At 40.2% G+C, this 144179-nt stretch overlaps 8 protein-coding genes across 15 annotated transcripts in view; 3 read left to right on the top strand and 5 right to left on the bottom strand.

Moving 5' to 3' along the window:
- LOC144535590 (serine protease HTRA2, mitochondrial-like) overlaps positions 1 to 2229 on the bottom strand; it is a gene marked incomplete at its 3' end in the record, with an annotated part of 3182 nt that extends 953 nt beyond the window's left edge. The window contains exons 1-2 of the mRNA XM_078278128.1: positions 1528 to 2229; positions 1 to 107 (exon numbers count right to left, since the gene is read on the bottom strand). The exon at positions 1 to 107 is cut by the window's left edge and continues 98 nt beyond it. Coding sequence (XP_078134254.1) covers positions 1 to 107; positions 1528 to 1988 — 568 coding nt within the window. The remainder of the gene's footprint in view (positions 108 to 1527) is intronic.
- Positions 2230 to 2528: 299 nt separating this feature from the next.
- On the top strand, positions 2529 to 11255 carry mis18bp1 (MIS18 binding protein 1). The gene is made up of 16 exons (XM_078277482.1): positions 2529 to 3528; positions 3623 to 3757; positions 3837 to 4138; positions 4394 to 4467; positions 4634 to 4755; positions 4923 to 5013; positions 5336 to 5454; positions 7528 to 7685; positions 7799 to 7865; positions 7947 to 8802; positions 8918 to 9096; positions 9711 to 9850; positions 9961 to 10100; positions 10189 to 10276; positions 10381 to 10435; positions 10752 to 11255. Exons 1-16 carry the CDS (start codon positions 2649 to 2651, stop codon positions 10847 to 10849), a joined length of 3504 nt encoding a protein of 1167 aa, XP_078133608.1. The 5' UTR covers positions 2529 to 2648; the 3' UTR covers positions 10850 to 11255.
- Positions 11256 to 11728: 473 nt separating this feature from the next.
- On the top strand, positions 11729 to 20597 carry tpp1 (tripeptidyl peptidase I). Its single transcript, XM_078276833.1, has 13 exons — positions 11729 to 11813; positions 12231 to 12305; positions 14255 to 14394; positions 14666 to 14816; positions 15226 to 15347; positions 15448 to 15632; positions 15779 to 15977; positions 16256 to 16444; positions 16987 to 17059; positions 17417 to 17537; positions 17621 to 17782; positions 17951 to 18076; positions 18848 to 20597. The coding sequence occupies exons 1-13, from the start codon at positions 11803 to 11805 to the stop codon at positions 18986 to 18988; spliced, it is 1695 nt and encodes a 564-aa protein (XP_078132959.1). The 5' UTR covers positions 11729 to 11802; the 3' UTR covers positions 18989 to 20597.
- Positions 20598 to 20693: 96 nt separating this feature from the next.
- yy1a (YY1 transcription factor a) lies at positions 20694 to 24150 on the bottom strand. Its single transcript, XM_078276834.1, has 5 exons — positions 23538 to 24150; positions 22616 to 22760; positions 22183 to 22243; positions 21788 to 21946; positions 20694 to 21527 (listed from the first exon to the last, which is right to left on the bottom strand). The coding sequence occupies exons 1-5, from the start codon at positions 24034 to 24036 to the stop codon at positions 21345 to 21347; spliced, it is 1047 nt and encodes a 348-aa protein (XP_078132960.1). The 5' UTR covers positions 24037 to 24150; the 3' UTR covers positions 20694 to 21344.
- A 5040-nt stretch (positions 24151 to 29190) lies between these two features.
- Positions 29191 to 34266, top strand: degs2 (delta(4)-desaturase, sphingolipid 2). Its single transcript, XM_078276901.1, has 3 exons — positions 29191 to 29345; positions 31516 to 32258; positions 33038 to 34266. Exons 1-3 carry the CDS (start codon positions 29264 to 29266, stop codon positions 33179 to 33181), a joined length of 969 nt encoding a protein of 322 aa, XP_078133027.1. The 5' UTR covers positions 29191 to 29263; the 3' UTR covers positions 33182 to 34266.
- On the bottom strand, positions 33830 to 71161 carry evla (Enah/Vasp-like a). Of its 4 annotated transcripts, XM_078276899.1 has the most exons (14): positions 64360 to 64660; positions 48475 to 48643; positions 47252 to 47432; positions 42793 to 42850; positions 42424 to 42485; positions 40628 to 41539; positions 38313 to 38566; positions 38012 to 38127; positions 37708 to 37735; positions 37076 to 37118; positions 36871 to 36931; positions 36570 to 36627; positions 36414 to 36471; positions 33830 to 35889 (listed from the first exon to the last, which is right to left on the bottom strand). In XM_078276899.1, exons 1-14 carry the CDS (start codon positions 64380 to 64382, stop codon positions 35852 to 35854), a joined length of 2061 nt encoding a protein of 686 aa, XP_078133025.1. In that variant the 5' UTR covers positions 64383 to 64660; the 3' UTR covers positions 33830 to 35851. The 4 variants fall into 4 exon arrangements, with proteins under 4 accessions (XP_078133025.1, XP_078133024.1, XP_078133023.1 ...); XM_078276898.1 differs by lacking the exons at positions 40628 to 41539; positions 64360 to 64660 and adding an exon at positions 70770 to 71161; XM_078276897.1 differs by lacking the exon at positions 40628 to 41539.
- A 673-nt stretch (positions 71162 to 71834) lies between these two features.
- On the bottom strand, positions 71835 to 128918 carry eml1 (EMAP like 1). Of its 5 annotated transcripts, none has more exons than XM_078276745.1 (23): positions 128723 to 128918; positions 93272 to 93454; positions 90188 to 90326; positions 87229 to 87357; positions 87015 to 87043; positions 85023 to 85049; positions 81934 to 82063; positions 80708 to 80857; positions 79961 to 80030; positions 78276 to 78386; positions 78083 to 78178; positions 77731 to 77865; positions 77442 to 77541; positions 77129 to 77280; positions 76476 to 76601; positions 75833 to 75964; positions 75311 to 75378; positions 75095 to 75183; positions 74848 to 74945; positions 74413 to 74500; positions 74094 to 74189; positions 73867 to 73997; positions 71835 to 73739 (listed from the first exon to the last, which is right to left on the bottom strand). In XM_078276745.1, the coding sequence occupies exons 1-23, from the start codon at positions 128748 to 128750 to the stop codon at positions 73614 to 73616; spliced, it is 2433 nt and encodes an 810-aa protein (XP_078132871.1). In that variant the 5' UTR covers positions 128751 to 128918; the 3' UTR covers positions 71835 to 73613. The 5 variants fall into 5 exon arrangements, with proteins under 5 accessions (XP_078132871.1, XP_078132868.1, XP_078132869.1 ...); XM_078276742.1 differs by lacking the exon at positions 128723 to 128918 and adding an exon at positions 111629 to 112278; XM_078276743.1 differs by lacking the exon at positions 128723 to 128918 and adding an exon at positions 111629 to 112278 and having other exon boundaries at positions 78276 to 78383.
- Positions 128919 to 140224: 11306 nt separating this feature from the next.
- The window catches only part of pkdccb (protein kinase domain containing, cytoplasmic b), a 9102-nt gene continuing 5147 nt past the window's right edge, over positions 140225 to 144179 (bottom strand). The window contains exons 6-7 of the mRNA XM_078277817.1: positions 141531 to 141707; positions 140225 to 141215 (exon numbers count right to left, since the gene is read on the bottom strand). Coding sequence (XP_078133943.1) covers positions 141109 to 141215; positions 141531 to 141707 — 284 coding nt within the window. The 3' untranslated portion in view covers positions 140225 to 141108. The remainder of the gene's footprint in view (positions 141216 to 141530; positions 141708 to 144179) is intronic.

Here is a 144179-nt window from a genome sequence, read left to right as displayed (position 1 = left end):
CTCTCTTGTTAGCCACAACATGAGCATTGGTGACGATGAGACCATCACTGCTTATGATGAAACCAGAGCCATTTGACACTGGGACTTCTCGTCCTGAAAATGGGTGTCTGGTGAAACAGTAAAATCAGTTGATCTTATTCAACTTGTAAGCAAAATATAACTTTTAGGTTAATCTGCACAGAAGAAAACCTAAACATTATTTTAGTAATTGACAAAGTTTAACAGGCAGCTTCAACAAACAGAACCCACCTTAAGGCCCTCATCATGTCATTTGATGCTTTAGTAGAGAGAACAGAACACTCAAATATTCACTAACAAAGTTACAGTTAATCACATTACCACAAACCAGTCGCAACCCCTGAAGATCATGGTTATGACAAAAGACGATCTAGTGATAAAGCATTGCGCTAAAGCTCAATATCCCCTGATCACAACTTCACAAAATAATAACAGTTCCTTATTTTTCCTGTTTCACATCATTAAATAAAATGCTCTGGATTTTTAGTTGCTGATTTTACTCAAATTAAATTATTTGTGAGCTCTGTAATTTACGATGGACCTTTGTCATCTTATACAGTGGTGCTCATAAGTTTATGAACCCATGCTAAAGTTGACTAAAAAGAGGAATAATAAAAAAATAAAAAAAATCATCTTTTGGAAATTGATCTTAATGCCTCAATTAAAAAAATATTAGGAACATTTAAGTACACCCCTATGTTAAATTCCCATAGAGGTAGCAGATTTTTATTTTTAAAGGCCAGTTATTTCATGGATCCAGGATACTATACATCCTGATAAAGTTCCCTTGGCCTTTGGAATTAAAATAGCCCCACATCATCACATACCCTTCACCATACCTAGAGATTGGCCTGGTTTTATTTCAGTTAACCTAATAGCTGGTTTGATTTGTATTGAGAGACGATTTTATGGAAAATACCGTATGCCAATCTCTAGGTATTTATCATATATTTATTTATGATACATTATTCATTCAAAAATAAAATTGTTGTCCTTAAAAGGTTGGATTTTTCCTTTTTTTTTATTTTTTATTTTTTTTAAATTAGGGCATTAAGATCAATTTCCAAAAGATGATTTTTTTATTACTCTTTTTAGTCAACTTTAGTATGGGTTCATAAACGTATGAGCACCACTGTATGATAAATGATTAACTTGAACAGATACTAATCGTTAGTTAGTTGCAGTCCTACCAGACAGATGTTGCAGTAAATAATGCGACACATAGATTCCGTGACCCATTAGGAATTCTTTTTTTAACCATAATTTATCACATTCTTGATTTAAGTGTTACCAGAATTTTGTCCACATGGTATTTAGATAGGTTCACACGTTTTGCTAGCTAGCTACTAAGTTATGCATACTGTGAGGGTAACACTAATCAAACTAAAGGAATGTTATATGAATTACAATTAATAAACAAACATTTTAAGTGGCAACATAGATGAGAATTTGGTGTAAAACATGCTACAAATTCATTTTCAACTAATGACACTTTTTCAGTCGACTCACCTGCCTACGATTTCAATGTATACAACAGCTGGAGTGGACTTCTCGACCACATCTGCAATAAAGTTGTATTTATACCGGGGACTATCAGGTTTAAAGGGAGAAGCACATTGAGCTGATGGGAGAATTAGGTTAAGAAACCGCCCGGAAATCGAGACTCTTCCGTTGTTCACTTTTTCCTCTTTTTGACTGTCCACAAGTGCCGCACCACAGAGTCCCAAACCCACCGAGACTGACTTTAACAGAGGAGAGCTGCTGTTGTCCCGACCACTTTTTCTGTCCCACTCCTCCGGGGGTCCCCTGTCCAGGCTTGCGTTCCCCTCGGCTCCCCTGTGGTTACATATCACAACAGAGGACACCCGGCTGACTTTCCTCTCTGCCAAAGAGTTAAGTCCACGGTTCTGACACCGATTATGTCTCCTTAGTGCTGAGAGAAAACACCTATTGAGATGAGTTGCTGCCATGTTGCATCACTTCAGTGACACCGCTTTAAGACAGTCAAACAACACTTTATATCAAAATATGTTTACAGTAAAAAGAAAAAAAACGGTCCGTTTTGTATTGTAATAACAACGCTGTTGAGTATTAGATAAGAACAATTCAGTACAAATACTTCCTGTTAGTTTCACTGCATGGTATCTACACCTGACAGATAACCAGCGACAAACAGCTGAGAAATCAACAACCCCCGGAAGTTTGACTTTGATACGAGCATGCGCAGTACGCTTCTTCTCCTTTTTTTGTTGCACTTTAGGCACTACTTGTCGTATTACTGCCCTCTACAGGAAAGAAAATGAAACAAATATAGAAATTAAAATGTAAAAATAGCTAATAATAATAAATATTACTAAGGTTAATTACAATACATTAAAGGACAGTTAAGGGTAAAACATATTTATGAGGTAATGTTTGTTTACTGAATGTTTCTGAAATGAAATATCGGTTAAGGGGTTAATATCATAGGGTTAATATCCTGTGCGGAAGTGACATACGTGCTTTGGCAGTACGTCACACGTTACTAGCCAAACGCGGCGGTGATGAGAAATTTGAAATTTGCGGGCTAGCGAGCTAGCTATCTGCTAGTATACTATGTATAACAATCGTGTTTCTTTTTCCTGAAAACCATGTCGTCGTATCATCATGTATTGCAACAGACAAACAGGCGGTTTGAATCTCCTGCCAAGGTGTTTGCTAAGCTTAAGTCCAAAGTAGAGAGAGGGATATGCGCGAAGGAGGGGACTTTTACAAGCGACGACCCGTTGTGTAACTTGAACGTTAGTAACGTTACCGAGAAACATGGAGCTGTTTTTAAGTCGCCCAAAAAGGGAATAGAGAGTACCTGGATGGCCGAACAGCATAAGGAGAATCAGAGGTATGGTTCTTATCGCAATCAGGCGCAGGCCTTGACTCTATCTCCCATATCGAGTCCTCAGAAAAACGTCGGGTACTTGTATTCAGACATTAGCAGCGATCATGTGGAGGAAATGCCTCCTGGGACAATAACAGGACATGGATGCACACCAAGAAAGAGAGCTTTCCTTGAGTCAACAGCTGTGTCTTACCCCTCCTCTCGGGACAACAGAAAGCAGATCCACACAAAACCACCTCAGATCAGAGACTCGGGTGGTTTTAAGGTGACCAGCAGGACTCCAGTAAAGATACAGCCAGCAGAACCTGACCATGCAGGCAGTGAATTAGAGGATGGGTGTGCTCCTCTTGACAAACTGTTCTCTCCAGCCTATATGTTGTCCCCCACAAGGAAGAGGTTGAAGAGAAAATGGGAGCCTCAGGAGTTTAATAAAGTCAGCAGCAGTACAAAGGAGGTCAGCAATGAATCCATAAGTCAGCCACAACAAAGGAAAACCTTCAGTGCTGCCAGTGAGGATAAAGGCACTTGCATAGAGAACTTGGTTAATATAAGAGGATTCTCTGCTGACCCGTCAGAGATGAACGAGTTCACCCATAATTCAGTGTTCTCATCACTAAGACCCATCGCAATGAAACGTGAGATATTATTGCTGTTCCAAGTTAATCTCAATTCCTTACGTCATCATTTAGGGGAAGACATTGACAGATGCCTCTTTGCTGTTTTGAACAGGTTGTAATGTTGCTGTGGAATACATTCCTCCGATGTCTCCAGCCAAGATGTTTGCTTACATGAAGGCGAGGGAAATCAAAACGGAGCAGCATGAAGTTCCTAAAGTCAGCAGCAGCTCAAGGGATCCTTTTGGGGGTGTGTGTTATTAAGTGGAAATACTGTTTTTTGTTTGCATATTGCATAGTTTTGTTTATGTTTTCACTCTTTTTAACAGGTCATTTCCATCAGTCCAGAAACACGCTTCCCTCGACAGCTCACAACATGGGTGAGATGGGGGGCATTGCTTTTAGTAGTGGTCCAGAAAGTGTGGTTCCTGTCAAACGGTCCAGTGTACAGCCTGCTAACTGCCAAGCAGACACAGATCCTCCTGAGGATGTCCTGAGCCCTGCTGTGTCGCCACAACCTGTTTTGCTGGAAGACCCGCTTGTACTCAATACGCCACGGATCTCCATACCGAAAAAACAAGAGGCTGTGTTCAAGCGAAATAAATGGCCCCAACGCACAAAATTCCCAAGTGTGAGTTGAAACATTTAAAAATGTCTACCTCCCTAAATGTAAGTCTCTGATTTAAAAAAAAAAAAAAAAGGGGGATATTAGGGAAATGAAGAGGCTTCTTTTATATAATGTTTTCCAAAATCAGCCCACTGATCAATTCAAGGATTGGATTTGCAGGTACATTTTTAGATCAGATGGGAAATTAAAATCAATTGCCTTCTTTTTGACAATTTTGTCTATTGTTCCTAATTGGACCTGTGTTTTCCTCTTTGGCAGGAAAGTGTAATTTATCTCAAAAAGTGGTTCCTGAGGAAGAATAACCATGGCCTGTTTGTTGATGGAACCCACCAGTAAGTGTTTTTGATACGTCATGAGCAAAATAACACATTTTCGGATTGCTGACTCAGCTACTGACCTATGACAGAAGTGTTCACGCTTTGGATTTTGGATCTTTTAAGGTTTTTGTGTGGTTTAATGTAAACTCTGGGATTTTCTTTACTTGTCTTTATAACCCAGGGCCGACAACATACAATGGCACAGTAACCTCATTGTGGAAAGGGTTTCCAGTTCTGTGGTGAAGACTGTGTCAGGCGGGGTTTACGTCTTGGTTGGCAAGATGAACATGAGGGTTTACTCTGGTAAGCCAGATGCTGTGTGGTTAGATATTTTTCACTGAAAATATGTTTCACTTTGGCAGAAGGAAGTTAAAAATACATAATAAATAAAGAAGACTTGCACATAAACTGATGCAAATTTGAATACAGTGTGGATTAATACTCTTTTATATGTAACTTTTTGCCTGCAGATTTTCCCAAGTGGCTTTTGAAGAAATTTGCTAATGGTTTTCCTCCTGACTGGAAGGCACTTTATGAGAGGTTTTTGTCAGAGTCAAGAGAGTAAGAATATGTATTTCTGTTTTGTTTAAGCTGTTGGGGATGCAAACTTCTTGGGAGGGTTACCACACTCTCTGAGTTGTCAAAAGAAAAGCAAAAAAGATAAAGCTCCTAGCTCTCAGGCGTGTCAGTTTTTGACTGCTTGCATGCCTAAGGGAATCTTCTCTCACAGTACCGTTATGATAATCTTAATTAGCTTATATTACCTTTTGTTTTTGCTGGGGATGTTGAATGAAATGAAATTACCATTAAGTCAAACTATTCACAAATGGTTAGTTGTTAAAATTCCGTGTTTTGAAGTGAACTGAATTTTGTTTTGTTGTAGCAACCCCAGCAGAGAAACAACGAGGAACAGCGAGGGGAGAAGTATCATATCGAAGACAAAATCTGAGATACCCTCCATCCATTCTGTGAAGCAGCACAGGCAAAAGTCTTTGAAGACATGTGAGTATTACAAGATAAATGCTTTAGCTAACAGTCTTGCAAATAATGCTCTGTACAAGAACATGTTACTGTACTGAAGCCTCCTACTCCCTTTATTCATTTTGTTGAGAGATCTGTAGAAACTCCTACTTTTCCCCTAGTTCTTGTTTTTTTGTTAATTCTGTTTTCTGTTTTTTGGAATTTGAAAAGGAGTACAGAAGCATATGTACCATGCAGAGCTTCATATTGAATATAACATAACAGAGTCTACGGCCTATGCTAGCGGCTCTGTGGGGACGTACTGTACATAAAATAGGCAGGGTGGTGCTTTGAGATAGATGCTAATGTCAGCATGCTAACATGCTCACAATTGTACTGCTAAAGTGCTGATGCCAACAAGCAGCATCCTCTGGGGCTGAGTAGTGAAGGCAATGTGGAAGTGCCTTAAACCTGCATTATTTCTAATAGCCAGCAGGGTGAGACTCCACTGGTTTAAAAAAAAAAAAAAAAAAGTCTGATTATATAGAAGTCTATATGAAAATGACTCTCCTCCGCATTGATTAATTACTTCACTAAACCTTGATTGGGAATGTGTTTATGGTCCCAATCGCTAGTTTCAAGTCTTCTTCATTACAGCATGATGTTCATTTTGGAAATCAGGGTCCCATTTAGAGTATGAGACGATAAAGCAGGGTATGCTTTAGGTCGTGGCTACCTTGTGCCTGACAAGTTGCTACAACAGCAACCTGTCAAACAAGATAGAGGCTTATCAATGCGTATCCAGGGCTAGGGCTGGGCAATATATCGATATTATATCGACATGGATATATGAGGCAAGATATCGTCTTACATTTTGGATAACATAATATCCTGATATGACACAAGTGTTGTCTTTTCCTGGTTTTAACGGCTACATTACAATGAAGTGATGTCATTTTCTGAACCTACCAGACTTACTAGCTGTCTTATTATTTGCCTTTACCCACTTAGTCATTGTATCCACATTATTGGTGATTATTTATCAAAACTCTCATTGTATTAATATTTTGTGAAAGCACCAATAGTCAACCCTACAATATTTCCGCAATATCGACATTGAGGTATTTGGTAAAAATATTGATATTTGATTTCCTCCATATCGCCCAGCTCTATCCAGGGCACTGTATATTTAAATAGCCATACAAGTTTGACCCTGCCTTTCCCAGTGTGTTTTATTGTAACATTTTGGTCACCTTAACATTTCTTGTTCAGTTTTACTAAAGACATTCTAAGGAGTCGGCTGTTAATTTAGTTTTAAGCCTGTTTTTTGTAAATGTAAATTACGGATGGTTGATGCTAGAAAAGATGGTCTAGAGGGACGGGCTAAGGCATAACCTGCCTGGAGCTATGACCGAGGATACACGACAACACCCTTCCTATAAGCCGTGCAGCTGAAAGCCGTTGCTAACTCCGCCCATACAGCGACAAATTCACGCGACACTTTAGAGGAAAGGACGTCTCATCCTTTTAAAAACACATTTCCTTGTTTCCCTCTCCTCCCATGATTTCCTTGCCTCTCTCCCATCCTTCCTCGGTGGGACGGACTAAGACGCGAGAAAGGGAGGCAAGTGGAGGAGCCGGGGATGCAATTTAAAAACCTGGGATGCACCCCAAGTGTCCACAAACCAATGGGCGACGTCATGGTGGCTACGTCCATCAATGCCAAGCAGTTTGTTACCATGTTTACCATCAGCACAAAACACAAAGTACAGCTGAAGTTGTTGGGAATGCCATTAGTTTTGCAGGTATCTGTACGTTTTAGACAATTTTGATCTGATGGCAATGGACATAAAGTCAAGGGATCATCAGTTATTGGGCTTCATCCTCTGTGGACCATGAATGTCTGTACCAAACAATCCATCCAATAGTTAGTTAGATTTTTCTGTTTGGACCAAAGTGGTGGATCGACCGACAGACAGATCAACATTACCATCTCTAGAGCTGCTAGCATGGCTAAAAATGTCATCTCAGATTTTTATCCCAACATTGGTACTTTTAATCTTTGGTAGCGCGTTGATCAATTTATATTACCTTTTATTTTCTCTTCTTCTCCAGGTAATTCATGCCCACCTGCCTTGCCTTGTTCAAAAGTATCCCGAAGTGGTCGCGTGATCAAGCCACCTCTGGAGTATTGGAAAGGAGGGAGAGTTATTCTGGATGCACACATGAATGTTACCATCCATGAATGTTATGATACCTCCATCTGCATGCCTGTAAGCACCTAAATTTGAGCTACATAATAATCCAGAATATTTGTTTGACTATGTACAAACAACTGATATTTCTGATCAATATGATCTTTTCTAATTTCTAAATCTCACTGGAGGTCACTACAACGGTGTCTATGAGGGCATCACAGAAACCTGTCAGTGTGTTCCTGCCCTGCAGTGAAGGTAAAGATAACTGAGAGCTGTAGTTTTAGTATTGTGAGATAGATGAGTTGCATGCAGACAAACTGTCTTCTGTGTTTGCAGGCCAATCACCCAGGGACGTAGAGGCATCAGTACCACTGAGGAGGGTCAAGGCTCCAGTCCGCAAATGCAACAGAGCCAATGTTGAATCTGAAGAGAAGCCATCCTATTCACCTGAAGCTCCTGTAGAGACACTTAGCAGCCCTGAAGAGTGGTCTGGCAGACCAACAAGGTCCAGCCAAAGGCGTCTAGCTACAGAGCGGACATTGTATGTGGACACTGTCCCTCAAAAGCAAAGTAAACCCTTAAAGTCTTCAAGAAGGAGGTCAAAACAACAGACACATGACAGCCCTGAAGAGTGGTCTGGCAGACCAACAAGGTCCAGCCAAAGGCGTCTAGCTACAGAGCGAACCTTGTATATGGACAATGTCCCTCAAAAGCAAAGTGAAACTGAAAAGTCTTCAACAAGGAGGTCAAAACACCAGACACAAAACACCACAGGGACTTCACTGAGAGTCTTGGGCAGCAAACGGGCTGTCCAAGCATCCACAGATTCTGTTAATGATACAGCATCATCATCATCAGATGAGCAGGTCATTGGGAGAAAGAAGACGGGGAAAGAAGCGCACAGGAGGAGAGGCGTGAGAGTTCTTAACAAGTCACGGCCGAGCCACGCGTTTCCATCAAGTGATTCAACAAACGCCTCTGAAGAGAGTGAAAATGAAATGAGGAAGAGAACCAGAGTAACGCAACAAAAAAATAAACAAAGCAAATGCACCAATTCAACATCCCCTACAAAGCCTTTGCCTAAGTTGACACAATCCAGCAAGAAACCCAAGGCAAACCAAGGCAATGCACCGATTCCACAAGAGCAAGATGCAGACGAGTGGACAGAGGCAGAGCTTATGAAGCTACAAGAGTACGTTTTGTAGACCTACATAATGATAAAGTAGAATTTTGCAGAATTAGAGTTGCATACTGTATCATAACCTCACGGCTCACTGGTGGCATATGTGCATGTTTGTGTTTTCCAGGGCTGCGTCCTATTATCCTAAGCACTTGGCAGGTTACTGGGAAAAGGTGGCGAGGGTGGTTGGAACGCGTTCTGCAGAAGAGTGCCACTCCCAGCACACATCGCTGGGAACCTCCCAGACTCCGGCTAAGAGAGCCAAGAAACACAAAAAGGAAAATGTGGAGGCACCAAAATATCCAGGTAGAGAAAGGTTTTAGTTTGGGATGTAAGTTCACGGCTATCTAACTCCACATCCCCAGATTTGACTCAGGTGACATCTTGAGGCAGTTTATCGGGCTGTGTTCAGCTCCGTCGTAGCCACTAGAGTGTTGTAGTAGTAGTTTTACAGTAGTACTCTCCAAAACCTGTAAACACACTTTTGGTGTGTAGAATTGGTGGAGTTCCTCATCAATCTGTCTGTAATTTTATAAAATTAATAAACCTACATTAATAAAAGGGTTTAGGCCAAGCACATGATATTGAGCAGAAGTGCAGATGAATTCATAAATGTGCCAGTGGAGTGGACAAAAAAGCAGGAACACATTACCATTTAGCACAATTCAGTCCAACAACAAACTGAAGACGTACTTTAGAATGAATGATCCTTTTTCCGACAAAGACGTAATCTTTACAAAGGTAGTGTTACTGGTGCTGTTGTATGGTATTGCATTATATTGTACATGTTTGCTGTATTTGCATTTTTTGTTTTTCTTAAACCTTCTTTGAGAACTACAATTATTCAAATGTTGTTTTTTTTTGCAAAAGAGAGGGCATGTTTAACTGCAGAGATCTGAAAAGCTATAATCTATGTCTAGTTACAGATCATCCGGTGATATCTGCCCGAGTGGGAACCTTAAAGAGAAAGCAACAGGTGCGTCAGTTTCTGGATGCCATGCCCAGAGAAGATGTTGAGGACATTTTCAGCTCTGCGGCCATGCAGAATAAGCGCTTTGAGGTTTGTTTCTTTCTGTTTTTGTATTTTGCATAAAAATAAGAGATTTTATGATTATGACACCATGCAAAATGAGTGATAACTGTTTCTCTCGTACCTATCTTAATGGATAGATGCCCTCCATATGTCCGAGTGACCACGACTTCACATTATCAGACATGGAGCCACTGACCCCCATGTCAAAAGTTTTCCCTGAAGTGAAGACTCCTCAGTGTCTGCATATCACTCCTGGCATGATGGGTTCTCCAAACAGGTGAATGACATTGACTTTATGCCTTCTGGCTTGTAAGAAGAATTGATTCCAGTTTAATCGCTGACCTACTGCTTTCTTGATTACAAAGGAACAATGATGACAAGTATGTCTATCAACTCCAGAAGAGGATGAAAAAAAATCAGTTTAATGTCTGCAAACAGGCTCTTTCTTCAAAGGTACTTATTCATAAGGGTTCATTTCTGAGATTATTGTTATCTTAAAACCTATATTATAATTCTTTATTAGAAAAATAACAATTTCCATCTTTATTTTTTTTCAGAGCTTTACACCCACGCCATCAACTAAACGAACAATGAGAAGATGTGGTAACACAGGTAGGATTCCTGAGAAATGTACAGGGGAGGGACAAAATAAGAAACACCCCACAATACAAAACAATACCCCTAGCTAATACTAAATTTAAGTTTATAATGCTTGTATTTTATTAACACAGGTAGAGCTGTTCAACTTGATGTTCATTATTAAGGCTGTTGTTTCAATGAAAAAAAATGTGTCCACTACTGTATGTTGCTGTGTTAGAGACTTTCAGAAATTAGTTGAAAACATTTTTAAAAGATGTAATTGAAAGCTGAAAACGGTTATTTCTACACCTCTTTTGTAACACAAGCCGTTTCTTTCCTTTTTCACTAGAAAATAACACCTTTGTCGTTTGGGAGATGTTCCCAGGAAACGATGGTGCGCTTTCTGAAAGCGAGGATGAGGATTTTTACTTCTCAGACAACGACTGATTGGAGCTCATGTCTTTTTAAAAATCAAAATGTATTCACATGAATTCAAATCAATGACATATAGGAGAGAAGGGCATTTTTTCTTGTTGAATTCATCAAATGTGAACAATAAAACATCTTTCACATGTAAGAGATGTTTTTGGGATTTTTTAAACAAACTTTGGATTTGATCTCTTTAGTGTGAAACAAACACTATGGTCAGAGTAACTGATTTGAAGCTTTTAAGCATAACTTGCAATGAAAAGTTAAAGACAATGTGGCCTGTTATGTTTCAATAGTTGGGAATTGTTTTACATTTTTTTTATAATATGCAACATGTTAATATGCTGCTGTGTTCCAGTATGTACCCTAAGTCCTAGTCCCAAGAGTCAGTTGTAACTATTCTCTTAATAAAAATTTGAAATCCTTGAAAGTTTGTGAAATTGATGGGGAAAAATCAAGACACTGAAAGTGCTTGAATTTATATATAATGTGAATGTGCAAGAATAGAAATTAAATGATTTTGAATTTTTTTTTTTTTTTTAACTTAACGTTAGTAAATAGGCTATATATTTTTGTCCGTGCTGTTAGTGAAGGCCAGAGACTACATAGGTTGGGAGCCACTGATCTAGGGCCTAGTAGTGGAGAATCAGTACTTAATTTGCCTCAGCCTTCCTACTGATGGGTGTATGTAAGCGATTAATCGGTGAAACTCCCCCTGACTGCTGTGATGTACACCCGGATAACCAGCGACCAGTTTGTGGAAGCTAATGGGAGTCCAAATAAAAATATATTGCATAAAAATGTTAAATATAAAAAATAATGGTGGCTGAATGTGTCCGAATGAACTTAAATGCACCAGGAAAAAAAGTGAAGTGAATAACAAAATCACGTGAAAGCGTGTCACGTGACTGCTGTGTCTATAACCGCCTGCCCATAGCTGAGTTTAGATAACTGTACCAGCCGAGGACACGATGAACACGCTGTGAGTGCTTTAAATAAATTCATAGTTGTGTATTTTTCATAGCAATAACTGGGAAAGAAAAGAGTCAGATGACGCTAACTGTTTTTACCGTGACTTGTAATGTGGCGCACCTTAACGGTTGTGCTGACCCAGATAGATAACTAGCTGCCAGCTAACATAGCAGGTTAAAGTGTTCACATAAGGTTAACGCTAAATAAAAACGTGTCTTTTCTTTATAAATGATGAGTAAGCAAACCGTTTAATATGTTTGTATTGAGCGTGTTAAGAAATGCGTGTAATTTATACACGAAGCAAAGTCACATTGACACTTTTTGTTGTCACCCTTACCCTAGTGAGGACGTGTTTTTTCGGTTACATATGTATGAATCTCTGCACGGACATTTTTTTTCAGCAATATTTTGTTTCTCCTTCCACCAGGGTGACCTTCTCTATCCCCTTGTTATTCAGCTCGTTGGTCTGGAGTGGATATCTGGAATATGACCAAGATGTCTTGTGAGTCATTTCCTTATCTCTGTCATTTAATAAATCATGTTTGTACCTCACCTTGTTTAAACCCTTTTTGCAGAATTTGAAAGTCGAGCCTTATTGACTTTTTCATAGACACAGACCAGTCTTGACAGCCCAAATGTGCAGCAATTACCTAGCCTATATAAAAATATTTTGGGTTCTTTGTTTGGGAAAATGTCCAGTGATTTGCACCTATTATCATTGCACCTAGTATGTGAGTTGTTTTGAGGAAACTAATACTTTGGAGACTTTTGTTTCCAAGTGTGGCACCAAATTAAGTAATTAAATAAAAACAGTTTTGGTTTCTAGGACCTGTGATGTCTGCCGTTAATTTGTGGCTGTTTTGGGAATACTTAATGGCACTTAAATGGTTTAGCTCCTATTTGGCAAATATGAGCTTTTCTGTCATGATTGGTGACCTCTCCTCGTCAGCTGCTCCTCTCTCTTGTGGGGTACCCCAGGGTTCCATTCTTGGCCCTGTTAGAATATATTTTGTGAAAGTGTTAAGAAGAGGTTTTAGAGTTCATGAAGCTGACCTTGTTGCCTCCACTTCTCTGGGTTATGAGAGGCCATCTAGTTTTAAAGTGATAAGAGTGTGAGATATTGCCTGGGAAAAAAAGGTCTTCTCTGATCGGGGGGAAACGGAGGCAACAATAGAGCAATGTTTTGCAAGCGCGGGATTTGTGACACAAAGTATGGAAATGACCTGGCTCTCATGAAACTCCTTAAGTTCGCAGGAGATTAAAACACACAGGTGTTCAAATCCAACAATAGCGACTTGTCTCGGTTGAAACTCCTTAAGTTAAGGCACGCAAAATGGTCCAGCTTTGAGTTTGGGAGCTCTGGCATCATACACTAGGTCAGCTGTCAAAAATGTGGGGGTTACAACATGCAACATGAAATTTGACAAGCAGATCAGTAATGTTGTTAGACTGAGCTTTTTCCAGCCACGTCTCCTGGCTAAAGTTAAGCCTTTCCTGAACAGGCACGATCTAGAAAAGGCTATTCATGCCTTTATTAGTTCAAGGTTGGATTACTGTAATGCTCTTTATGTTGGTCTGAATCAGACCTCCATCTCACGCCTTCAACTTGTTCAAAATACTGCTGCTCGCTTTTTTAACAAATACATCTAGACGTGCACACATCACTCCTGTTCTCTACACCCTACATTGGCTCCCTGTGCATTTTTTAGAGTAGATTTTAAGATCTTATTGTTTGTTTTCAAGGCCTTAAATGGCCTGGCCCCGGGGTATTTGTCCGAAATTTTAACTTTGCGTGAGCACAACCGGTCATTGCGGTCTTCAAATCAGCTGGTTTTAGAAGTCCCAAGGTCAAGGTATAAACGGTGGGGTGATCAGGCTTTTGCAGTTGCTGCCCCGAAACTCTGGAACAAGTTACCCCCTGATATTCGCACTATTACGGATGTAGCTCTTTTTAGGTCCAAACTAAAAACCTATTTGTTTAGACTGGCTTTTAATACGTTGTAGTGGTGTGACAATTTCACAATTTCACTCCTGTTTCTTTGTAACCTTTTCTTATTTTACTGTGTTATGTTTCATTCTTTTTATTGTATGTTTTATACTTGATTCCTGATGTAAAGCACTATGGATACCTGCTGGTTGCTGTAAAGTGCTATATAAATAACGATTGATTGATTGATTGAAAAGCTTGTAAATTTCTCATCTGCAGGACAGAATTACACAAATTTGGGCAAATTAATTGACCCTGGGTTGGTAAAAAATGGTCAAATTACTGTGATGTTTCTGAATGTTTGAATAAAGGTTAACTGTAGAATCACAACAAAGTAATCAATACACTTGAAATTCAACAGGTTGATCAGCAGCTATATATTCAGTTTTCAATATACAGTGTTGAGTAAATTGAAGCCACTTTTAGTGAAATAAACAAAATGAATGGCTTTCCTGTTTTCTCAGGATACCAGACGACTGGACTCATGTGGGTCGGGTGGACCCCACAGAGGAGCTGGAGCTGACCTTTGCCCTGAAGCAGCAAAACGCTGATCTGCTGGAGGAAATACTCACACTGGTGTCGGACCCTGACTCAGCACAATATGGTAGGGCTTTGTCTGATAATTGCTGGTAGTCTTGAAGTAACCATAAAGATTTAGGGTCTAAAAAAAATCAACATACACTTGGTAAACTAAGATGCTCAATGGTGTTTGTGTGGCCACTTGTTACTAATTCTGTCCTTCAAACTGTGCAGCATATCACAGGAATATCAACTTAAATGCTCTGGCTTGACAGTTTAAAAAACCCCTTAACTGATGAGGCAAACCCCTTTTTATAGTACATCAGAGTGACAGAAGTCTGTTTTGTCCTCCACAGGTAAACACCTTACCCTGGAGGAAGTATCCTCCCTTGTGCGTCCGTCTGAACTGACCCAGAAAGTGGTGCATCACTGGCTGCAGAGTCATGGCATTACAAACTGCCTGACTGTACGCACTAGGGACTTTTTACAGTGCACGATGACTGCAGAGTAAGCATCTTCTTTTTTTAAGCAACATTTGTTCTGCTTACTCAACAGTAATATTTACTTGCTCTTGACACAGTTAAGACACAGAAAGTAGCATTCTGCTCAAGTTCCCTCTGTTTGCAAACCATACAAAGGCCATGCTCATATCTCGTGATACTGTTCCTCTTTCTGTGGTTATTGGTTAAAATCAAACTTTGTGTTTTGAAATTCGTAAATTTAGGCCAAGGTTATTTGGCAGCAGTTAAACAACTGCACTCATGGAGTAAATTTAACTTACTTGGCGTTATATCAGTTTTGCACACAAACCATTACGTTTCTTAAAAACCTGGAATTGCTTCGGTTTATATGTCCACGATTAGGAGTGGATTTGTAGACATTTAGGCTGTGGTCGTTTTTGTTTTTGTGTATTAAGGGTTGCAGAGACGCTGCTTCTGGGTAGCAAGTTCCATCGTTACATCAGGGACGGCCATTCTCTGGTGAGGTCTTCAGCTCCGTACTCTGTTCATGATGATGTTCACCAGCACCTGGACTTTGGTGAGAACCATTTCTTTAGCTGTAAAATGTTCAGCTGTCATCTGTGATTGCTGTATATTTGTGTGTGTGTGTGTGTGTGTGTGTGTGTGTGTGTCCACAGTTGGAGGGCTTCACCGCCTCCCTCCTAAAGGGCAGGACCTCAACAAAGCCTCTTCTAACAGGAAGCAAAAGCAGTCTAAGGCAGGGGTGCACCTGGGAGTGACTCCCGCCATTTTAAGGGCCCGCTATAACCTCACAGCAACTGATGTGGGAACAGCTCAGAACAACAGCCAGGCTGTAGCTCAGGTGTGACCATCTCAGAATCAGTTAATAATACTGTAAAACACTGTGTGTTGCGTCTCGTTTAGACATGTATACATTAGCTCAGACAGTATATTCTTACCACAACTTGGTGTACTTGCTCACTTTAGCGAACTGTTTTTATATTGTAGTTCTTGGAGCAGTACTACAGCCCTGCAGACCTGGCAGAATTTATGGGCATGTATGGCAGGAGCTTCAAGCATCTCTCTCAGGTGGACCGCGTTGTAGGCACTCAAGGAGCAGGAAAGGCTGGCCTGGAGGCCAGTCTGGATATAGAGTACATCATGAGCACAGGAGCAAACATCTCCACATGGATCTTCACCAATCCAGGTCTGTATGAGAGAGTGAAGAGGTGTGTGTGTGTGTGTGTGTGTGTGTGTGTGTGTGGAACTGAAAGAAGAACTTAAAATTATATTGAATTGACTTACAGTAAAAGTAACTCATGCATTTGGAGGCAAAACACCATACAGCTTAAAGTAATAGTAGAGTCAGTAAAAAATGCATTGCTATGAAAAGGCATAGTACTTTTTTGGCTTATTACAGTATGACCACCCACATTTTAAGCCCTATCAAAAGACCCACACACTCATTTCCTCGTTGTCCCTCAGGTCGTCATGAGTCCCAGGAGCCTTTCCTCCAGTGGATGGTTTTGCTCAGCAACATGTCTGACCTGCCCTGGGTTCACACTATCAGCTACGGAGACGATGAAGACAGCCTGTCTACTGCGTACATGATGCGCATCAACACAGAGTTTATGAAGGCTGGCGTCAGGGGAATCTCTTTGCTTTTTGCTTCTGGTCAGTAAGGAGGAAGTATGCAGAACCTATCCACATGCCTTGTACTTGTAGCAGAGAGTCACATTTTGTCATCCTGTTACATGCAATGACTGCGACCTTTCACTTATTTCTGGTTTAGTTTCTAATTCATCTTGTTTGGTCAGTCAAAAAACTAATTCCTGTTTTCAATGGACACAGTAGTGTAATACTCACATGCAAATGTAAGCTGTCAGAGCTGATGAACAAAAACAAGACACCCTTGGTCTCTTTGGCAATGTGTCATCTTACTGTGGCTTTGCTCCATTGTTATCAACACATTATCTCACTTGAAACATCAATACACCTCTATTGTTTTAAGTAAATATCCATGGCACGTTGGCTCTGGAAAAAAAGGTTTACACGTTATCTTTTGACCTGTACCTTTTCCACACCTTACAACAAACCTCGAAATGCTGCCAGTTGTCAATTAGATATGCTGTATGATTACCTGCCACATCATCTTTAGTCTCTCTGATCTTAAATCTTAAAAAGCATCTCTTACATCAATCTTGTTCCATGTTCAGGTGACAGTGGTGCAGGCTGCAGACATTTGGGTAAAGAACAAAACTCTTTCAGGCCAAGTTTTCCTGCATCAAGGTAAAACATTTCTATATTTCTGAAAGGAAACTAATTTCTGCATGATTCTAGATACGGATACTAGCTTAGAACTGGACCTCATAAGGCATTTGTCTCATGCATTATATTGTTATTGGAATCTACAAAGACATATGGATGTTCCATTTTAAATTGAACAAAGAATTTACCCTGCACTATGTTTAGCAAAAGACTGATTCAGTGCCTCAGACAGAAGTTGCCTCCTTTTTGTATGTAGTGTATCTAGTGTAGTGCACGTCTTGAAATTAATACAAAAACGCGCTAATAAAATCCTACTTTCAAAAGATTATGAAAAAGCCCTAAACATCTAATGCTCTATGCCCTGCGTCTTGTTCCCAGCCCATATGTGACTACAGTAGGAGGAACCTCATTCAAGAACCCATTTAAGGTCACATATGAAGTCACAGATTACATCAGTGGAGGAGGCTTCAGCAACGTCTTCAAGATGCCTGACTACCAGGTAATAATATCAGGTCATCAGCTGTTTTAATGCTCAGTTATTGCAGACGGTGTAATTCATTCTGTGGATTTGTGTTTCTGTAGGCCAGTGCAGTGGATGAGTATCTGAAGACTGTAACAGCAACCCTCCCTCCTCAGTCATATTTCAATACCAGTGGCAGGGCCTATCCAGACATGGCTGCCCTGTCAGATAACTACTGGGTGGTCATCAACAGAGTACCTGTCCCCTGGGTGTCTGGGACCTCGGTAAAATATTTCAAACTTGGTGATGATTTTCTTATGTGAAAACTAAAGATAAACCCCAGTTGTACAAAAACTATATAAACTGAACAAGCAAGATATTCTAAGAGTTACCTATTTTAGTAATAATTGCTCACTTGTGCTTCATTACATCTTGATTGATTTACCTTCCAGGCGTCAACCCCTGTGGTCGGAGGCATGCTGTCTCTCATCAATGACCAGCGGCTGCTAAAGGGCCTGCCTGCCCTGGGCTTCCTCAACCCTCGCCTCTACAAGCTTAAAGGACAAGCTCTCTTTGATGTAAGTCAAGTTATTGCTGTATCAAAAATCTTTTTTCGAGTTGCCCCTTAAAGCTTGTTTTTAGACTTGATTTATGTAGCAATCTCACTCACACTTAATGGCCACTTTATTTGGTACACCTGTATCTGTAACTTATTGCAATTCAATGCCACAGCTATTTTTTTTAGATTATTTTTGGGCTTATTTGGCCTTTATTAGATAGGATAGCTGAAGACAGGAATGGAGGGGGATCACATGCAGCAAAGGGCCGAGGGTCGTAATCAAACCGCTGCGGTAAGGACTGAGCCTTAGTACATGGGGCACACACTCAACCAGGTTTTGTTCTTCCTATTTACATGGGGGGCGGAATAATAGAAACAATATAATGCGGTCTAGAACATAATTGAATAGATGCCTCTAAAAAAAACTTTTATAGGCTTCATAAAAGTAGACATTAGTTGTATTAGATTGCATCAGATTTTACAGGTGTACATAATAGTGGCCACTCAGTGTATTTGCATAGCATTTTCACTGCGTTTTCAAGTGAAAATGACAATGTATACCCAAGGAACCAAATTGTAGAACTTAATTAAATTCCACTCCTAAATAACTTACTTTGCAGTATTGTCACATTCAGTATTAAAAAAAAACACCAGACAACTGATATATTTGGTCACTTTGCTACTGTAAGTTGAAACAGTGGGTTTTGTACATTCATTAAGACATCATGTTAAAAGAAAGTAGAAGGAAACCATCTTGCAACACATTTTGTATATGCATCCTTGTCTCCAGGTGACTGAAGGCTGTCACCTGAGCTGTCTGGACGAACAGGTTCAGGGTAAAGGTTTCTGTGCTGCACCATCGTGGGATCCTGTTACAGGCTGGGGGACACCAAACTACCCTGCACTGCTGGCTGCCCTGCTAGCTGAGTGAAAACCCCCAGTTCATGAGAGTGAAACCATCCGGGTGGCGTCTGCTCTGAGAGCAGGTACATACATGTACATATATACACATCCAAAGGCAGGGCAGTGAAATGGAGGGGAAAACAATGCCTACACTTTAAAATGTATGCCTGTTTTATTGAGTTCATTTGAGGTTGAAACAGCCTTCAGGAACGTTTTTATCTGTTATTACCTGTATCATTTAAGGATTGATTCCTTTTCATCGGTATATTTTTATGTTCTCCAAAAGGCTTAAAACTGTTTCCTTAAATATTTTTTAGGTCAGGGATAGTGGTGGTTATAGTTTTTAAACGCTACACTGCAGTTGCTTGTTTCTGCTGTTCACTGACCCAGATTTCTCTTTTGAATCAAAAACACTTACAGGCAGATTAGTGTTAACCGTAATCTTATGCCTTAAATTCATGCCGCTAGATACACAGAAATGGGAAGGTTGGGTAAGTGGTTGCTATGCATTAAAGAACATGTACTAAAATACACCCACCAGTTCAAGTTCTTAAATGTACAAATAAGCCTATTTGAATACTTTTTTATTTTGAGTGTTATCTGTCACAATAATCTATATACCAGATGCAACAATTTCACCAAATCGGGCAATTTAGCATGAAATTAGACAGGTTTTGTTTGTATTAAGACAGAAAATGTGTAGTGTCTATTTTGCCATACTACTATGCAGGGATGAGCTAGGTACAAGTCATCATTTAATGTAACAAATACTCATCTGCAGGCAATTCTAAAAATGTCACTCATGTATTTCAGATAAAACTAGAACATACATTAAGATTAACAGGACCTTTTTAAAACTTGATTTTTACTTTGGTTTGTTGCTGTTTACTCTGCGGCTATAAATGAACCAATGCACTGTAATATATGGGTTAAAAGTGATTCAGCAGTTCTTCCCACCAGCATTGTTGCACTTGTTTTTATTCTTAAACCAGGTAAATCCTCAAGTCAGATGTATTTAATGTGAGAGACTGCCTGTGCGAGTTTATTAAAGATGGATTTTTACTTGGAAATGTAAATTGATTGTTTAGGATTATCCTGTGAAGGCTGATCTGGATGCTGTAGTTTTTAGACATGTACCACATGCTTGTGCAAAAGAAAATGTAATGGAAATTAATTGCCAACTAATCTTATGTTACTACTAAAGACCTGATTGTAACATTTGAGAGGAGCAGCTGGCAAAGCGAGCGAAGAGTATCTTAAAGGCGGTATCCGAATTAAACCTTTTACATTTTCAATGCAAATTTTGACCGTCTTTTGTATTTGTCTTATGTCAGACAGAAACAATGAGTCGACAGGGTTTGAACCATTGTTACAATTTACCCACTGTAAGATGCCACTTTTTAAGCTGCTCAATTTAAGTTTTAAGATGTGACACAATTGTCATCATGTACGCAGTGCACTGAAAAATAAATCAGGAAAAGAACCAGTAGGTTTGTTTTTTCTCCATGTTACCAAACGAGGAAATTGAGAGTGAAGTACTTTTTCAAACTACTAGGAAACTACAGACCACTCCAATACTGACGCATGTATCATTTAAATGTGAAATGATTGAGCTTCAATAAAAGTTGCTTGAGCAGTATTTCTCTAAATGACATTGCTACTAAACAGCTGAATATTATAAATGTGACTGATATTTTATTTGTAAAGAGGACAAATGACACTTGTGTTGGTAGTGCAAGGGGGGAAAACATTTTAATTGGTGATCACTATTGAAAATCACATGGCTATTATCTACATGATTCTGATATTGCGTTGTACAAAATGAAAATATGCAAAGACCACCCAATCCTCCCCTTGAAACACACTCACATAAAGGGGAAAAGGAGAGGTAAAACAAACTGAAACCAAGAACGGCTACGGGGACAATCTTACCACTTACATTACCACAGAGCTTATGTCAAACAGTGTACAATATGCACACTTGGGGAAAGTACAAAATTGAAAAGCTGTCGTTGCTGAGGATTGATGCAAATTTGACATACATTGCAAAAACTTTTAACTGGCTGTGTTAAGGTATAAATACATTTTTAGGTGCAGATCCATGAATTAACATCTTCACAAGAAGAGAGTAAATTGTTCCATCCAGGTAGCGCCAAAGTAGGGTAGGAGGCCTGAGGGGGTTGGGGTTCTCACGAGTTCCTTGTTCAAACGCCATAAGTTTATCAAAAAGTTTGAGAAAAGATCATTTCTCAAAAACCTTTCATCTAGAGATGATACAAATGGGACTTCTTGTCTCACGACAAAGCAGGCCATGGGACATAAGTTTGTCTGTCAAGGAGAGACGATACAGGCCAAGTCCTCCAGTGTATGATCACGTTGTCGTTTCACTGGTTGTTTTTGGCTTTGGCGTGTGTGAGGATGTGAGACTTCAGGTTGGTTGACTGGGCAAATTTTTTGTTGCAGCCATCAAAGGGGCACACATACGGGCGGTCTCCAGTGTGAATACGCACATGTGTGCGCAAGTTAAAGTCCAGAGAGAACCGCTTGCCACAGCCCTCAAATGTGCACTAGAGATGAGAGAGATGCGTTAACGCTGCTGCATGTCTCAGCCTGGCTCACAGAAACTGATATCATTTCAACTGCAGGCATTTGAGATGACAACAGAGGTTTGTATATAATTGCTCTTCCACAAAGCCAGTTGGGTAAAGTTTACATTTCGGTATTATTAAAATCTTTCTTATCATACCACTAATAAAGCAGAGTAAAAGTATGCCGCTATCTCCAGGAGGAAAATAAGGTGACATGCAGGAAGTAAAAAGGAACTAACCTGGAAAGGTTTCTCTCCTGTGTGTACGAGTTGATGCCTCTTCAGTTTTGAACTTTCAACAAAGGCTTTGCCACATTCTGCACAGACGTGCACACGAGGCCCGTGGGTATGCAAGTGTTTTCTCATCGCAGAGTTGTCCCTGAACATCTTGGTACATCCCTGAGCGGGAGAAAAACCAGATAAAGCTAATCACTCAGGACATTTTCAATTTACAGCGTAGCTTTAGCAACTGAATCAGATCAGCTCTTTATACCAGTGTAATAAAACATGCACGGTCTCAGTAAGTTAACGTCAAAGACATACAGTACAACAGAGTAAGATTCTGTTCATGTATGTCAACCATCTTTTGCACAGTACTGTATAAAATAGTGTAATAAACCGAACAGTGCACTCACTTTGTGTGGACAGGCTATCGTCCTGGGCGCATCGTCTTCTTTTACTTTTCTTGGCTTCATTCTGCAACAAAAATAAGTGGTCACATCATTATAGACTGTTCCCAACTATCCACACCCCCGAAACACTAAGATTTGTTTACGTAATAAAAACAAATAACTCCTGGTAAATCATTTATGTGTAATGGGCCATGCCACACAATTTAATTCCATTCTACGTTAAATATTTCACATCACACGCTGGTTTAACCAAATGAACTGCATTACACTTTTGCACCATTCGTTTTTAATAATGTTCATTTAACTGGCTTTTACTGAAGCAAACTCATTTCTCTTAAAAACTGTTGTAAGAATACATTTATTTTATAATGACCCACTGAAGTTGGCTCGCCATCATCCACCCTGACTTAACATGAACATCAACATTACCACGAACCGTGCAAACTCTGCCAGCTGTTTGGGGTCTGAGAGGTCAATGCCTGGGATGCCTCCAGGAGGAAGCTTCTTCCCTGTCATGTATTCAGAATAATCCGGAGGAGAGTTTTCACCCGTGATTTGCTCCTCATGGTCCTTCTTATCATCTGAAAGAGAGGAACAAATGGGTTGATAATCAAGACAGTACCAGAGTACCAAAGTACCAAAGAATTGATTAAAGCCATTTCGAGCTAAACCTTAATCATGTCACCCACAGCTCTCCCGATATTTCTCGCCACTCTTACTTATTTACTATTAATTTAATGTCTCGAAGGTTTTTATTCAACAAACATAGTAGACATGGTCACCAAATGTCATTGTCATCTGTTTTTATTTTAAATTAACAAATAGAGTGGAGTATTCAAAAAAATCAATTTCACTTTCATAAAGAAATGGGATAAAATGATTGCTCCTCTAACTGGCACTGGCAAACAGAGGAACTACTTTTGGACACAGGATCTAGTTCGCTGGAACCATATGAACATTTAAGATGTGTTTAAAGCCTCGGAAGTGTAAAGTATGAGGGGTTCCTGAAGGCACCACCACTGCTACCGTTGAACTGAACTGCGCCACAGCGGCCTAGCGGAGCCAGCTGCACTCGATCCCACTCTCGCCGCCATCTTCGTCGGCCAAATAAACGCCATTTTTTCGGGCCGCCATACTTATTAGACCGGGGAAATATGGCGGCGCCCATCGACACATAAAACATGGCTTCCCAATAAAAACAAAAACATTACAAATGGATTTTAAGTGGCTCCGAGTTGGGAAATAGTTCATACTTTAGCGGAGGACAAGGCCTCAACCGGGCCCAATCACACGGCACACACACTGAGAACAAAGCGAGAGTCCAGCTCGAAAGAATTCACTCAGGACTCTGAACTTACCCGATGCCCACATAGTCACTGAAAACTCCCCCTCCAACGTTTTTATCTGGACCTGTTTCTGTTCCCATTTTCTGCCCATTTCTCCCCCGCCCAGGTAGCTCCTTTTGCCTGCTTTTTTTCCGCTTCCAGCCCTTTTCATCCGGCCTGTCGACGAGCTTCTCCCGGCGACAGTAACGAGAGTCTGTTCGATATAGTCCTCCTCTACGGCGGGCACTGGGATGAGGATTTGGTCCTCAAAACCGTCATCCGTGTGCAGTTCAGAGTCATCCTCACCCACCACCTCTTCTCTTGTTTGCACCAAAATCACCTCTTGGTGCGAGTGAATCGAGTTTGGATCACCCGTGTCAAGAGGCTGTAAGGCGATCATAGGCTGATGTTCACCGTCGTCTCCAACAATTGTTGTCTCGATTGTCTCTACTTCGATTTCATGCAGTTCCACTATTTCGGCTGGCATTTCTGACCCGTCCGCTTCTATGTACAGGGTGTCCCCCGAGGCCATAGTAAATTTCTTATTTCTTCCTGCTTATATACTATTTTTACACTCACTTTTCGTCCTATCAAAGCTAAAGCTTCCTCCTCCCTCTCCAACAACAACTCTACACCGCTAGTATACTCTCGTCGCCACAATGCTCCAGTTTAGAAGTCTCGCGTGATTTGGACCACGTTCAAATATGGAACTCAAACATTTACATGCACCGTCTTATTTCTTTAGCCTATAAATCATGCCCATAAAGATATTGACATCAATCTAGATATGTATGTTATCAAATAATTGTAGGGAAAAATAAAAATGTTCTCATGGTCATATTAATCAATATATGTAATATAATAATAATACTTTTCAGCAAAAAACTTCAGTTTCTTTATTTGTTCCACTTAATGTAAATTAGAGTTGCATTAGTGATTATTTTTTACTGAATAATGTGCTGATTATTTGTTTGTATATTTGATTAATTGCTAATAACATTTGATTCGAAAATTCTAACCAGGTCTCACATTAACATTGCTGGCTTTGTCCATATCTCGGTTCTTCTGTCTGAGCAACAGTCCAAAACCCAAAGATATTCAATTTACAATAACATAAAACAGAGAAAAGCAGCAAATTCTCACATTTTGGATGCTGGAATCAACAAATACTTAGCAGTTTTGGTTGAAAAATGACATTTAATCAATGGTCAACCTAGATGTATATTCACTTATCAATAATAATTGTATGATATAAGGATGCAACTCAATACAGTTCTTGAGCTTACTTACTGTGTATGCAGAAAGACAGCAACATTTTGGAAATGTAAACGAATCCAACAATTTGGATACCCCGACCATGGTGGGAATAGTAGGAATTTAAAATATTATATTTCTGTCATGACATCTCTCTCTCTCTCTCTCTCTCTCTCTCTCTCTCTCTCTCTCTCTCTCTCTCTCTCTCTCTCTATATATATATATATATATATATATATATATATATATATATATATATATATACTACCTATATATATATATATATATATATATATATATATATAGGTAGTATATATAGTCCAAAAAAGTGATAATATAGTATGTAGAAAAAAGTCATATAAAGTCATACTCATAGTATAGTATGTCAATAAAAAGTCATAATATAGTATGTCATTAAAAGTCTAAAAAAGTCATAGTATAGTACTTTGAACAAAATCATACCACAGTATGTTGAAAAAAAGTCAAAAAAAGTCATAGTATAGTATGTCGAAAAAAAGTCATATTTAAAAAGTCATATTATAGTATGTTGAAAAAAAGTCATATTATAGTGTGTTGAAAAAAGTCGAAAAAAAGTCATAGTATAGTATGTTAAAAAAAGTCATAGTATAGTATGTTGAAAAAGTCCCAAAAAAGTCATAGTATAGTATGTTGAAAAAGTCATATTATAGTATGTAAAAAAAATCCGAAAAAAAGTCATAGTATAGTATGTAAAAAAAGAGTCATAGTATAGTATGTGGAAAAAAAGTTTTAAAAAAAAGTCGGAAAAAAGTCATAGATATGTCGAAAAGTTTTTCAAAAGTCATAGTATAGTATAGTGAAAACAAGTCGAAAAAAAGTCATTGTATAGTATGTCGAAAAAAAGTCATGTTGAAAAAAGTCATACTATAGTATGTCGAAAAAAAGTCGAAAAAAAGTCAGAAAAAGTCATAGTATAGTATGTCGAAAAAAGTCGAAAAAGTCATAGTATAGTATAACGAAAAAAGTCATAGTATAGTACGTCGAAAAAAGTCATAGTATAGTATGTATAAAAAAGTCATAGTATAGTACGTCGAAAAAAGTCATAGTATACAATGTCGAAAAAAAATCATAGTATAGTATGTCGAAAAGGTCATAAAAAGTCATAGTATAGTATGTCGGAAAAATTGCAAATAAAAGTCATAATGAAGAATGTTTAAAAAAGTCTAAAAACAACACAGTAGTGTACCTCAGTCATTGGGAACCAGAGGGTTGCTGGTTCAAGTCTCCGATGGACCAAGACGAATAAATGTCAAGGTGTTTTGAAAAAGTCATGTGATGTGTTCTGTAAATAAAATATTCCAAAAGAAAATTGTTGCTGTGTAGCATTCCTTCTTTGTTAGTATAGTATGAAATAAAAAAGTCATAATATAGTATTTTGGAAAAAAGTCATAGTATAGTATGTCGAAAAAAGTTGAAAAAAGGTTATAATATATTATGTTGAAAAAAGTCATAGTATAATATTTCGAAAAGAGTCATAGTATAGTATGTCAATAAAAAGTCGAAAAGAAGTTACAGTATATTATGTTGAAAAAAGTCATAGTATAGTATGTCGAAAAAAGTTGAAAAAAGGTTACAGTATATTATGTTGAAAAAAGTCATAGTATAGTATTTCGAAAAGAGTCATAGTATAGTATGTCAATAAAAAGTCATAGTATAGTATGTTGAAAAAAAGTCATAGTATAGTATGTCGAAAAAAGTCGAAAAAAAGTTACAGTATATTATGTTGAAAAAAGTCATAGTATAGTATGTCGAAAAAAAGTCATAGTATAGTATGACAAAAAAAGGCCAAAATAGTTATAATAGTGTATGTAGAAAAAAGTCATAAAAAGTCAGTCTTGGATGGACCAAGATCAATAAATGTCAAGGTATTTTGAAAAAGTCATGTGTTCTGTGTTTGGATTCTGTAAATAAAATATTCCAAAAGAAAATTGTTGCTGTGTGGCATTCCTTCTTTGTTAGTGTAGTTCGAAATAAAAAAAAGTATGTCGAAAAAAAGTTATAGTATAGTATGTCGAAAAAAGTCATAAAAAATCATAGTATAGTATGTCGAATAAAAGTCATAAAAAGTCATAGTATAGTATGTCGAATAAAAGTCATAAAAAGTCATAGTATAGTATAGTATCTCAGTCAGTAGGGACTTAGCTTGGGAACCGGAGGGTTCCTAGTTCAAGTCTTGGATGGACAAAGACCAATAAATGTCACAGTTTTTTTAAAAGTAGTATGACGAAAAAAGTCCCAAAAAAGTAATAGTATAGTATGTCGAAAAAAAAAAGTAAAAAAAAGTCATATTATAGTATGTCGAAAAAAGTCATAAAAAGTCATAGTATAGTATGTTAAAAAAGTCATAGTATAGTATGTCAAATAAAAGTCCAAAAAAGTCATAATAAAGTATGTTGAAAAATTCTAAAAAAAACACATTAGTGTATCTCAGTCATTAGGGACTTGGCTTGGGAACCGGAGTCTTGCTGGTTCAAGTCTTGGATGGACCAAGATCAATAAATGTCAAGGTATTTTGAAAAAGTCATGTGTTCTGTGTTTGGATTCTGTAAATAAAATATTCCAAAAGAAAAGTGTTGCTGTGTGGCATTCCTTCTTTGTTAGTGTAGTTCGAAATAAAAAAAGTATGTCGAAAAAAAGTTATAGTATAGTATGTCGAAAAAAGTCATAAAAAATCATAGTATAGTATGTTAAAAAAAGTAATAGTATAGTATGTCGAATAAAAGTCATAAAAAGTCATAGTATAGTATGTTAAAAAAAAGTCATAGTACAGTATGTCGAATAAAAGTCCAAAACCTTCATAGTAACCAAGTCATAGTGTTGTATGTCGGACAAATTGCAAAAAAAAGTCATAATAAAGTATGTTGAAAAAGTCAGACAAAAGGTAGTAGGGACTTAGCTTGGGAACCGGAGGTTTCCTAGTTCAAGTCTTGGATGGACAAAGACCAATAAATGTCACAGTTTTTTTTTAAAGTAGTATGACGAAAAAAGTCCCAAAAAAGTAATAGTATAGTATGTAGACAAAAGTCATAGTATAGTTTGTTGACAAAAGTCATAAAAAGTCATAGTATAATATGTAGAAAAAAGTTGAAAAAGTCACATTAATAGTATATCGAAAAAAGTAAAAAAAAGTCATAGTAGGCCTATAGTAGGTCAAACAATGTCAAAAATGTCATAGTATAGTATGTTGAAAAAAGTCATAACGAAGTCAAGTATAGTATGTTAAAAAAAGTCATAGTATAGTATTTCCAAAAATGTCATACTATAACAGCCTGTGTTCTAACAGTCTGAGCTATAGTATCAAATGCCATGACAAACAGTAGGTCATAAAAAAGTCATGGTATAGTATGCCATGAAAAAGTTACGGGAAAGTATGTCATAAAAAAGTCATAGTATACCATGCAAAAAAAACTTCATAGTATATTTCATAAAAATGTCATTAGAATTTCACTCATTCCTTTGGAGACTCTCCAAGCAGTGTTCTAACAGCCTGAGATCTTGTTTCATATGCCATGTCATACGTATAAAAAGTCATAGTATACTACAAAGTATATAAAGCGATAAAACTCATAGATATATCGAAAAAAAGTCACAGAATATAGAATGTCATAAACATGTCATAGTATAAAAAAAGTGGTATAGTAAGTCAGGCCTATGTCCTAGAGTTATAAAAAGTCATATTAGCCTACAGTAAACTAAATGAATAAACAATTATTATAGTATCTCATAAAAAATAACGGAGACGGACAAAATACACATAGCTATCTATAAAGCCGCAGCCCCACCTAGTGGAAAAGTCACGCTGCACCACTGGTTACTAATGCCCGTCAAAAATAATTCGTATTCACCCCGAGATTCGGATCCGCAACAAATTGTAATGGGCTCTTCCCAGACTGTAAAAAAGATGATACATATATACAGCCATTGGTTCTCCCTTGGCCCATGCTACACCCTTCCACCAAGTTTCATGAAATCGAGCCAGTAGTTTTTAACTAATCCTGCTGACAGACTGTAGGCTACAAACAAACAAACAAACGAACAAACAAACAAACAAACCGAGCCAAAAACCTCCACGGCGGTAATATGTGATTTTATTTGTAGAACAGACAGCTGTCTGGACTCTATGTGGACTGTATTTTCTTTCTTTTTTAATAGAATCCTTTTGCAATTCCAGTAAGCATTCATATCATCCCTCGAAATATAGCCTATAGAAAGCTAGTATCAATACAGTTGTTTCACGTGAAAGGTTGTAAAGATGCAGTTGTTAGCATGCTGGGGAGCAAAAATCTGCCTAGATTGAAGCAGGTGCACAGCCGACGTCCCTCCCTCAGCTCGGGGGAGGAGTTTGTGATCTCAGCTCACACCTGCAGCTGGTGAGAGTGGGTGTGCCCCGATACTGTCAAGGTGTAAGGTTTGATGACACACATAATTCCACAGAGCCGGTTATTTCAGACAGAGAACGGACAATCATGGGAAAGACAGGTGGAAGAGGCGACTTTGAATGGGTCTACAATGACCAGCCGCACACTTCAAGAAGAAAAGAAATTCTGGGTAAGAAATTATGGAATATTAAAAGCTTTGTCAACAGTGAGAAATTTGCTGACTTAGTTTGTGTAATACATTTGAGCGTACGTTTTTTTTGGACTACAGCATTGTTTCCCAAGATCTTAGCCGGTTGAACCTGTTTAGCTGAGCGATCATTTAACAATGAATGCGGGTGAAACGTACAAACTAACAAGATAATCACACTTTTGACCAATTCACTTAGACTAGGCCTAGGCCTACATGTTAATGAAAGTTACACATTTCTTTTTAAGCCCAAGTAGAAATATTCTTTCAAGCTCCCTTGAAAACTGCATATCTTAAGTGAATAAAAGTAGGCCTACGGTAATTGTGAGTGTTTCTTACATTTCTTACATTCACTTAGAGAGAGCAAAATGCATGATGTTAAAGTGTAGACACTCTTATAGCAGTAATGACATGTTTCAGTCTCCCTCGTGACAATTAAATAAATGATTTATTAGGGTTTGCTTGAAAATCGAACCAAAAACCAAAATCACCTCTTCTTTTGTGTAAACCAGTCTTGAATCGTTTTCTCTGACTTGGGAGACAATAACAGCATATTTATAGCAGGTGCAGTTGACAATGACCTCGTGCTTGCTAAGTAACAAGACACAGTCCTTGCTCATGACAAACACAGATGCAATGCTATACATGAAGTGAGAAGAAAGGCTTTGTGAGAGTTGGGGGATCTGGGAGGATCCCTGAAAAAGCAACATTTATTCAACAAACAGCTTAAACTACGTCTGTTGTCATTAGTTGATTAATGCAATATATCAAATCTGTATCAAGAGCAGTCACCTTTGCTAATCTGATCTATTATGTGCTTCGGTTGCAAACAGTTTAGACTAACAAGATCTGAACCTGTTGCTGTATATTTGATGCGGCTTTGTTCACCAGTCGCATGGTTGCTCAGGTGTGGAAAAAAAGCACATCTAGAAGGTTTCACCCCACTGAGCTTTGCATTATTAAAGTGTTTGTTCTTATCCTCTGCCCTGCCCTGATGGGAGAGGCTGAGGGATGTGAGTGTCAGGGGTTACGTTGAGCCTCATTTCCTTTTTTACATTATCATGTGGGATATTTTGATTGACAAGTGGTTTTATGTTGTATTGGATGGTTAGTTGTTTTATATGTCTCCAGCTCAACTTGCATGTCATAAACGTTATATCATCGAGGTCACACAGATGATGAATGATTGTGACGCTGCCTGATGGTCGATCGTTCTAGATAATCTTTAGTTTAAACGTGAGGCTGATGAGTTATGTGACCATAACTGGAATGACTTGTCTCTCTGACAAGGTGAAGTTGAAATCCAGCGATAACGGTCAGCTTTTTCTGCGGGGCAGGTGTAACCTGATTTAAACAAAGTCTTTATGATGTCTGGTTATTGATTTAACTTTACGCCCTGTGGGAGGGCTACATATCCAACCAGGGGCGTAGCACAACATTCTGGGCCCTGTAGAAAGGCATTTTCTATGGGCCCCTCCCCGCATCCACAGCTATTCATTCTAGCATCTTTTTACTTGTACTCAGTCCCCTTTTTCCCCCCAGCCCGACGCCCCTGTATCCAACACTTAGAGATAGCTCATAACTTAGCAAGAGACCTACATGCAGTGGATATTCCAACTAAAACCCTTTTACTTACCATGGCGAGCCCAATTTGCATAGGGGTATTACACAAGTGAGCTGAAAGCATAGACGCAGGCCAGATTTGCATGAGCAATCATGGAGCATAGCTTTCTTTTATCTAATGCATGATGGCATATCTGTGATCCTGCAGTTTGGATGAATGTGTGGCAAGTGTAACACATCAGAGGGTGTATGTCATCATGAGTCTATTATGTTGTAAATGCCATATGAACTAAACCTAGCTCTTTTCATAGCGGTGAATTGAATTTGAACCACTCCTTTGTATCTCCCTCAGTTTCATCTCCTTAAGCAAAACAACACCTCTGCTAATTAATAATGATTTGTCAGCAGGTCCGTTCTAGGTGAAGGGCTGGTACCATACAACATGCTTGATTGTGTTCTTTGGATTGCACTGTCACAGTTCTACACAGTGATCAGTTGAGATCAAGCTTTTAAAAATGACTTTCCTACAATCACTTCATCTCTGTCCACATCCCTTTCCATCCCATTTTCTATCTGTTTCCTTCCTCAGCCAAATATCCAGAGATCAAATCCCTGATGGGTCCAGATCCCCAGCTGAAGTGGGTGGTATCAGGCATGGTCCTGACCCAGCTCCTGGCCTGCTACCTGGTCCAAGACCTCTCCTGGAAGTGGATCATCTTCTGGGCTTACGCCTTTGGAGGCTGCATTAACCACTCCCTGACTCTGGCTATCCATGACATCTCTCACAACGTGGCCTTTGGGAACAAGCTAGCGAAGTGGAACCGCTGGTTTGCCATATGGGCCAACCTGCCCATCGGGTTGCCTTACTCTGCCTCCTTTAAGAAGTACCACATCGACCACCATCGGTATCTTGGTGGTGACCAGCTGGATGTTGACATCCCTACAGACATTGAGGGATGGTTCTTCTGCACCCCGGCCAGGAAGGTCCTCTGGCTCTTCCTCCAGCCCTTCTTCTACGCCCTCCGCCCTTTGGTGGTCAATCCTAAACCAGTGGGTCAGCTGGAGATCCTTAATGCAGCTGTTCAGTTCACAGTGGACTTCATTATCTACTATCTATGGGGGCTGAAGCCCATTGTTTACCTCATTGCAGGTTCTATCCTGTGTTTGGGACTGCATCCTATCTCTGGACATTTCATAGCTGAGCATTACATGTTCCTGAAGGGACATGAGACATATTCTTACTATGGACCACTGAACTGGATCACCTTCAATGTTGGATATCACATGGAGCACCATGACTTCCCCAGCATACCTGGCAGTAAACTTCCTCAGGTGAGACTGTGTTATCTAATAATTGATATGATTATTTAAATCATGACTAACTTTCCAACAGGTCTCTTGTTTGGAGATTTTTTCACAAGGTGTGAGCAGATAAAACACGCCCCTCCTGTCTTTCAGAATCTAAACAAAAGGGTATTAGCAAAAGCCACATGCCACTTTTTTCCTATCATATCAACTACACATATTTATCAGATGAAAAGCCAGCCTTTGTAACTAAATAACTGCTGCTCCTCTACCAGAGCATGAAAGTGAGATACCTTTTGACACAGCCCACAACTGCTTTTACTAAACTGCTAGTTTGAAAATTCTTATGAGCTATTTTTGTTCTTAAGAGGGACTTGGGATCAGTTTGTTTGAACTATCAAGTGATACATTTTCAGGATTTATTTTAAAATGTCACTTTGGAATAGAAATAAAATGTCATTCTGTACTTAAAAAGCAGTGCATTATTGTCAGGCTGTGTCAACAACACCTCTGATCACTAGCTAAGCTATAGGTACAAGGCCTTTACGAGAGAAACTGCAATGTGTTTTCTTGTTGAACAAAGCAGTGAAATGTCTGCTTCTATCAGATTTAGTGTCTGTATATTAGATAGATATCCATAGTGAAATAAGGTGCCATGTTAAATTACCTCTGTCCGAGTACCTAAGGTGCTTCTGATACTTTACAACTGCAAATTTTTATATATATACACACTTTTTTTTTTTTTTTTTTTACAAGCTCTCTATTTCACTTGTGGTGTTTTTTTTAAATTTTTTTTTTATTGGCAGGTCAAGCAAATTGCAGCAGAGTATTACGACTCCTTACCTCAACACACTTCCTGGATCCGGGTGTTATGGGACTTTGTTTTTGACGACCGCATCGGTCCATACGCTAGAATCAAACGGGACTACAAGCTAAGCAAGAAGGAATAGATCTGTAATGTTTCCCCTTGACCAGGAATGTGAATTTCTGCCGTTAACAATCTGACTATACAATGTAATTACATATATTCTCTAGTTTAAATTGATATTATCCTCCTTGAAGGGTGTGGCTGTCACTGTACGTAAACATTCTAACATGTTGGGACATCTTAAATCAATCCTGTGCTTGAGTTACTATAGGGCAAATGAATGTGCACATTTGAGTTGCATACATACGCAACGCATGGAAATTGGAAGAGAATTCAAAGACAGCTAGATGGTTTACTTACCCCACTATTTATTTGTTCCCTGCTATAAACAGATGGGCCATCTTTGTGACACAGTGATGACATTTCCTTGTATCCAGAAGGCACTGAGAATGGCAAAAGGATGATGAGAAGCTAATATATTTCAACAGAAAAAAAAATCCTTATAGGATAAAGGTCACACACATTCTCATGAGGTTTGATAGAGATTGCACTTTCCTTTTTTCTGCCTACAAGCATTACGTCTTCTGAATTTCTGAATGTGAAAGAAAAGGCACACAAAGCCTGTCAGATTACCTACATTAATGTTGAATCCTCTGTGCAGAACAGTGCTGAGGTGGAAAATAAGCATTGAAACTTACCTTTCAGTAAGAAGAGCCTTTTTCATCAGTGAAACCAATTCTGCGTGTTCGCAGCTCCATCATGCTGTAAACTGTTTGATTACATCTACAGGGAGTGGAAAAATTAAAACACCTTATAATGCAAAAAAATAGTTATTTAGAAAATTCCAGTTTAAATCTCATGTTTTTGTTTTTTTTAAACTGTCAGGGAATTAACTTAGTGGTCATTTTATTTTGCTCAGCAAATCTCAGTTGGTTAGTCTTCTTGTGGCTACTGGTCCTCCACAAACTACAGAAAATCAACACTACACACTACAAGCTTTACCAAATTAGTATTTACTACAGAGGTATTGTATGGTGTTTGTTATTTTGTCCAACCACTTGTATGTACAACTTAATGTGTGTTGTGATTGATAAGCATGATTGTTGTTTCTATTTAAATGACCGTACTAAATATAAAAAGTAAGTAAAAGATCTGTTTAAGAAACTACTATGGAGAATAGGACTTTGTGGTTGATTTTTCATTTCATATCCGTTTTGTGATAACCAGATGTGATCTTTTCTTTTATTAAAATATACTTCCTAAAACCATGTAAAAAAACACACACACACACACACACACACACACAGCGCATAGATGGTTGACACGTTGATTGCTTTTGTTTGAATGAATTTACTTCCAGCTTTTAAATCAGACCGTAGTTGAGAGCAGACAGAGTGGATAGAATGCAACAACCGATATTCAACCAAACCCTTCCTTCAAAGACACATTTAGCTACCATCACATAGGCCTACCATTCACTTTCTGCACATTCTTATCTAGGTTAGATTTGCATATTATCAGAGCAACCCCCCCTTATTATTTTCACATTGCTACCATTATCAAGTTCAACATTTCATATATAGAAAGGGGAATCTTCATGGAAACAAACCACTATAATAAATGTACCACCGTTTGTATTTTTTCCTTCTTCCCCAAATCAAATAAAAAACTAATCCATAGAGATGGGGGTTTCATGCATACTTGGGAGGTTCACAAAGCATAGGATGGCTAATACTACATTGTTTTATATCTAGGTAAAACCAGGTGGCACATTTACAGTTATCTGCCTGTTTTGTGAATGATCCCCAAGTTTCAATTATCTTGCACATCTGAATAGGTAGAGAAAAACGTGTACCTCGGTCACACTGGAGTTGTAGAGCAGACTGTTATTGTGTGTTATTTGATTAATTGCCAAAGAATCAATTTCTCATTTGCAATATCTTAAGCCTTGGACATGAAAGAAAGAGGTCATTTAAGTGGCCAATTGTGGTTCAAACATGAACATGTTTTGCAACATGTCTGGAGAGAAAAGATTAGACACACCCAACACCAGTATGAACAAGGTCATAAAAAGCCTGTTTTTTGTGTTTGTTTAAGAATCCAGTTGAGGGCAGGTGAGACTGCAGCACCATTATGCCCATATTGTGCTTGTTATTATGAAATAGTTAGGGATAAACTAAACAAAAAATAATGATAGAAAATATAAAAGGCTGACATAAATGGTGTGCAAGATTCCTTTGTCCTTCTATAATATCAATAAAATACTCATTGTCATCAATATCATTATCACCACAGTTTTTAAATAATAAAACAGTAAAAACTTAGTAAACAAAAATATTTTCTTCTTAAGAATTGGACTGAACAGAGAACAAAGAGTTGCAACACTGGGCTGACTGAGTCTAGGTGCACAGAGAGGACCACAACACCAAACTCAGCACGAATGTCCGTCCATCCCTCAATTCATCTTTTAGTGTATTTGTCATCCTCTGTTTCAGTTTGTCCTTTAATCTTTCTTTATCCATCCATCTGTTTCTTCTGCTCCTCTGTCTTATTAACCTTGCTCTGTTTCTTTAATTTTTGCTGTCCAGCAGACTCAAATGTTGGCACAACATCTCTGCAACTTGCATCATGGCGTCGCTAGGTCACAGAAACATTGAGAGAACATTCCCCTGGTCCTCATGTCTGTGCATCTGCATGTCCATCCTCTTCCAGCTCCTCCTCTTGCTTTCCTCCTCCTCTTGCTCAGATAAGATTAGGATGTACCGATTCTGCCGATTTCTTGTCTGATGGCTACAAGAAAAGAACGCATTTTAGTGAACATTTCCGCAGCAAAAATTTGCACTTATACTTGGCCAGTCATGTATTTGTTCGTATCAAATGTGTGGGAAAATGGAATTATTTTTTAAATGTTTTTATTTCACCTTTATTTTTTACAGGCAAGTCATTAAAATCAGGTTCTTATTTACAATGGTGGCCTGACAAGTGGCATAGCCGCTTAGGGAAAGGGAAGGCGGACTAGAAAATAAATACATTAGAAATACATACAGTTTAGAAATTACATAAAATACCATTTGAAATACTACACAGATAACAGTAAATACTTATAACGAGATAAGTGCACAGGTACATGGGTGAGTAAGAAAGGGAGAAACCGTTCAAATATTTAGCTGGAAAAATTATTATGGAGTCAACAAGCTTTTTTCAAATTTTACTGCCAGTGAGTTGTAAAAACTAGTGAGCGGAGAAGATTAAAGATTATACATGCTTTGTGCTCCTGGATATACAATAAACTTTACAAGCACTGCGTTGCTTACCATTTATGATTTCATCTTTCACTTTATGCAACTCGCGTACAACTTCATCCAAAATTTCCTGTAACACAGAACTTGTGAGTTCAACATTGCAGGGTGTGTAAAATCGTTAATCTACAAAGTAGATCCATAAAAGTAAAACACGTTGCTGATACCAACCTGTTTCATCCTGTCAAATTCTGTGTCTGATTCACTAGTGCTGCCGATGGGTCTCACTCTGCAACACAAAAGAATAAACTGCGGATGAGCATTACACACTACATATTTAAGTTTTTTTTGTTAAACATAACCACAATTTAGAGAATCAAAATCTAAATCAATATTTCATTTCTGTTATTTGCATCAGTGCCTGTAGTGCAAAGGTTGAGATTCATGATTTATCCCTGTGGTTAATGCTGGAGGTTTGCTATATTATATTCAGACCACACTCCCTTTACTCCTCCTCTTCTTATTTACAGACCTGGACACCAGTGAGGACTTTTCTGTAGAGTTGGATCGTTCCCATGGCTTCTTTAGAGCATCTGGTGAGGGGGAAATAATAAATTACATAAATTCAAAATAACTCTGAAACAGCAGGCTATCTTCTTCTATCATTTAACCTGTAGTGTTATGGGACTAATGCACTATCTATGCTATACACTAATCTGGTGAGGTTTGTTTTCTACCTGTTGAGTTCTGCTGACCTGGCCCTCTGCCACTAGAGTCGTCCTGCAGGAGAGAAATTAATTATCACTACACAATAGTAAATCAGCTTTGTGTGAGTTTCCCAAAGAGGTTAAATTTAAGATCACATCTTAAAGGAATAGTTCAACATTTTGGGAAATACACTTATTATGATGAGTAGATACCGCTCTCAAATATATATTATATTTTTATTCTATATGTTAAATATATATAGCCACCGCCAATAGCTTATTAATGTAGCTTAGCTTGGCTCAGAGATTGGAAATGGAACGTGCTTTCTCCATCTGAAGGTAACAAAATCTGTCTACCACCACCTCAAAAGCTCCCTAATTACGTTGAACTATTTTTTGGAAACTGTGCCTGATTAAGAAATAGTCTAGCACATGACCCCAGAACAACTATAAAATTAGTGAGCTTTAGGTGGATTTTTGTTACCTCCGGACAGACCTAGATCAGCTGTTTGCTCCAGCTTCTAGTATTTATGCTAAGCTAACAGGCTGCTGACTCCAGCTCCATATTCAACAGACAGACATGAGAGTGATATCAATATTCTCATCTAACATTAACATTACATTTTTCCAAAAATGTCTAACTATTAAGGCACAACACTTACTTCATCAGGTTTCTCTGAAGCTTTCCGTCTGTGAGAGGTGAGTACATGAGCAAACAGTGAGATACACATAAAAATAATTCAGTAACTGGTGCAGAAAGATTGAGACATGGATAAAATACTAGAGTTTATTTCCTTATTGAGATGAACATTTACTGCAAGTAAAGCAGAACCAGAAAGACCAAAATGAAAACGTAAGTATAATATGGGATAGAATGGCTGACAGAACAGATATTTTCTCATGTCTCTTTGCATGATTAATTCAAGGGAAATATGACTGGTGTATATGTTTGTGTAGCTGTTTTACCTGCGAGCTAGTAAGGCATTCATCTCCTGCATCAGTCCCTCCCCACCACCTCCACTGCCACCACTAGAACGATTGGAGTCACTTTTGCCACCAGACCCAGGCGGACTGTTCTCATCCTGAAGAACACATTACCAAATGGGTTGCAATTTTTCTCTGTGGGGGTTTCTGGACTGAGGGCGCTCTATGTGTCTTTACCCCATTACACCATAAAATACACAAATAACACGGCTTCAACACTTAACTACTGATAAAGTAGAACCAGAAGGACTGGATCGCCTAAGCTTTAACCATGGAGGCTCACCCTATGGACTTTACGTAATTTGGCTCCAGCCAGTGCTGCAGCCAGTCCTGAGGGTTGGTGCTGGGCCCCGGGCGGGCCCCCAGGAGGCCCTCCACCTGTGGGCAGTGGAGGGGGCATGGGTGGGGGCACGGCCATTGGGGGCGGTGGACCCGGTGGCGGTGGTGGGGCTGGAGGACCAGCCATGGGTGGTGGAACTGCAGATGGAGGAGGTGCCACAGAAAGCATAGATGGGTGACCTGCAGAGACAGGGGGGCCTGGGAGGGGCACAATTCCATATAGGTTAATGGCTGTATGGCTATATTTGGTAAATTGGCTGATTATATACAGTTAAATAAAGTTTTTATATTTTGTACTTTGTACAGGCAGCCATTGACTACATTTCATTTTAGTGCGGTATGAAAGTTACATCATTGTCTCAGGGTAATACAGTTGCAAATGAGGACGCTTTTGAAAACTACATTCAAACTAAATCTAAGACAGCTTAAAGCAACACATTACTTAAAGAGATACTTCACCGATTAGCATTAAGCTTTGTATCAGTAAAAACCTTGTAGTATTTTCGAATGACCGTACTTCCCTCCCTCATGTCCCCCTGAGACGATAGAGCTCTGTATTGTGTGTCTTGAAAAAAGCCTCTGAGGACGCAAAAATCGCCATTTAGCGTCATCGGAGGGATTTTTGGCCCGAAGCTATGGACTACAGCCATAGTACAGCCAGCTAGTTCCGCATGTTTTCATGCCCATAGGGGGTGGGACATCACTCCCAGAATTTCAAAATAGTGTCAGCCATGTTGAAGCTAAGCTAACAGGCTATTGTTCGGTGGAGAAAGCCGAGTAATTAATTCATACTTTAGTAGGCTAACCACGATGGTGGAAAGTAGTTTTGAAGATGATATGGCCGAAGGGGATTTTGAAGATCTGGTGCGCGAATCCGATGCTCGTGGCTACCTGTACGAGCCGCAATACAGCGAGGAACAGTTGCGGATGATGAAGGAACAAGAGGCGGACGGAGCAGCTGCTGCAGTAGAATGTAAAATGTTTGTCTGGCAAAGCGGTGTGCGAGAAAGCGGAAACGTGGAACGAAGGCAGGAGTTCGAGCTAGGTGGAAAGCTATCGCTAGCCGGCCACCTGTCCCATCCATCCTGCTTGCAAATGTCCGCTCATTAGACAACAGACTGGACTACATCCAACTTCAAAGAAACTCCCAACGCAAGTTCAGAGACTGCTGTGTTTTTGTTTTTGTGGAAACATGGCTGAACAACAGTGTACTTGACTCCGCTATCCAGTTACCAGGCCTGCTAGCCTTCCGAGCAGATAGAGATGCTGCTCTGTAGGGTAAGACTCGTGGAGGTGGGCTGTGCATACATGTTAACACGGACTGGTGCAGAAATGCGGTGCTTGTATCCAACTACTGCTCACCGCTGGTGGAGTTTGACGACGCAAATCTCAAGAAAGTTCTTATATTCTACCTTCACCTCACGGTGAATAGTAATTGTACTTTATGTATAGTCTATAATGTGTGTGCACTAAATGTAGCATGTCTAGTATGTCGTTTTTATAAAATGTTGTTTTTATATATTTTAAATGTGTAACGCCACGGTGAAACGTTTCATTTCACTATACAGTGTATATGGTTGAAATGACAATAAAACCCACTTGACTGCACTCTGTAACCAGTAGGCGTGGCTTGGGAGTGGCCTCGTAGGGAAGCGAAGCAAGTGCATTCTGGGAGTTGTTGTCTTTCATCCACATGAGCCAAAAACACATTTTCTGGCTTTTCTCGGTCTAGAAGGCATCAATTTAAAAAAAAAATTTAATTAAAAATTCACTACACTACATAAATGACCCAATTTAAATACATATTCATCTTTCCAGCGGTGAAATATCCCTTTAAGTCTGCATAGTATCCTTTCACAGTGTCTATGTTTGCAGCATTGCTTGTGAAAGTGGCAGCGGCAGCTAAACAAAACATTAGAAAAATTCATTGCATGGACCATCGAGAACAACTTTCAGAACAGTCACTGCCTGCAACCATGTGACAATAATGTGACTTTGATGACAAAATAAGGTGCAACAGATCTAAACAGACAACATAGTTGAAAACGCCTGTGTGGAGGTGGACTGTGGGTGTGTAGGGGCTTTAAGTGCAGATTTTTGTGTGTGCATATGACACATGCCTTTTTCGTGCTCTGGTGTAGCATTATGGGTAAGGTGCATTCACTAGAGTGAAAATACACACACACACACACACACACACACACACACACACACCCTACTGCTAGAGACTACCTTCTCCTCTCTCCTCCTCATACTTACTGCTGCTGACCATGGGGGACTGATGGGGGACGGGGGAGGGGGTCTTCTTGGGCGAGCCCCCGTCAGACATGGCAGTGTAAGAGGGGGGTGAGGAGGAGGAGGAGGTGGGGGGCTGGGCCTGCTGGTGGTACACCTGCTGCTGCTGTTGTTGCGGATGCAGTTGCTGCTGAGGGTGGAAGGTGGATGGGTACTGGGGCTGGTGGCTGGTGGCTGGGCCTTGGGCTGTCTGACCTATCAGAGGAGGCAAGGGGACGGCCTCGCAGTACTGTGGGGTGAGTGGCAGATGCTGAGAATGAGGAGAGTAGGAGCCATCTGGCTGGCCGTTGGAGTAAGGGTGGGGCTGGTGCTGGGGGTACTGGTGATGGCCCGACACGGTGTTTGGGTCAAGAGGTGGGGGCTTCATCCTAGTGCTTACGGGCGGTAGAGGGTGAGCCAACGGGAGGGTGGGCTGACCCTGCTTCACAGGCATGGCCATCATAACAGGAGGGGAGGCGGAAGGGGGCAACTGGGCATACATGTGCTGCAAATGGGAGGCGGACCAGGTGCCGTGTTTAGGGGGGAGCATGATGTCTTGTTGCTGCTGTTGTTGTTGAAAGTGTTGGTGGCGGGCTGCTGTGGGAGGAGACAGGGGGATCTGACGGACCTGTCGGCCCTGGGTGGTCACTCCTGCCTGGACTGGGGAAAAGGCTGAGGCGAGTGAGGTGGAGAGCTGGGAAGACAGCTGGGCCCTGTCCCTAGCAGCTCCCACCTCTTTCTCCTGAGAGGGAGAGGAGGTGGCGGAGGAGGGAGGAGAGGAGGAGGCCACGCGGGCGTAGGAGGGTGGCAGTGTGCTAGCTCTGTACTGTCTGTACTCAGGAGGAGTGTCTGGGTGGGTGGGAGGGGTGGACACTTTATATTGGAGAGTGGAAACGACTGTGACGGGCAGAGAGAGAAAGACAGAGAGGAGAGATAGAAGGAGGAGATGCAGACGAAGAGGAGGACGGAGGAGGGCAACAAACAAAGGAAAACAGAAAAGAGAAAAACGTGAGAAGAATGAAAAGCAACCAACTGAGCAACCAAGCAAGTAAAGATGAGAAAAATCAGGAGCAATCCAAAAAACAGAAGCCAATAGCAAATAAGAAATAATCAAAATATCATAAAAAGAACAAGCAGCAGAATGCAACATGACTGAGCCATGGTCAGAAAGCATATGGCATTTCCCCCCCCAACAGTAGCTGGAAGAAAGAGATGGCAGTAGAGCATGTTGCAGGGACAGGGGGGTAACTGATATCGCCACTGACAGCAGGAACAAAGGAGGATGTTTAAGTCTGAATGTGTATTTAAGGGGCAGACTTGAACATTTATATGTGTGCATGGATAAAAAAGCATAAGGGCATACAGACCGGGGAGTAGTGGTTGAAACTAAGGCGGGGACCACCAACACAAAGCACATTGGGAAAGCCAGTTTACCTCTAGGAACCTATTTTATCAGGGTCTGGAATCTCTGGTATTTAGTATTGATAAAACCACCTGTTTGCTTTGGGAAAGAAAAGTGTGCTAAGCCTGACTAAACACTGATAATTACTCTCGTTAAAAAAAAACATAAAGCAGAGCAAATATCAATTTGCTCCTCAGCAAGGATGTTTGTTGACAGCTGGAGTGTGCACTGAGGTTCTTTTTGTTGACAGTTTTTTCTAAAACGCTTGTGTAGCTAGGAGAATACGATATGCAGCCTTCAATTAATTTCAGTCTCCAGAGCAGCTTTGTGTGTGTGTGTGTTTATATAGCCGGGTGTGGGTGTGTTTGTTTAACCTTACCTGATCCTGACGTTCGTCGCTCCCTCTCCTTGTGCGCCTGCATCTGATGTTGCTCCATCATCCTATGAAGTGGAAGCATGTCACTGCTCTATAAACTGTTATTTCCAATCAATCTGTTTCAATAGATTAAGCCTGATTTGTAGTTGTGTGTAGTCACTGTCCTTAAATTAAGATCTTAAAAGGGTTTTCTAGGGATCATAGTTCCACAGAATTAGCTGCAAAGAGGACTATGACGCTTTGTTTTGTGTTTCCATCTAAAACGTCTTCTTCTATATGCTCAGAATTGTAATATTATATGTATAAATATTTGCTTTTCTGTGCAAAGACAGCTTCATTTATGCTCTTGTATACAGCGGTTAGAAACCTTACCTCCTCTGTGCCTCGCTTTCCTCTGAGGAAGGCCCATTTTGGCGCTGGACGATTGGACCTGAAAGACACAAAAGGGGGAGAAAAAGAATTAACCACATTAAAGCAAAAAGCCGTCGATCCACACATCAGCCATCATTGGTATTCCTAATTAAGTTAGGCTTCTTGTCCACAGCTCTCCGTTATGTGCAAACTTTCTTTACTTTTAAAGAATTTTAGTGCTGAAACTATTCTGTCAATTGACAGAAGATGTATTCATAACAACTTAGATAATCATTAATCTTCAGGTAATTTATTGAGCAAAAATGGCAAATGTAGGCTGGTCCAGCTCCCCAGGTTTCGATGGTGCGTGATTAACACCCAGCCGAGACCTGGTACCCTCACACCTCAACCTTCTTTCCCTTTAAACTTTCTTCCCTCCTTCTCTTCATTTCTTCTCTTTTTTTCCTCTGTCTAAACTTTTTGTATTTACTCTTTCCCCCTCCCCCTGGCTTCTTCCTGGTCTTTCTTTCTCTTCTCCCTATTATGCAACTTTTGTTTGTTACATACAGTATTTCACAGCATGAAAGTGCATTGGTAGCTTTGTTTTTTCACTCCACATTTTGTTTCTATTTTTCTCTATTATAGTCACTCTGTCCTATCCTGTTGAAATGTGTAGTTGTCCTGTGCCTCTCTTTCTGGGTTGTTTTCACCAAAGGATTCCGAACAGATCTAAACACATGTGTAACATCTTTCAGACTTTGTATATAATATGTGTGAGATCACTCAGGTAATTATGAGATGCATTTCCATCTGTAAGCCCTCAAAATTACAATAATTTTAAATAAAATAATCCTAGTAGGGAGAGCAGGAAGAGAAGCTGTGTTTACTGAATAAACAGACCACAGCAGGCCTCATGTGAGAAACTGTGACTTTGCCCCGGAGAGCTAACAAGCTGTTTATAATGTAATTTGCTCAATATGTTGCCAGCCACAGGAATTTCAACTGTAAACCACAGCAGGGAAGAGTCTAAGAGAGTGGAATAGACAGAAATATCACAGAGAAATATCATGCACATATGAAACCAAACACATATAGGGAACAAAAACACATGGGATTGGCTAGCAATACAATTGTGTCAACAAAAGATAACTTATCAGCTTTTAGGTCACTATGCCAACATTGTTTAAAGACAGTACCATTTTATCAGCTGCATGACCATATCAGTTTATCACTTTGCTTGTTGACACCCCCCCCCCCATCGGGCTATTAATGGGGAGCATCAGGGAGAGCACTTATCACATATCACCAGAATACCAGTCATTAAACTTCAACGCCAGCCCTGACATCAAGAACACCCACAAGTGATATTTCCGTTCGCTGTGTCTGGAGCATGGGGGGGGTGGCGGGCGGGGTGACGGGGGCAGTCAATATGAGGCAAAGCTGGTGCTTCGAACTGCAGTTTGAAAAGCACAATGTGGAACACAGCGAGGGTTTAAATGGAATTGTTGGACTCTTTTTGTACCAAATGTAATGTACACTTTTCATTTGACTGTTGTATTTTTGGATTCATTTCAAATTTCTTTTGACTGTCAGATAGAGCACTACAAGAGCTTTCCATTCATGTATTATAAAGGTTTTGGGCTAAAGTGTGACCTCCAACCTTTTAAATTTATTATCTTTACTATCAAACTTCAATCAATAAGATCAATCAATCAACCAACCACACTTTATTTAATGGCACTTTTTAATGCAGGTTAGTGTGATTAAAGGTGCTTTACAGGCAACTGACAAGCTAATAACAAGACAGTACAAAATATTGTCCTCAGGCAGTAACAAACTAAACGTGCTAAATGCAGGTATCACCTCCATTCATTCTGCCACAGCTAAACTGGTTAGTGGTTTTCTTTTGTTGTGCTACTATAATGAGAAGCACAGAAAAAAAAGAAGTGACGCCTGGAAGATGTCTTGTTTCCCTCACTCCTTGACACTCCCTTGAACTCTGCTTGTTAGCTCATGGTAATTATGTGCTCTGCTGGCAAAGATGAACATTAAATTCAGCAAATATTCAGATGGTTAAAAAGCAAAGAAACTCCTCTCTGCAACAAGATGGTACACTGAATTATTAATGGTTTGCTTTGATCAGTCTTAGTTACGCAATTTTAGAATAGCAATCCTGATCTTGAATGAGCTTTCAGACCACAATTAAAGCTACAAGGGAGTTGATATAAGTGCTCTCTGGCACCTTGCTGCAGGCAAGCAGGCCTTGTAAATACAGGCTGTTTGTTTAGGTATCAGCATGACATTGTTTTTGCACCTACAAAAATATTTGTTGCAGGAACAGAAACCTCCAAGAAATGATTCAAGAACAGAAATACAAATACAGCAAAAACATTATGTGCTGCACGCACCTGCCGACTCTCTGGTCCATCCGTCAACAACAGTCTGTTTTTCTGTAGGTGAGACTTCAGGGATGTACTCAATTAACACTTCACAACCTTTGTGCTGATATAGATGTGAAGGAGATAATGATCACCCCGTGTTGTGTGTTGTGCATGTATCCATGCATATGTGTGTTTCTACTGCTGATGTGGTGTATGGTATATGGCACTGGCTGTTGCTATGGGACAGGAAGAACAGGAAACCCATAGGAAGATAGGGCCTGATCAGACTTGCATTTTAAAAGCATTTTATGGGAGCTCAGGAGACAAGTGTATGTATGTGTGAGTTGTCTTAATGTGATCAAAGAAAATTCAATTATTCGTCAGATAAATGTAGAGGAGTAAAAAGTATACTAATTTTAGCTGAGATGAAGTAAGTAGCATAAAATGGAAATACCCAAGGAAAATACATGTGCCTCAAAATTGCACTTAAGTAAATGTACTTAGCTACTTTACACCGCTGTAAGCTACACAATGTACACACAAACAAAAATCTCTTCTTCATGGTGAGAAAATAGCTGATGCTCAACTTCTATTACCATGGAAAACATGCATGGCTCGTGGACATATTTCTCTACAGCACGATACTTACGGAGGATGATGATGGCTGAAGAAAACCTTCTGAGGACACCAGGTGAAATCTCTGGAGTCAACATGATTTTTCCACAGCCTACTCAGTACTATACGATACCTTCTATGTAACTATGCTACTTTTTTCAGCAAGAAACTTAAGTCAATAATTTTGCCCTGCATGACGAGGCCTATAATCCCACATCCAAATGCACCCAAAAAAATAGGAGGGCTACCATGTGAGCACGGTAGGGTACGACATTGAGGCTCCATATGGGATATTTTAGCCACCAATAGGATAGTCACAAGGATGGGATGGTATGACACCGCAGTTAAACACAGATATTCTCTCTCAATGTCTTCACACACACACACACACACACACACACACACACACACACACACACACACACACTATAAGTAGCCTAGCTCGTAACCAGAGCTAGTCAGATGCTATTCAGTAAACCAAGTGTAGGCGTGAGTCTGGCTTCAAATACAGTTCAGGGTTCCAACTGAATTTATTTACTGTCCATGTATAAAAGCCCTAAACAACTACAAGTCTGCTAATTTAACTATATGTCTCTAATTATGCTGCATTTTGTACTCATGTTTCATTTTGAAAATCACTGAGAATAAATGCGTTGCAATGAAAATGAAAAAAAAACAAAAAAAATTATCTTTAAATGAGGACACATTTGTGTCAGCAACCAACCAGCCCCTGATAGTGTTGTTATTGTTTGGTTGAGTGTGCACAGGGTCGTTGCAGTACATGGTAATAACCAGCAGAGGGTAGTACAGCTTAGTTAAGAAGTTCTACTTCATAGGGTTTGAACATTGCAGTGTATTGATTGAACATGGACACACACACACATACATACACACATATATATATATATATATATATATATATATATATATATATATATATATATATATATATATATATATATATAAATAAACACACACACACACACACACATACATATACACATATATCAATAATTAAGATTATTGTGCCATTTTAAAGGTATTTAAATGTATTGCTAAAATATTGTCTTCTCAACATGCTGTCTGTATACAATGCCAGTCAAAACAAACTGAAAACATTCAAAAGTATGTGGATTATTTCATTGTGGTCACCTGACATTCTTTGGAGAGCAAAAATAGATTTAAACTGTTCACAGATGACGGTTTAAGTCAGGCAGTCGTAATTTGAACCAAAACGTTCCATTAGCAGGTTTCCAACAACAGTTTAGCATTCAAAAACTTCAATCTCTCACTGCTCTACTGAGATGAGACGTTTCATTTGAAAATTTCTCGGAAAGACCTCACTGCCTGCCAGGAAGTCAAATACGAATGTGGACCTCGTAATAAAAAAAGTAACTGTATAATGGGATATATTAAATAGTGGTCAAAAGTGTGCATTAAAATACCGAAACGATTCATTTAAACCATATATCATGACTCCTTACCTCCATTGTCAGGTGAGCTGAGGATGTTGAGGGCGAACAGCATGGCGTTGGAGAAGGTGGTGGCCTCTTCCTTACTGGCAAAGTTCAGCCCATAAACCTGGCGGGCGTCACGCCACTGATGGAAGGTCGGGGTCGCCTGATTGTATTTCAGGCCCTTCACTATGGAGTAGTTGATCACAACCTTCAAAAGGGGAAGGAAAATTAAGCTGTGAATTTAAATGTAGATTTGATAATGTGCAACTGGCTGGTCACTCGTAAGGGAAGACATGTTGTTGACAACTGAGCAGGTATTTCACTCAATGTACTTCAACAGTTGGTGTTGACGGAGTGGAAGTAGATTCTTACCAATAGTCTCCCACACATTTTACCAGCTGTTTGGAGATGTATTACCAGTGTCCCCTTTGCTCCACTCCACTCTATGACTGTCCAACCTACCAAATGTACCTCAAATGTATCCTCAAATGTTTAATGAGGATAAATACTGTAATAATGTTGTAATACTGTAATACTGTTCAAAACAGTATTATGTATCCATTTTTACAATTACATTTAAAAAAAAATGGCAGAAATAATAAAATGAGAATGCAGATACAGGAGGTTGTCTTTTGCAGCAATTGCCAACTTTTTTTTATAATTTGTTTGGGCATTTTAGACCTTCATTACATAGGAAAGGAAAGGGGGAGAGGCCGGGGGAATGACATGCAGCAAAGGGTCGCAGGTGGTTATAGAACCCGCAGTCACCGCGGCAAGGACTAAGCCTCTGTACATGGGGCCCACGTGAGCTCCCCAGGCACCCTAGAGAAACAAAACTTTTGAAGAAACAAATTTTGGCACTGACAAATTCCTAAAAAGGCATGAATTGTAATACAACCTCAAAAGATGTATTTTGAATAAGGGCACATTGGTTAATGTTTCTCAAATGAAAAAACTTGTGAAAACTCTCACACTTTTTGCTATTGCTAATGACGAATTTCTGTCATATCAGAGTTATCATGATTAAGAGTTTTCAACTTCCAGGTAGTAAATACGAACAATCTTTCTGAAAGATCCGTATATATCTAACTTGGCACTTGCTAATATGGAAGTGCATGAAAACAACAAATACGGACGCCTTACACCAGCCATTGTTTAATGTAATTAAACCTAAATTTAATGGAGCTCCAAAGTCAATGAATCAGAAATGTCCTCTCATGTGATGTTGATTATTTTTCTGCCTCTCTCACCTGCTGGTCCTGCAGTTTGACGCCCACCACTCTGAAGGTGTTGTTGGCAGTGTTGTGGTAGATGTTGATGCGGCTGAAGCCCTGCTGCCCAGGCTTGATGGGCACCCACTTCTTACTGGCATCGTCGTAGACCATAACTGAGGCCCGCGCCTGGCAGATACTCTGTTCACTGATGGAAGAGAGAGAGGACATAAGAAGAGTCCAGTTAATTATTGGAACATTGTTCTGTTGACTGTGGAGAGACATACAGAGATCCAGTTAATTTATTTCCCCATAGACGGTTCTTTTGACGGTCTCTCAAAAAAAGCTGAAACTTGTTATTTGGATTCTTTGTCCAATTTCTAAAATAAGTTGAAGCAATGAAAGAACAGAAAACAACTGGAATGTGGGCAGGATTCAGTTCTCAATATTCAGTAGTAAATAATATTAGATTATAGAGATGCTTCACTGCACTGTTAATTCTCATACTGTTACTGTTGACCTGAATAGCGTAAATATGATGGTGGTCAAGTGAAACCAATGAAACTTAGTTACTGTAATCATCTGGTTAGCTGAGGGGTCAGTGGGGAGCCACACCTTTCTGCAGTTACCACATTGGAAATAACACACTGCCACTGTACATATCTGACAGTTTGTGTGTGCTGAGGGGAGGGTGGGTTGCCATTTTTAAAAGCTATACACAAAACCTCAACCTAAAACCAAACCCTGGAAAATTCCCCTTTCCCTCCTGGCCTTTACTGTGTTGTGGCGGTGGTGGCACCATTACAGAATGTGAAGAAATGTTCGCCCAAGAAATGGCATCACTTGGTGTGCGTGATGTGTTGGGTAATAATACAGTGTGTTCAAAACGCGCGTGTTTGATCAGCAAGTGTATCGCCAGCTGGAGACTCATTTGGTAAAAAGCAAATGAAAAGTTGCACAGAAGCACGCAGCTTGAGGACGCATAAAATAATCATGTTCACAAGCACGGAGCTGAAAGCGAATTCATTCACTAAAAAGACACGTGGCCATTGACTTATGTGGCTTAGACAAATCACAAATCACATCTTGAGTTTATAAAATAAAGAGCCATGTGTGTTATGTGTGACTTCTGTTGTGACCTTATAGCACCATACGTGCCTGAAGGTGGAAACACAACAGCAGGTGGAGAGGTGATGTGGACCAATAGAGGTGAGGTAAACTCATAGAGCCTGTGTCTAATGGCGTTTTTCCATTACATGGTACCTGCTCGACTCGCCTCGACTCGACTCGCCTCGCCTCGACTCTACACACTGTGCGTCCGTTTTCCATTGCAGATTTTAGTACCGCCTCAGCGTGGCTGGTCGTCTTATATGCTGGCTCGACACACACACCAGCGCACAAGTATAAACATCAGGCCACTTGAGCTTGTTTTACAGTTCTGCGGAGGCTCCACGCAGAGCTTTTGCCGTAGCCTATGTAAGTGGCCTGATGTTTATACTTGTGCGTCGAGCCGGCATGTGTGTGTACGTAGGCTATGGTGAAAGCTCTGCCTGGAGCCTCCACAGAACTGTAAAACAAGTGGCGCTGCAGTAAACTGCCGTGACCTAACGCGACACACACACAGAACGTCTAAGGTGTGTTGTTGTTGCCACAGCCAGAAGACACATTTTGTTTCAAATGAAGCTGGAGGCAGAAAAAAAAAAACACAGCTGGCTGAGCTATTTAAAAATGGCGAGTTTGTTCAGGACACCCCCGTCTGTCGCTTTCACGTCACCTTTTGGTATCGGCTCAGCTTGCTTGGAACCTCGACGGAGGTGGTACTAAAAAAAGTACCTGTTAGCAGGGACCAGGGACTTTTTTTCGTAATGGAAAACCAAAAAAGGCGAGTAGAGTCGAGGCGAGTCGAGCAGGTACCATGTAATGGAAAAGCGCCATTAGTGACAAAACACTTCTCTAGTTTTCACTTTCAACACCTCAGGGACCGACTCTCCAGCAGTCTCAGATTCACATTAGCGGTATGAAGGTGTGAGGGCCAAGAAAAGCAAGCTAAAGAACATTGTTGATGTGCTCACTGACTGTCAAGGTATTCCAGAGCCTTAATCTCTGCAATAGTTTATACAAAATGACATGACAAAATTCAGTCACTGCAGAAGCAAAAGGAAATGCTATCAGGTGGGAAAAGTATATACAAGTGTGGAACTTGAAATTTACCAGGGCTGCAAATTACTTTCATTATCTGTAGATTATTTTCTTGATTCACCAATGAATCGTTTGATCTATGAAATGCTAGAAAGTAGAGAAAAACACACATCACATTTCTTAATTTGTCCGGCGACCAACACTTGAAAAACCCAAGATATTTAATTTACTACATATATCTAATGTGCATATAGCTAATGTAATAGCTTTATTTCCCTTCGATTGATAAATTGACTAATTGTTGCAGCTTTAAAATTTACAATTTCATGTGACCTTTTACAGTTTTCTCGTTATTTGATATATTTTCAATAAGGCAAAGGTATGGAGTGCACAAGACTGTGCCTTGTAGTCAAATCTTAAAACCATTGTTACATCGAATTTGACTAAACAAAAACATTTGAGACTTTGGAATGATACACTGGAGATATGCCTGACCCCGTTAGAGAGGTTTCTCAGCAGCACAACACTGTATAAGTTATGAGGGGATGAAAAAAGCCAGAAATGGTGACAAGAACCAAATTGTTGATTAATTGTTCTATTACCTTGACTACTGAATAGAGAGCCAGAAGTGAATGGGATTATACCGTGTAATGTTCTACCCCAAGCAATTTAGTACATTAACAATAAAAATGGTATAAATAATAAAATGAGGAAGGAGATATGAGGTTTAAAGCGGTTGAGGTTTTTTTGCAGCAATTATCAGGGGCTGGGACTTGTTTCCAAGGCCCAGAGGACGGGAGTTACATTCAAATGTCAACATGTGACCCCCCCCTGCTCCTCTGACGTTTCCTTCGAGCTGCTGCTCTGCAGGAGGAAGACACCGTGACACCCCCCCCCCACGGACTACTCTAACACATGGTTGCAATCACCTGCTCTCCAGTTCCCTTGCGGTCATCTGGATGGCTTCAAATAACTCAGAAGTGATGACATAGCGGTGTTTCTATTGGCTTTACGCAAACCCTGCATACCTGATATATTTACTCTATAAATAATAAAGTGTATTTTTCATGAATTCCACTAAAATGTACAGTAAGTAAGTAATTCAGGATAAAACACGTTACATGCTCTCAAAATAATTTAACAGTTCAAAGGCTCGATATCAACGTGCTTTCATTTCCATTTTTTCCTTTTATCTAAAATTCTTTTCATCATAACAATCTTAGAGTTAAATAATCTGTTTGATGACTGACATAAAGACGTTTATTTCCATGCAGCAATATCAGAAAGTCTGAGAATAAACTGCACAGCAAACGTCATGTCGTTCCTCAGGGAGAAGCCTTTAAAGCTCACTTGACAGATGGAACAACTCCCACGATTAAAACCAACCTCCCTCTGTCAAACATCCATCATTCCCCACTGCACAACTGTTGTCGAGTTAACCAGCAGCATTCTCTTATCAAAGCTATCACAACACAATTTATTCATGACAATGACTCAAGCACAGAGACATTTTGTAGACTGTTAAATGCAGTAAGTCAGTAAGACAACAGTGAGACTAGATGTAGATGCTGATGGTTATACAATACATATCCTCCATCCAGGTCAAACAGGAACTTCAAAATCAAACAGGAAACATTTGTCTTTTACACAAGCCGATATAAACACAAAGTTCCTCAAATACATTCAAATATAGCACAGAATCTGATCTCAACAATTCACTCCGGATAAAATCAAAAATCCTGCTTGACAGCCCTGACACAGATGCAAATATTCATCCTTAAACTTATGCAAATGTCATCCTATATATCAAGATTAAGAAAAACAAGTAAACCAAATAATCATTATCACTAAGAAGGCGGGCTGTATATAGCAATCTAAAAGGTTCACTGCCTCGACATTTAAGGAGAACCTCCCATTCTGAATGCAAAACCATACGCAATAACTACAGACATCATGTTTCCTACATCTCTAAATAAGTTTAACAGACTCTCTAATCACATAAGTGACACTTCTCTCCACTTCAGAGACCCGACGGACCACCAGAGGCTCACTGGGAAAAGACAGGGAGGGGAGGAGGGAGGTGGCTGCCTCTATGTGTTGGATCTTCTTACAAAAACAGGCCCTATTTCTGGAGCAGTTTGGGCCAGAGGGATGGAGTGCATCCAGCTTGAAGCTGAGGGTTTTTAGTTCTCTGCAAGCAGTCAGAAATAAAACGGGCGTCTCGTCTATTTCTCCTTTGCATACAGTATGTTTCTCAATCAACACATCATGGGATGTAGAGTGGGGTGTATGTGGCTGAGATAATTGCTCTCCATTAGTTCTTTTGGTTGCATTAACTAAAGCGCTAAGCTAGATCTTCACAGAGCAGCTCCGCTAATTCCTCACCACTTATGACAGTGTGCTAAATGCTTCTGTGCGTCGAGTTACTGAGGGTGGCGGACTCTCTCTAGGTCACACGACAAATAGGAGACAAAGCACAATAGGGCACATGATAGCTGCTTAACATCACAGCTGCTCCGACCGACTAAAGGAAAAAGAAAATCCATATCAAGGCCGATTTAGCTCAAACGCTTGATACTTGACTGATTTTCAGGCGTAAAAAGGGTGACTGAGTAGAGAGAAGACAGAGATAGTAGAGCAGAAGGGATCGCAGGCAATAATCTGAAAAAGGTCAGCTCTTGCTGAAAATCACAATCAGTGACATTAAAATAACATGATGAATCAAACTGATGTTTAGAGCAGGAATGTACATAACAGGAAGAACTGAAGGCCAACTTAAAAGGACAACAAAACATTTGTTTAGAATATATGAATTACAAAGAAGACACCTTTATCAGTGATACATTTGAAGGGGCTGCACTCGAAATGCTGGAAAAAAGTGGGCTGGGATTACCGCCATATGGCTCTCACAGACCATTCCCCAATTCGTGAAATACCAACGTTTTGTCAAGGCCACATGCACTTACTAAAGGTTCATCACTAGATGTGACATCTACACATACATAGTCATGTGAACTACTGTTAATATAAAAAATATTGATTAAGTTGTTTCACTCAGGTGTAGAGAGCTTGGATGAACCACAGCTGATAATTTCTCTCTTCAGGCCACTCCAATCCTCTGAAGGTTTAGGCCTGCTGGTATTTTCCCTCTTGTGTATTCTATAGACTACATCTTTAAAAATGCATTAGCACTTCTCCACCACCAGCTCATGAATAAAAAAAGAAATACTGTATGTTTCTTACACCACACTGACAGGCTAATGAGAGCACAAATATATAAAAAAAGCTATTAGCTGACAATATATTTGTATTGTACTGGAGAAAACACATGTATTCTAAAATTAAAGTACTAGTCTAGTTCTGAATAAATATCCTCTTGACCTGATTTGGTCAACAGCTCCTGTCTGAGCATTCCACCTTAGTTTTGCTGGACTAAGCAGATTTCTCAGCTGAATAATTGTCACCTCAAAAGGAAGCCTGAGAGGGTTGAGAAGAAAAAACGAGTACAGAAAGAGAAAGAGATGAAAAGACGACAGAGAGAAAAACAAGAGCAGAGAGGATATGAAGGCTTCTGCCACACTGAGCGCTTCCCCATGTCAAATAAGCCTCATAGGCGAGTGGTGAAAAGGAGGCCACATTCCCAGGCTTTTGAATTAAGCAAAGCACTTCCATGCACACATGGTAAGACATATGTGTCCTCACTCACCCCCGCTCCTTCACACAAATCCTACACACACACACACACACACACACACACACACACACACACACACACACACACACACACACACACACACACACACACACACACACACACACACACACGGTTGTGTGTTTTCAGTCCATTAGCAGACATCTCGGTGCTGGAAGAAATTATGCCTGAACCTGTATACATGATGGGTTGAGTGCACATATTTAGGAACAGTAGTTTCATGGTTCTGTGAGATTTGTCAGCTTCATGATTAAATCACTGGACGTATTTAGGCTGGGGAAGTGTGTCCTCGGCATACTGAGAGAGTGGGTTGGGGATGTTGGGGTGTATGTGGCGTTCTCTCTGGGTATAGCACCCGAGGGCAGAGCTGCTGTTATCATGGCAATTAGCTTTTGTTGCTGGGGTAATTGTTTCATCCTGCTGGCTCACAGTGGAAGGCACCCGAACAGACCCGAAAAATGATGAGTCATTCAACACGTCCCTGCACGGCCAGCTCATGACAGCAGTTTAGATTTGTCGGGCCTTTGTTAACGTGATGAAAACTAAATGTTAAAAACACTACCAACGCCTACCAAAGCTGTAGAGAAGTGTGCCGTCAGCAAACGTCTATACGTGTTGAACCACCAACACCAACCACCGCTTTCCTGAGTTCCTTTGGCACTGGATCAGAGTAGGAAAATGTAAAAAAAAAATCCTCCCAAAACCAAAACAGAAACAAACATTTTCGCTTTAAAGAATATACCATTAGAGGCATCCCTTGTATATAAGTCTTGTTAAATATCAGGGGAATCAGGGAGTCCTGGCACACACCCTGTAAACCGTCTTCTTCATCGCCTCCTTTGTGCCTGTCTTTCATGTCTCAACTAGCTAATACAATTAAAACTGATGCTAAAATAATGAGAGGAGACCTGTAAGTTTGATGAACGCAAAGAGAAAAATCTAATTAATTTCCCAACTGTCAGATGTACAGACAAAGTAAAGAATTACCCCCTTATTTGCTGCATCATAGAGGTGCAGCAGTCGATCTGCACAGCTGGTGACAACTTCACATATCCAATTAATCAATTAATTTCATGCCGATTAACTCGCTTAAAAAAATCATAATGTCCTGTAAACCAGCTGAGAGAGGAAGCATCCAGAGAGGCTTCCTGTGCAGCAGGAGTGATAATTACACTGTTTTATGCATCCCTGGTCGGTACTGTAGATAATAGAGACATGCAGTCAGTGTCAGGGAGGATTTATGTAACTCAATCTGAGGTTTGGTAAACAAACAATGGCAATGTTTATCTCAGCAGAGCAATATGCTACCATATCTGAAATCTGTCTGTCTGTAGAGCAGGGAGACTACAAACAGTATATAATAGGCATGTTCTAAGTTATCCGTCCAGTTTGGGTTTATCCTGGACACAAGGGGAGATGTAAACAGGTCCAATAACCTTGCAGACTACTGTGAAACGAAAAGGGCAAACAGAGACTCAAGTTGTACCTCAACTGAAAGCCTCAGCTTGCTGAGACTGAGGCCTCTATGATGTCCTCCTGCCTATCTTTTAAAAAAAACAAAACAGGAACAGAAATACATAATTATCCACCCACAAACAGTATATTATGGTACCCATACCGTACGTACACCCAAAATAACTGATATTTTTTATTAAAGGGCCAGCTTAGGGCAATATAACAGTCTCTCTCTCTCTCTCTCTCTCTCTCTCTCTCTCTCTCTCTCTCTCTCTCATCACAATTAACCTAACCCTAACTTAAACTTAAATCCAACTTTCAACATTCAAATAGACCTCTGATGAAAACGTCCTCACAATGCACAAATGTCCTCATTACGATCGTTTAAAATATAAATTGGTCCTCATAAAGATAGCAATACCCCCCTCCTCCACACACACACAAACACACACAGATTGATTGCTGTGTATGGATTTGGTTAGTTATCTGTTATTATTCCGTCACCATGAGGATTATAGCCTCCAGGGTTCACCGGGCTTTTTAGGGCAAAGCCGTCACCTGTGTATAGTATAGGTGGGGTGTGTACATTTACCGTATGGATGCATGTGTGCGTGGGTGCTGGGGTCCAGCTGACTGAGGGAAGAGGTCTGTCTGACTGCCTGGATTAGAGACAAAGCCTGGCAGGCTGATCATTACCTCACTGCAGTCTTAAATCTAAATTAACCAAGACTTAACTCTAGTACAAGACCTCTAATCTGCTCCATGGGGAAAGTACTGTTCACAGGCACACGGAGGGAAGGAAGCCTGCGGGAACTAAAAACAGCACAAGCCAACTTTATTGCTGAGAAACAGTGTGAGGCCGGGTCATTTGTAAGTGAGCAAACTAAGCACAGTTGGCTTGTTTGGAAGAAACAGTGAGAAAAGTGATAGATGCCAGATTTCAAGGGTTGCAGTAATGAGATGTAAACATGCTAATAAACAACGGTATATGGAACACAATAATTAAAACTAAAGAAGAGTCACATACAGGCATATAGAGTTATTATTAAAGTCCCGTTACCCCTGCCATTTTGCCAAGCATGTAAAACTAAATTCTTAACATTTACTCAGTTTCATTGTTTTTTGTTTGTTTGATTGTGTCGTCGATCCACCACTTTGGTCCAGACTGAACTATGTAAACAACTATAAAACGGACTGCCATGAAATTTGGTACAGACATCAATCTTCCCCTCAGGATGAATTGTAATTACTCTGGTGATCCTGGTGAAAGTTTTCTCTAGAGCCATCATCAGGTAAAAATTCCTATCAGTCTCAGCTGTTCTTTGCTAAAAAGCAGATATTAGTGAGCTAACACGCTAAAGATGGTAAACATGGTAAACATTATACCTGCTAATCATCATCATGTTAGCACTGTGAGAATGTTGCCAAGCCTTTATGCTATGCTGGCTTCTGCTACATATTTACGGTACAGATATGAGAGTGATATGGATTGTCATCTAACGCTCAAGAAAGCGAATAAGCACATTTACCAAAATGGCAAACTATTCCTTTAAGTTTTGTTCTTTAAAAAAAAATGTCAACCTAAAAAACTAAATCTACTTGCATGCTAAATACAGCAATATCTCACACTGCAGGTTTTCAACACTCAGAGGCTGCAACAAAGACCTATTTTTCTTTCATACAGGGCCAAATTCAAGTATGGATATGCATGAGACTCTCAATGTGGTGGTGCTTTCATAGTAATCATGATTAAGACCGCAATAGTGAGGATTCAGAGACTTTAAAACTAAGCTTTAACAGCATAAAAATATCTCCATCTCCTCCAATAATGCATCACAGTTCCGCTAACAAGACTATTAAATACTGGCACAGTAGTTCAGAGACTCATAATCTATGCACTGTCATCCGTGCTTTAACATCCCTGTTCCATCACGTTGTCCCAATTGTGATAACTGTGTGGTGTGTGTGTTTATCTTAACACCTGCCCCAATGACACACAAAGTATTGTGTAATACTGCAGAAAGCGCTACAATTAAGCTCAAAATGGAAGGGAGAGAGGGAGAGAGAGAGAGAGAGAGAGAGAGAGAGAGAGAGAGAACGAACCACTGTCTTAATGGCATTAATACAAAACGCATTAATGTGCTTATGTTCTTAGCTAAATGTCCCAGTTGTGTGCAAAAAGTGTATGATGTATAGATGTATCAGTTTGCAGTGCTGCTACTTTTAATTCACACACACAACACAGTGGCAGACAATGCATGACCTATATTCTGCATTTTCTGAGTGATACACATGTATTACAATATACAGAAATACATGTTAGTGCCTCTGATTACAGGCGTGCTGGCAGAAAAACAGTTCAATTCATTCAACAAGGCAACGCAAAACCTGAAAAATGGTCAGCCACATCCATGTTAACTTATTACACTAAATATTTACTTACTGTAATACTATATGTAGTGTACATTTACTTAATATTGTCATTCTGTTTCTACATATTGCATTTCTATTACTGCGATTTCTGTCCACTCAGGATTAGGATTAGGAGATATGGATAACAGCCTGTATCACAGTGTGTGCAGTTTGTTTTTAATATTATCGTGATCTAGTAAATATTCAGAAAAATCCATTGAAAAGAGGTTGATAGACAGGAATGTCTGTTTTTTTGTCTAATCCAGTGAACTACATACCTGACAAATGAGAAACTTCATTACATTGATTCCAAAATGTTGTAGAAATGACACCTGTCTGCCAATTCTGGCGAGGTTTTTTGTGTAGTTTTTCCTAATCCACATTAAGAGTCTATAGATATATACATACTTTACACTCCTCTTAAAAATTGTGATTTGGCTCTGTATAAATGAAATTGACAATGATTCGTTCAAACATCTATGTTAAATAAATATAGTGCGATTTTCTTTTTGTATCTGACTATCGCAGCTCTCAGTAAAGCAAAGTCATGGTCCTGCTACCATCAGGTTCTGATGTCCCACATAGTGAAAGGTTCAGGTCAGTTTTAAGCAGCAGCTGCACATACTGTACACATAAAACCTCATTGTCTTTATTTGTAATCCCCCCTTCCTCTCCCTCATGATAACAAGACAGCCAACAAGGCTGTTTGATCCTACACTTCTCATTTGGGACAGCAGCAGCAGCAACCAAACCTCCCTCCCCTCTCTCCATCTCTTCTCCATATCATCCATCCTGCCAGCAGAAGAGAGAGAGAGAGAGAGAGAGAGAGAGAGAGAGCGAGAGAGAGAGAGAGAGCGAGAGCGAGAGCGAGAGAGAGCGAGAGCGAGAGAGAGAGAGAAGGGCATTGGCCCGAAAGACTGCCATTTTAGCCAGAAGCCATGCTGTCTTCAATGCTTGTGTGAATTAAACATGTATGGAGCGCTTACAGAGCCCTGCTATTCAGAGATGCTCTATGTGATGCTGCCGAGTGTTTAGAATAAAGAAGCTGCTTGGTGTTCACACAGTAGGCTGCATCCCTCTGGCAGCATCTCTGGCTTTGACTGAAAAGATGCGACCAGGCGGGAGGAAGAAAAGGAAAAAGAGGATCATGAAAACAGATCACAACTTCTGACACTCTTATACACACTTATACAACAAGGAGTTAAATGTCAGTTTTGTGGCAAGAAAATTATCCATGCACACAATAACTAATCCAAAATAACCTAAATTCTGCGTCTAAACGACATTTGTTGTGGTCAGATTAAGATTAGAGATTAGTATTTTGGCTCTGATTAAAATACAACAGGGAAATATTTTCCCCGTCCCTGCTGCTGGCATTTCACAACACTTTCTTCACACACAATGATTGAACCTCATTGACCAAATTAACAGACGTGCGCATACTCTGAATCACAACTCACTCTATTTCAATCACCACAAATGTTTCCATCTCTCTTTTCTTTCAGTTTTGTTTTCTTGCTGCACGCACACACACACACACACACACACACACACACACACACACACACACACACACACACACACACACACACACACACACACACACACAGTCAGTACAAACCTGGCAGAGATGTGGCTGTAAAACAACCCTGAGTCACTGACACTCTGAGGGAGGCAGTAACGAAGCACTTGGAGCCGATGTATGTCCATTTTGGTAAACAGGAAAACAACAGCAGTAGCGGTCTGTCTATGACACAAACTCCCTCTTGTGCTGCTCCATTACCTTAAGTTATAACTCATTAAAAGCAGTTAAACCTCCTGATGAGAGTCTGCCACATAAATTTCAAACAGGAGCAATTGCTGCACAAACAAAACAAAAAACATCCAGTTAAAAATGGAATGAGATTAAAAACGTCCCTCAGGTCTGAGTTCTTGTACTGCTACAGTCGCTATGATCCATCCAGCAACAAAGAGATGACTGACGGACAGACTGGCAGGGATGAAGTCATTGAACAGCCTGTTGTCTGACAGATGAGTGTGTGTGTGTGTGTGTGTGTGTGTGTGTGTGTGTGTGTGAGAATGAACCTCTGTGCTATTGTCATACTGTTAACCCAAGGGAGATTACCTCATATCCGTCTCAACCAGCTTCTACCCCCATCCACACACACTGTTTAGTGAGTGTGTGTTTGTGTGTGTGTGTGTGTGTGTGTGTGTGTGTGTGTGTGGGGGGTGTTGGGGTTTGCTCCTGTTACCCCCCCCCTCCCTCAACTCCTGCCTACTGTTGCCATAGCCACCCAGTATTAAGCCCAGCCTGTAAGAACTACCAGTGGTCCATACTGTGGCCAGCTCCTATTGATTAGGATGCCCTTTACCTCAGAGGACACATGTAGCGGGTGAATACACATCAACATGTACAACACATATTAACTGGAAGAGTATACATGATAAATTTCCGTTAACATGCACTAAGTAATTGACTAACGGCAACATTTAATCAGAATTTGATGCACAGGAGAGACATTTTGGAAGTCATCAGCTTTATCGTTGACTGCAGGGACTTTGTCCAGACTGTAGACCAGATTAGTTAAAACTAGAGTTTATCTTTAGCCATGCTAGCGCCGCGGGTCTTCGGTCAGTCAGTCTATCACTTTGGTCCACACTAAAATCTCTCTAACTATTGGATGGATGAAATTATGCCATGAAACGTACATATGTAGGGTTCCCAGATGATGTATCGTACTGATCCCCTGACTTTTCCTCTAGCGCCACCATGAGGTTAAAATGTGTGGCTTTGAGGGAAATCCAGTATCGATCTGGTTATGACCAAAAACATTACAATACATGGAGTACTGGAAAAAATAAAAATCTAGTAGTGACTACTACTACTACTACTAGTCTTCCTCAGGCAATGATGAACCATGAAACAATGATCAAATATGAGCAACACACACACACACGCACACACACACACTTCGGATTGGTTAAATGAGGGTCACAGTGATCCTTTTTTTTAAAGGGGCTCACAGTAACGCCTGTGCCAAGCAGAATAATCGTTAGCTTGTCTGTAGCTCTGAGTGCCAAGCTGGACTGCAGGACATTTTTGTGTTGGACCGGGCAAATGTTAACAAGCTCGATCTGCGACAGACGAGTCTCTGTGCAGCTCTGAGAAGTGGACACTGCCTGCTCACTAGAGGTAATGCTTAACTGCTGCAGGGCAAGTGATCACACTGAACATTAAACATGTGATTCTCCATGTCCCAGGGTGGCGATTATTGCTTATTAGAGATGTGGTTAAGAGATTTTTTTTTTACTGTTTACAGATACAATTTAGACACTGGTTGGAAATATGACAATAACATAATGTATAGACGTGGGTGCTAAAAGCAAAATGAAATACAAACCAGAGGAAATGAAAATTCAAAAGATCTCAACTTTGTCCAGTCCAGGGAAATAAATCCCGATCCCAATAATAAAATGTTTTTTCTGATGGTCTTTATGTCAGCTGTTGAGATCCAAAAATAAACATAAACACAACTGCAAAAGCACTGCATATCAGAAATTTCTTTACAGAACACGTTGAGCTTTACAGTAACACATATGCTTTACAACAAAGAGTATATGTATTTCAAAATGTAGCCTATTTCCTTGTGTTCGAGACTGAACACATTTCCCCATATATGTTCTTAATATTGCCCTTCAATTGTGTAATGTCTGATTGAGTTGGTTCATAATGAATATCTGTCATACAAAAGCTCATTCCTAGTGTAATTACATCATCTCAATTCCTCAATATTGATAATGTGACAATACTGTTGTTGCGTTTCTAGTAGTCTATATCCAAGACGTTCCACTTCCGGGATAGCTCCGGTGTCGCCGGAAATTCCGCACAGATGTCACTCTTTTCAGCTGGATGTCCATTACCTTCCGCTTTCTTTGTGTTGGAATTTTAAACTCTGGTCGATTTGTGAGGACTATGTTTAACCTTTTCTCAGATCTCTGCCGGTAAATCCAGACAGTTAGCTAGACTATCTGTCCAATCTGAGTTTTCTGTTGCACGACTAAAACAACTTTTGAACGTACACGTTCCACCAGAACAAGTTCCTTCCCGAGGTTATTTTGCAGAGGCACTGTTGCTCCATCCAGCACTTAGCGCCGCCCATGACGATTGTGATTGGTTTAAAGAAATGCCAATAAACCACAGCATGTTTTTCTCCTACCCCGGAATGCTATGTGGACCAACCAGACCCTCCTCCGCAGTGCTGTGAAGGAAGGTCTGGCAAAGCGAGACTACGTTTCTAGCAGCTAACACTGACTACAAAGCTCTTAGACTTCAGAAGGTCTTATTGACAAGTGTGTCAGATCATAAAGAGTCAAAGAACCAAAAACCCTGCACACTTTCATCAGGTACATAAAGCCTCTTTTTCGGTTATTTCACCATTGCTTTCCTAAAATATTTAATCTCCAATAAAAGGGGTTGACACGGAAATCATTATTAAGCAAGTAGATGAATGTGTTCATTATAATCAGCCAGAACAGACAACGCTACAGTGCATCTAGTCACAATATTGGTTTCAGTTTGTGCAGTATCAATATATCAAATGAGACTTAAGGATTATTTGATGAAAGCTTGATTAGGAATCATTTTCCTAATTTAAGGAGATCATTTGGTGGTGATCAGCAGAAAAGCCTCCCAGAGTGAAATCAGCATGTTGACCCCCATAGCGACATCACTTATTCATTACATATCTCTGTACATGCCAATTGGCCCCCAGGCTAATTGTCATGGACACATACAGTACAATATGGATAGCAACCCCCACTTCTATGCACACCCCTCCCCCACCTCTCCTTCTCCTCTGCCTCACTCCACCTTCCTCAGCGCTCTCCAGTCCTGTCACTAATCCTGATCCTTAAAGGGAAACACTGCTTCCTTTTGGAGGAAAAGACTTTATAGGATACACAGAGCGTACGAAATGAGAGTAGGAAAAGTCCGCCCATATTTGATACAATGATGTGATTTCCCAGTCAGTGTAGAATCATATCATGCTGCAGACTTGTATTTTTCTTTGTATCCTGCATGAAGAAGAAGAATATGTAGGCCATGCATGGAGGACGAGAGAGGGGCAAGAACAAGAATATCTGACAGCTAAACGGGAAGCCATGACAATGGGATGGTTTAATTAAAGAGTTGAGCAGTTAGTTTCCAGAAACCTACTTTAAGGCCATGTTCTCTGATAAACATGTTTGCAATGATGCTGTAATATATTATCTAAGTTTTTTGTTACATTTTGCAATATTATAATCCGAATGCCAGTATGAGAAATACTTCATAAATAATGAACATACAGTGTGAGACAGAGGCAGAGAGGTTTCCCCTGTGATGTTGTACTGTACGTTACAGTAGATTACTAGAGTACAAGTGGTCAAGCGTAAACCTCTGATGTTATCTCCTCCGCCCCACTCGGCTTCACATCTGTATTTGAGCTTTAACAAATCACCACATCCCGCTGTAATCTTCCAAGGCCATATTATACAGAGACCCCTCTATCCTCGTGTCATCTGGCTTTTGATAGTCCCACTCATGCAGCCATTCAGAGATTAGCGCTCTCTATCCCTTTCTTCCTGTCTTTCTTTCTCACACATGCAATGAGTCAGAAGGGATCCGTCCTGTGAACGATAGAGAGCAGCTGAGCGGACACACTGACAGACGAGAAGAAGCAAGAAATTTCCCAGGAAAAGACTGAACCAATGAAAGATTGCTAAAGGGTAACCAATCAGGCGTCTCTGCTAACAGCTGGCTCCAGAGAAAACACAGACAGAGGGGTGGAAAGAAGGAGACAGACGAAAGAAAGTCTGCAAATCCTAGAGGAGATTTTCCTCTACCATTTTTCCTTGCTTTCTATCCAACTTAAGCCAGTTGCATTATTATAAGCTTTATAACAGCATGTAGAGCTGGGGCGATATGCAGAATGGTACAAAAAAAGAAATACAGGTTTTCTTGCAAACAATCCTACAAATGCTGTTTTAAGTAGCAAACGGATTCTGTGGTGTTAAAGATGAGCCAGGCTTAAAACAGAAGCAGAAGAAGCAACATCATTACAGCACCCTCCAAAGCCAATTTTCCTTTGACTGACACATTTCCATAAGGACAGAAAAACTAAAACAAGACAGAGAAAAGATGATGATGAGGAGTCACGTTGGCTTACCCAAAATCGTCCAGGGAATACATGTCGTTGAAGAAGACAGCCCAGTCCTCAAGCAAAGGATGAAAAGAGGTATAAAGAGGGAGATTATGGAGTAGAGGGGGAAGTGTGAGCCTGAGAGGAGAGAGCGGTACACATGCTGTCTGACGCTGAAGCAAACTCAACTTTCCCCTTCTTCACATCCTGTGAAAACGTTTCCAAAAAAAATCCACTATGCCAACAGAGCAGACATAAGACTGAGACACAGAGAGAGTGGGAGGGCAGGACTGAGCGAGAGAGATGAGGAGTGTCTGTTGCAACAGAGTAAGGGAATGTAAGAGAGAGAGAGAGAGAGAGAGAGAGAGAGAAACATGTGACTGGAGCAGACCAGTCACCTCTCTCCGCTCTGAGGATTGTGGAGTGCCTTCTTTCAACCTCCAAGGAATCATTTCCACTGGATGAAAATTACATGTTAGCCTATATAGGAAACAGGAGTGCTTTCACAACCCGCCTTTCTATGGTGTGTACAATTCAGCTTTAAATAGATTCTACAGTAACAGATTTTTTTAATGCATGCAAGATAAAACCCCTAATCACCAATTAACTACATGTGTGAAACACACATCAACACACCACTTTATTCATTCAGCTCAGCTTTCATAAAAGAACACAAGTTTCCAGGGCAAAATTAAACACACTGCAGGAGCAGATGTAATGATTAGTTTTATATTCAAGCAACAAAGGATTTCATTCATCTACAGTAGTGTAACATTTGCGGTTTCCTTGTGGCTTCATCAGAATTTGTCCTCAACCCGGTGGTCCATCTGGCTGAAGCAAACTTAGACTATTAAGCTTCTTTGCCACAGCGAGCCGAGGTGTGGGAAACAAAACAAAGAGCAATGTAGTCCACTAAAGGATTAGGGGGCTTTAGAAAATGGTAAGAAACATGCAACAGAACCTGGAAGGTCAGTCAAATACCAGATAATCTTCTTTTTACCCCAAAACAGGGCTTGTATGAAATAGGTTACAGGAACATGCATAAAAAATGAGTGGCTGGTAAAGCTGCAGATATTAATGTATGTATTTGGCAATGTATACGTCCAAGGCCAAATTGTTTAAATGTGTACGAGGGGAGTAAAACTAGTGAGCTGACTCACACTACAATGTTAAAATGTGGTTAAACTGCAGTATGCTGCCTCGCTGAGCTGTAAATGCTTTTCACGGTGTGGTGGGGTCATCTGAAACAGCCTGTTTGACCTCCATCAAGCCAATGGACACATAATGTAGATTTATCATCAAATCTCTAACATCACAAAGCCTGCGTATGATGTAAGATGTCTGGGATATGCTAGAAAATGACCAGATTACAGTATGATGCATGGGTATAATGGTTTGTGGTGTTTAGAGTATAGTATATGGTTTATGATAAGTGCAGAGCAGAAAATCACATGGAATCAAATTGTATTAAAAAGTGTCAAATTACCATTAAACATGGTCTCAGTGCACTTTAATTAAAAGGAACACAGAAATAACAGACAGCAACAAAACAATTGAACAGCATTAAAGCAGTAATAATAAACAATTCAAAACCAGCAACATAAGAGAATAAGTGAAAAGGGTTTGTTTGTGAAGGACGCAGAAAGGATGGTGTGTTATGGTTGGCTTTAGTATGAGTAGAGGTGGGTTTTCAATCTAGATTTAAAAATGTCAACTGAGGGAGCTTCTTTAACATGTAGTGGATGCTATTCCAAAGATAAGGGGCACGGTAGAAGAATGCTCTATAACCAACTGATTTTTTGTTTACTAGGGGAATGACCAGCAGACCAGCATCAAGGGAGCGGAGAGAGCGTGCCGGACCATATACACTGCCGGTATATATGGTGTAATAAGCTCAGATAAATAAGGTGGTGCAAGTACATGCAGGGCCTTATATGTTAAAACATTAAACATTAAAATCTGAGCTGCAGTGTTCTGAGCAAGTTGAAGGCCTTTAGTTGCACAATTTGGAAGACCAGCAAAAAGGACAACGCAGTAATCAAGTCGGGAAGACACAAATGCATGGAATACAATTGCAGCATCACGGAATGATAAGATGGGTCGAATTTTTGCAATGTTGCGGAGATGGAAAAATGCTGTCTTGGTAATAGCCAGGCGAGGCTCAAAAATTACACCAAGGTTTTTGATGCTCGAGCTTTCAGAGTGTCGACCAGTGAAATTATCTCTAATTGAGTCAATGTTGCTTGTAAAGAAGTTCATAAAGTCATCAGCCATCAAAGAAGAGCTGTTGGCAGGGGCACTCTGAGTGAGTTTAGCCACAGTGTCAAACAGAGACCATGAATTATTTTGTATTAGTGTTGATCAGATTAGATAGATATGTTGTCCTAGCACTGAGAGTGCTCTTTTATATGTCATTAAACTATCAGTCCATGTTTAGACTGCGCCACCTGTGCTCAAGTTCTCTGCAGTTCTGTTTGAGTGCACGAGTGTAATCGGTGAACAATGGCTGCGTTTTTGTCCGAGTGCGTTTCCTGGTTATAAGAGGTTCGACAGTTGTGTAAAGCAAGGCACTGTTCTGGTTGTCTGTGATATCAAGGGAAGCAAAAGTAGTATTGCAGGAACCAAGTACCACTCAGCCAGTGTAGACTTAATGTTGCTGTCAATACGGAGATAGGTGTATGTGTCAGGCTCTGAACACTTACCAGACAGACAGAGAGAGAGAGAGACACTGAAGAAGACACCAAAATGGTCAGAGACTGGAACCTCCATGATAGATAAGATGTCAGCATAAATGCCCATTGTAAAAATGAGGTCCAGTGTATTTCCATCAAATGGTAAACGTACTATTTATAGGGATGTAACGATTACTGGTGTAACAGTAATCCACAATAAAAATGTTGACGATAACAATTACCGTTTTCATTTAAAATATAATTATTATCACGGTGGATTACCACGGTGTGGAATCCGTGTGTTTAATCCTTCCCAGCTTCATCCGAGTCTCCTGAAGTTGCCGCGCAGGTGCACTGCGTAGCCTACAACGTGTGTTTCTTGAAGTTGGAATCATGGCGCAAGGAGGAGATGACAGCGCTCAGGACATTTATCAGCCCTCTAAGAGGACTAAGTCCGAAGCATGGGCTTTGATGTTTAAAGTTGCACTTTTGATAAGGTTTGATTATTTACTTTGCAGACAAACTAATGCTCAGAAATTCTAATGGAGATAATCTTGGAACAGTAGTTCCAAAACCTTTTGGCCTTTTAAAACAAAGCAACGTCTACTTGCGAGCTATCGTCACCACTTCCATGTCTGTAGGTTATAACCACGTAAACCAAAGAGGGATCTTTTTCGCCAGTTTTATCTGAATTATTCAGTAGGCTAATTCACATTGGAAAAAGGCTAAAATATAGGCATTTTTGATTAATAGAAATATTATATTGTGTAGGATTTTTCTGCTTTCCTACACTTAATCTTCTTGCAACTAGGGGTAGACCTCTCCAGAGGCCCCACGATACGATATTATCACGATACTTGTGTCACGATACGGTATTATTGCGATTTTAAACATGTTTCGATAGTCTGTGATATATTGCAATTTATCTTTTTTTTAGCTTCAAATTATGTCCCATCTGTTGTATCTAAAAAAAATCCTCTGTTCTCACTTCAATTTTCCATCTAGTCAACTGAAACAGCAATTGATTTTATTATTCTAGTACCAAAAAGTTAAATTCTCATGTGCAATTTATATAATAAAAAGATCAATACTTGGGGCAACCTCTAGCTCACCCAGTAGGCTGAGGCCTTTGCAGCGGCCCGGGTTTGAATCCGACCTGCGGCCCTTTGCTGCGTGTCATCCCCCATCTCTCTCCCACCTTTCCTGTCTATCCACTGTCACTCTGAAATAAAGGGAAAAAAGCCCCAAAAAAGATCAAGATCAATACTTGGCATATGTGTATCGATATAGTAGTGCCACGGAAAATATTGCGATACTATTCTGTATCGATTTTTTCCCCCACCCCTACTTGCAACCCTTCAGATTTATTTTGGAAGCCCTTGGGAAACACTGATCTAGAAAAACATTACGTGCATATACACTCTGGTACAGAACCATATACTTCACTGATCAGTTACTGCTGACACCTAGAGCAGGTGAACAAAACAGCTTCAACACTTCTTAACAAAACCTGAGAAATGTAACCTGTATGGCACACCTTTGCTAAGCACTATTGAACCTCAAAACACCAACTAGCATAGAACGTCTGGTGAGTTTAGTAATCTTGTTTACATATTGTTTAAACATTAAGTGTCTGATTTAAATTTTGCCAGCTTTAGACTATTTTATTCAGGAAAATGTTTTCTTCTGAAAATTCAGGTAGGCTATCATATCCCAGTGTAGTTCTGATTTAGTTATTTCGGAGTTAAAAGTCATTTTCCTTTCCCCTGCCTCTGCTGTCCCTGAAAGGCTGCACCAATGAAACCCTGGAGAATGTGAGTGTTGTGGCTGTACGTGGTGACGCTGGCTCACGTGGAGCTCTCTGATCAGCTCGGAGGGCAGCAGCTGCCTGCAGTAAGATGCATAACTCAGCATTTTAACTTCCACTGGCTGCACTCGCTCATTCTACCTTTCCTAACGATGAGTCACCACAACAAGCAACTTCAGAAAACATCCTGCATTAATAGTACAGGACAGATGCTTTTTGCCCTCTTCCACTGTTTCTCACACAACCCACTGTGCCTCTCTTTCTCTCAAATGCACGCACACGCACGCATGCACACACACACACACACACACACACACACACACACACACACACACACACACACACACACCAAACCAAATGACGGCAGTCAGTCTGACAAGGAGAACAGCAAGGAAGCATTGCAGAATGAAACCACTACTGTTACCGGACTAAAAATAACACACACACACACACACACACACACACACACACACACACACACCTTGTGAGCACATGCATTGACATGGTCATGCACATACATAACTCTTAATAAATGCAGCAATGGAAGCAGTGACGCTGAACAAATTATCTCATTGAATTACATCTTCTTCCTGTTTACTCTGCAAAAAGAAGAGCCAGGTCACCTTGTTGTTGCTTTGTGGAGATTTAAGACTTCCCTTTTGGGCTTGAGTCAAAGAGCAGATTTGCCATTGGCAACAACAAACACACAGGATGGGACTCAATCTTACAGAAAAGAGGAAACGCCATGTTCATCCAACTGGACTGGAAGACTTGAATCTTACATGTTTACAGTCTGAGAGCAAAACAGTTCAGCTACTGGCTGTGAGTTGTGTGAGGTTATAGGGAGGGGTGAATTATTTGGATGAGGAGTACTTCACACACAAGATATCCAGATGTAAGAACACCTATTGCTTTTCTCTTTTTTTTCTCTTATTCCTTTTCTCTCTCTTTCTGTCTCCTTGTTCTGTCTGAAGGGAGTAACACCACAACTACACACCCAGACCCAGAGTCACATACACACACATGCAGACAAACAAACACTGGTAGCTACAGTAAAAGCAGAGAGAGTGCACTGTATCTGAGGAGAGCTGTCGGAGTAAATCTGAAGCCATAAAACAGAATAGCGCAGGCTGCAGCTACGGTGACACAGAGGAGTCAAACTAAAGGCAGCAGGAGGAAATATAAAAGGACTGCTTCATAAATAGAACAAAATACAGAGAGACTCTGCTGCTGGAGGTGAAGATTTGGCCCTCCGTGCATTCTGCATACCAACATAAGCAGGGAAAGGCTCAAAATACCATCCACGGGCTTGGATATACAATGAGGATTTAAACATTTTCCATAGGCTGGATATGTGCATGTGTGCATTCGTCATGGAGTAGGCTTTTGAAGGTGTGTGTGAGGAGGGGGGTGGAGAGTCTGATAACCTGCCTGGCAACCACCAGAATAAACACCCTCCTCCTCCTGCGATGGAGCCACTTACACTGGCCGGTGCATCAGCCATATTCAACGTTTTATTTCAGCAGGTGCAGAGTAATGCTAATGTGGAGAAATACACGATGCTGTCGTTTCCATGACAACATTAGCCTGGCCTAAATCCTGTATTGAACACACTGGGTGGGTCCGGTGGTGACAATAGCGTGCTAATATTGGGGGAAACAGCACAACTGATAGCCTACATTAATCACCTTGTATATTAGGTGTACAGCGAATGGTAAAGGACGCCTATATGGACTGAGGCCCGGTGGGTGGGACCCTGCATGCTTACAATACTGCCTCTACAAGGAGAGAAATGACGCCACAAGACGTCTAAGATGCTGCGGTTCTTCGCTACATTATTAGCTATGATATATTCCTATAAAATAGGCTACATATAAATGCAGTTGTATGCTAGAGGATGAGTGTCTTTGCGCATCTGTCATGACGCGTTAAACAGAGCGCATGGTGCCGCCGCTTACCTCATTCTCTCGTCTTTTATTCAACCGGGATGATGGAACCGACGAGGCTGATGAATAGAACCAACAGTCCGCTTGTTTTTCTGTATAAACAGTCTGGGAGGCTTGAATCAGCCCACCAGCTTCCACCTTGTGTCCCTTATGCGTGTGTGTAAAGATAATACAGGCTGATGATGAGTCGTGTTGCAGAAACGCTAAGCGAGGATACGAGCGTTTTCTCCTATCCGCTTTGTGCTCCGTTGTCTCTGCTCTCCACACGCGCCGCTGCGTATCCTTAAATCCATGTTCAGCCGGGGCTCGTGCTCGGTAGAAGACGGTGAACGGTGGTCGTCAGCCGCCTCCCTCATGCCATATTCTATTCCCATTCGGAGTGTTTTGGTAAGATGGAGAGATTTGAGAGAAAATGCTAAAGCGGCGTGCGAAGGGAGAGGGGGGAGCAGAGCGGCTCAATGCTGCCCACCTGCGGCGAAGACGCACACGTGGAGCCCACTGACACCCCCCACCCCACCTCATCTTTTTACCATTACCACAAAGATTACCATTATGAGTAAGTATTCCTATACCTTTCAAATTCGATACTGCTTTTGTTTAATTTTACTATTTCACAATTTTATTCTTTTATTCCTGTATTTAATCTGTTTTTGACTAACTGTTTTAATTTTGTATGAAATGCTTTTAATGTTGTATTAACTATTTTTTAATTTTGTATTAATTTGTATTGATTTTTAACTGTGTTTACTCGTTTTATTGTTTTATGTAAAGCACGAAATGTGCTATATAAATAAATTTGCCTTGCCTTGCCTATACAGTATAATGATATGGTGGTATTCTGCTGTAGTAAGATGCCCATACACTTTATTTGTATTACTACAATATGTTTTCTTTCTATATAAATAAATATAAACCTTGCAAGAGTATAAACGTGTATTTTTTATGATTATATTATAATATATTTACACATATTTTAGGGATTTTGATCAGACTTCCTCTTGAACTAAAGATTATGTAAAATAAAGAAACCAAAAAAATAAAAAATCAGGGATGAAGTGGAAAGTATAAGACACAGTCTCATAGGAATTTCATATTGCATTTACTTCTAGACAAATGCTAAATGTTCAATGGTATTCTGCAGCCCCAAGTGTTTAGTGGTTAGACAAATCATGTTACATTCACACTGTAGAGTGGTGACTTTACATCACTGCTGTTAGATTTAAGTGGTTTTCCTGAAAAGATAACTCCAACAATCAGCCAACCGTCAGACTTTTAAAACAACACCAATATGCCTCCTATATCAGTGGCAGTTATGGTCATACTAAAATCTGCTGAATCCCTATCAAACCATTCTTGTTTATTCATGCATGTGTGTAATATTGGCTTGCTGCTAACCGTAAAATGAAGAGAGTGAAGTTTGAAAGCAGACATTGGTTCATGAAAAGCTCTGGTCAGTACTAAATGGAGATTTGCTTGTTCTGTCGTGCAGGTAAATATACCTACTATATGTTGATCAGACTGAAGCAGTGCATTACAGAAAAACACCTCAAAAAGGTTCAGTTCAGTTAAATATCTTGCCAGTGACTGATGATGCACGACTGAGGAGCAGACTAGCACAGACAGTAAACAGTTACAGTGTAATGGTCTCATCTTTCCCCTTCCTAAACTGATCCCGGTGCAGTAAATGCAGATAGATACAGATTTAAAAAGAAAAAAAAAAGAAAAAATACATGCTTGCTTCTCATTTTCCTTGCACCTCAAGGCAAAGACAACAACCCATACCAAAAATCTGAAACACTTTCAAATACTGTATATTCACCCACATTTTGTTCACATCTGTTTCAAGCCTCTCAGTATCTTTACACATATGGGACTAAATGGGGATTTAATGCAGGGAAAAACTCAAAGAAACTGAAATTGTCACTGAAGGATTTGACTCTTGATCAATAAATAATAGGAAAGGTGCCTTTTTTTAAGACCTGGAAGCATAAAAACATACAAACATGATCAGATAATGTTGTAGAAAAGGGTTCAAATCCTAACTCTGAATCTAAATGTTGTAATTTGTAGGTTCAAATGGTGGGTAACATCACATCTGACTAGATCTTGTATTTATTCATCATGTCTTCCAAATTCAGCATTTGTCTCGAGTGTACAGGTAGTTTTCATACACAATTAGTCAATGCAAATAAATCAATAATGGTTGGACAACAGTTGAATCTTAGTTGATAAGTCTCTATGTTTAAGTGAGTCGTGTTTCACTAGTGCTTTCCTGAGTTGTTAAATACAAAATAGAAAATCACCATGTTCTTTCATTCCATACACGGCTGTTGTTCTAATGCTCTTGGATCTCCAGCGCGATGATATTCAGCCTGAATCTGACACCTGATCAGTCCATTATCTGTGGAAGGAGTGTGCACAATACAAGAACAGTGAAAGCAAAACTACAGATGCAGTCAGAAAGTCAGAGCCTTTGGTTCTAAACAGATTTGATCCGTTTGATTTGTTTTGTCTCATATCATTGGTGACTTGGCTACAGTACATGGGAGAGATATATATGTATTTTTTTTACATGTAGTGTGACTAAAGAAAAGGTGAAATATTCAAGATTTTTGTATTTCAAGCAACCGCACACCAACAGTTCATCTCATTTGGGATCTGAGAGCAGATCAGGAAGGAAACCTCGGGTTCCTCTTCTGTCAATTCACTTCACTTCAGGCAGATCCACCTTTTTTTTAGTGTCTGAGTTAATTTAAGTTTGATTTGGTTCAGTTTAGTGCAGTTCAGTTTGCCTCAGCTGGGCTTCAGGCCCCAGCAGAAGTAAGAAACCAACAGTATCTGTTTCTGTCTGCTCCCTCAGACTATCCTCCACTGCATCACGCTCATGTCCTTCCCTCCAGTTGACACCAGGTAGCCGTCATCATACAGGAAGGTCACATTGGTCACGTGACTGCTGTGGCCGCCGTAAACATGGCTGGGAGCCTGAATAGAAAAACACATATCGAATTTTGCCTTTCCATAAACTATGAATCAAAGTTTGACAGGAGCTTGATCTCCTTCTTGACATTACTGAGATGAATATGTTGAATGACAGTACACAGTAGCTTACCCTGAACTGTGAACAGGGGTATGAGAATAGGTGGACCTTCCCAAAGTCGTCTCCGGTAACCAGGAGGCTCTTATCACTGGACCTGCAGACAGCGTTGATGTCGGTGCCATCTGAGCCGTCGGGCCACAAACCTGAGGAGCAGAGAAGAGCAGTAGAGACGTCTATTGAATGGATATTAAAACAAAAACACAAAACCAAAGAGGGAGAGGGAATGAGCCTTCACTTACCAAAGACCTGGAAGCCCAGAGTGCAGGTGTGGGTGGCCCACTCGATATCTCTGGTGGTCTCCACACTGACCACCTGCTTACACACTGATGGGATCCCTGGGAAAACACACACAAACCAAATACACAACATGTTTTAGCCTAAAATAGTATCATGGGTACGTTCCTTTAACAAAAATAGCTTCTTATTTGGTTGTGATTATGTACTGTTATAGAAAAAGTTTTCATGGGCTCACATCAACTCAATTTCTAACTGAACAGAAATTGCATTAAACAAACAAAACCACAAAGGATGTGAGAGGATGACGGTGATCATACTTACAATACAGTATCTCATAGTCCCCTGAATTTGATACCAGGTACTGGGAGTCCACTGACCAGTCCAGATGGGTGATGAAACTTGAATGACCCTGAGATGTGATACAAAAGGACCAATTTAGCTCATTTACCATTTACCTTTACAGTGTTCCTGGAGTTATGGCAATATAATTTTTCAAGCACCAGAAATAATCCTAAAAATGTGGATGGGATTTGATATAGCAACCCTTAGTCATTATGTTATCGTAGCACTGTATGACTCAGCTCATTGTCATTTATCATTTTACAGCTTCTGTATCAACACACACTGAGGACAGAGTGTACAGAGTGGAGGCGCAAATATAGAGCGGAGGAGGGAACTAAATATAAAGATGATGCCAGGAGGAACTAAAAATAACAGAGCCGCAGATGATGGTGGACTGTAAATACAGGTGCTCACCGAGCACTTCCCCACTCGGCTGTACTTCCTCCCATTTTCTGCCACAGCATAGATATAGATGTAGTTGTCGTGGGAACCAATGGCCAGGAAGTTACCATCTAAATAAATGAAAAGAAGACAGGAAGATTAATGTTCATAAAATAAATTTAAATATGTTTGAGGTCCAAATAAAACAAAAAGAAACGGACGGTTAAAACAACACTCTGCATGTACAGGGGAAACATGTCGTCAGCAGTTATCAGCATACCTGGCCCGTAACACATAACAGACAGCTGTTCATTCCCATCTGTGTGCATTGTGACAAGATCCTTAGAGTCCGTGTCCAGTACGAGCCACCTGTAGGATCAATGACAGCTCAACAATCTGCTTTTTAAAATCTGCTCTACAAAATTGTTTTTCTTGTCACTTTTTTCATGTAAACACTATATTTCTTATAGTGTTTTTTGGTGATGGGATCCCCTACCTGCCAGTCTGGGTTCCTATGGCAACCACAGCTCCAGATGGGTGGAAGCCTGCTGATTGGGCAGCATCCTGTCAGAAACAGGAAGAAGAGTAGTTAATCAATTTATTAAAAAAGAATATTTTGCTTACTGTTTTTTCTTCACTTGGATGTTTGATCTTCACTGTGCAGAGTGATGTACGTGCAGAGTTTAACACTAAAAGGCTGTTTTCACATTTCACGCTGAACGGGGAAAGTTTCCCTGTGCTCACTTTAAATCTCTTTAGCAGGTGAACAGTATGTAAGAGCAGGATTTTATGACATCACAACTAGTTTGGAGGCCAATCGTGGAGTAATAGATTTGATATCATATTACTCTGATTGTTTCCATGTTCGTTTGTACATTTTAGCTGCAAAATATGGAGTTCTTGTTGTTTCTCATTCTTAAAGACATCAGAACTGATAAAATAGTTTCTGATTCATCATCTGTTGAGGGCTGTGTAATTCCCATGACTGGCCCCAGGGGGCAGTGTTGGCTAAACTTACTTCCATACTCTTGGTCCAGATGAGCTGATGGGAACTTGAGTCCCACAGGCAGACCTGCCTGTCATAGCCACAGGTGAGGAACTGAGGCTTCCAGGGGTGGACAGCCAGACCCCACAACTCGTCAGTGTGACCCTGTAGAGGAGAGGAGAGTTTTTCTTCTTTCACCTCTATTTATTCTTCATGTGCTACAACATACAATTGAAACCTTCACTTTGTCCAGTAGTTGAACAACATCATCATAGTAGAGCTGCAATGATTAATGATACATTAATTAATCGATGATAAGAAAAATTAATCTGCAACTACTTTGGTATTCGATTCATCGTTTTACACAAAAATGCTAAATGTTCTCTGGTTCCAGAGGTGGTGCTGCTTTTCTCTGTGTTATTTTTTTGTAAAGTGAATATTTTTTGGTTGTGAAATACTGTATTGGTAAGACAAAACAAGACATTGCAAAATGTCATATGGGACTCAGGAAAACTGTGATGGAACTTTTTCACAATTTTATGACATTTGATAGACCAATTGAAGAAATATAGTCGAGAAAATAACTGGCAGATTAATTGATAATAAAAATAGTTGTTAGTTGCAACCTGCATCTTAGTACAAATGTAGAAATAGTATACTAGACGGTTGCATCTACCTGCGTAATAGGCATGAATTCTCCATCCAAACTGCCTTGCAAAACAAAGTGCTTGGTGGTACCGATGAGCACAGTCTCCCCTCTGCCCTCTGCTATGGTCCGGATGGGACCAAACAACTCAGGCACCTGTGGAGAAAATACAACAATCATTTAAACCACCGAACAGGTGGAATCCAGCATTACCAGAATAAACATCAACTAATCTTTTACAGCATAATGTGGTCTCTGCAGAGCAAATAAGACATGAGTGATCCATAATTCCCATCACTATAAATATCCATGATTCTCACTGAGAGCACAAACCCATCTCATCCTCTGTAATATTTATGATATGGTGCAGCATTCAGAATGCAAAGTTTTCCGCCTCAGGCAGGATTGAAATTTCTGGCTAATATAAGCAACCTACTTCAAAAGAAAGATCTGGATATGCAGCATAACATTTTATTAAAACATATTAACAGAAAGTGGTAATAGCAGATCAGATCATTAGAATGCTGTAGAGCTCTACAGCTGAGCATTAAAAACCCATGCATTACTGTATTAAATCAATCTTAAAAGTATGACATGCATTTTACCCTTATAAACTTCCATTTATTTTTTATTTTTCACGAGCGTCCTTGGAATATTTATATTCTGTTGAACTTTTTCCTTACCTCCACTGTTTGTATCTGCTGGTAACTGCTGTCCCAGGAGATGAGCCTGCGGTCTTTCCCTCCAGACACCAGCGTGCCGTTCCTCAGCATGCACAGAGCAAAGATGCTGCCCTCGTGAGCTCCTTGGATGACGTGGCTGATACGATTAGTGCCTGCATGACAGAGATGGGATGAGATGGATGAGAAAGTTCAGTTGGAGACAGCCAGACATAAAGGTTGAGTACTTGGGGCAGATTTAGAGACAGATATATCAGAGATCTCATTGGGCCACTCTGTATTAATAAAGGTTGAACTAATCAATGAATTAACATGCCTTTTCCCCACACCAGGATGTTCCCACTTGAATCTCCTGTGATGGCGTCTCCATTTTCTGCAAAGGTCACACACAACACAAACTTGGGCTTCTCTTGTTTCTGCAAGAAACAAACACAAGAACACACATATTGTTTATTTTTTTGCTAGACTACCATTGATTATCCCTGTATAGCTATAAACAGGATCATATCATAACACAGGCTGTCATAAATGCATTTGTGGCTCTATATCAAACTTTATTGCTTTATGGTGTTGACTAACATGTGGGAAACATGTGGGTGTCTCACCTCAAACAGTCCTTGCTTCTTGACCAGTACACCTTTCTCCAGGTTCCAGAAATAGAGATGGGACTTGCCGCAGGTCACTACGATATTGCTGTCTGTCGGGTGGAAGTCTGCAGCAAACACTGACTCGTTGGAGCACTGAACAGAAACACATAAAACAAGAATGAGTTGTTGAAACTACATGCACACCTGTTTAATAGAAAATGTATTTGAGCAGTATGTCAGGTGTATGTCTTAATTAAAACACACAAACAAAGAAACACACACACACACACACACACACACACACACACACACACACACACACACACACACACACACACAAACACATATATACACACACACCCCCACATACCTTGACCTCAGCCAGTCTGTCCTCTCTCTGCCAGTCCCAGACGGAGAGGACGTGGTCATTGGAGTCGTCTACGACACACAATGTATTTCCTCCATTCTAACACAAAGAAAAAGACCCAAAGCCATGCTTATTTACTGACAAAATAGAAACTAAGTACAGCCTGAAACTCCTTGTTAGGTGTCAGTTTCCTTACCGACTTGGAGAAGGCCAGGCAGACCAAAGCTCGGTCGAAGAAGCCTGTACCTAGAACATGGAGTGTGTTGAGGCTGACAGAGTCCCACACACGGACATGAGGAGCCAGCTGCTGCCAGGAACAAAAAAAAACACAAAAACATGGGCACAACACCAGGAGAGGTGTATCATCAGTATGATGCGATGTTAGGCTTACTGAAGGCCTCACTAATCAATTAATATATTAAAGCTGCAAGCAGCGTTAGACGGGGTCGGAACTCTCTGCTGAGTTCAATGATACCTCACACAAGGGACTACATCAAATGGGTCATAAGTTGTAAAAGGGGCGTGGTTACAGCATAAGGGGCGGTTCAAACCATCACCAATCAAAAAGAAACTCTTTGCAGAGTTCAATGATACCTCACACAAGACTCTATCTTAAACGGTTCAAAAGCCATAAGAGGGGGCGTGGCCTACGTACATGGGCGTGGTTAAAGTATAGTCTCAGTATCATATGTAGACCACGCATTATAAGTTTCATGTAAATCGGATGATGTTTGTCATATAAGGTGGATTTCCTGTTGCCAGCGGGGGGCACTATGACCAAAAGTAAATTTTGGCCTGTAGATGTCCTCAGGCCTGGACCCTTGTCAAACGTGAGAAATTTTGGGCAGATATGACTATGTACACTCAACAACTTCTTCGTTCATCGATAAATGCTCAAAATGGCCGCCATGCCATGCCCACACCGTTTGACGAAACGTTTTTCTTTTAATAACTTGTCATCTTTAAGGTGTTGAGATGGTACAGACCAAATTTGAAGTCCATCTCCAATCCAATCTCTAGGAGGAGTTTGTTAAAGTATAGCACCTTGACTTTTAGGCCTACTTCCTGTTGCCACTAGGGGGCGCTATGACTTTCAGGCACATCGGTCTGTAGATGTCATCAGGGTTGGACTCCCTGGACGAAAGTTTCGAGCCAATTGTCCAAGTTACACCCACTTCCTGTTTCGCTGGCGAAACGCTCAAAATGGCCGCACCGCCACGGCCATGCCCTATGACGAAGTTTTTCTTTTAATAACTTTTCATCTTTAACGTCTTAAGATGGCACACACCAAATTTGAAGTCGATCAGATGAAATCTCTGGGAGGAGTTTGTTAAAGCACGACGTGGAAATGGCCAAAATCGCACTAATTTCGAACATTTATTTCAAAATGGCGGACTTCCTGTTGGGTTTAGGGTATGGCTCCAAAGAGCTTTTTTGTACATCTTGACATGCTACATATGTGTACCAAGTTTCTCTAGTCTACGTTAAACGTACTGCAGGGGCTCAATTTTTGTAACTTTGTAGGGGGCGCTAGCGAACCATTTTTGTGCGCCTATTCCCGAAACCCTTAAAATACGTAAATTTCCACCAGACTTGATGCGACCGTCAATTTTGGTAGGTGTTTGAGTATGTTAAGCCCCTCAAAAAGGCAATTCATTTGCCGTAATAATAATTCCTTCAGTTTCAATAGGGCCTTCGCTGCTCAGGCCCTAATAAGTGAACACAGAGCGAATGTGTTTCAGCTTCCCAGTCTGTTTATTACTGTAAGCAGAAATGTCTGAAGCAACTTGATAAACTCATCTCGATAAAAATAAATCAAATCTCCTCACTCCCGTAATCTATCACTAAAGTGATAAAATATCAATAAGAGACCTCACTTACTTTTCCATCTGAAGAGGTACCTGCCACCTGACCGGTTGCTATGGTGATTTTATCGGGGTGAACAGCCAGACTGTTGAAGAGAAAGACGTGAAAACAGTTAAAAGCCTTTCAACATCAAAAGGAGCATTTGAATAAAGATGAGCAACGTGCTCGCAGAACATGAAAGGAGGTTTTTAAAGCTGTGAACACGATATTCACTGTACCTACTAAACGCCGTCTGCACTAATGTGAGGGGGAAACGAAACAGTTTAAGATATATTCATCCCCTATTGGCCACAGCGGTGTGGCAGCACTCATAGCATGTGTGAAGCTCTTCGTCTTCAAAGGAATAAGAATCTGTTTGCAATCCATCCTTTGATCTGTAATCCAAAATGTTCATTAATAATTTGAACGTTTATTAACCCCAGGGTGTACTAACATAATCATGGCTGTGTCTCTTTAAGGTTACCCTCATCACACTACACACTTTCTCACTTTCATGCTTGTGAACAAATGAAGACATTCCAACACACACACTTGTTGTGCCTGCTCCCTCATTACAGTTATTCTGCACTTAGTAGGCATCAAGGAAAGAAAACACTCTACAGCCTATGAGGATTGTATTATATCAACTCTAACAGGGAAAAGAGATTAAAGGTAGATGCCAGATGTGCTGTGGGGCAGCAGTAAATGACTGAAGCAGTCCCTCGGGTTAGTGTGTGTGTGTGTGTGTGTGTGTGTGTGTTTTATAATCCCCAAGTGTCTCACCATTTGATGTCATCCGTGTGTCCGGTGTAGTGTCTCTGCAGCTGCTCGTCCACGTTGAACAGGACGACCACTGAGGCGATGAAGTACACCGTTTCTCCAGTGGGCAACAAGTAAAGGTTGGAGCGACAGTCTCGACCGCGGTAACCATAACTGGACATTAAAAAAGGTCAAGGAATGAAACAGAAATTGTTTCCAAAGTAGAGCTGAAACAATTAATCGAATGTAAGAAAATGAAGTAGTTTTTCAAGCAAAATGCCAAAAATTCCCCAGTTACAGCTTTGCTGCTTTTTTGTTTTCTCTGATAGCAAACTGAATATCTTTTGGTTTTAGACTGTTGGACAAAAAAAAGAACTTTGAAGGCAGCGGCATGGGCTTTAGGAATTTTATTTTAAAGACCAAATAACGTATCCAGAAAATAATCAGCAAATTAATTGCTAATGAAAATAATCCTTTTGTTGCAGCCCTAATCCCAATAATTAAAAAAGTTAAGGATCTATTTGCTTACACTCTAACCAGCAGGTATAACGTTTAGAGACAGTGACGAATATTCACATTTATTTAATAACATGAAGGTAAGAAACCACAAAAAATACATTAAAATGCATTCAAACTACAACATTAAAACACACTGTGTGCATGTGTCTAATCTATCTGCAATCTAGTTCATACTGGATTCAACATATACAAAACATGCAGCCCACATATCTATTTCTGTGTGTGTGTGTGTGTGTGTGTGTGTGTGTGTGTGTGTGTGTGTGTGTGTGTGTGTCTGTGCTTTTTTCTTCAGATTTAATCTTTTCTTCATCTCCCTTACGGCTTTCTCCCCATTGGGTTTCTGCTAGACTGATCAACACAATACATTCTTTCATCAACACATGAAAGAAAGAGAGAAAGCACAAACTGAAACAAAATAAAAATAAAAGAGCACAAGAGGAGCTGCTGACTGGTTGTGCCTCAGCCTGCCAGCTGTATGCAGGTTATTACTGACTGCAGGCTGCAGAGCGATGAGCCCGAAAATGAATATCTGAGCAGAACTGGTCTGACAAGCAGAGCGAGAGGAGCTGAAAACATTTGTCAGCTTCCTCTCTCTAACTACATCACAGGCCAATCTGGATTTACTCTCCTCAGACGATCACTTTCCAAATCACAAGCAGGACTGTATTTGAAACTTCTTATTTCCTCAGAAAATTCCCTGTTCAAATAAAGTGAGAGATGAAAAAGGATACACCCAGTCCAGTTTAAGTTTGTTGCTGGGCAAGTCGGCTCTGGCCTCCAGGCAGTAGCTGTCCACCTGGTCTTTGGGCATGTACATGGTGATGGGACGACCCTTCAAGTACATTTTCACATAACCTTCCTCTGGAAAAAGCAACAGAAAGGATCAGTGAGATGATAAAAATACAGATGTGACTGCTGGAATTATGTGAATAGCACGTTTTATATTTTATGACAAGTATGCAAAAAGCACAGACATGACACTGAAGCATAATACAATGTGTTATTATGATGTGAATGACGATCGTGACAATGTTGATGAATGTAAGATTAGATGATGAATGGAGATATGTGATGTGATATGTTTTTTTGCTATGAAAAGGACAACAAATGACAGAATTTGCAAACAAACAAATCAGCTTTTTAACTGACTTTATTAGTCATTTCAAATACATTCTTATAACAACAAAGAGATTAAAATGAACTGCAAACACTTTCAAAACTCATAAATATTCAGCTCAGAGCAGAGGTTAACCAACATAAAATGCAGACACAAGCAGAGCAATGGAAATGTTAAGGGGGGAAAAAAGATTCAAGCTTAGAAAAGGGGAAAATGAAAAAGCTTGATCAATTTAAAATATGCTAACACTGAAAAACAGTTCCCACAGACAACATTATGGGGATCAAAACAAACAAAATTAACCATTAATGTCCACAAAAGCTTATTAGAAGAAAACACTTTAATGTAGTATAATGGACTTATGAGTGATGCTAATAAAACCTGCTATCTCTTTGCAACTTCTTTGGTATGAGAGGACATGTGGAACGCAAAGTGACAAGACACCACCATATGGTGTTTTTAAATGGTACAGATCTAATGCTCTGTGCGAGACCGTCTCGGGCAAATTGCAGCTTGATAACTGGAATTAACACATTAAATCTGTCTGGAGAAGTGAGTGTTGCCATTCTATATTTACAGACTTGATTAGCTAGTAACAAATCTGGAAGTACTGGCTGGGAGACTTGATGGGGCTGCGATAACTGGGTGTATCAAGGAGAGAGTACGATGACAAACTCCCTGACTTTCTCAACGGGAGGTTAAAATTCAGGGTCTTTCTGACTGGCGGCACCTTGGTGGCACCACCCTTTCTGGCCATGCCTGCCTTGCTGCTGTCTGAGGTTTGTTGGGGGCTGGTGGCTGGACGGGCCTCTACAGACGAAGCCAGGGGGCTTCCGCTGGTCCCCGTTCGTTTGGCAGAGCGGCTGAGGTATATCTGTACTGTGACTATAATGTAGACGGGAAAAAGAGCAGAGGAGCCAATGATGGAGAGGAGTGGTGGAGGTTGTCAGGTTGTCAGGGCCGGTTGATAATAAGTTAAGACAGATGTAATAGCTGTGTTTTTGTGTCACACTTACTAAAGCATCATAAAAACAATTGGCAAAACACAAACTATCAAAAGGAAAGTAGGGAAACTCACTCCCATCAGAAACCACAAGCACGTTGAGTGCTTTCATCAAACAGTGGGATCTTATCTTGAAGCAGTAGTTATTACGATGTTTGGGGTAATTGAATAAATTCGGTTAGAACCTGCCTCACTGGTTTAAATCAGTGGGGGTCAGGACCCAGACAAGGGGTCACAGGGTTAACCTGAGGGTTGTGAGATTATCAATGGGACAAGAGAGAAGAAAAGTGATATTTGGATACACAAATTTACTGTAGATTCTATCTAGCTAGTGTAGAGTCTCTTATTCAGCTAAAGATGCAAAAATGTGAAACTTGTCTACAGGCAGCATACAATTCAACATATATGGAGATAATAAATGACTACTTAATAAATACAGTATTTACTTGGGTTCGAATGGAGCTTTTCTTTCATGAAAATTCCTATTCCCCTTTAATCATCTAAAATTACATTGTTCTTTTCAGGAAACTTCTTAGAAAATTAAAAGTCCTAGTTTTACCTCTTCAGGCCTCTAATAGTTACTCAGATGAAACAAGCTGAGAGGTTTAGGGGGCAATCACCCTTTGATTAAACTGCTCACAACACATACTGTACGTAGATGTGATACTGTATGCATAGATGTACTGTATGCAACCTGTGACGAGAGGATGCAAGCAGACACAGATTTATTTTAAGGGGTCCCCAGCCAAAAAATAAAAACCACTGGTGTAGATGTTTTCAAGGGTAAAATGCTCAGATTATCTTTAAAAAATGAATTATTCTGTAACAAGAGTGGCTAAACAGCAATATATCTGCAAGGAAATGAGCTTTAACTCCAGTTTTATTCTTGGCAGCTTTGTGAATAATTTTCTGAAGGGGACTACACACAAACAGACAACACTTCAGGCTATGTGAGAAAACTACAAGCAGTAAAATCAAACAGACTTTATTAGGAACTACCTAAAAAGAGAGACTGAATGTGTTTGTAATGCAAATATTCATTTTGAGAGCAGGAAGATAAAAAGCGCAGCGGCAAATCTACTTGCTCCGAGCTGCAGTGAGAATAGAACAGAGGATTTAAGTGTTGGCAGAAAAACTCAAAGCAACTGCGAGGAAGCGAGTGTCAAAACTTTTTGTGTTGTTACTATGGTGACAGAGACTAAATGCCTATGAGAAAAAGTGAGGCTGTGAGCAAACACACACATTTGGTGAAGCAGCAGCTTCGTCTGAAGTTAAACAACAAGTGTGGGGACACACAAGTGCAAACACTGCAAACACACTCGGACACAGCTCTCAGTTGAGGTTAGGTAGGATATATGCGTGTGTGTGTGTGTTAATTAACTCTAAAAACAATAAAGGGAACATAACTTTCACACACACACACTTTGTCAACCCACTCCTGCCCCTGTCTGGACAGCTCTCTGATCATTGCACTGAAGGAAATCTCTAAAGTTTCGAATACCACCAGAATGTTTAGGAGGAAAAATCCAAACAGGATATGAATTCAAATTTCAAAATAACGGTCCTGATTTTATACTTTGCCTCTGCACTGCAGCTCAGAGCAGAGGTGATGCATGTACAGAGATCAAAACAAGTCATCTGCAGTGTCCAGAGAGCTGTGTAGGCCGGGGGCTTCAGGCGAGGGGAGGGGGGAAGCCTACCTTTGCAGTGGGTCACACGTCGCATCCCTTGTAAAAGGTCACAGAGAAAGACACAAGCACCAGGTGAGAGGCGACATGGCTTCCTCACTTCCTGGTCTGTCCTAATATGAGTGCACTTCCTGTTTCCTGGCATTAACAAACAGCAGCATCTGTCCTCAAGGCCCCTAATGCATCAGTGCTCCTTCCTTAATGGTTGGAATTAATCAGTGTTCATTTCTGCGTGATGGGACCCCACCCTCTGCTCCTATGTGGTGAGGATTTACATTTACTTGCCTTTTCCCCTTTGTTTAACAATCTACAAAGAAAAAGCTGATTTTGGAATTTTTTTTATCTGTTGTTCCTAACAATTTTTTTACAATGTGAAAGTAAAAACAAACAAATGTGCTTGCACTGGCTTCAGCACATTTTGTTGTATCAAATGAACCACTTTGCATGTAATCACTTCATGTATTGCAGGTAAGCATTCTATTGGCAGAATTTACTGTTGCAATTATCATTTGTATTGGTTAACTGTCAGCTAGTAGCAGTTTATGCCTGTGGCGCTGCCCTAAACGGGCTGCTTCGCAGGAAATTATTTGTCTATATTTAATTCAAATGTCCAATATTGATGCATGGTAGAAATAATTAATTAATGTGATGGTTACAGTTTGCAAATTTACAAATGTACAAAGAACATGTATTAGTCTGATTTATATGTGGATCATATTTGCTATAAAATACTACAGTAGTTTCCCCACTCCATCCAGTTTGTTGGATGGAGTGGGTCAGTATGCTGTACACTTTGTTTTGATGCTGCCTGAACTAGAGAGAACTGAAGCCAGGTGTGTAAACCAAATAAAAAACAGCAGTTCAATTTACACAAATTCAATAGCATGCTGGAAATGGAAATTGTGATTAATACTCATTTCATTTCATATTAAATCCCATTGTCTTGTTACCATGTGTTTCCGGTTTTCTGTTTAAAGAGTAAACTGTGTGCGAGATAATCCACTTGTCTTGTACATATACTGGAAACACTATACAGTACACTCAAAGTATAATAGGTGGCTCCTCCTGTTCTACTCTTCATTCTCTCTTTTGTATATCTCCTAGCTCACAAATATCATCAACTGCTGAAAAGACTTTAAAAAGCTGTCAGAAAATCATGAGCTAACGCCATCTTAGCAGCATCACAGGGTGCTGTGCTCAGATAAAGACAGCTATCACAACTTAAAGGGAAATGTAGTATTTTTATTATTATTATTACTATAGCCATAATGACTATGGGTGTTGCACTCGCCACCTCTGACGTAGAGATTCAGGGAAGGCGGACTCCAAAAAACAATGTGTATAAAACTTCCTAAAGTTTTCAAAAGAAAAATTCAGTTTCACATAAATACTCAAAAACATGTTAGGCTAGTTTGGTTAGCCCTACATTTGCAGTAGTAGATCTCTCTGCAATTAGCTGCAATTGCTAATGCATGGGGCAACTTTCTGTGTTTCAGTTGGACCCAGTGACAAGCGTCTGAAATGATTCATGTAAAATTTCATTTAATTTGAAAAGTCTCCTCAGTCTCCACACAACAGAGGTTAGGAGTTCGTATGACCCATAGTGAGTTTATAAAAAATAAAAATAAAAATTAAATAAAAATTAAATTGCACACTAAAATTCAATTTAAACAATGCAGAAAGAGCTTATTAAAAAAAAAGATGAATGGAGGTTTGGATGTAGTAATGGATGAAGTGAAGGAATGGTTCATGGAAAGGATGAATATGTGACACTGATGTTTAGGACACAACATTATGTAAAGTAGCCTCAATGGTGCTCTGTGTGCAGAAATCAGTTCAAGGCACTGATAAGCAATTCTTCATTTTGACAGGATTCATTGACATTTACTGACACAGGGAGCCACTGAGCATGTGGTGTTTAATGGCTCTCAGTGGGTTGGATCATAGCATGAAACGATCATAGCTGTCAGGCTACAGAGCCATAAAGGTGCCTCCAGTTCTTACCTGCATTGAACACTGGCTCCCTCTGTTTGCTGCAAAGTAAACGAGTAAACAGACAGCTGTCATTCAGCATCCCTCCTCCAGATAAACCATTGCATGTTTTTGATTTGAAAGTGCTTCATAAGGAGATCAGCGTCTTTTCTAATGTGTCAAACTGGAAGATGAATATGTGAGCCACTAAATAGGGAAATCTGATTTAACAAGACGTCTGTGTTACCTGTCACTTCGTTTGCCGCTGGAATTGCTGCCGGTGGATCCGGCGCGAGTTCGGTTGCCCTTGGCGTCGCCTGAATCTCTCCGTGTAAGTGTTCCCACATGTTCGTTTGAGTTGGCTCTCCTCACAGTGCTGTGGTGAGAAGGAGGTGGACAGAGACAGGAAAGAAATAGGTCATAAAACTACCTGACGCTGCTTTCCTAAAACTGCCCTCTGGTAACGTTTTCATCACAGAAATAGCTTTTGAAAGCAGGTACATGAAAGATGTATATATTTCATGATTCAGCTCAGATCTTTGGCTCTTTGCAGCAGTGTCAGAGAGAATTTGCACCAAAGAGAAACAAAGAAATGTGGATATTTGTTGTTTCCACACACTTATACCATCTCTTTACTCCACTCTAGTGATAACTACAATGTCAGTACAGACCTGTGCAAATCTGCATATTGGTGGTGCAGACAGCCTGCCTATTTTATAACAATGAAAAGGCTCCATCAGCGATCCAATGGCCAGGCTCAGTCACCTAATCCACCCTATAGGAGAAAAGTCTATTCAAATCCTAAAACTGGCCGGTGGCCGTCATCCCTTCTGGAGAGCCTGTGTGTGTTTGTTCAGTAAAGAGCAGACTAGAAGAGAGAGAGAGAGAGAGAAACTGTTGTTTGCTGTGTTATCCCACGAGGAATCATAGTAATTTGGCCACAGGGCATTGGGGAAGGCCGTTGTGTGTATGCCAACACTGATGGGATTGTGACCAATCTGCAGTTTAGACTAATCCCAGACACAGACTGGAAACAACACAAACAAAGAACAATGATTTAAACATAAACGGTGAATATTAGCAATGAACGAAATGTCACAACGTCATAATGATCATGCAACTTGATGATGATTTAATAATAGAACCCGACTGATATGGGATTTATGAGACTGATTTTAGATAGGAAAAAGTCACAGATTACCAATATGTCGGCCAATATATTAAATGTTTGAGCTGGAATGAAAATTGACCTTTTCCATGTTGATTGTGCACCGATTTTGCACCGATATGACTCTGCAAAGCTACTCAGAAGGCTGCTTTTTTTTTTCAACAAATAACCTTATTAAAGAATATTTACAATGTATTACATTGTCATTCAATTCTAGAATTGAACACTGAGACAATAAAGAATAAATAAAAATAAAATGAATAGCTAAATAAACATCAGTACTGTAAATTCAGTATCAGTCATTGCTGACCACGCTGTTCTGGACAAACTATGTTATGACACCATTTATAAATCACCCCAAGCATTGTTTTCTGTATTATAGGTTCTATCAGACAACATATATGCTAATATCGATAGATACCAATATGTCTGTGATAGGCCGACATCGGTCGGGCTCTATTTAAAAACTGAAGAAAAAAAAAATGGTTAGCAAGCATCGGAACTGCGATGACGTTATATTGTGACCAGTGATATACTGTAACTTGATGATCCTCTCACCTAAGAGGCAGGTAGAGGATTCTGGTAGAGACAGGCAGAGAGGACAAACTGGACAGATTGACAGGACATCACATTGTAGGGGGACAGAACAAACAGGATATAACATCATAGTTGGAAGGGACATTAGAGAGAGACAATGCAAAAGGGCGGACCTCCAAGACAGGAAAGAAGGGAAAGACAGACAACACAATACATAAAGATAAACACTGAGGGGATGTGCTTGTCTGGGAATTCTGGGGTTTAAAAAACCTGGAGGGAATTAATGAATGGGTATTTTATTGGCTCATTCCAGTATTGTTTAAACTCAATATATTTAAATCTGGCCAAGAAATATTCAGTATTTCTCCATTTGAATTTGTTCTACTGTGGAGAAGGCTTTGGAACAGCACTAAGGCATTTAGAATATTTAAAAAAAATGTAATAGAGCAGAAATTGACTTCTGTGTTTCTACAATCCTGACTACGGCGCTGTCCCCAAGTAGAAAGCTAGTTATACCTGATGAAGTGCGAAAGACGTAAGTGAAAAGTTATATTCCTTTCGTACAAGTTCAAAGCTCAAGAAATCATGATGATCATCATCAAGTAGAAAGAGCTTGAAACCATTCAGAAAAACAAAAGAAAACTGCATGAACAACAAGGAAATACACAAGACCAAATATTGCTATTATAATACTGGTTACATTTCAATCTGCAGAGCCATTTCTTAACTGTCCTCTCCGGTAAACTTTAAGGTGAGAGTCAGCGAGCATTATCAACATCTCATTATTGTAAAGCATCCCTGAAGCAGAAATAAAACCACACACATTGAAAATCAAGAAAACAACGCCACAGGGGAGTTAACAGCTGTTTGGACTGGAGCTGGTCCCTGCTGTCTGCTGAGCTTCATCTGATTATGGTAATGTCTTTCAGAGATGGGCAAAGGCTATTGTTTCCGTGACAGACAGACAAGATTGATAACCTGTGCCCCCCCACACACACACACACAGCACGAAAAAGCAGATACTGTTTCTATGTTCTATCAGCCTTGTTAAATGTCAGTCACTTTGGCTGATAAAAAGCCAGATAGGTGACGACTTAAAGGCTTGAATGATCTGACATGTAAACAGACAGACAGGACTAAAAAGATGTCTTGAGACAAATAAAATGTCTGGAAAGAAAGACGCCATACATGCAAGACCTCACAACATGGCCTACATGCAGCTGTATCTGGACTTAACACGTTTAGAACAGTGTTAACAAGACCCGCAGGTTCAGTAAAGCAACACTACACTTAAGACACTTAGACTGAACACTAGACTTGAGCGCAAACCTTCATGTATATCTCCTTTGGAACGAGTCAAAAACAAATGAGAATAACCTCCTTAAAAGTCGAAATAATGCAATAGATACATGATAATAGAATAATATAGAACAAACTGCAAACATTAAAGTATAGGTCACACAGTAATTTAAGTAGCTAGGGATCATTTGTATTTCCTCACCTCTTGCTGGCTGTTGTGCTGGAGTCCTTTCTGGATCCAGATCCAGATGGGGAGGGCAGAGTGCGGCTGCCTTTCTTTGGTAGGATGGTCCCGTTGTTGACTGTTGGTCGTAACGGCAGGGTGGCAATCATTGGCCTGGCTGGAAGAAAAAGACAACAGACATATTCAGAAAAAAACAGGATACAAGACTAGTACCAGGGTCCATTAATGTGGTGTCATTAGAGAGAGTCAACAGAAGGCTGGCCAGAAATATTGCATTTCCCGGTGTATCATTATCTTGTTAATTAAAAAACTTGTCTTCCAGAAGGGGAGTGGAAAGCCTCCCAGCATTCACTGTAGTAACAAGTTTAATGACATCATTCTGTATATGCATGTTTCTACAGCATTACTAGCATTATTGGGTTTGACATTTTGTTCTCACAATTCACCTGTTGTTATTTCAGTCAGTATTACGAGCAAATATGGTTAGACTGCAAGTCTTAACGTTTTCTATTGGCCTTAAAAACCACAATAATCACATAAAAACATATTTTCAATTAAAAACATTATACACTTTCTTAAGAATACCAAAAGCCCAGCTTTTTCCATACAAATGTGTAATTACTGAGGTAGCACAGTATCCTGTCCCCATGTAGTCTCGGTTTTTTGTTGGTTAATGCAATAATGATGGTATTAAAAACTCAAATTTAACTGCAACACTTAATTTTACTTGATCTGTAGTGTACTAGTTATTGTTGCAGCCTTAAACACCACACACATAATTGAGAGTTCAAAGAGACAAATAATTACACAGTGTAATATATTATAAGGGTAAAAGTAGAGGCAGCACATGAGATTCCCACACCAGAGAAATCCTAAATGTGATGCAAATACAAATTATCTTAACTTAATATGTTTTTTTGATGATATTGGTCTGTTTCGATCACTTTTATATAAAGATGATATATGTACGCATGCACGCACGACGCACATCAGGCAAGCCCAGAATAACAAATCCAAGCTGCAGCTTTATCTGCAGTGATAAATATTTAATAGACCCCGTTTCATCCCACTGGCAGACACACACACATGCATTCAGGGACACAGTGACACACACATATTGCTTACATTATCTTTCATGTAGTTAATATTCAGCAGGGGCACATTGAGGTTGTAATTTTGTTAGCATGTTAAAAAAGATGAATGTGTGTGTTTCTGTATGTGACTGTCCATATGCAGTCTGCGTGCGTGTGCTAAGCTTTCTGAAATAGATCATTGTGCTTCAGTAGAGGGGAGCAGGCTGCTGACTCCCTGCAGCTAAACATGGAGAACAATAACGGAAAGCAGTCCAAATCAAACTGAAACTCCATCCGTCCGCAGTCACTCCGGAGACTGAAACTGGCAGCAGCGCAGAATCCTAATCTGTTTCTGTTTCATCACTCACATGCACATTTGAGGACATAAAAAGGCATTGTATCAACACCTCAGCTGGAAATTGACACAGTATTGTTACACAAGAAAAATACCACAAAAACGGAAAAGCGTATCATTGATCAATCTATATTTCCATTCCGTAATCTTATTTCCATTATGATGTGCTGTATTTTTTTCTTTACATTTGCTTCTTAAATTGCTCAGAAAACAGATGAGAACATGCTGCATTCAGCTGAGTGATATGAGGCGGATTTGATTTGATTTTATTAAGATCCCCATTAGCTGATGCAAAACATCAGCTACTCTTCCTGGGGTCCACAGGAGAAATGAATAGCATTCATTTTGAGTTTAGTAAATTAAGAGTTGTGCCTTTTACTTGTGAGGTGTGTTGTTTCAACTCTTACTTAAAGGAATAGTTTGACATTTTGGGAAATATGCTTATTTAATTTCTTGCTGAGGGTTGAATTAAAAGATTGATACCATTTTGATTCATGTTTGTCTGTTCAATTCAAAGCTACAGCCAACAGCTGGTTAGCTTAGCTTAGCACAAAGACTGGAAACAAGTGGAAACAGCTAGCCTGGCTAGAATCTCAATTTGTCCTTTTTAAACTTTGTATGAATTAAACAAACAAGATATAGTGTGTTAATTAATTATCTTTACATGTGCTGGTAGGAGGATTGTGTTAACATTGAACAGTCAGGCTAGCTGTTTCCCCATGTTTTCAGTTATTATGCTAAGCTAAGCTAACCGGTTGCTGGCTGTAACTTTATATTTAGACACAAGTGTGATGTCGATGTTCTTGACTAACTCTCGGCAAGAAAGCAAATAAGCATTTCCTAAAATGTCAAACTATTCCTTTACCGTATCTTATGGGGCTGAGGATGTAATTTGTGGCGGATTGTGTTACATTACCAAGTGTTCCTGTTATTTTGTCCATGTGATTAGGGGATAAAACAAAATACATCAACAACAGCTCTTTCTAATTGAATAGGGAAAATATGTGTGATGTAGCGGGAATTTCCCTTTAACATAAAGGTTGCATACACAGAGGTGAACACAAAACATGCAGCTTAGCAGCTTACTCACACTAAGTTGTGACATTTCTTGGACTATATGTATATACTGCAGACACACATTCCCCCTGGTTAACAAAAAATCTGTTTCTATCTGTGTCTTCAGACTCAGGTCACAGTGCATTGACCTCAGGCAGTACAATACTGAAAGTAACTGTGTGTCCGAGTGAAATACTACACTAGATTTACATTATATTACTAGCAAGCAGTGACTGAAATGTGCTTTTTTTAAACACAACACCAAGCCTGGTTAGTGCAGACGGACTTCACAGTCAGCATACCTGGCTTCCCCACATTGCTGTCTGCTGAGGGAGACTTTCTCATCAAAGCAGGGCCTATACACATGACGCACAACACATTTAATGACACAACAAAGTCCAGGAAGAGAGGGGACAGAAGTGACAGGAAGAGGAAGGAAATAAGCAGGATTTAAAGGAAAGGAGACATCATCAGGAAAGAGAGAGAACGAAGTGGAAAAGGAGAAAAATCTCCAAAAACATTTGTGTAAGCCAGAAGAACTGCAGACCCTGTTGCTCGACACCCCAGAAGAAGTAACTCAAAAACCCACAAAAAAGTATGCTTATGTATGTATGTTACCTTTGGTGGGTCCTCTGCGTGAGCCTATGGCCTGCTGCTCCTCGGACAGGTTGAGCCTGCGCACAACGTCGGCCAGAGCAGACTTAAGCAGCTGAATCTCGTCCTCCTGCATCTGGACCCTCTGCTCCAGGGAGGCGATGCGGTCGGTAACCTCCATACTGCTGGATGCTGACGCACTGTCATCTGAGGAAACAGTGAGCTCATGTCAGAGATGTGGAAAATGTCACAATGCAAAGGCAAATAGTAGCCTTTCACTTCTTATCAAATATAAGTCAGTTAGTGCCGTTTACTGTTGGTTACTGCAGAATGAGTTGCTCATAGAACATTCTTACTCACACAACAACATTCTTTATAGGAATAGTTCAACATTTTGGGAAATATGCTTATTCGCTTTATTGTCGAGAGTTAGAGAAGAAAATGGATACCACTCTCATGTCTGTGTTCGATCTGAAGCTACAGCCAGAACATGTTAGCTTAGCATAAAATTGTTACATCTTTTTAGAGAGAAAGGTTTATTTTTTATGTATCCTGTTTCAGAACGTGTCTTTTTCAAGACTCTTTAATAATAAGGGAACATAGGGATATTTGCCAAAGTGTTTAGTGAAAAAAAACAATGACATTGTGTATAAAGGATAGATTCTGCTATCTGTTTTTATACCTTTACTTTTATTTCATGGAGATGGAGACAAAAACATAGAATAAGAAAGTGCAAAGCAGGGATCGAATACAAACAGCAAACTCCTTTCAAACGACGAGCTCACTTTTATGCTTTCAGTCTCTTTGTGAAAAGCCTTTGCCTTGTGTGATTCAAAGAGCTTTTCTATTAAAACCTTTATTCATGAGCCTGTTTGTTAATGCCCGTCTGTTCTTTGAATTTAAAGTAACTTAACACATTATATCACCTCTTCACCTGACACCCCAATAGAGGCCAAGCACAGGCCACCAGGGTCCACTTCATTAATGATAACACACGCAGGGTCTCCTCCATTAGGACTTTGATGTCACAGTGGCTTGATGAAATATTAATGTAAATGACTGTTGTGTTTTCCCCGCAGACTTGTAATAACAGTCTGATGCATTATGTATTAGAGAGCAAGCATCTGGTGATTAGGCAGATCTGCAGTCTGTGTTCCTTCTGAGAATCTGAGTTGAATCCTGACTGCCTGGTAATATTATGGAAATCTGAGGAAACTCTTGACTTCTGTAACTAACATTTTTAAACACAATCAAGTACAACAGCGTTTTAACATATTGAAATGTGTGAAATATCAGAATTTCTGGTGAAAACAAAGTGCTGTGATGAGCCTCTGAATCTCTTTGATAAACAAAAGCTGCTAAGGGATTTATTTATCTACAAGCAAATATTTGAGTAGCAGCTCTGGTCAGGGATGTGCTGTTGTAATGAGACATCCCCTAGCATCAGAAGATGTATCATTACAACAGCACATCCCTGACCAGAGCTGCTACTCAAATATTTGCTTGTAGATAAAAAGATCCTTGCAGTGTATGGCAGGAGTCTTCAATGTTTTTTAAGCCAAGGACCCCTTAACTGAAAGAGAGAAGGAGCAGGGACCCCCTACTACATATATTGTATAAAATTATGTTGCATATTAAACTGGGCCTACAATAACATGTAGGGCAGCCTAAAGCCTTTATACATATCTTTTTTTGCATAGAATACTAAGCTATTAAATTAACCTACTAATTGTTGGCATGATTTTATAAATCATGTTTTAATGTTAAACATACATGTGGCACAGTGAATCCTTAGGATGAACTGTATCTGTGGATGGCCTTAGTGACTACCTTACCTATAGGCCAGTAAGCAGCTGGGATTTATATTTGCTAATAATATATTAGAATTATGTTAAGACATTTTAATTTATGAAAAGACTGAAAAATTGACAATAATTTGGAGACCCCCCTGCAGTGACTCTGTGGAGCCGTTTGGGGTCCCGGACCCCCTGTTGAAGATCTCTGGTGTATGGTATTATTATTATTAAAAACATTTCAATCATTACTGCAATAGCACACACGTGGGACACAAGACATAACTCTTTATCATAACATTAAAGCGTGAAAATGATGAATAAACATTTGAGATTTTCTGAACCAATACTGAGGTTTGTTGCTGGTCTTACTTGATAAATGATTACAGTAGATTAGGCATTGTTGGCAATAAAAAACAATTTAAATCAACCAAAAATCAATCAATCAATAATTCAAATAAATTCTTGAGTAAAATTCCTAATACAGATACGTTTATTTAAACCACGACAATCTTACAAATTTTGTTCTTGACGAGTGAATAATTATTGAAATGTGAAAATGTGATATACAAGTCTCTGTTTGTAAGACCATCACACAGATTGTATGCATCACTACAAGTAGCTTATACAGAAGTGTTTAATCCTAAAGGTCCAATGAAGTCATTTTAATTGAATTGTCAGAACATACAATTTCACAGATTTGTTTATGGGACAAATTAGTGATCTGGTTTGCTGGTTATGACTTGTTTTAGTCAGGGACACCCTCAATGAGACAGGATGGTAAATTGGTGCATTAAGCAGATGGGACACTTTATGCTTATTGCAGAAAATGGAAATCGGAGCAGATTCAGAATGGCTGAATCAACCAATTACCGTTCACACAGAAACACACCAGTTATAGGGTGCATGTAACACACATACACACAGAAAAGTGTCCCTTTAGTCACTGTCACAGCCATTACTGGGGTCTTGTGTTTAATAGCTTGTTGGACACATAAGAAAAGATTTCACTGACACACTACTTCACAATGACAATGCACCGGGCCACCAAGTGAAATTCCATAATGAAAACATTATTACACTCCCAGCAGTGAAGTATAATATGCTCAAACTTTTCCTTACAGATTTTTTTATCAAAGGAAATGCTTTCTTGTTTCATAACACCAATCTTACTTCATCTGAACACCACCAGCCTTTTCCAAAGAATCCTAATAACGTTCTGCTCACCTTTGAAGCGGCCCTTGTTCATATTCACATGCGAATGTGAGTGAATATCCAGAGATAAAGCTTCTATTATCTGTTCAGCATGTGTTGTGGGTCTGCTCCCAATACTGACACAATGACAGCATGATACCATCAGTCGTTGAAGTACAATGACAGGCTGTCACCGCCATGATTCCCCGGCTCTGCGCTAACATCCTCCGTCAGTCACCCTGCTCCCTGGTTAAAACCTCTGGGGCAAGTTAACGCCCCATAACGTGTTCACAGGCAGGGCTGAAATCAGAAAAGGTCAGTAGAGCTTAAGTTCGGTGTTTGTTTTCATACATAAGAATGTGTGTTGATGGTGTGACACTGATGTGACCACAGCACAGTCGTGTGTGTGAACTCGACTAAATTTGCTCTTCATGTGACAGCACTCAGGTCTCGGGTCACAGCCTTTCTGTCCAGAGAGTCAGAATAAGTAAGATGTCAATCTTCATTTAACAATAAATCCATCACCACATACACCCCTGGTGTTTCTCTTTCATCCCAACAAAAGCAGATTATTACACCCAACCAATCTCCCCTTGCTCCAGTGTGCTATTCACACCTGTCAGCCGGCTGCTTAAATTACTTAATTTCTTCATTACTTCATGTCTTCTTCTGTCCTAGTTTCATTATCTGGTCAATATGTAGCTGGGTCACAAATCCGAGACATCTCTGAGCCTATCTATCTGCTCACCCTAATGCATCGTGACACGCTGCTATTACCTTCCTCTGCAAGGCCATGTCATTCTCGCAGGACCACCTGCCTGCTTAAGTGCTTGTCCATCACCTCAGCCACAGGGACTCAATGAAGGGCAAATAGAAAACAGGCATTCAGGCTCCTCAGTTCATTTTTCCTGCTCTAAAATATCCACACCCTCCCCCCTACGTTAATCTCCATCTTATTTCTAAGTCATTTACTGACCTTACTGCCATCAATAATGAACACTGGAGTGTGCACCCATGCTTTGAATCATTTCCCCCCTTCTGCACTCTCATCAACCACAACGATCAATACACAGAAGAAGTAAAAAGACTAAAATAGCGCTGGGTAAATCCTTCTGATCAACGCAGAGGGAGCACTCTCACATTTTGAGCAATGCACAGAAACCTCATCTATAAAATATCTTCTGCAGCAGCCCTGTGTTGATCTGAGCGGTCTGGCTTTCAAGCTGACTCACTCCTTCACTGGAACATTTACAGACTTGCATTTCCCTCCGTATACCACACACACACACACACACACACACACACACACACACACACACGCGAGGATATGATTATAAATACATACTCAAGGAATAAAAGAAAATTACGTTAAGGAAATTGAATCTAAGGAAATGTCATGATACCAGCTGTCTCACCATGTGTTTGCATACTCCTGCACACTTTGGCAATAATCCACTGACAAGCAGAGTGATTGATGTCTATTTTCTTTTCACTCAGCGGTGCAAAGAAGCCAAACAATAAAGCCGAATTGACTTGATGGAAGGTTCAGCGCCCAGGTTAAGCTGCGCCACAATGGGGGGTTTTGAAAAACTACAACCAGTGTTTGCAAAAAACCAACACATCAAAGAAACAAGAGGCTGCAGGAAAAGGCCTGTCACAACATTATGACAACAATTCCTGTTTTTCAGAGACAGAAAGGTAGCGCTGATACCACACTGCTGGCGCATCTATCTACTTGCTGGATGCAGAGAGCAAACAGCACTTTGCCAACTGGTTTTAATTTCAAAACATGAATGCACACGGCCAGGTGGTGCGCTGCCATCGTGCCAGTTCAGCTGCTGCAGATTATGCCTTCAGGAAAGCCATTTCTCCCAAGTCCAACGAGTCATACTTATTAAACAACCTGGCTTCAGTCTGCGACTGGCTTCACTAATGGAAGTCCGGACCTAATCATAATGAAGTGGCATGCAGAACTAAATTATATGCCAGGAGGTACAGGAGGTAGTGATTCAGAGACAGGCAGGGAGAAAGGTAGAGGGATAAGATGGAGGCAGAGTTGAATGAAGGTGGGGCAGTGATTAACCTTGATAATTAAACAAGAGTCTACAGACATACTAGTAGCTCTGTGAGGCTGTATTTAAATAGAATAGAAGAAGTAAGTAGAATTAATATAAAATGTGTATATGTGTTTAATGTAGGGCCGAGCATAACGTGTACATTTTTTTTAATCGCATTAATCGCATGCCGCCATTTATTAATTTATTTTCACTTCACTCAGCTTCGTGTCGTGCCTAAGAGGCTACTATTTTGACCCTTTGCTGTACTTTGCCATTCTTCCTCGTAACAACATATCCTACTGCTGCAGGCTGCAGGCATTATGGAAAAAGATAGCAGCAACGAAATTCGGAATGGCGCTTTTTATTTTCCAAAACTCCCAGACGGGTCGAAAGCTATATGCACATTGTGTAAAGCTGAATTAAAATATCACCAAAGCACGTCAAGCTTGAGCTACCACCTACGAGCTAAGCATAGTAGTACAGTTAACGTGACTCAGGGTGATGTTAGCGGGCTCAGGCAAAGCACTATTTTGGAGAGTGCTACTTGCCGACCCGCGGATGAAACCAAATCCAAAACAATGACTACCGCTCTTGCAAAATGGGTGGCAACTAACTGCAGACCTGTCAGCATCGTAGAAGACTCGGGTCTTAAAGACGTACTATGGTTGGCATGTTCTGACCCGTCTTATACGTTGCTGTTGAGGGGGGACAGTAGTTTCACGCCTGTACGACACGGAGAAAGCAGCCACAGTGGAACTGCTGCAAAGTGATGCAAGGTGATCACTGGACGTCAGTGAGTAATCAAAATTATTTAGGAGTTACTGCACACTATATTGACTCTAGATTCAAATGTGTGACTAGATTCACACATTTTTCTTTTGTTTACAGTAAATAAATAAATAATAAACAAATACAAATCTTAAAATCAAGTTCATAAAGTAACTTTCTTTGCATTCATTTGATTCCCAATCAAGATACACTGGTAAGAATTGCTTTCCATTGTTAATATGTACTTAAAAACAGTTCTGAAATGCAAAATAATAGAATTTTAATCATGTGATAAAACATGCGATTAATCGCAATTAACTATAGAAATTCAGCGATTAATCGCGATTAAAAATAATCGTTTGACAGTCCTAGTTTAATGTCTATGTGTGTTGCTGAATGGCAAATTCTTCACCGTAGTTCAGATATTATGCAGAGCACAAGACATGAAAAATGTAATGCATGAAATTACAGCATTTAGGAAATTGCATGTATGACTGAAATCATTCATATCCAAATATGATGGAAATCATCCATCAAGTACATTTCAGCAGAGTGAAAAATTGCTAAACCAATTGAGTTAGAGATTGGAGAAAGAGAGAAATAGAGGAGGAAAAAAAGAGTTACTTAAAGTGTCATCAATCCTATGGATCACCTGCAGCGTACAGCGTGGATGACCTGACAGAGGTGTATTAGCTAATCAACTGGCCAGATTAAAGAGACAGACCTTTGCTTGGTTTACAAGCTGCCTCTGATGGCTCCTGCTGGACTGGGGCTTAGGAGCTATAAATATACAGAGGTGGATTAGAGGAGGGGAAGCCCTCACACTGAGTAAAGACTACAGAAAAGAAAACAGACAGTTCAGAGAATGAAAGAAAGACATGGCAGGGAGAGCTTATTATTTTTTTTTTTAAATATCAAAACAGAAATAGTGCAAAATCACAAAAAGACTGACAGAGAGATATCAAGCTAAAGAGCTGTGTGTGTGTGTGTGTGTGTGTGTGTGTGTGTGTGTGTGTGTGTGTGTGTGTGTGTGTGTGTGTGTGTGTGTGTATATAGGTCATGAAAAGTGTGTGTCTGGATTACAGAAGAGCATGAAGAGAGACCAAATGACCCCCACGAGAGATCCTACTGTCCATGTACGAACACATTAAACCCTTTCTTCCCCCCATCAGCTACATCCTTCCTGGGGTCAATATCAGGTCAAATAGGATACAGCCAGCGCTTAGTTATAAATGGTTGAAACGACCCTATATTTTGAATGAAATATAAGATTTGACTTTGGTTTATTGATTTAATTCTGAGACAGTGTGAAGAGTCTGAAAGCCACAGAGAGAGAGAGATGAGGAAAAATAAAAATAAAGTTAAACGACATGGCCCATTGAGGCAGAATAACTCCTTCTTAACTCAAACACATACTGTATATACACACCACTATGCCAACACCTTGCATTGACAAAACACACACACACCTCCAACACACTCTTCTGTCAAAGAGGAAGTGTTCACGGTGTGGCGGAGGGATTATGCTGGATATGTGCAGCTCAAAATATTTCATTCAAAATTGTAATTCTTAAGATGTTCAATAAATCAAACCCTGTTTTTGATACCATTTATGGTTGCCATGTTTTCAGCAATAGCCATTCAATGTGTTTACAGTGTGTAATTACGTTTCCATTTAGTAGTCTCCATTGCTAGTGAGTGAGTTCTTCAGACAGGTGCATTTTGGCAGAAAGGGTTGAAGGATAAGCAATCAGAGTGCAAACAGTTCTGAGAACAGGGCAAGTTTGCTTTGCAAGCATATGGGTTGCCATATTTTTCCGTTTGCAGCTGTGATGATTCTGGTAATATTCTAAAACAAATCCCATAAAGCCATAACATTGTAGGTTAGCCATAACATTGTTAGCCATGACATTGTAAACAGACAACCCCAGTCTCTGAATGACAAAGGAGCTTTTTGCTGACTCATAAAAATAGGGGGGCAGTTGTTATGGCAACAATAGTCATCAAAACACAGATGATTTGGACCTTAACAGGTTGTAAATAAAGCATGGCTCTTAAGGACAACATGATACATTTTATATGACATCTCTGTCTAAATTAGAATTTAACTAAGTGCTGTGACTTTTAGGGAAGAAACAGAAGCACTAAGTCATGCTTGGCAGTGAGACTCCAGGCTCTGAACAAGCCTCTTTGTCAATCTCAACCTTTCTCCACATAAAACAGGGCTTTGTCCCTTAGTAACAAACAACCAGGAAGGAACAGGAGGCGGGACACTTGCTCTATCCAATGGATGGAGCCTGTGTGTGTGTGTGTGTGTGTGTGTGTGTGTGTGTGTGTGTGTGTGTGTGTGTGTGTGTGTGCATGCGTGCAACACACGTGTTGTTCCATCCAGTAAAAGTATTGTTATGGGAAACCAGATTTCCATGGTGTGTGAGGATTGTCTCACACACCATACAGAGACACTGTGACAGAATATGTGTGCCAGAGACTCAGCATCCTGAAAATCGACCAATCATACATCTACCATCTGGACGGGAGAGAACATACAGCAGCATTGCTGGCAGCAGACAAGATCATTACACAACTAGACTAAAGAGAAATATTGAAAATTGATTTTACTGTGCAATGAAAGTTTGGTTTTGTGTGTTTTCTATTCTTGAATTCTACCCTTCAATGCACTCACACTGCTACACGTCTCTGTTCATCTCAGGAGTTATTTTGTGATAATTTACTATTGTGTTCTGCTTCTACATGCAGTCTATTTTCATAAACAGAGCTTTGACATCACCCAAAAAACAAACTTGAGCCTGTCACCTCCATGTTTAGCTTGAGTGAGCAAAAAACCTCACAAGGCCACCTCATTAAATTGTCGTTGCTCTCTGTGGTCACACAGTTTAGGACAGGTGTCAAGCAGACTGTATTCTGGGTTAGAATTCTGAATGTAAAGCTGAAAAAAACAATCTGTTCAGGAAATGTAAAATTGTGTCAAAAGAGTCTGAAAGAATGAACTGTGAAGTTTTCTACATACATTTGAGAAAAGACGTATCCTTGCATCAGTGCAGCTGAACAGTGGTTCCCAAAGTGGGTGCCTTGAGAACGGATATGGGTGCCGGAAGATTTACCATATCATTGTTCATTTATTGTGTGTGGCTAAAGACTGAATGGACAGGTTTTGGCTGCGGGTGAAAGACAGATATCTATCATTGTCTGCATTCACTGTGTTTTAGGATGTTCCCATCATCATATACAGTTTGTGATCTGTCTCGGTCATCCCTGGTATACATAACAACAAGACAAGAAGCCACCTGTCAGTGGAACCAGACCTGCGGGCTATGCTCTCTCTCCCAACATCAAAAGGCCTGCAACCTTTTTTTGTTTTGTTTTGTTCGGTTTGCCCCTGTGCACCTTAAATATATGCTCATTTTAATTTTGAAAATAGTGAAAGCAATACATTTGACACATTAGCATATTTAATTGTATTCATTATTTACAGTATTTGAAGTTTAATATTTATTTGTAAATCTGCAGAGCACCTGTTGGCTTTTTAATCTGAGTGAATGGCAGCATGTTTTCTACTGTAATGTTTTTCTGGCTGCATAACTGTTAACCTTCACTGTGATTCTGAGAACAAAATGTGATATTTGTCGCTAATGTTCATGATGAAAGATTGCTGAAATCATGCTGAATCCTAGCTGTACTACAACTATTGGAAGTTAAAGCATATTGTCTAATTTGAAACAAAAAACATACCCTGTAACAACAAAGCTGGCCAATCAAAGCAAGATACATTGTTACATTTGTTAAAGCATTTTCATTTAACCCCTCACTGAAACTGATAAATTGACAACAGTAGAGGGGTAAACAAACCAAATACTCATGTCCATCCTCTTTCCTCTCATCTCTGCAGCTGTGTTCTTGATGAATCTATTTTTAATGGAATTTCTAATGGGATTCTCCTCTTTTCCCTCTCCATCTGTTATAGTGCAGCTGAACACATGCAATGGGACACACGGACGGACGGACACACACACACACACACACACACACACACACACACACACACACACACACACACACACACACACACACACACACACACACACACAGGGCTTCCCCTTTGTTCACAGCAGGTGTAAGGGACCAATTAGAGTGCTGGGCAGCCTCTGGGAGCTTCACCACGGGCATTGAAAGGTTAATTATATCTGTTCACATCACAACTGACCAGATAAAATCCTGGCCAGGGTTTAGAGATGAGTAGCGACCAAATCAGTGGGCTGTGACTTTTGGTCCACTTGAGACAATACGCTGATGGAGATTATTACCATAAATATAATCGAGCCAACACACCTTGTCACAGTAATTGAATTGATCTTTAATTCATCTTAAATGGTTTGTTGACGTACTGTGGGATTAAAAGGTGAGATGTATGCACAGACATTCATATGCACAGACATGCATGTGCACGCATGAATGCGGACTCACATACCTGCGCTAACGCAGACACACACTGATGATCTGTTCTGGAAATCATTTGCATACTAATTTGAAACACATTTGAATATCTGAGTGCACTTTGCAGCTTCTTCATATGTAAAAATTCATAATTGAAACCCTTTTTTCTTTTCTTGAGTCTTTGATTGGACAGAATAGCTTTGGTAATACTTTTAGCAGCAAGTGGAGACTAAAAATAATGGCGCCACCATGGGATTCTGCTGTCTTGTGTGATTTATTAGGTTACTAGTTGCCCTCCCCCACAGGTAGAAGTCAACGCTCTTCTTAGTGTTACCATGTAGAGTGGAAGCACCCTACCAACACAATTCTGTTTCTGGCTCTTTCATGGTATTTTTACTTATCTATGACATCCTGTTCAAGGACTCATGCAGCCTGTGTGTCTCCTCTCTTGACCTTGTGATGGTACACACACACACACACACACACACACACACACACACACACACACACACACACACACACACACACATATATTTTTTTTTTACATGAACTCGCACACTTCTGCTTTACATGCCTGATTGTTTTAGTGGGTCATGAGGATGAGGGTGCGTGAATGTGTCAGTGGAGAAAAAGATAAGAGAGAGAGAGAGAGAGAGAGAGAGAGAGAGAGAGAGAGAGAGAGAGAGAGAGAAACATATCTGATATATTGCAATACTAATCATTTGACCCACTCTGCCTTTATAACAATGGCTGAAGTTGCATTCAGCCCTAAAAATGGGAAACAGTAAGTTTTTATTACACAGCTCAAATATCATGACTGGTGAATTTCATTTGTGCAAAAATTACACAACAGAAAATTGATAATCGATTTATCATTTAAGTAATTTTTCAAGCAAAACTGCAGAAATATTCTCTGGTTCCATTTTCTCAAATGTGAAGATTTGTTGCTTTTCTTTTTTTTTTAGTATCTTTGGGTTTTGGACCGTTTTTCACACAGTCAACGTCAACTATGGCTCTTGGAAATTGTAACTGGCATTTTTTTTAAATGATAATGAAAATGAGTTGCAGTCCTAAACATCATATCATAATATTCTTGTTTGAGAAGCAGATTATGAAGATGAGAATAATTACTCAGTTACTCAATGTCACACAGTCTAGATCTTAGTTAGTGCCCTTTAGATGTAGGGCAGAATTGTCCATAACAATGTTAATCTGTTCACTGGCATTGTTCCGCGTGTATGGAGATACTGGACAGATGTCAATTAATCATTTCATTACTGGGGCTGTACACGGCTCTGCTAAAATGCCCTCCACGCTGCTGTTTGCCATTTTGTTTCATTTGATCTTGACTCAGTATGATCCTGGCTTGTGTCCTAATCTTCCTCTTCTATACACTACATATTGTACTATGCAGATATATTTTACTTTCTATACAGTAAGTATCTATAGAATACCCTACTTACAAGTACCTTATTTAGGGCACATGAATACCAGGGATACCAGTGTCCAGGGCTGGCACTACATGGACACCGGACTGCTTTTGTTACGCAAGTGGCATTATTTCTCAACTGGCAGCAAGGGCAGCCACAGATCTGCTGGCTCCCACAGATCTCAAACACACAGCTTGACTCTCCTGCAGCACAATCTGCTGTTTTCGACAAGACACCACAGAGCAGGAGATGCAGAGTATATATTGCTGTAGCATGCTGCACACACTCAATACAGCTCTAACGTGTACACGTTTAATGAGCACACACTGTCTGTCTCTGTGTAACAGCTAATGGCTCTCTATTATGCAGCATGAAAGTGAAAGAGAAAGTGCAAGGCATACCCTTATCAGGAAAAAGGGAGAAAAAAAGTGAGGGAGATAAGGAGTAGGAGAGGGGGTAGTGTGACTCATGACTACAGAGGCCCAAACCACCGGCTCAATATCTGAATGTCTGTCTGGAGATAAAAACACACTGAGCTCCACTCGGGGCACTCGCACAAAAAACAAAGAGCACGAGAGAGTTTGACGTAGGGTTGAGGGCGAAGAGAAAACAGAAAGAGCATGAGAAAGACGGGTAAGTAAAGCAGGGTGAAGGACAGAGAGAGTCAGAGTGGTAATGCATGAAATCCAGCAACAGTGAGAGAGACTGGAGTGGCATAAAAAAAGAAACGGAGAGTAGTTTATGCTCTAACTGACAGAGCAATGGAAAATCAAACTCAACCTATAAATGAATCAGCAGTAGTGGATGAGCTATCTCATTCAGGTCGATATGTATTAAACTGCTACTCTGGTACATGGTGCAGTTACAGATGAATGATGGTGGACAGACGCATCATTTCCTAATACTCCCCTCTCTCTGCTTCTCTATTGACATTTTGTGCAGTTTTATACGAGTGGGGAAATATCAGAGTGCAGGTGAGCTTGCCAGTAGGTTTTACTAGGTATTTGATAGATAATGTTAAAGAGCAGGGAAAGAGGGGAAAATGAGGAAGAAGAGTCGATATTCTCTAGTAAATATACAGTATATTTTCAAGATGAGAATCAATCCATGTGGCTTTAACCTCAACAGGAAGGCATAACTTTGATTTCTCACTTTAGGGAGCTATTTTTCACCACAATTTATAGTAAATCAAAGAAGACAAAAGCCCTAGCAATATTTTTTGAACTGAAGTTTCAAGTCAAACACTTGACCCACACACATACAAACACATACACCTCCATCTCCTCCTCCCTGGCATCCCTCCTTGGCTACTGTGGTTGGTAACGTGAGTGGGGCTTTAATCCTAATCCCTCTACATGTGCCATCATGAATCAGGGTTTGGATGGCGATACTTATAGATGCTGAGCCAAGAACGGGAGGAGACTGGATGGAGTTGTGTCACCTCTACTGTGCATCAAACATCAAACGAGCCTCCATCTTTATTAATTTCCCCTCTCTGCCCTGCAACACCTATCCCACCCATCTGCACTCCTACAAATTCAAACTCCTTTTCCTTCTTTCTTATGCACTCACTTTGCTGGTGTTTGCTCCCAATTTCTCTGTATCCCTCTTCCCTTCCTCACCAAGGCCCCCGCACTTGTCTTGCTGGCACGTTTTGGTTCCCATCATGGTACATTGCCACTGCCGGTAAGGTGAGGGCTGTGCCAGTGTGCCTGTGGGTTGTACAGCATGAGTGTGGAGCACAGAGATAAAAGGATGTTTGATCCAAATCTGAGCAGACATCATTAGCTCAAAAGGTAAACGAACAAATCTCACGAATGAATGCAGGCGAATAGATTTGTTTGGATGGAGAGGCTGGGTGCTTTGAGATGAACTTGAGTGTGTGATCAACAGTATTACAGCGCTGTAAGTGAGCCAGATTTACTTATTAAAAGATGTTCTTATTAACACATCAGGAGCTTCTAGTGCATCAGGAGCTAATGAACAACGGATCACATTTATTCATGATTTTACACTAATGATTGTGCATGTTTTTTTTTATATGTTTATTACATTTTCAAAGGTAAAACAAGTATATATATGACAGAAACAAACATAACCTACATACAACATAAACATAAACATACATTTGACTCACACATACATTTAAATTTGAATTTATACAGGCGAGATTCAGGAGTCATCCTATATGAATAAAATAATCAAGTAAAATAAAAGTAAAATAAACCAAGTATACATTGCCGTGCATTATACGTTCATATAGTCAAAGAAAGGTACACAGAGACAAAAACATGTTAATTAAATGCTGGGATGTCATTTACGAGGCAGAGCGTGCTCAGCTATGATACAACCCTCTTGCAAGAATAGTAGAAATATTTAAACCAACATATGACAAAAAGGGTTCCCATGTTTTACGAAACACATCATCTTTGCTGTGTAGCTTACATGTGAGATAGTCCAGAGCAACATATTCAAGGCCCTTTGCCATTGAACCTTGGATGGACCCAATTTAAGAGAATACACTTCCTGGCACAGAAAGCAAGTGTTTGATGAAGTTTTCTTCTAAATTTATCAGTAATGGACAAATCAGATATGTCAAGTAACAAACATAAAGGATTATTATTTCTATTAGTAGATGGCATCTTATTGATTTCCTGCCCAATGACCTGCCAGAACCGCTGCACTTTTCGACAATACCACAAACAATGTGTAAGACTACCAGTTTCTATTTTACACTTGGGGCACAGTGGAGATGAATTAGAGTTGAATTTATGGCGTTGAGAGGGAGATATATGGGCCCTGTGTAGGAGCTTCAGTTGCATGGCTCTCACTCGGTTACAAACACTCAGCGTTTTTGCACTCCTCCAAGCATCACTCCAACCATCATCTGTTATATTAACATTAACTTATTTTTCCCATAAGCTCTTCAGATGTGCACATAGCACATGTTTTAGCTACACATTTCACCTACTCAACATAATTGCCAATCATAGTCAGAAGCACAGCCTTTCAGAAGTTTTTTAACTTCATATTTTCTACCTTCCATGCAGCCACATGCTTCAGTTCTGTCATATGAAAATCAACCTGTGGAGATTGGTCAATTAACAGAAAATGAATCAGCAACAATTTTGTTAATCGGGTTATTGTAAGGAAACAAAAGTAAGAGTGTACAGCCATGCTAAAAGCTCTGTAGGGCTGTATTTAGGCACAGTGGTATCATGAGCAAAATGCTAAGGTAATATTTACGGCCGCATGGTGGCACATTTGGGTGTCAAAAAGCATTAATTTCATGTTGTAAACTCAAAGCCAGAAAAATAAACAATAAGCAGACAGGACATTGTAGGAAAATATATAAATTTGGTTGCTTAGTGCATAAAAAAGGTTGCTTTTCAAACTGTAGAGAAATAAATGGAAATCAAGTAGCAACGCATGAAATCAAACTCCAAAGTTATGTTAAGCTTTGGATATTGGTTGGTGGTACTGTAACAGCAGGCAAAGTAGGTCAAACTAGCAGGATGGTCCTTAAAAGTGATGAAAACATCAAATGCACACTTTCTTTGCTGCTAATCTGATATCAGAACAGTGGTACATTCTATAAAAACAACAGCAATCTCATTACCAGGTGCACAGACTAATTTAATCAAAACTGTCCTCTGCTCCAGGACCAGGAGATTCCATATGATGATTTCATTGATTTACCATAATAAGGATTCACTTCCCTCATGTGCTGTAATCAGTGTCAGTGTGTGTGTGTGTGTGTGTGTGTGTGTGTGTGTGTGTGTGTGTGTGTGTGTGTGTATGTCTGTGTCCGTGTGTAATGGGGCTAAATTTCAATTAGCCTATAAGCTTGCTCCGACCTCCTAAGGCCAAAGCATGCAGCCTGCGCATGTTTCTGCAGTTTAGCTGACCTAGTCTCTGAACATTAGTCTGGTTGGATGCTCCACAACACACGGGTTGAGAGACAGGGAGAGAAAGAGGCTGGATAGCAGCGGCATAGCAATTTGATATCACTTTGACACACACACACACACACACACACACACACACACACACACACACACACACACACACACACACACACGTCCTGCAGATGTTTGAGCACACCCTCCCTCACTGTAGCTTGTATACACTTACACACACACACATATCTTAACTAAGGCTCACCCAATTAAGCAGTCTGTTAAGTCATTAAGTCTGTTGGAACAACGAAAAAGGCATTGCTCGCTTGCCGTGAAGTTAAGTGTGTGCTCTGTTTGTGTGTGTGTGTGTGTGTGTGTGTGTGTGTGTGTGTGTGTGTGTGTGTGAAGGGAAAGAGAGAGAGAGAAAGCAGGGGGTTGGAGATTGGAAAATCCCTGGCAGCTGCGCCTAAGCAGCATGTCTTATTTCATTGACTTTCTCTCAGAGAGAAAAACATGACATTGTAAAGGATTACAAACAACCTCGCAGTGTCAGACAACTCGCACGCTCTCCCTCTGGTTGCTGATCATGACATGGCAAGAAGTAAAAGGAGGGAAACTTAAAAAACAAGAGACTTAAGAGTGGGTAAACACAAGTTGACTAAATGTAGTGACTTTGACACTTAACTTCTCTCACCTGTCACCATAACACTAAGTCTCAAGGGTGACACATATAATACTGCCATGCTGAAATGCTGTACATGCCACTGCACTGTAATTTGTGAGATTTTTGAAGCTCAGTAATTTCCTTTTCAACATCTTCCTCGAGGTAGTCGTAGAGCTTTTCTGAACACCTGCTACACCGGTTTTTCAGGTCAATCCAACCAACCCATCTCCGTTGTTATCAATGGCAGTCTCAGCACACATGAATACAACACTCCTACTCATAAAGCGATATTACAAAATTTAATTTTAGACATTTATTTACTATTTTATTCAAATATTACGCTACTTTTGTTAACCCAAGACTTTTTTTTCACAAGAGATTTAAGAAATATTTCCGCTTTAGGGCCAAATCATCTCTTTATGCATTGCTATGGAACAATTTTGGGTGTCACTATACAGAAAGCTGAGTTTGTTCTGAACATTTTGATCAAGGTTATATGCAAAAACCCTTAAAAGGAGAATTCAAGAAGATATCTGAAAATGCCCTCAGACCTCAGAGGGTTAAATGTATAAAACCTTGTAGACATCTTTCAGTTTTGAATAATCAAATTTCAACTACAGTATAGGCTTCTCTAACTCATCTGCTTCTCTTTGTCTGCATCTTCTCCTTTATGATTGCTATACATTTAATGAGAGAAATCCATAAGGGACAAAAGCTTTTAACTGGATTCACCTCATCAGTGATTCATGAAAGTAGTGAGGTACCCAGTATGCATGGCGGGAGATACCTCTGTGATTTCCTCTGTCAGACAATAGTATTCCCCCACATCTTCCCCCATCGACTGCTAGTGCTTACACAGCACAGTTAATATTATTGATTTTTTTTATTCACCAATGGCAATTACATTACTCTATGCTTGCAACAATGATAGCTCACGCTCACTAACCACCACACAGTCACTCCATGATAAATATTTAATTCTATCTTTATTTAGCTGGTTCAGTGGAGCCCAAATCGACATTACAGCTTTTTTTTAAAGCCCCTTTGCTACAGTAGTCTCTATTAGAGACACTGGTTATTGTGTTGGGGATAATCCCCTTTGTGTAGGGGGCTCACCAACATAATCACTAACATAGTTTGTCAGTATGCAGGCAGTGATGGTATCATCAAACTGAGCAACACACTCAAAAACAAAAACAAAATTGTAAAGTAAAATCCTTCTGAAATGTTGGACTGAGATACACTTATGCACCATTGTATGATCTTTTTGTTTTAGCATAGTTAAGTAGTTTGGGTATTTCTAAATATTAAGAGATACATCAGGGTTTACTTTTTTTTTAAAGAAACTAGAGCTTCTTGGATCCTAAACATTTCTAAATCCTAAACTGATGTCATACTTATGTGTCATGCTGCTTTCCTTCTTCCCTGAGTCACCCTCTCCCACCCATAACATTAGCAGCCTGAAGTATGGTTTCTTCCTCTGCCAGCAAATAAATTACATTAGTGCAGCAAAGCACATGAGCAATAGTGTCCTGTTCTGTCATCTCTGTTCTGTCTCAATTAGCCAACTGATCGCAATCAGCCAATAGGGGAGAAATATATTCATGACATACCCCTCATCACATCAAGCAGAACCAGAGTAATTAGGGCAGCAGGGCAGCTGCTGTGAGCAAAGGACTGTTCCTCATCCTCTCTCTGTCTTTGTTTATTAGCTGTCTTGATGGCTGCTGGCTCACATATACTGTTGACATTATTGTGGCCTTGATTCCATAAACTTCCTGTTAATTCTACAGTGTGTTTTTTTTTTCTGTAAATGCCCTCTGGAGTTGGTGGATTGTTTTATTCAAATATACAGCAGTCTGTTCAAAATCAAATGTTTTCTAGTTTGACAGTGTTAAGCTACACAACAACAGGAAGGCTGAACTCCTTTTTCAGCAAAGCCCTAAAAGCTGGAGCTAAAATAGCTCTCATGTCTGCAACACAGACACACTTACACACACCTCTACTTGGTGTCAAGTTTAGCCAGTCAGCTGGTGACATGTCAAGTCCAGAGAAACAACATGCAGCCGAGGAAAGAGGGGATGGGGGGGGAGGGTTCTGAGGAAAGGATTAGTTTTTTTTTACCGTTGCAGAACTGTAGCAGTGATGAGGTGTCATACAAGCTGCTGTAGCTGGAAAACCCGTCCTCCATTCTCAACCTCTGCTCCGCTCCTCTGTGCTCCCTCTGTTATCCACAACTCCTTCGCTCTCCTCTCTTTCTCTCTCTCACTGGTGACTCCCCTCCGTTAGTTTATCGTTCACTTGGTGTCCAAGGCGCTCCCTCCATTTACTCTGCACGGGCCAGGCTCCCTGGGTAAGTCACCATGGCAACCCATTCACTCCGATTATGTCATGTGAACTCCAACCCCTCTTCTTTTCCACCCCCCTCTGACAAAAAAAGTCCTGAACTACAGCAGAAAACACTCCCTGCTGAAGAATGACTGCACCAGACTGCCAGAGACACACAGATACAGAAGTTAAGAGGCTGGTGGTGGTTTTGTTTCCTCTTGTGCTCGTCCTCTCCTCCCTCCTGTCCTCTTTTCCCCTCCCTCTGTTCTCGTCTTGTCCTTCTGTCTTCAGCAGAGGCAGCTGTGTGTCGTTAGCTCTTGCTGATCTCCAGCAGAAAAACAGCTTTAAGAGGGCTTGAGCTGAGAGCGCAGACAGGCTCTGGCATAGGCAGTTACTGTGTGTGTAAGTGTGTGTATGTGTGTGTGGTTGTGTGTGAGTGTGTGTGTGTGTGTGTGTGAGTGCGCGTGCATGCATATGTGTGTGCATGAGTGTTTAGATAATGCTCGGGACAGCCCAGCTTTCCCCTGTCACACAGTGTGGACGAGTCAGAGCACAGGGGGCTGGGCCTGTGGCATAGATCCTCCTTCTCTCGCCTGATGGGAGAGGAGAGGGGAGGAAATGAGAAGAGAGGAAAGGATAAAAGGGGTGAGGAGAAAGGAGGATATAGGAGAGAGAGAGAGAGAGAGATGGGAAGAGAGGAAAGAAAATGAGAGCCAAAAGAGGAGATGAAACAGGAGAAGAGATGAGGGGAGGAGAAAAGAGGAGAAGAAAGGACAAAATGGGACAGGACAAGGTAGAGTAGGAGAGGTAAAAAGAGGAGAGGAGAAAGAAGGAGATGACAGGAAAAAACGGGAGACAGGAGGGGAGGAGTGGACAGAAGAGGTGAGGAAAGTAGAGGAGAAATTAGGATAGGAAATGAGGGGAGAGAACAGAAGAGGAGAAAGGAAAGAAGGAAGGACAAGCAAGGTAGATGAAAAATGCACAAATGAAGGAAACCAAACCAATGGCAGGTTACTAAAATCACTAAGGCACTGTGGGTCCCTCAGTAAATATATAGCAGTTACTAGATTTACTTATTCTACTGCTCTTCCACGCATACAGACCCAGACATATAGAGTCACACATACTGTTTGTAATGGTATGGAGTCACATAGGGACACACCATAACAAACATCTGTCACATCTTTGTTGAAACTTCCCGCAGCCAAACATTCAAAACTGAACATTGCCAGGGGATCCCCGCTGTGGCTAAACATGATTATCAGTCTGTCCTCTGTCTGTCTTATCTGCCCCGCTGCAGACTGCACAGAGACTGAGGGATCCTTAAAACAAGGACAAGAGGGGGAGAGAATGAAAGGGTGACTAGGGGATTGAGGAAAGAGAGAAATAAATGGGATAGAGGGGGAGGGGATGCAGTAGAATAAGAAAGAGAGAGTGCTTGAGGAGGGTGGGCGGTATAGAGAGAAGGACCAAATTAAAAAGTGAGCAGGGTGTGAGCGGAAAAGGGGGATACCCTAAAAAAAAATTAATTCTAACCAAGGATTGTATGTGCATGTGAGGGGGGCATATTTGCATTATTTATAATTTAAGCTTGCACGGAGAAGTAATAAGCCTAAAGAGACTGTGGCCTATATTCTCGTGTGAAACATTCCCCCCTTTTTTGCTAGATCACAAGACGGAGCCGACAAAATTGCACAAAGGCAGGGATGCTCTGAAGACAGCAGTGGGAGAGACCATGAAAGGATACATTTGTTTCTCTCAGGGCCAGATGTACCAACGCTTTTGCGCCCACTTCAGGCGTATTTGTTTCGCAACGTGCGTGTAAAAGCAAGGCGAGGTATGTACAAACAGGCCGCACTGAGGTAAAAGCATAGAGTGCCTGTTGCTTTTCCGTGTCATGCATATGCATTCATGGGAGGGTGAAGCCTAGAAATCTAGATGCACCCTAGCGGCAGCAAATGTAATTTGCAGCCAGGGTCAGTCTAGCAACTCTCCGTTGGCTTGCGAGCTGGAAAAATCAAACTCTAGTCAGGCCAATCACATCTTGTATAGAGTCGGTGGGCGGGCTTATGGCTGCTGTTGCTGCTGAGGACAGCGGTCTTCTGGAAGACTTGGAGTTAAGCTTTTCTTTGAGAAAAGAACAAAGAACGGCACTGAAGTCATTCTTTAAAAAGGAAGATGTGTTCGGAGTTTTGCCGACCGGATACGGCAAAAGTTTAATCTATCAACTAGCTTCGCTACTTTCTTCGTTGCTCTGCCTGGTTGTAGCGCTATCCTATTGCGTGCAGAGGGAATTTGAAAGACAACCGTTTATCCCGCCCCTCGGATTGAGCCCTGTCAATGGTGAGTTCCCAGACCCAACATCTTGATCTGGGTCTGGCTTGTCAGGCTAGGGGAAAATGGGAGTTTCTCGTAAAGAGATGGGAGTAGAATCGTAAAGTGCATCTAATTATGTATTCCACGGTATGTACAAAAACCGCCCGTGAAAGTGTGCCTCTATTTTGCGGTGAAATTGCTCCGCCTCTTAAACGCAGGTGTAAACCAGCCGCAAGCGGGTTTCCTCGCATATGCCTCCTGGTGAAATGGCAGCAGTAATGTGAGCAAGACAAAGATAGACCAAGACGAACTGAAAAGATTTTTGCCACAAGGATCACACTTTTTCAGTTGAGTGAACACAAAATCATTAAGCGTTACAGATTAAGCAGCCATGCAATATTACAGTTACTGGAAGAAATCAAAGATGACATAGAATCTCCGACTCAGCGTTCACATTCCATTCCAGCAGCTGTTAAACTCCTTGCAACATTACAAATATTGGCATCAGGATCATTTCAAACAGTCATAGCATCAGCAGTGGGAATATCGCAGTCTGCACTCAGCTGTATCATAGCACCAGTACTTATGGTTTGATACAGCGCACTAGTCAATACATACATTTCCCCACCACTAATGCCGAAATAACACGCATCAAGCTGTTACCTCATGAACAAGCACATTTTGTTATCGCTTTGTTTTTGCTGTTTTGACTGACTTGGTGGCTGATCCATGATAGAAAGATGTGCGCAATTTACGGTATAGTGGGCGGAGAAAGGCGCTGATTACCCGATGAACTGTAGGTTTGGTAAATACGACGTAAACTGAAGTATCACAGCAAATGTACGTACATCTGGCCCTCAGTGTTTTATAGTAGCCCAGCAGGTGTGATATAATCTGTCAGTGTGAAGCTCTTTCTGTACAGGTATCTCTCCGAATATCTAGAATCCTTTCTGGTTCAAAAGTGGCCCGGCTGGATTTGACCTTTAACGGAAGGATGAAAGGGATGCAGTGAAGCACCTTAAAAACAGTTGATCACTTCATGGTTCAGGGCCTCCATGTTGACCTCAGCCCTTGTATTTTCTCTCCCTCCTCTCCCTCAGAAAAAAACACTGCACTCTGGTTCACTTATTTCGCAATAACATAAAGCCACCAATAGATCAACCACACTCAGTAGCAGGCAGAATTATGTGAGAAAACAAGGTGCTCTTTGTACACCAATGTTGCATTTGAACACTACAATAGTTGTTTCGCAAAATCACAAGGATATTACAGTTCAAAACAAACAAAAAGTAAGATTATATGTTGACCTTTACACCATTTGTACACGTCGCTCTTTCTCTGCGGTGGAAAAATGCACCAAGGTATTTGCATTTATTTAGATATCTTGAAAATCATATTTTAGACATTTTTTAACCACCAAAAGGCCACAACACCCAGTGTTTTGATTCAGATACCGAATGGAATTTCATGCAGCTCCTCACCCACAAGCAACACACACACTAAGCATTATTTGTGTTTTTGTTCTAAGGACTGTGAGTCACACTGGTGCTTTGTCTGAAGGGCTCAGATTATTGAAAATCACATTCTGGGGCAGATTTGGGATCTAGATTAGGGACAGGTCTGTTTTTTTGTGTGTGTCTGTCTCTCTGTGCATATGCTCACGTGAGAAGAGAAGCAGCTAAAACTGGGGTATATTCCCTCCAAACTCCCCCACATGGGTCCCTAAACCCCACCTACTACCCAGCGGGTGGCATGTGGTGGAACTGCTGCTGCTCCACACCTCCCCATTGTTCCCCCCTTCCACCACCCATCAGTGTATCCAGAGGACGGACGGACGCACACACACACACACACACACACACACACACACACACACACACACACACACACACACACACACACACACACACACACACATGCACGCATCTTTTCAAGGCTTGGTATCAATGCTCCATTGCTTTATCACCGGGCCTGCTGACTCTGTTTTTACAGCTTTGGTTCTAAGCAGACACATGAAGGTCGTATTCAAACTGAGGCGGTTGTTCATTTATTTATTTTTCCTTCCAAAAACAGAAAAGAAACTGCTGACATTCGTTTTATCCACACATGATCAGTCTGTCAGTGGGCCAGGATTATACAGAATCACATCCAGAGCTAAAGAGGAAACAAGGTCAATCCTCTGTATGATCCAGCCACCATCTGTGTGCCTGTCCTGATTATTGGGCTGTTTTGTGTTTTAAACCATGAATTAATCCAACCTGGGGTCTTAATGATTTATAGAAACATTGGATTTCAAACATTGAAAGGGGGACACGTGTCATTCTTTACAGTCTGTCAAGCTGGACATCTAAATACTGTTTACATATCTTACTTTTTTTTTTTAAATGTTTTTAGGCAGTTGTGTGAACTTTTCCACCAACTAGTTAAACATTACAGTTTGCTAGTACCAGTTTTACTAACGTTTACAAGAGCTTCTTAAATGTCCTTGTCAAGATATAAGGAAGTAAGATCACTAAATTTAATAACTTGAAATAAGATAACTTCATGAATGCATCCCAAGTCAAATATTACATTGAGATTTATTTTTCACTCACATGATGTGAAAAAGATGAATGTATACAATCTGAAATGTAAATTGCAGCAGGTAGCAAAGGTCACCCAATATGAGCCTGTGTCAAGGTGAGGAGGATGGGTCAACAGGAAAGAGTGGAATAAGTGTTAATCATTTATTTCCATGCTGATAACATTCACATGAAGTTTATGAGTTCAACAGTCATTATGCCATCTCAATGCCTTACAAAGTAACAATGAAGGACTGCAGGGCTGATACTAATTTTAGACCTACAATCTTTTTGTAGACATAGCGGTATAGCTCTGAGGATGATTTTTCAAAACAATTTGTCTCACCAACTATTGGAATGATCGATATGAAATTTGGTACACACATTCACGGCAAGTCAAAATTTGAATTTTACTTACTAAACTAAACACTTATGTAGGGCTGCAGGATATGTGATAACGTTGTTGAATATTGTGATAACCATATTACTTGCGATAAATAACTAGATATTAAAATGTACTCAGTTCTGCATTTCTGCTACTTTCAGTATTTTTATAAAATTCAACAAGCAGTTTTGCTTGTTGAATTTAAAACAAATAAAAGGAAATCATTCCCAACATTCTTTTATTAAACAAATTGAACATTGAATTAAACATAAAAGGCACCATTAAAAAAAGAATGACAGTTATATCTTAATGAGCAGTTTTCTACTGATATGTTCTTTCAACTAACACAAAAAAGTGGTGTCTATCGCAATATGTTGCAGCCTTTCGCGACCGCACCACTTGATATTGCGATGATGATAAAAGACAATATATTGTGCAGCGCTACTCTTATGTTATGTTCACACTACGAGCGTCAAAAGCTACAAAACGGCCAAGCGTGGCCAGCTACATTGTCACAGAGTCACAGTTGGTTAAGCACTTGTTTTTGTTTCAAGTTTTGCCACCCTATGACCCTATTGCATCCCTGTGTGCACAGAAAGCTACAATAGCATCAGCTAACTTAGCTAAAAAAAAAAACTTAAAAAAAACATGACTGGTTGTTGCTTCACTGTGTCATTGGAGCACTGAAAAAAGTTGAGGACAGCTCAACTTTCATTTGTAGTGCATCACACCTGTGTGGGGTGTCAGATTGTAGCTAAATGTTGCTGGCTTCCATTGAAAATGACTTGTAGCCTGTTGCATTGTCGCTCATAGTGTGAACACAGCATTAGTGTTGTTTTAGACATTAAACAGACACAGAAGAAGAAACCATTATGATAAAAACGCTGAATCTTACATGTGTTATATCTATTGTTTATTTTTTAAAGCTGTCCTATTTCATCTACTTTTTCTTTTTTTAATCTACAGTATATATTCTTCCTTGATACTAAATTGTCCAACTTTCCCCGTTAGGATCATTAATGTTTTATCTTTTTTGTATCTTATCCTACCTTAGGCTATGGTCGATAAAACCAAAATCAATTCTCAAGACGTAACAATGTGACATCTCATAACATTAACTGTGCTATTGATGCACCTAGATGGCGAGAAGAGGCCAGACCAGCAGAGGATGTAATACTGTCCTCTTTCTAATAACTGTCTGGACAGGAATGCAGAGATAGAGATGGGGGGAGATAGATTGAATGTGAGAGGGGAGAGTAAATCAGCTGAATGACATCATTTCCCACCTGCTGGAGAAAATAGCCTGTCATTTCTAAAGTATGCTTATCAGAGTAGACGTAGAGTCCAGATTAAAACACATTTTATGACACTGTATTATAAACTCCTTTTCTCTCACATCGGACATTATTAGCTTCAAAAATCTAAAGTAAAGAGTAGGGCTGGTTACCAACTTCAATACTTTTTAGGCACCAACCGAATTTCCTCCTTAGTATCGATTATCAAAAAATGCCTCCTCATTCAATACCAAATATCAATACCTAAGGAGTAAATCCTATCAGCGTCAGTGAGCAAATAAGTATGCAGCGTGTTTCTACCAAGATCTGATAATGTTTGTAATTGTCGTTACACGTCGTCGAGGCATGCAGGAAAAACTCTATGTTACTCACAGAGACAGGGTTCACTTAGTAGGAGCTGAAAAATAAAGGATTTGTGCCGTAATGTGTAATTTATTTTTGTTAAAATGTTTTTTTATAAAATTGGTATCGATAAAAGTATTGTTCAGAAACCGGTATCAAAGTCATGGTCTTTGTATCGGTATTGAAATTGTTTTAACGATACCCAGCCCTAGTAAAGAGACAGTGATTTCAGTTGATGTTCAACTTATCAAGGTCTAGTCCAACACAAGGAGAAAACTGACAAGCCACTATCATCTGTATGCGTGATCAACTAGAACCCATAAAGAAGAGCTGTTGAACGTTTTTGTCATCATGAATTATGTGAAAAGTTATAATAATTCATCCAGAAATGTACATGAATATGGGTACCAAATTTCATGGAAATCTATCCAGTAGTTGGTGTTGATACATTTCCTCTTGACTACAAATGTCAACCTGCTTGTGGTGCTAGAGGAAAAGTCAGGGGATCACCAGAGTCATTAGAATTCATCGTCTGGGAACCATGGACATCTGTACCAAATTTAATTGCAGTCCATCCAATATTTGTTGCTATCAATAAAGCCACCAGCGTGGCTAAAAATATTCAGTATAGAATATCACATTGTATGTGTCAATACTTTATTGTGCCATCCGTTCCACCAAACTCTACTTCTAAAATGTAATATTTCATCTAACCCCATGAAAACAGTTAACTAACAAAAGATTGTAAAGCATATTTGTGTAATATCAGTGACAGACAAGGCTACAGGATGAAAGCCGCTACACACTGGAGTGCACTTGTGTTTTGGGCCACACAAGCAACAGCAATGCCAAATAATGATGTTATGGTTCAGGAAAACTGGGTCAACACTTGTGTTTTTAGCGCAGTCTTTTGGTCATGGTCTCTAAGAGCATTATGCATGTAGAAATCCCCTGCCAGACTCTGTAATATCTACAAAGACACATTTATGAATTTGAGAGAAAGAGGGAGTCGTGGGAATGTATTTTGCAAGTCTTACTGTGGTGCAATAATGCATTTTAAAGATTTTAACAGCAATACTGATTCTTAGCCTACAATTGGATCAATTTGTCTTTTCATTAACAGCATTATACGGTTAAAATTGATCTGATTAATGCGTGTTCAGCACTTAAATGCTTAAAGTACATACAAAATACATACCCCAATGTGGTACTGCAGCTACAGTAATTGAAAGATAAACAAGACTTAGATTCAAGGTGAACGATAGTGAAAGTGTTCGGTGGCTGAGGCTTAAAAAGAAAGAAGTCCTATCCTGTTAAGTCTCTATGGATGCCGTGTCAAGATAGACTGTATGGGAAAGAGACAGAGATGGCACGTGAGTGTAGAGGAGGAGAATCTGCTTTTGGTCTTTAAATAGCTCCTAATCCTGAGGCTGTGGAGCAGCGTTACATGTGCTAGTCCAGCTCCTCTTTTCTATGTCACTTACAGATCAAACACCACTAAAGAATTCCCCAAAGCACTAGCCTACTTGTTTATTATAATATGATGTTTCTCCCTATAGCATAGGTTCATTGGTAACACAATGTTGTATACCAACAATATACAAAAGGAGCTATGGACACCGCGGGGGTGCAACAAGGATCATACTGGAAGTCCACAGAAAATAAGTAACCTGCCACTAACAACAGAATAAAGCATCATCAAGGCCGTCAACACAGAAACGAAAAGACAATATAAACTAGCTACACAGTAGTACTGCCTACAAACACACACATTAAAGAAAATATTCTACACAGTAATGCTATGTTTTTAGGCAACTGTAGTGGTGGCTGCCTTCATCTGTACAGAGTTTTAACAATGAATAAGTTTCTTGTAGTAACGTTACTCACCTGTCTGAACGTCATTCGGTGAGTCTTGTGCACCGTGAAGTCCTCCTCAATCTGCTCAACTTCTCTGCTCGTTCATTCTCAGTGCATAATACAACCAGTCCACTCTGTCCCAATGCACCTAATATTCAAAAGGTTTTTTAGCTGTATTAGCCCTGTAAAAAACAGCAGAAAGGCCTCACACACCCCAATGAAGGTAGAAACCACCACCATGAGCATAGCATTTATGCTCTGCCAAAGACGGACGCTATCGCGCACAAATCACTGTCATAGGTAGGTCTACTTGAAATGACTGAGACTTCACAGCTTCTAAGCTAATAACATGTTCACTAACATCCTGGAAATCTCAGTAACTACAATAAATAGTCCTTTTTTATCTTGGCTAAACTCAATGATACAGGCTGAACTATCCTATCTCCTAATATAGTGTTACTCAAGACATGGGGTCAGCCCTATGTTCCCACAGCCCAATGGTCCCACAGCCCTATGTTCCCACATTTCTAAGAATCTGATCCTGACTGGTACAAATCATCCTTGCACATCATTCAACCTGTGCTTGAGAACAAGAGGGATGCATTGGTAAGATTTAGGTCAAGACCAACTAGACAGGCACAAGACAACTATCGCTCAGCCAGATCTACTGCTCAGGCCACTGTCCGTATGTGTGTCCAGGAGTACTGGAACTCTCTCTGCTCTCATATAGAACTGGCCAGGGACTCGGTAATATCAGGGAAATGTTTGCTGCAATCAAAGCTGCAACGGGACCCACTGCCCAAACCTGTGGAGTGTTAAAGAACAAAAATGGAAGCACTATCAACGATAAGTCTGGAAAACTAGAGAGATGGATCGAACACTACAGTGAACTTTATGGAACCAAGGGAAACACCTGCCATCAGACTCTCTCAAGTCTCCCTGCCTCTCGGTGTCATAGCCATCTCGATTCTGAACCCGACATAACTGAAGTGATAACTACAATCTCAAACATGAGCAAAGGAAAAGCTGCTGGTGCAGATGAAATCCCAAGTGAGCTCTTGCAGGCAGGGTTACTGCCTCTTGCCAACCATATACACAATCTCATCCTGAAATGCTGGGCAGCCAAACAGGTACCACAAGATTTTAAAAATGCTAAAATCACCACCCTGTACAAGAACAAGGGCGATCGAGGAGACTGTAATAACTACCGTGGCATCTCCCTACTAAGTGTCACAGGAAAGGTACTTGCTAGAATCCTGCTCAAACATCTTCAGGAGATTGCAGAGGAAGTATACCTAGAGTCACAATGTGGATTCAGACCACGGCGCTCAACCACCGACATATTTGCTGTTAGACAACTGCAAGAGAAATTACGAGAACAGCGACAACCACTCTATATGGCTTTTGTAGATCTTACGAAGGCTTTCGATTATGTCGACAGAGATTCGCTATTCCTAGTGCTCCAGAAAGCTGGCTGTCCCCCTACTCTGCTATCACTGATCCAATCATTCCATGATGGAATGCGTGGTAGAGTACAATTTGATGGCGAGCTTTCTGAGAGTTTCCCAATCAAGAGAGGAGTAAAGCAAGGGTGCGTACTGGCGCCTACACTCTTCGGCATATACTTTTCATATGTATTCCAGAAAGCCTACAAATATATACATAACACCACTGGAGTCTCATTACTATCCCGGAAACTTTTTCAACTTGGCCCGCTTCAAGGCGAAAACCAAAACACAGCAGTTTGTTATCCAGGAACTACTCTATGCTGACGATGCTGCTCTCTGTGCATCATCTCCTTGAACAGCTCCAGACCCTACTTGACAGCTTTGCTGAATCATGTGACCAGTTCGGGCTTACCATCAGCCTGAAGAAAACTGTCACCATGTCACAGGCCGCTGACTCTCACTCATTCACAATAAATAATATTGCTCTCGAGGATGTGGAAAAGTTTACCTATCTGGGATCCACCATGACGCAACACCACACTAGACCTGGAAATATCCACTCGTTTAGGAAAAGCAGCCTCTACTTTTGGTCGTCTAACCAAACGAGTCTGGAGGAATATACATCTATCTGTGCGAACTAAAGTGAGAGTGTACGAAGCATGTGTACTAAGTATACTCCTATATGGATCTGAAACCTGGCCTACATATCGCCCCCAAGAGAGTAGAATCAGTGCTTTACACATAAGAAACCTGCAGTTTATTATTGGAAAGACCAAGGAGGACAAGATGACAAACTGTTCACTATCACAAATTCTGAACCCCTGTCTTCAAGGCTGAAATTCAATCGTCTGAGATGGGCAGGCCATGTCAACAGAATGCCACGATCTCGCATTCCCCACTCAGTACTACATGGAGTATTGGAGGAGGGAACTCGGCACACGGGTAGACCTAAACTGTGCTTCAAGGATGTGTTAAAGACAGATCTCATAGACTTTGACATAAAATCTGAGAGCTGGATAACACTGTCACGGAATCGTGAACAATAGAGAACAAGCCTTTACCATGGTAGAGCATATGACCAAGATAAGAACCTACAGAAACTGAGGGAGAGACGTCTTTGCTCAGCTAACAAGAATTAATATGTGAAAAGCGCCACGCATTGTTATTCATGACAGAAGCATACCAAAGAGATGTTCCCACATTTCTAGGACATTTTCAACGTTAGGTCTTGTGTTCCTACATTTCCCTTCAATGTAAGCCCTATCCTCACACAACATTTTTTAGGGTTAGGGTTAGGGGGATAAAATGACTCATGATGACTGAAACAAATTTATGAAAAAAGAAATGTGGGAACATAGGGCCTAATTTTGGAAAAACAATCTTAGAAATGTGGGAACTGTGGGAACATAGGGCCTAATTTTGAAAAAAATCTTAGAAATGTGGGAACATAGGGCTGTGGGAACATAGGGCCTAATTTTCAGTGACAACAGTCCCAAGACAACAGTTCACATCACAGTCTGTTACAGTATTTAAGTTTGATCCAGCATGCACCTTTTGTGCACGCAACATCATTTTTTGTTTTGCTTTTACTACTAGGTTGCGACTGCAACGGGCCTTTGGCACTCCGGCCAGTGAACGTAAACATTTAGTTAGTAACGTTACACCAGAGACACTTTAGTATAGAGGATCTTTTGGTTACACCCATAGACTGTAAAAAATAATATTCAATAGTTACACCACATATATTTTCTAGACTAGAGTGTCGTCTCTCTGAAGCTCTGCCCTCCTGTGGCCGCAAACACGCAAGCAGATTCTTTTCTGCTGCAGCTGCTGATTTGGCTCTTTTCTCTTGTTCCTTTCCCACAAGGTGTTTGGGTGTCCAAAGGAAACAAAATCTGCCAAAACAGCACCTCTACATTTTCTGTTTCTAATTACCACCTTATATGTCGTGTCATTTGTTTAAGCTGTACAAACTTAAAGGTAAAAAGTTTCACTGGGGTGCCATACTATTCCTTGAACGGTGATCAATAACTCTCTCAAGGTTACTGCTCCCGCAAAAAATAGTCTGGCACTGATTTAAAAAAAAATCTTTATAAAGCAAATAAGTGTATTAAAATATAAAGCGTAAAATAAAATAAATAAAATAGTAAAATATTGAGCTACTTCTTTTAGGTTGAAGTTCAATGTTAACTGAATTAGTTAATGATGTAGATAAATGTTAAGTGATTCCATCACTGGGTCTTAACAGTCCAAATAATGTGAGATTGAATGGCCATAAACGTAAAGCTTTAGGTGAAATTGAGTATCAGACAATTTAAAAAGTAGAATTCCATATAAGGTGAAAATGTAAACTTAGGATCAGCCCCAGTGGTTTGTTTACAATATGTAACGCAGTTTTAAGATAATTTCCACCCAAACCACACACACAGCACTTTTTCTTCATAATGTGCTTTTCAGAGATGACAGATTCACCTTTTACTGAACCCCCAGTCATTGTATATACATACTGAAAAGCCCAAAATCACAAATCACACATTTGCCTTAACAGGCTTAACAGTCTGTACAGCATGTAACGCCCTCCATCCTTCGAGCGTTGATGGATAATAAAAAACTCCCAAAAGAAATCTTTTAATATGGGAAGAAAGGGAACAAAAATGTAAAAGGCAAATTGGTGTGGACTCCTTCTTCCAGGATGGAGTGGGTAGACATGCAATATTGTATTAGTGCAGAGAGCAGAATTAGATTTTCAGTGAGCACACAGACACTTTGAGTGGACTGACATGAACAATTAAGCAGGCAGGCAAGAAAAGAAGCAGATGGACAGAAAAAGGAACACTCTTTCTAACATGGTGAATGTGCCAGTAAAGGGGACCTACTGTATTATTCTGCACACAAGTATGACATTCATAACATTATGGCACCATAGCAAATCATATTGTGGGTATTACTTGAGCTTTCATTGCTTCTCTGTCAACCTTTCATAACTCTTCCCGCCTCCTTCCTCCCTGCCTGCCCTCCTCACCTTTACACTAATGATGCCATAGAAGTGAGGAAGAAGGGTTACAGACTTCTCTACATAATCTATATGTTAATGAGGCTTGGGCACAGAAGTAGAACAGGATTGTTGTAATTCAGCAGACTGCAGCCCTTGGAAATATACTAATTAGGTGACTAGCGGCCATTTAAAAGCAGAAAGTCAGTGGGAGACATTGTAATTTGTCAACACTCTACTACTGTGAAAATGGTCCATTTATCTAAAGGATGTTAATCTGAATACACCTGATCACTATCATGAAAATCCAACATACCTATGGTTTGTAAAATGGACACACTGTGTATCCCAGAGTGTGCAGGGCTGTGTGTTCTGTCAAGCGACGACAACATTAATCACATCTGACTTGGCTGCTGAAACATCCATGTACACCCTTCCCCCATTTCCTGAACAACCAAGAACTCTGCTCTACTCTTTTCTACAAGCCTACACACATACCGTATATACAGCATATACTGTTTCATTTCATGTTCTTTTGCTTTACTGTTCATTTTTCCTGCATCAAACAATGGTTCTTCCTGCACTTGCTTGCCTCTCCTCTCCTGTTCCTTTCAAAGTCACAGCAACTCAGTTCCCCGATCAATACAGCATAACCCTTAAATAAACTCTGCTGAGGAAATCTGGCGTCTGCTGCAGTTTACTCTAATGCATATGTTGTGGGAATCATGCTCTTCCCTGTGTGTGTGTCTCTCTCTCTCTCTCTTACACACACACACACACACACACACACACACACACACACACACACACACACACACACACACACACACACAGACACAAACCTGTACCTGTGCTCAAACCTGTGTGACAAATGACCCATTTCCAGTCTCAACATGAGGAATAGGTTTAAATCAACAAAGCTACTTGTCCTCAAATTCAGGGCACAGCTGGAGGGCTGACGTCAGCGGGCCATGATGCCTTCTTCGTCTCTCATCTGCATTTCTGAACGCACACGTGCACACACACACACACACACACACACACACACACACACACACACACACACAAACGTACATGATCATGTACACGTTCTCACACACACACACGGCTGCTGGATGCTGATGGTTTTCTGTCATATAGAGACTTGTCAGCTCCCCCCATAGTTGATCCCCCCATAAGTCTCAGTTACATGACATACATGACATTTATAAAACTGATCGCCTTGGAGACAGCCACCCCCCAACCGCCCGCCCGCCATATTCCTTACCTCCTATCTTCCTTATTCCCCTTTCAATTCACACTTACTCATTTTTCCTTCTGTTGTCATATCCAACTTACTCTACTTTGGCACCTCAGCCCCAACCCTTTTCATTTTTTCCTATTTAACTTGCCCCTTTTCATAACCCTGGGCTTTTTCTTCACCCCATAATCAGAAACCACCATTCATAAAATCAGAGCCGTAGGCCTATATTAGAGAATTGGCCAAACTCTCTCTAATATACAGCTCTGCATAAAATATGCTAATACTGCCACCTGCAGGACATATGCTCAACTGCAGCTATTAATTTTCACCTATGCCTGAAAGTCAATGTTGGGAAATGTGTATTAAAATAAATAAAGCTCACGTTGGAACTGAAACAGTAAAATCCAACTCTGACTAGCACCTAACTATATCATGTCATTGTGTTTACATTTTTTTCTATAAATCATAAATACCACACAGTTACAATAGACAATAGACATTTTGACACAGGTGTAAATAATAAAAATAAATCACAGCTGAATTCCATTTAGTTGCTTCAGTTTCAGGATCCTGGTATTGTGCATCCTGGCTTACTGTCACACTGTTTTATTAGTGTTAGTTCCCTGAAAAAGTCTAAAATAACTGTCATGAACACGTGACACTGTCATGACACTGTCATGAACACATGAACCCTAACCGTAACTCAAACTCTAACCCTAACCATAACTTGTCATGACAAAAACCGAATGACACTTAATGACAGAAGCGTTATGTCATAAACGTTTACGACTTGTTCATAATGTTTATGACACGTTCAGGACAGTGTCATGTCACTCTTATGTAGATACCTTTAAGTAAAGTGTAACCAAATATACAGTTATTTTAGACTTTTTTTTCTCCCCAGGATCTGTACCAATACAGATACAGATGATGTCAATGCAATATACAACCTTATAGGCAGTTAGAAAAGTGTTAATATTATTTTGGACACAATTTGAGCATAAAAGTGTTTTGAGTTTACTGAAACTGAACTTGAAAGCTTCCCCTGGTATCTGACTCCCTGGCTTCTTTTCTAAACAGTTTAAACAGCTTATTTATATACAAGTGCTGTTTCCTTCAGAAAACATCTTCATTCCCAAATATACTTACAGTAGTAGGTCCACCATTACACTGTCATCTTTGCACACAAACATCTGTTCTTACAGTTTGAGAAAGTTGTTTAACCTGTATAACTGAATACAACTACTACTATAAACATTGGCCAACATTTGAGAATTTTCACTTTGACATATTACCATGTTGGATTTGAATATTAAACTCAGTATGATACAGATGAATGGAGGCGATACATAAAGCACAGATATAATATTGGCTTAACTGTTGTCAAATGTAAAAAAACAAAGGGTTTAACAGTGTTATTTTATCAATTTGTTGAGGCTAAGATGTTCTGGTGCCAGTAAGTTAATAACAGTGATTTAGCTTACAAATTATGATGTCATTTCCTGGCAAATCCATTAGAGTATGATATAATAGATAATGGAGGTGTGGTCCGCTGCCCATCAAATGCAATAACCACAATCTTGGCAGTTGTTGCCAAGGCTGTGGTTTCTGTAATTGACAACATCAAACAGTTTTCATACTGCCGAGTCATGTTTGATTAATCTGAGAAGGGAATCACACATGGACTGAGCCAGAGAGAAAGGAAACAGGAAAAAGAGGAGATAAAAGGACAGGGAGGGATGAGATAGATAGAGGAAAGGGGAGTGAGTGAGTGAGTGAGTGAGTGAGTGAGTGAGTGAGTGAGTGAGTGAGTGAGTGAGTGAGTGAGTGAAAGAACAAGACAAGAGGAGTAAGGTAGTAGGTAGTAGTAAGGGCTTCAGCTTCTCTCTCATTTGTGGGAAATTACCCTTCAGTTAATGGTTAGTTACACACACTTACACACACTTACACACACACACACACACACACACACACACACACACACACACACAACACATCTTTATACCATTTGTCCCCAACAAGCATGCAGCACTGTTGTATCCACAACTCTGATATAAGGTCAAAGTGATATAAGGTACAACTACCTTCCTACCTCATACATACAAACCATCTCTCTTCTTACCTTGCTTCTCTACATATCTCTGATTAAAACTGCAGAGTCATTCTGCATTATTTTCATGAAACCAAAGGGATTTCTCTCCATATAAGGGCCCAAACTGAACCAGTTCCTCTTTGCAGCTGAATACTTGCTGGGTGAGCTGTCCCAGTGGAGGGCTTAGACTAAAACAGGATGGGCCAAAAGAGACCCCCCCAAACATAAACACACATATGCAGACACACAAATCCAAACAATTTACAAGCATGTATGCACAGATAAGCACCTCGTATGTCTCCCTTGAACAAAGCATATGCATGTGTGCACAAGAGGACATACTTTTTGTTTTTCCTTACCCATTGGGAGCCCCTCACAGTCAGACATGGCCAGAGAGAGAGAAGAGGATAAGGATAGTGTCTTTTCTTGGCAGCCTGTTGCTTCTTCTGAATCTCTGCCTCCTTGTTTTTACTACAGTATCTCTGGTCAAACTCTCTGTTTTAAGCTCTTTAGATCACACTGTCTCGCTGTTTAGCTTACTTACTTTACAATCCATCTCCTTGTCCTCCCCCTGTCTCTCTCTCTCCCTCTCTCAACAATCTGACCAGTGGCCAGTGGATATGCCAATCAAACATCACACACTGTGCTATTGGATACTAAATTTGTCCTCCCTTGGGTCCTCCCTTGGGATACTGTTTCCCTTAGAAATGGCAGGTCTTCTTAGATATGATTTCATTGACTTTTAATATATCTACAACATCTATCTCACCATTTAAAGGAAAGAAAACACTTACTATATTTCATATAGTCTGCAACAAAACAAGAAGGTAGAGCTTTCTCCTCACAAACTCGCCATACAATTGTTGTTTCCAGTATTCTTTTCTCCTTATCCCTTAAGTCTGTAACAGAAAACAAAGAAAGTTCCAATAAACTTAATATCCCTTGAGACAGGTTGGCCCAACCCTGGCATTATTCCATTTTTTGGCAGTAGTAGCTTTTGTTTCCTGTGGGGGGCGCTTGCGTCTCATTGAATATTGTTCACATCAGGAGAAATCCTTTGTTGTCTCCAGTTCCTTAAGTGGCCTGGATACCAAGACATTTCCAGGGTCAAGTGAGTCTGTACTCAAGACTGCAATTCTGACAGATACACTTAATCTCAATGGTCTGTTTTATTTCTAATAAATAGGCCAGATGTCATGTTTCCGAGTAGTTGCATTTGCTGCCAATTTCTACTAAACACAGACGGAGAGGCAGGGAAGCAGAAAAAAACGAAAGCAGAAGGCGGAAAGCAGGGGAATTAAAGATTGCAGCAAGCTTCGTATTTCCTTCTAAAGCCTTTTTCATAATGGCGGAGACAAAGAAAGGTGCTTGCCAGGCACGTCATAATGCTGTACAGATTACTTGCCCACTTGAGCGCACAAATGTTCTTCAGAACATACTTAACGCTGTGCAGCTTTGATTAAACTCGTTGTCAACCTTTCCAAACCCTCATTCCTGTATTACTGCTCAGCTTACTCAGCTGACCCTTTGTCACTTGACTGGGAGGATTATCACGAGGGAGAGGTCCAACATGTGACTGAGTGGGGTCAGATGGTAGACTTGTCCAGCAGGACAAGTGTCAGAGGTTAGGATTTAGTGCCAGTGACAAGGGTTATCTTATGATTTTGAGAGAACACAGGGGATGAGATGTTGGAGGGTTTCTTGCTCTTTTATCTGTCCTCCAGACCTGTCAGTTACCCCCTCCCTACTAAACACAGCACCCCAGCCTTAACACCAGGGCCAGCTTTGATGTTTGATCTGCAGCTCTTGTTTGCAGAAGTGCTTGGAGGCCCTTTTGCAAACGTAACCTAAACCTTCACCCCATAAAGACCTCTTGACCTCTCTCGCTCTGGCAAACAGAAAGTGGACCGTCTACCACTCTGACTGTTTTTAGTTAATGATCGCATGGAATTACTTTGGCTGAGGTAATATACCCCAGAGTGTCCAAAATGTTGCCCAAATAATGCTTAATTAGATTGTAAAGTTGTTTAATATGGGATTTCAGGATTTGTCTTTAGGACTGCACACAAGAAACCAGGTTATTGTGAGAAGTAAGGCCGAAGCAAGACATTTGAGAACATATGGCCATTGCAATAACCTGGTTACTGTAAAAGCTGCATTCACTTACAGAGATTTTACCTATATCCAGTAGGCTTATTACTGCAGTCAGTTATGAATATATTACCATAAGAGGGATATTATGCTCTCATTTTAAATTGTGTCAGGTTACAACAAAGAGAAGAGCACCAAAAACCAACAGCAAAACCTTCTCACCTGAAGTATTGAATTGACCTTCCAAAGAAAAGGAGGAATGGATTTATAAACTAAAATACAGCAAAGATAGTATTCTATACACACAAATGGCGTTTTTCCATTACATGGTACCTGCTCGACTCACCTCGACTCTACTCGCCTCGACTCAACACACTGTGCGTCCGTTTTCCATTGCAGATTTTAGTACCGCCTCAGGTACTAAAATAGCTGGTCGTTATATGCCGGCTCGACGCAAACACCAGCGCACAAGTATAAACATCAGGCCACTTGAGCTTGTTTTACAGTTCTGTGGAGGCTCCACGCAGAGCTTTCGCCGTAGCCTATGTAAGTGGCCTGATGTTTATACTTGTGCGCTGGTGCGTGCATCGAGCCGGCCATGTGTGTGTGTACGTAGGCTATGGCGAAAGCTCTGCCTGGAGCCTCCACAGAACTGTAAAACAAGCGGCGCCGCAGTAAACTGCCGTGACCTAACGTGACACACACACACACACACAGAACATGGAAGGTGTGTTGTTGTTGCCACAGCCAGAAGACACATTTAATTTCAAATGAAGCTGGAGGCAGCAAAAAAAAAAACACAGCTGGCTAAACTATTTAAAAATAGGGAGTTTGTTCAGGACACCCCCGTCTGTCGCTTTCACGTCACCTTTTCGGCTCGCCTCAGCTCGCTTGGAACCTCGACTGAGGTGGTACTAAAAAACGTACCTGTTAGCAGGTACCAGGTACTTTTTTTTGTAATGGAAAACCAAAAATGGTGAGTAGAGTCGAGGCGAGTCGAGCAGGTACCATGTAATGGAAAAGCGCCAAAAGAAGGCTGTCCTTCATAAGACAAAGTGGCGATTATTGCATTTATCAAACACCCAAGAGTATAATGACAGCTTTTTAGTTTTAGAGCATTATAAGTGTCATGTCCATATGTCTAGACTGCAGGAAAGCAAAGTATGTTGCTGTATAATTAATAAGTGTAATATTTGGCTTTGTTGAGTACTAACTTCAGCTCTTTTCAAGCCAATTGCCAAAATATGTATAAAATGAAACATGTTAAATATGTGTACCATCAGCCCTGCCATCAGGAGGGGTCCAAGGGTACAGTTGAGTTAGTTTTAGACCTAAGGCATCCATTGGTACCATGTCATGCTAACTTGTCAGGAAGGGGCTAAATAATGCTCCAAAGTTAGGCAAAATTTTGGCAAAGGATAAATTGGCATTTCCATTTTTCAAAATGCTGTATTTAAATATTTCTGCATATTAGAACAGTCTTGGAATTGCAAAAATTGGGTATGACTGGTGCTGGAGTGGGGGTGGATGAGGGGCACAATTTGGAAAGTGTTGCCCCCCTGTCCTTAATTCCTGATAGCTGGCCTGTGTATCATCGGTGGTGAAGATGTGAATATCATCATGATTTACATTTCTGACACAAGAAAATATTGTGAATTTAGTTTTTGTCAGTATTCATTCAACATTTTAAATGTGACTTTTGGAGGGCATTTAAATTAAAGCACCTTAATACAACTGGTACCAAACCCAACAGCACAGAATCATGTCATCAGCATATTAATGAATATTGCTAACATGCAGCAATAAGACAATACTCTATATAAAGACAGAAAAAATTGGGCCTAATATGGAACCATGCAGATTGTTACATACTTTGAATCCTCTACAGTAAAACACAGTCAAACTTTACACCGTTTAGCGTTAGCTGTCAGTATTTTAACCGTGTTTAATCCAGCTACTAGCTAGCTAGCGGTAGGCTAACATTAGCTGCTGTCGAGTATAGTGTTAACTAGCGTCACGTGCAGCGGTGTTTGTGTTGCCTGTATTGTCTGTTTCAGAGCATCAGAGAGAAGCGCAGACATATCAGTGGCACCAGATTTCGGTAGCCAGGAACAAGATTTTTACAAGTAAATGTTCCAATTAATGATCCAGGCAGCACATTCTCGTCTCCCTCCTTCATTTTATAGTCCAATGGTGGCTAGAACGGCTCCGGGTCAAACGTCAATATGGAATGGATTAATCTTATTTTTTTTAACGCGTTATTTTTTTTCTCAGATTAATTAATCGAAATTAACGCGTTATTTTGACAGCCTTAAAGTAAGTAAGTCTATTTAGCAGTTGTTCATGGTCAACTTCCAACGGTCAATTGCCTTTGATAAATAAAAAAAGGGGAAGGGTTTCACAATGCTGCCTATTAACTAGAGCAGAAGTAACATCAAAGTGGTAGCAATAATTGCACTGTGATTTGTGCAGAAACCAGATGGATAGTGACGTTTGTAATTTCCTTCAAAGTAAGTGTGGTGTGTTTTCCATGTGGCACTGATCCCTCTCTGTGTACAAAGTCTCCAAAGTGTGCTCAGTTTAACTAGTTACAACTTTACTATAAAATGTTGCATAAATGTTCATGCAAATTCAAAAACTAATATTTTTTTTAAAATACATTTGCTGTTGTATCAACAGATGTTTTTCTTTCTCTCCCCTACCCTGTGTCAGTCCCTCTCAACAAGTTGCTACGACTTTCTTTAGTTCACATCTGCTTAGCAGCCTTTATTTTCAAAAGGGAGCTATGTGGTACTTACATCGCCTATAAGCTAATTACTGTCTCTTCATCCTGTCTCCTTTACTCTATCTACACAGTACAGTACATTAGATGTGGTTAATATTAGTTATGCACCAGCAGTTAGGTATGAATGGTGTAATGTTGAATCTTGGTTTGTAAACACATTGTGCACCAACAGATGTTATGTTTGTGTTGGTGTGTATAGTGCTGCCTAATCAGTACTCTATTGTATTTTATGGTCTTAGTCTTAAAAGCTCTGAAAATAGTATTTTAAAACTCAGTTAAAAATCACTGATAATACTAATACATTTAAAGGACAATTCCGGCGCAAAACGAACCTAAGGGTTATTAACTGATGTGTACCTACTCTGTTGCTCTCTGGGACATGTTTTCATGCTAATCGAATGAGTTTGGAGCTTTAACGAGGCTACCGCGGACCGCTGGTTAGCTTACAATGCTAGTATTTGGGGCATGGGGACACTCAAATTAAATCGCTATTTAATACCACTGAAAAGGCTCAAAATATCACCACACTTTAACGTTAGCATATTAAAAAGATAGATTATAAAGACAGTTGCGTTCTCTCCATACTGTCTATGGAGATTCCACGTTGCACGGCGTTCGACTAGTCATGACTGGTTTCCAAGATGGCTCCCACAAGATGCGACTGTCTTTATAATGTATCTTTTTAATAAACTATCTGTACACTTACAACGTTGTCAATGCTTCGGTTCACATTTACAGACCCTAATTATGCTGTTAAAGTGTGGTGATATTTTGAGCCTTTTCAGTGGTATTAAATAGCGATTTAATTTGAGTGTCCCCATGCCCCAAATACTAGCATTGTAAGCTAACCAGCGGTCCGCGGTAGCCTCGTTAAAGCTCCAAACTCATTCGATTAGCATGAAAACATGTCCCAGAGAGCAACAGAGTAGGTACACATCAGTTAATAACCCCTAGGTTCGTTTTGCGCCGGAATTGTCCTTTAAGGACACTACAGTTTAAGATTACATTTTTATAGATTTCATAGATTATCTTTACCCGTATTTTAGCAAATTCAAATTTGATAAATTGTTTGAAAGGTGACAATTTAATTGATAATAATACTTATTATAATAATAAAAACCAGTTAAGATAACTAATCAGTGGGCACTCCATACCTTCCATATAAGGCTAGTTTAGCTGCAGCTTAATGTTTAAGACCTGCGGTTTAAGTTTAAACCTGTGTTGTTTGGACCGCTGTACTTCAAACAACAATGATTAACTATTAGATAAAAATAGAATATGTGTGTATATATCAAAATGTATATTTTTGAGTTTGGACCACTACAGGTGATGGCCATAAGGGAGATTAATTAATATGAATGAAAATGCCTCTAGCCTACTTTAACGGGTCTATGTTAATGATCCTCCTATGGCAGCAGCAGTTGTGTATGCAGGTACTAATGAACTCTTAATAGCGTTAAATCTAACAGCCTCCGAATGATTCCACTAACTGTTTTATGGCTGTGTGGGCAGAACCCTAATTGGGGACTTGTGGCAAAGAGCTCTCTTCACAGCTCTCCACAGGTTTAACAACCTGCACAATGCAACCCAAGCTGCACTTTATTGTGCCAAAGAAGAGAGAATTCAATTATAGTTGGTTACTTGGTTAATTTGTATTTCCCTGTCATGCCTTATATTTAGGCCCATTCCACATGGAGTTACAAGACATTGCTGTATACTGTATCAGAATTTAAAAAAATACAGGCAGACATATGGTAACACAATGCCAAAAGAAAGACATCAATCCTACACATACTAAACATAATAAATTAATAAATTGTGCGCCAAGTAGCAGAATTAATAAATAAAGTGCTTTTCTTGATCGTGATAAAGGCCTTTCTTACTCATCTCTCAGGCTTATATCTGCATAGCTTTCACAAGAGAAATGTAAAAAAGCCAGTGGGGAAAGTTTATAAATTAACTAGAATAATGTGAGAAGAATGTTAATTGTATGTAAAATGAAAAGGTCAAATGTTATGTGCAAAATAAGGGCTACATTGTTTGTGTGTTTGAAGAAATCGGATAACCTTATCAAATTAAAAGTCATGCATGCAATCAATTGTGTATAATTGTGTGACTCAGAGGGGGATCGTGGTGTATTTCCAGTAGAGGATTAACTGTAAAGAAGGAAGTCTTCCTCTGGCTTTGGGCAGTAGTTCCCCCACTGAGAAACGGCCGAGGTGTGACGGAGGGGATTCCAGAGCACACAACAAAAGGCAGGCACTTTGATTTGAACAGCAGTTTTTGTCAGCAACACACACACACACACACACACACACACACACACACACACACACACACACACACACACACACACACACACACACACACACACACACACCACAGTTCCTGATTCTCAGCAGCCCTGCCCTCAGGTCTCAAAAGTCGGGGGAGCATTTGTGGGCTGTGACTTGGAAAGAAAAACGGAGCAGTGGAAGATTGGCAGGAGGAAGACACTGATGGAGGGTTGAAGCTATGCTAACCCAATTTAACAACAGCAGCGAAGGCCTAAATTAATAGTAAAACTGTGGAGGTTTTGGCCTGAAGCAGCGTTTCCAACAGAGAGGGGAGGGCAGCGGCAGCAACAGAGGAGGATGGGTGGGGTGAAAGGAGGTTCCAGAGACTGTATGATGGATGGACTGGTGAGGAGAGGTGGGGGGAGAGGGGGAGGTACAAAAGAAAAATGATTCAGACTACTGCTGATGTAGTGGGAGGGAGAACATGTGGGGATCTCATAACCAAAAAAAGGGTTTTGCAATACCACCAAAGTAAGGCTACCCAAACACAGACATTCAGTGGAGGGAAAACACTGAAATAAATAATGTTTAAAAGCTGGCTCTGAATCTGTTATTTATTTATATAAATGCTCCATTTTGAGGCAAATTGTAAAGCACTGCAGTAATCAGTTTCACTATATGCAAGGAAACTGGATACAATGCTGAGCTCTTACACCTTTCAAGATGCCTCTGTGGCTTTAGTGGTAGGCATAAACCTTTTGACTGGGGTTAACTTCAGGGCTTTTAAAACATGATCCAGCAAGGCCCAAACACAGACAGGCAGAAATGAAAACCTCTCCTCACACACACCTACTTGCTCTCTCTCCTTTAGGGCCTGCTAAAGCCATTATGGCTCTAAAAAGATTGTATCAGCTCGAGGCAGACAGGCAAATAGTTAGTTAAGACAGTTGGATATACAGACAGCGACCTGCAAACTAAGAAGCCTCTGTGCTTGGGACAGGCCGGCTAAATGTCTGGCTACTCTTCAGAGGCTCTCAGGTGTGACCGGCTGGTCTCCTGTGTACCGTAGCCAAGGCGGCAGACAGAGGTGTTCTGTGAGCCTGGAGTCAAATGAATATCTGCTCTATCTCTCCCGTCACAGGCTGCATACGCTCCTGTGAGCAACTCAAACACAAGCCAGATCTTCTTTCCTGCAGAACTATGCAGGCTTTCACTGAGTTAATGCATATTTTTAGGCTGAGCCAAGGTCAGACATTCTGCCAAAGACCTGACTGACACGTAATTTCTCCCAGCAGCTGCGGTTTCTTACATTTGATGACTAACTTTGCATTTGAATCAAAGACTTTAGCCAGACCACAAATGCATTGCAGCAGGATTTTAAGAGAGGATGATGGAGGCTTTGGTTCTTAGCTTACTCACACATGACTTTCTCACTGCACTAACACTGTTACATTGGTGGAGCCTGAACCCTACAGAAGAGGCCCTAATGTCCCTCTCGCTGCACTTGCGCGCGCGCACACACACACACACACACACACACACACACACACACACACACACACGTGTGCACAACTCTTCCCTGAAATTGCTGATGGCTTGTTTTCATGAACATATATTATTTCCAGATGGAGGTCATGAATAAAACCCGACGGAAACAAGTCGGGTGAAACTGGAAACTTAAAAAAACTCAAATAGAGGGGTATGGAGCTGAGTAAAAAAACAAACTGTCTCCTCCCCCGCTCATTCCCTCGACCTTTAAAAAAAAAAAGATGGTGAAAAAAGAGGAACAGTACCACACATTAGCATACGTTTCACCACAATGCAAATATAAAAACATTTCTAGACAAAAAAATAACTTTCATAAGAAAACAAACACAAAAGGGCTCAGAGAAGCTCAGCCTTCAAACCTCCACACATATTTCCAGCTAAATAAACAAAGTCTGAGGGAAGAAAGGGAATACTTTCAGACTCAACTGAGAATACAAAAACTATGCTGTGAAGACCTCCTCTGGAAAAACCGCAGATTCTGATGCCGTGATGCTGATTCACCAACCCCAGGCTCTCAAACAAACCTGAACATGAAAATAGACATGCTGTTGTGCTGTGAATATACATTGAATCCAACTGAATAACCTAATGAATCCATCACCACTCTGCATTTGTTTCAAAACATTTGAGCATTAAACATGTGCAAGCTATGGACAATGCCAGAACATCCATTATCTCTGTCAAAAGGAGTGCCAAGACAAACCAGTTAGACGCCAGATTTTTCCTCTCTGAGTTGACGTGGAGGAGGATGAGAAGCAGCTGTATAAATAAATTAAAGCTTATCACTGGGAGATGTGTGTGCTCTGTATTATCAGTCTGGAGACCTTACTTGTGAATAAATGCTTTAAAAGTTACGCTGTGTGACCAGTTAATAAGTCAGGGACTCATCTATCAGCCAGCTACTTTTGACTGTTGAGTTCTAACTTGTGTAGCTAATGGAGAAACAAGCTTATTTGCTTACCAAAAGTTGAGAAGATTGACACCAATGTCATGTCTGTAAGGGCGAGATGAAGCTTTCACCAGCAGCCGGTTAGCTTAGCACAAAGACTGAAAACAGGGGGGAACAGCTAGCCTGGCTCAAACAAACTCCATCTACCAGCACCTCTAAAACTCACTGAATAACGTGCTAAATATCTTGTTTGTTTAATCTGTACAAAAAACAAAACGACAATTTGCCATTTAAGTGCCACACTAATTCTTGGCAGTTACCAGTGACTTCCTTTTAAAATGGCATTACCTTTGGACAGAGCCAGGCTAGCTCTTTCCCTGTTTCCAGTCTGTATGCTAGGTTAAGATAGCTGGCTGCTATACTGTATAGCTGTGAATTTACCAGATGATAAGTGGTATCAATGTTCTCATCTAACGCTATATACATTTCTTGAAGCGTTTTTCCCAAAACTATGTTTTAACTGTCCCTTTTTGATTGTAACAGTCAATTACTTAACTATCGATTCTTTCTTAGAGAGAAGGCGTTCCCGATAAGAATACAGCTCAGTTTTTAAATCTATACCTAACGGTGTGTTAGAATTAATGAAAAGTTATAAAAAATAAATAAATGAGGTTCCTCAATCTACATATACTCTTTATATAAATGGTATTGGTATTATGAGCACCAAATGTACCAATAAGCACATTAGAAAATGCTTTCTAATTTTAAAGAAAATTACACCTCGTGGAAAAGAATTCTGGAATTCTCATTTTACTGTTATTAAATGGCATAGGGCAAGGCTTGTTCCTTTTAGATATTGTATCACAAACAAAGTTGTTGATACAACAACAAATGTACCTTTTGTAAGACAGAACAAGAATCTTTAACTCATCTTTTTTTATGGTTGCTCATTCTGTAATACATTCTGGAAAGACTTTAAAATTTGCAAAGTATCTAAAACGGATTTATTGAATTCTAAATAAAAAAATAAATTAAAAATGTTTTAACTGTCAAAAAAACTTAACTAAACCAACTATTGTGCTAAGCTAAGCTAATTAGCTGTTTGTTGTAGCTTCATCTTTACCATACAGGCATGAGATTGCTATCAATATTCTCATCTAACTCTCTGCAAGAAAGCAAATATGCGTTAATTCCCAAACTATTCCTTTAACAAATCCAATGTTGATTTTTGTGCCTATCTGCAGTTCTTTCACTGAGGTTTTAAGTCCATTTACTGTAGCACAGATAAAACACACACACATCTTGTGGGGGATTATTTCCCCACCATCCAACCAGTCCTTCTAGTGAGTCCTGCTGTGTTGGTCCAATGAGTTGGTTTGTTCTTATCTAATCTGACTCAGACTTCTTATCTCCACAATCATAGTCTAATCAGCCAGCTTTGTCCAGACAACAAGGGGCCAACATGAGGCAAAGAGGACCCTGAGGCCTCCCCTAGGTCCCAGCCATATAAGTGTTATTTGTAGACAGGACGTGCCCTTTCATGTCAGTAGTAGTTTTATGGCTAAATCGCAAAAGAGTCACCTTATTAAAAGATATTTGGAGTTTTTTGTTTTCTGATAAATTCTTTTGCATTATTTTGTATTTCTCAAAATGATTTCCTCCTTTTTTAAACAGCAACAGGAAATATGTGAAGGGTAGGGAATGACATATTACAAAAGTCTCTGGCTCATATCAGGACATCACTGGTATTTGGTCTGCTCTTTCTCTCCCAACAGACTCTGTGGCTGCTACAAGTCCTGACTTTACAAAATCTTCATCCTGCCACCCTGCAGTCCTGCCCTTATCTCAACCTCACCCGGCCCCTGCTGTCAGACACAGATGGCAAGCCCATTGGTGTGCAAACCGCAGATTGAGCACCGATTGTCCTGATGACTGCCTTTGTCTTACAGTAATGCCCCCTCTCTCACCATAAGAAAGGGCTGGTAAGTAAGCTAATTTACATGTATTAATTAAGGCTCATAATGAGCTCAGCAGGACATGGCATTTGAATGCATTCCTCTGGTATTGTGCAAACTCTGCGGAGCACCGTAGGTTTGCGGTCTCACCCATTCAGATGGCCTACAGATTGTAGATATGGGACACACAAGCAGATAAAGGATTTAAAACACACAAAACCAGGTCAGCATACACATGCAAGTTCCCCCCCCCCCACACACACACACACAGTTATAAGTAGAGTTAACATAATGAAAATGACCACAACAGCAAAAACTAGAAACAATACATTTATAATTACAAAAAGTGTAAAACTGTACAATTACAATAAGTGAAGTATAAAAAAAACACTGAAGTGAATAATTTTTCATTGAAAATAAAAGTTTCACCCACAAGGTGCACGTAAGCTATAATGCACAATCATGTAAGAACAATTACATTTCATTTGATCATATAAATATTTATGAGCTAAGCAATATAAACTAAGTTTACAAAAGTATGTAGAAACAGACTTCTCTGGAATGGTTTTAATCATCTTTGCTCTTTGTTGATGTGGAAATGCTTACATGGTTGTTGCCATCTCATACCACAGCACAGCTAAGCTAGAGAACCATGAAAAAACAGCCGCAACCTCAGCGCATTACCATCAAAGTGTATTTGTATAAGAGCTTGTTTTCTTTTCTCGTCCTCAGGCTTCAAATGCTGAGCTGCAGTGGCTGTTCTTATTACCTCTTTGGCTTAAAAATCCTACTTTGGGGACCCGGCCTCACAACAAAAGCCAACACACATGGCAAATAAAGACAAGGTAGAAGAAAAAAAAAAAACATGTCGGGGGCACAAGGCTCTCCCTCCTTAATTGTACCTGAAGGGAAATCCCTTTAAATAGTTGTTGGCAGAGGCAGTGAGCTGGCAGGCAGATCAAACAGTCACTGAGCAGAAGCCCTATAAATACATCACATTCACTTGCTTCACTTCAAACGCCTCCTCAGCCCGGCCTCTACGCTCCTCCTGCAAATCCACAGAGCCAAGCAGCGTTCAACATGTTCATGAGGAGGGCGCAGTTCTCATCTTAAGCGCAAACATTTTTGTGTGATTTTTCTCATCCCACTTTGCAACAACTCTGTATCGAGTGAAACAGGAGTGTTCTGTTAGGTCCTTGTGTCATACTGTGGAAGTTTCAGGAGATTTGGTTTTCTTCACATACACCTCTGATATCCCATCGGGCACCAGATGACTGAAGCTGCTCCTAAAAGAGGCCAGGAGGCGACCTGCACAGCACGAAAAAAAATAGGCATGTTAAACACATCTGCAACATCAATAAAGTAACAAGTCTTGACTTGATTTCCTTAATAACTATATACATTTCAACAAAGCTTCATCAAAAGATTAAAAGAGCAGCAGCTGAGTATGTTTACTCAGCAGTCTTAGTCAGACATGATTTTGTGGGTAATTATACATGCTTATTATAGAGTACTCAAAGGATTTGGCTGATTGAATTGATGTAATGAGTTTTACAGCATAAAATGAGCTGGAAAACATGTATAACATCAGCAATGAAGGCGTTCATCTGTGGCTTTACTAACCTGTCCATGTCTTCTGTCCGGTCAGAGTGAAGCTGTTGCATTGAGAATGGGAGTTACAGATGTAAGCTGCCTCTCTGCCACTGTGGACTGACAGCACGCAGCCCTGCTGGCTGTAGGACGGCCAGCAGCGGTACTCTGCGTTCCCAGAGGTCCCCATACCTCGCATCACAGTGTAATCTAACCACAAAGGAAGAGATGCCACTTCAATACATGAGGCTACTGAAAGATTTTGAAGCATTCTCTGAGGACAAGATGAAAGTTTAATGGTCCCTATGGGGAAACTGATACTGTGCTGTATCGAATGAAGAGAATACAGATAAGAAAAGAACAACAAAGAAAACAGGTTAAAATGTGAAGATACAGCATCTTTGTCATGCAACTACACAGCTCTTACTGGCTCAAAGGGATTCCTAATATGGCTATGATTGACAAGTTTAAAAAAGGTAAAAGATACATTAACTTATGTTCAGCTGTTTTACATCAATTATAATGTCTAGTGGCCATTTGCTGGCACTAGTAGCACAGAAGGATTTGGTTTGTTGTAAACAAAAAAAGGTTGCGTTTTATCATGATAACAAATAGTAGTAGTCATTTACATAGACTTGTGTGTCCTGTGGAAATGTACACATATTGCATTTTAGAAAAATAAAATATGTTTTTGGAAACATAGTGACATCTTCAAATAGCTTCTTTTGTCTGTCCAAAACCCAAAGATATTTAATTTACTTTCACAGGTGCGAAAGAAAAGCACAAATCCTCACAACTAAGAAGCTGGAACCACAAAACCTTTGGCATTCTTGCTTGAATAAAGCCAAAGATAAAGGTAGTTGCACTTTATTTTTTGTTAAACATGTTAATGCTAACCCAAAAACTTCTACGTCTATTATGGTCTTTGTAAAGACTTGACCCCATTTTGAGCTTCTCTAATGAGCTGTTGCTTCACACTGAAAAAAATCACTTCACCTTCCTCCTGCCCAACATTTGCGTTACATTCATCATTATAACATTTTCAGAGACTTTCAGACGTTATATCATCTGCTACACATTAGCAGGAACACACACACACACACACACACACACACACACACACACACACGACAAAAGCCTAGTCTGTGAGTCCGTACGGAGAAGGCAGCACACTGTTACAATCCGTTAACCTTCCTAAATGGCAGGAGCTGGTGTGTGTGTGTGTGTGTGTGTATTGTTAAGAGGAAAAGGACACGAGGATCTGCATTCTGGGTTTGAGCAAAGGGAACAAGTAGAAGGAGTGTTTCGAGGATCCTTCTCAGGGGGAAAAAAATGAGGCCTGTTGGTGAGCGGATGGCAGGCCTCAGCTGTCGAGGAGACAGACGTGTATGAATATAAGCTCTTTGTGTTTAAGATGTAGGACGGGAAAACAGCCTTCCTTTCATAAAATAATATAAAGAATTTATTTATGACAGTGCTCAGGACCTAAATCCACTCTGCCTTTTTGCACACAACTTAATTCATACTTGCAGCAACAGCTGTTTTCAGAAACTATGTCTTTACCAGATTCTGGCCTCTTCCATCCAATCACAAATGATATCAGCTGTGGAAAAGTTACATCCACATTACCAATGACTCTCCATCTGTCAGCAATTTCAAATTAAGCCTTGATGAGTGACTTACTCACACATGCACATACACACTCGCTGTGTTACCATTTGGCTTCTTTTATCAACCTTATTGCATCTTTGGCTGCAATTTTCTTTGCTTTTCTTCTAGGGGAGAGCGTTTTTTTAATACACACTTGCACAATCTTTGTTTCTCTCTTCTGGTTGTTTAACATTTTAAAGTAGCAGTCGAACACTTTGGGAAATGTACTCATTTGCTTTTTTGGTGGAGAGTTAGACGAGAAGATTAATAGCGGTCATGTTTGTACGCTAAATATGAAGCTAATGCCAGCAGCTGGTTAGCTTATCTTAGAACAAAGACTGGAGACAGGGAAACAACTAGCTACCTCGCTCTGTCTACCAGTCAAAAAATCCACCTATAACCACCTCTAAAGCTCACCTATTAACACATTATATATTGTTTGTTTAAATTGTATAAAATCCAAATTGTAAAAACAACATTTTGCCGTTTTACAGGGGTTATGTGCTGGACTGTATGTTGGTAACAGTAAATTACTAAAGTCTTGTGGACAACCAGCAGAGACTTTAAACAAAGTCTCTTCAACGAACACCATATTATATACCAATAAGTGAGCTTTAAAAAAGGTGCTGGTAGGCAGATCTTTAACCTTTGGATAGAGCCAGGCTAGCTGTTACCAGTCTGTATGATAAATTAAGCTAATCGGCTGCTAGCTGTGACGTTAGCTGCCTACCAGATCGATACTTCATGGAATATTAGTGCTCACCATGAGAGTGGTATTAATCTTCTTATGTAACTCTCTGCATGAAAGCGAATACAGTATGTGTATTTGCCAATATGTCAAACTATAAACTAAATGTTACCAGGCTTTTCCTCCACCCAAAATTCAACCTCCGTTTCAACAAAACCCACAATATGGCAAAATAATCTACACACACATTTCTTTGGGTCTTATCACACACACTTAGCAGCAGCAGGGTTGACTCATGGCACCTACTTGTTAAGCTAGAACATTCCCTGCTCGTGTCAGCCTCA

Source organism: Sander vitreus, chromosome 20, assembly GCF_031162955.1.
Source record: "Sander vitreus isolate 19-12246 chromosome 20, sanVit1, whole genome shotgun sequence".
Classification (NCBI taxonomy): Eukaryota; Metazoa; Chordata; class Actinopteri; order Perciformes; family Percidae; genus Sander; species Sander vitreus.
Note: the sequence above shows the minus strand (reverse complement) of the source record. Positions and strands in the feature narration are given on the sequence as shown.

What these genes read in the sequence shown, in the direction of transcription:
- mis18bp1 (XM_078277482.1), top strand. Translation starts at nt 2,649, where the DNA reads ATGTCGTCGTATCATCATGTATTGCAACAGACAAACAGGCGGTTTGAA. An exon ending in AACGCACAAAATTCCCAAGT is followed by an intron (nt 4,139 to 4,393) that starts GTGAGTTGAAAC and finishes CCTCTTTGGCAG; the next exon opens with GAAAGTGTAATTTATCTCAA. An exon ending in GAGAAGATGTGGTAACACAG is followed by an intron (nt 10,436 to 10,751) that starts GTAGGATTCCTG and finishes CTTTTTCACTAG; the next exon opens with AAAATAACACCTTTGTCGTT.
- tpp1 (XM_078276833.1), top strand. An exon ending in GAATATGACCAAGATGTCTT is followed by an intron (nt 12,306 to 14,254) that starts GTGAGTCATTTC and finishes CTGTTTTCTCAG; the next exon opens with GATACCAGACGACTGGACTC. An exon ending in CTCTTTGCTTTTTGCTTCTG is followed by an intron (nt 16,445 to 16,986) that starts GTCAGTAAGGAG and finishes TTCCATGTTCAG; the next exon opens with GTGACAGTGGTGCAGGCTGC.
- yy1a (XM_078276834.1), bottom strand. Translation starts at nt 24,036, where the DNA reads ATGGCCTCGGGGGACACCCTGTACATAGAAGCGGACGGGTCAGAAATG. An exon ending in AGTGACTATGTGGGCATCGG is followed by an intron (nt 22,761 to 23,537) that starts GTAAGTTCAGAG and finishes CCTCTCTTTCAG; the next exon opens with ATGATAAGAAGGACCATGAG. An exon ending in CAGCTGGCAGAGTTTGCACG is followed by an intron (nt 22,244 to 22,615) that starts GTTCGTGGTAAT and finishes TTTTTGTTGCAG; the next exon opens with AATGAAGCCAAGAAAAGTAA.
- degs2 (XM_078276901.1), top strand. Translation starts at nt 29,264, where the DNA reads ATGGGAAAGACAGGTGGAAGAGGCGACTTTGAATGGGTCTACAATGAC. An exon ending in AAGAAGAAAAGAAATTCTGG is followed by an intron (nt 29,346 to 31,515) that starts GTAAGAAATTAT and finishes TTCCTTCCTCAG; the next exon opens with CCAAATATCCAGAGATCAAA. An exon ending in CTGGCAGTAAACTTCCTCAG is followed by an intron (nt 32,259 to 33,037) that starts GTGAGACTGTGT and finishes TTTTATTGGCAG; the next exon opens with GTCAAGCAAATTGCAGCAGA.
- evla (XM_078276896.1), bottom strand. Translation starts at nt 42,059, where the DNA reads ATGTGCTTTGTGTTGGTGGTCCCCGCCTTAGTTTCAACCACTACTCCC. An exon ending in CTTCAGAGAAACCTGATGAA is followed by an intron (nt 37,119 to 37,707) that starts GTAAGTGTTGTG and finishes TCTCTCCTGCAG; the next exon opens with GACGACTCTAGTGGCAGAGG. An exon ending in AGGTCAGCAGAACTCAACAG is followed by an intron (nt 36,932 to 37,075) that starts GTAGAAAACAAA and finishes CCCCCTCACCAG; the next exon opens with ATGCTCTAAAGAAGCCATGG.
- eml1 (XM_078276742.1), bottom strand. Translation starts at nt 111,695, where the DNA reads ATGGAGGACGGGTTTTCCAGCTACAGCAGCTTGTATGACACCTCATCA. An exon ending in GCCGAGTGGGGAAGTGCTCG is followed by an intron (nt 74,501 to 74,847) that starts GTGAGCACCTGT and finishes ATCACATCTCAG; the next exon opens with GGTCATTCAAGTTTCATCAC. An exon ending in GGACTATGAGATACTGTATT is followed by an intron (nt 74,190 to 74,412) that starts GTAAGTATGATC and finishes GTGTTTTCCCAG; the next exon opens with GGATCCCATCAGTGTGTAAG.